At 35.0% G+C, this 144,179-nt stretch overlaps 2 protein-coding genes across 6 annotated transcripts; one reads left to right on the top strand and one right to left on the bottom strand.

Annotated features, from left to right (window-relative positions):
* Positions 1–48,224: 48,224 nt before the first annotated feature.
* ECHDC1 (ethylmalonyl-CoA decarboxylase 1) lies at positions 48,225–109,343 on the top strand. Of its 3 annotated transcripts, XM_051997712.1 has the most exons (7): positions 48,647–49,022; positions 65,669–65,890; positions 67,895–68,037; positions 83,639–83,691; positions 85,020–85,100; positions 87,223–87,295; positions 108,237–108,346. In XM_051997712.1, the coding sequence occupies exons 1-7, from the start codon at positions 48,911–48,913 to the stop codon at positions 108,255–108,257; spliced, it is 705 nt and encodes a 234-aa protein (XP_051853672.1). In that variant the 5' UTR covers positions 48,647–48,910; the 3' UTR covers positions 108,258–108,346. The 3 variants fall into 3 exon arrangements, with proteins under 3 accessions (XP_051853671.1, XP_051853672.1, XP_051853670.1); XM_051997711.1 differs by lacking the exons at positions 48,647–49,022; positions 87,223–87,295 and adding an exon at positions 48,225–48,632 and having other exon boundaries at positions 108,237–109,343; XM_051997710.1 differs by lacking the exon at positions 87,223–87,295 and having other exon boundaries at positions 48,662–49,022; positions 108,237–109,343.
* Positions 109,344–112,198: 2,855 nt separating this feature from the next.
* RNF146 (ring finger protein 146) lies at positions 112,199–130,835 on the bottom strand. Of its 3 annotated transcripts, none has more exons than XM_051997706.1 (4): positions 130,742–130,835; positions 127,679–127,765; positions 121,981–122,130; positions 112,199–113,994 (listed from the first exon to the last, which is right to left on the bottom strand). In XM_051997706.1, exons 3-4 carry the CDS (start codon positions 121,989–121,991, stop codon positions 112,935–112,937), a joined length of 1,071 nt encoding a protein of 356 aa, XP_051853666.1. In that variant the 5' UTR covers positions 121,992–122,130; positions 127,679–127,765; positions 130,742–130,835; the 3' UTR covers positions 112,199–112,934. The 3 variants fall into 3 exon arrangements, with proteins under 3 accessions (XP_051853666.1, XP_051853667.1, XP_051853668.1); XM_051997707.1 differs by having other exon boundaries at positions 127,679–129,546; positions 130,742–130,822; XM_051997708.1 differs by lacking the exon at positions 130,742–130,835 and adding an exon at positions 129,458–129,550.
* Positions 130,836–144,179: the final 13,344 nt, after the last annotated feature.

Raw genomic sequence — 144,179 nt, 5'->3', positions numbered from 1 at the left:
CTATCTCCCCAGTCTAACAGGGAAGTGACATATGTTCCACTCATGCACTGGTCTGTTGAGAAGATGGATCAGCTTCTCTTGTCCCAACTTGTTGAATGCTGCTTTTTAGTGGAGTTTATGCCAATGCTTCTTTGCCCTTGGCATCCACATTTACAGATGGACTAATTGCCATCAGCATTTCTTGTAGAGTGAAAGATGTAAAATCTGAAAAGTTACTCCTTCAGTATCCAAAAGTCCACTCACATTATTTAAATGAGATGACAACAGATAGATATACTCAACATAGAAACCTACAAAATTGGGATTTAGATATTTTCTTCATATTTTTCTTATTCTCTTATTCATTTTCTCTTCATTAGTTCTCAAACCCATTGTCTCATTTTCTTTCTTCATGAAAGCTTATGTCTTCCCTCCAATAACTGTTTGTCTTATATTTGTGATATTACAATATTACAAAAAAAAGAGAATCCATATTTTTTATATTGACAGACCTGTTTAATTTGTTCACAGCAGACTTCTCCTACATATGTCTCAACTCTCATGTCTTCAGTCTCTCTTCAACTTCTGAATTGTTTTGTACAAGAATAATCTAGGAGAAAAGTCATAACCACTCCATCAGCATGGAGTCACTTGGCATATGGAAACCTTGCTTTGAAAGAGAGTTTGGGCTAGTACAGTAGCAAAGTGATGATTTGACAATTCCCATGAACATTTAATAAACAAAGAAACCTATGGCATATCTCAGAATGAAAGAAACTGAGGCTCTTGATCTATTGTACTGTAAAATTATAAACTGATTTTACTTCTATTTTTAAGAGTTAATCAAGTGGGAATAGATTTAATACTCTCTTACTCTATGTGAGTCTAAATTCCTTATCCTTCACCTGCATTATGGAGAAACTTGACTAAAGGTCAATCTTTTGTCTTGTAATTATTATTGTTTTATTTGACTGACTACTTGTGAGTTGACTTGAAGTTCTCTTAGCAGACATACTAGAGTGTTTGCCATTTCCTCCTCTAGCTCATTTTCCAGATGAGGAACTGAGATTGGGCTAAGTGACTTGCCCAGGTTGCACAGCCTTAGTAAATATCTGAGACTGCATTTGAACTCATGAAGATAACTTCCTGATTTCAAGTCCAGTTCTCTATCCATTGTGTGGCCTTGTAATTATCTCAACCTTTAATGTGGTCATTTTTGTGGGTCAATGAGTTTACAACTTTTCATGATCCCCTAAATCATAGCATTCCAATATTATTCATGGGATTGTCTTGGCAAAGATACTGGAGTGGTTTGACCTTTTCTTCTTCACTGGATTAAAGCAAATAGAGATAGACTTGCCCAAGGATATAAACCCAACATTATCCACTGAGCCTTCCTGTGTCTGATATTATATTTTCAAAGGAGAAACCTAATCTTGAAAATCTGAAAAAGGAAATAAATAGAAGATGAATAGTACACAGATTATGATCTGAGGCTGCATAGAGTTAGACAGGCCAGTCTGTACTTAACACAAATATGCCTATGATCAAACCAACTTGATTAAGCCTGCTATAATCCATCTAGCAAAATACATATCTTGGCCAAGAACTACTGATAAACAATTTTCTGGGCCCAAAATGAAACAGGAGGAGAGTAGGTTGGAGTAAAGAAATGGCATATCACGTTGGACAATCTGAAATTAATCACTACCACAAAAGATTGTTTACTTAACACTAATATTCTCTCACGAATATTATATGACTGCCAATCACATAATAACATGCCCTTAGCAATATTCATATTACAGCTGACTTAAGCAACAAGATGCTGAACGGGTGGATAGAAGGAGACTACAACATAATATACATTCACTCATTGAAAATAGCACATCAAAACTACTAAGGACATATATGACCTGAAAAGGACATGGGCTACTTATGCAATGAGAATCCAAATGTAATATGGGTAACCTAAAATATGAATACAAGCAAATAGAACACTTTTAGGACACAGAATAAGTTATCCAGGGAAGATGTGGGAAAGACACAAACAAAAATATCATAGAATGAGAAGGTGCATATATAAGGTTTATAGTTAATATTTATGGAATGGGAATTAATGCAGTTATGATGACAGGCAACATGGAGGCAAGTAAGTGACATGGTAGATGGTGCTAAAATCAGGATGAAATGAGTTCAAATTCAGCCTCAGACATTTGCCAGCTGTGTAATCTTGGGCAAGTCACAAACTGTTTTTGCTCCTACCCCATCTATTTATTACCTGTATGAACATGAACAAATTACATAACTTTCCTGCAAAACAAGGATAATAATTTTTATGCAACTTAGCTCTTAAGATTAACATGAGAAAAGCCTTTTTTAACCTTAAAGTGTTATATAAATGTAAGTTATTGTTATTTATGATTCCAATAACAATCTGCTTAGAGTGTATAATTGGGGAAGGGGAAGGAGAAATAATTTCCACCTTCTCTCAAATTCTCATATATGCAGGAGAGGAAAGAAAGGAATTAGACAACTGGCTAGGAGATGGTTGTTGTTTATTCTCTAAGAAGACCAAAATGACCTCATTGTTAGAGCCATTACACTGTATCTGACTGTGGCTGATCAGACCAATATGAGTTCAGAATGTTCTATGGGTACATAGACACAGTCTGGGCACAAAAATCCATGGGAATATTTGGGATAAATTCTTGAAATTTGAGCATCTCACATTTCTTTTGAGCTACTTAAATTCTGCTTTGCTCAAGAGAGACTTTGAGAGTGTCCTTCTATCACTTTTTCTGATCACCACAGAGCTCTTTCTCTATCTGAATGAGTCCTCTATAAAATAGTCTTTTTGGCAAGAATATATTTGGTATGTAAACAATGTGGCCAGTCCAACAGAGTTGCATTCTCTGCAATAGAGTTTGAATGGTTGGCAGTTTAGTTGGAGAAAGGACTTCACTGTATGATAATTTATCCTGCCAGGTCATCTTCAGAATCTTCCTAATTCAAATAGAATTGATTCAGTTTCCTGGCATGGTGCTGGTATATTATTCAGGTTTCATGGGCATACAACGATGAGGTCAGCACAATGGCTTTATAGTTTGGTAGTCAATCTAATGCCTCTCCTTTAGAGACTTTAGACTAAACGTTATTTTAGAGACTCCCAAACATTGAGCTAGCTCTGGCAATACACCTGTCAACTTCATTATCCATATGGATATTCCTGGAGAGTATGCTGCCAGAGTAAGTGAACTTATAGCATTCAAAATTTCTCCATTTGCTATAATCAAATGGTTCCATATATAAATGATATGGTGCTGTCTGATGAGTACCTATGTTTTCTTGGTCTTACTTGTTAGGCCAAAATTACTACAAGCAACAGAAAATTGATTCATACTTTGTTGCACCTCAATTTCAGAGGCTGCATTTCAGAGAGTGCACAATTATCTGTAAACAAAAAGTCATGCACTAGCATTCCCTCCACTTTAGTTTTGGCTGGTAGCCTTTTCAAGTTGAAGAATTTACCACCAGTGTGGTAGCAGACCTTAATGCTGCTAGGTTTGTCTTCATTGAAGGTGTTTGACAATATAGCTTAAAACATTAGGATAAAAAGTGTAGGAGTAAGCACATAGTGTTCTTTCACCCCATCAGTGATTAGAAAAGCATGAGAGCACTCTCCATTTTCCAGAACTCTGGCAAGCACGATGTGAAATTGATGTACAAACTCATGAACTTTTCTGGGCAATCAGATTTTGACCTAATTTTCCATAAGTCCTCATGAGTGACAATAACAAAAGCCTTGGTCAGATCTACAAACGTTGTGTACAGCCCTCTATTGGTCTTTAATAGACTGTGTGATTGTAAGGAGAAGAGACAGATAGGATGTGCTGAACTGATCATAGGCTTATCCTTTCCAAACTGAATGTTTGCATTCAGCAAAAGTGATGGCTCAAGACAAAAAGATTACCAGAAAATTAATATCAATAGATTAGACTCCTTCTCTGAGAGAGAACAGTTTGATGTTAACTTGGATGGTAAGTTTAACCAAGACATAGTTGGCAGCAGTGGAGCAGAAAAGGAGTGGGCAGCTTTCAGAGATTTGTATTTGCTCATCTGTGTCAAAACACTCAGAAGCATCAAGACTGATTTGACAAAAATGGTGAAGAAATTCAGAAGCTGCAAAAAAAATGTTGAACTCCACAAGGTATACCAACAAGATAATTCATCTATGTCTAAGAAGGTAGCATTGAATTCCATCAAAAGTAAAGCAAATGCTAAGTGAAATGAGCAGAACCAGGAGATCATTATATACCTCAACAATGATACTGTATGAGGATGTATTTTGATAGAAGTGGATCACTTCGATAAAGAGATCTAACTCAGTTTCAATTGATCAAGGATGGACAGAAGCAGCTTCCCCCAAAGAAAGAACACTGGGAAATGAATATAAACTGCTTACATTTTTGTTTTTCTTTCTGGGTTATTTATACTTTCTGAATCCAATTCTCCCTGTGCAACAAGAGAACTGTTCGGTTCTGCACACATATATTGTATCTAGGATAACTGTAACCTATTTAACATGTATAGGACTGCTTGCCATCTCAGGAAGGTGGTGGAGGGAGAAAAAGGAAAAATCGGAACAGAAATAAGTGCAAGGGATAATGTTGTAAAAAATTACCCTGGTATGGGTTCTGTCAATAAAAAGTTATTTAAAAAAAATAATAAAAAAAGACATCACCCTCCTGATAAAGAATAAACAACCACAACTGAATGCTAAAAAAATAAAATAAAATAAAGCAAAAGCAAAACTTAGACAGATGTGGTATTCTTGGCACAGTAAGAAAGCAGATCAAATTTTGTTTTATGCTAATAATAATAATCCAAAGTACTTTAATGATGCATTGAAGCCTATTTATGGGCCAAAGACCTTTGATGCATCTCAATACTCAATACTGATGAAGCCATATTGATTAGTGATAAGGACATGATCTTAGAGAGATGGGCTGAATACTTCTATAGTGTCCTCAACAGACCATCATCAATCAATACTTAAGTCATTGACCATTTACCTCAAGTTGAAATCAATTCCTTTTACTTTAAAGTTCCAGCTAAATAAGAAGTTTTGAATGCTATTAGACTCCTTTCATGTGGCAAGGGATCTGGTGCTGATTCTATTATTGGACACCTCAACATGGGATACTTCAATTCTTGAATGGATTTATCTATCCTCTTGATATAGATATCCCCTCCAGTAGTACAGTCACAATTCATGCACTCTTTCTTATTCTATACCACTCTTGTTATTGTCCTTCAGGAAATCCTGGAATTTCAAGGTCTTCCTTAAGATCTTATGTTATTTTGCTGGTACAAATACAAAATATAAAATGCCCATCTGTTATCCTTAGCATATTGTGAACTTGAGAATTCAAGGGGCCTTAGAAGTCAAGTCCATCAGTCAGCAAGAAACTACAATCTACAAGGCACAGTGCTACACACTAGAAATAGAAGGAAAGGGAGGAGAAAATAGTACCTACTTTTGAGGAGCTCCCAAGGTAATTGGGGAAACAAAAAGCAAACAATTATATAAATAAGATATACACAAGATAAATTAAAGATATCCATAGAAGAAAAGTATTAGCATATAGAAGTTACAGAATCCAATCCCTTTACTTTGTAAACAAGTAAACTAAGGATTAGAAAGTTCATAAGATCACAGAGTATTAGAACTAAAATTTGAGAAAGATTCTCTTACATCAAGTCAGTGCTCTTTCCACTCTCCATTCTACTTAGCTCTCTCCATATGAGTGGCCCATTTCCTTATCTGTCTATACATCTTACTCACACAGTATGAAAATATAGCTGAACAATCACCACCAGGAGAATTTTGTTGGCTATGTCTATAAATAGGTATATGGCAACTCATGCCATCCTAAGAGTAGGCTGTGATTTTGTTGAGAAAGGAATAATATATTGTGTAACTTTTTTCCTGTTGTATATTATTTTTAACTTCCATTGTATGTTTATGTGAACACATACATATGCCATTATAAGATTTTCGAGTCCCTCACCAGAGGAACTACTTATAAATGTCTTCAATTCAAAAGCTGGCTGCATGTCCTGAGAGTTGCACTGAATTCAGCAGATTTCCATGACTAATTTCATTGCATTCAAGTAGAGAAAATATATAGTTGGAACAAAAAAAATTGAAAAATACCTTCAGAAATAAAGGTTAACCACCACACACCTCTCAGATTGACTAGGACAACAGGAAAGGATAATGATGAATGTTGGAGGGGGTGTGGGAAAACTGGGACACTGATACATTGTTTGTGAAATTATGAATGCATCCAACCATACTGGACAGCAATGTTGAACTATGTTCAAAAAGTTATCAAAGTGTGCATATCCTTTCATCCAGCAGTGTTTCTACTGGGCTTATGTCCCAAAGACATCTTAAAGAAGGGAAAGGGACCCACATGTGCAAAAATGTTTGTGGCAGCCCTTTTTGCAGTGGTAAGAAACTGGAAATTGAGTGGATGCCCATTAATTGGAGAATGGCTGGGTAAATTGTGGTATATGAATGTTATGGACTATTATTGTTCTCTAAAAAATGACCAGCAGGATGATTTCAGAAAGGCCTGGAGAGACTTACATGAACTGATGCTGAGTGAATACTATATGATGATCAATTCTGATGGACGTGGCTCTCTTCAACAATGAGATGAACCAAATCAATTCCATTTGGTCAATAATGAAGAGAACCAGCTACATCCAGTGAAAGAACTCTGGGAAATGAGTGTGGACCACAACATAGCATTTCCACTCTTACTGTTGTTATTTGCTTGTATTTTTGTTTTCCTTCTCAGGTTATTTTTACCTTATTTCTAAGTCTGATTTTTCTTGTGCAGCAAAATAACTGTCTAAACATATATACATATATTGCATTTAACGTATACTTTAAAGAGTCTGCTCTGTATTTTACAACCAAAACAACTTGGAAAATATTTTCAATGATTTTTTTTTGTTTCAATCCATTGCTTCTTCAAGGTATTTTCTTTCCCTCTATTTCTAGGTTGTGAGGGAAAGAAGCCTTTAAGATAGCAAGATAATCCTAAACAGGGTTGACCATTCAGAAGGGACATACTCAGTCTTTTTTTTGGACTATATTCTCTGATCTGTCAACAACTTTCAAAAGAAACATTTTGAAAATTTCAACTCCTTAAATTCTGAGTAGATTCTAAATTTTCAAAATAAATTGTTCTCCAATTCCTACCAAATATAAATAGTAATCCTTCCAAATTGATTTGAGTCACTAGTATGATTCAAATCCAAATCCAAAACATATGACATAGCTTTAAAAGCCTAAAAAGAAAGAATAATTTTCAAACTGGACAAAACATAACATGCAATTCACTGGAGTCTGCAAAATCATGCAAAATCTACTTTCCATAATATCAAGATTTCCAAATTAATTTCAAAGGTGTTTTTTTCTTCTTCATTTTTAATGTGTTTGTTTTGACTGCTGTCATGTGAAGGCAGCATGGTGCAGAGGAAATTACCCTGAAGATCTTGTGAATTCTAATTTAGCAACTTAGTAGTTGCGTGACCATCACCTCTTTGAACTTGATATGGGTTAAATCAGCTGATGATATGAAATCTCTTTTAACTCAAAGTTTCTGTGATTCTGCAATCTCAGGTTTTCTATTTATAAAGTGAGGAACAAAATCTCTGTATTATCAAAATCCCAGAGTCACTGGAAAGATCAAGTAAGATAATATAGGTTAATTGTACTACATTTTTACCATTTCATATATATTTTCCAATAAAGAGAAGGTAGCTATTCTTTACATAGTACTACATTGTACATACGCTCCATGTTCTTTAGTGTCAAATCAAATGGAAGGTTTAGTAACATAACTCACTGTCACCCTATTTGCCATCCAAGTGTAGCAAAAGCTCTTAAATATATGAGACAGAGACAGGCATTAGGAAATGATCAAAATCCTTGGAGATAGGGAGAAGGGAGAATAGAGTTTAGGAGTTCTGGACTAAACTTCTCATGCTTGTTCTGCATTATTCCTCTGACTAATTAAAATATTGCTTAGTAACCATTCAATATTAAATGGGTCCAGGATCAAATACAAAAGTCCATTTGGCATTCAAAGCCATATCCTCCTCTATTTTTCCAGTCTTATTATACTTTATCACTTTTTTTTTTACTTTACTAGAAGACCTCAGGTAATAACTGAATGAGGATACTCTCTCTACTAAGAGTGACTTGCCCAAGATCACACAGTCAGTTCAATAACTAGATACTAAAAATAACTTAAAACTTAGTGAAATGAGGGAGAAAATAGCCTCCAGAAGTACTTCTCCAAATAAAAACAGTCAATACTTTAATCCAGTGACATTAGCCTCTTTGCTATCCATCTCTCAATTCCGAGTTATTTTCTGGCTGGAAATCTCCTTTCTCATCTCCTATTATCAGCTTCAAATACCAGTAAAATTCTATCTTCTACAGGAAGCTTTTCCCAACCCTGTTTAATTCTAATGCTTTCCTTCCCTTAATTATTTCCTATTTGTTTGTTGAAAATATTTGTGCACTTGTTTTTCCCATTAGATTGCAAAATCCTTAAGGGCAGGTAAAATTTTGTCTTTTGCCTCTTTTAGTAACCCAGTGTTAGTAGGCATTCCATGAATATTTATTGACTGACTGATTGACTGGCTGCTGCCATTATTTGACTTCTTTTCCTCTTTTCTTCTTTGACAAAAGGCCAAAGGAAAAAAAAGAGTAGAACAGTAGAAGGTATTTTTTTTGGCATGATCAAGGTTAGCATAAAAGAATTCCCCACATTACATTGGCTATATGGGAAATATAACTGCCTGTGTATTTTACTTATTGAAAATTGGGAAATCATCATAAAGCATCATTATTTCTTCAATTCTAAGGAAGGAACATTACATTTGAAACCAGAAGACCTCAGTCCCCAGAATTGATCTATCATTTACTAATTGAATAACCTTAAACAAATCCCTTGCCTTCTCTGGTTTCAGTTTTTTCATCTATTAAAATGAAAGGGTTGAACTGAGTCAGGAATTCTTAACATTTTTATGTGTCATGGTACCCTTCAATATCTGTGGGACCTATAAACCTCTTCTCAAAACAATGTATTTAATGCATGAAATAAGATATATAGGAAACCAATTATATTGAAATGCAATTATCAACATGTTTTTGAAAACAAGTTCATGGATTAAATTAAGAACTCTGGATTAGATGATCTGCAACTTCTAAATTCTATGATTAGACTACTCCATTGATATTAATTTATATGGATAATTTTATGAATAAGAATAAGGACTTGTGATGTTATTGGTACAAGTAATAACTGAGTAAGGGTACTCTCTACTAAGAATGATTTGTCCAGGGTTACACAGACAGTATATGTTGGAGACTCTTCTTGAATCTAACTCTTCCTGGATTCAAGGTCAGATGTCCATCCACTATGCAACACTGCCTCTCATTTAATGTTATTTAGAGTAAAAAAAACTAATGGTGTGCTTTATTTGAGACTCTACTTCAATAACTAGATACTAAAAATAATTTAAAACCAAGTGAATTGAGTGAAAAGATAGCTTCCAGATGTACTTCTCCAAATAAAACATAGTCAACCTGAATTTAATTAACTATTTCCAAAATAAAGAAATATCCATAAAATGTTTTATAATGACAGAATGTCCACTGTGTAACTAAGAAAAGTCAGTTTGAATTTTCCAAGGTTCCTATCTAGCACTACTAAATGAGAACTTGATAAAATTGAATGGAACATTTGTCTTATTTCATTTCAGTCAAAATATAAAATCTCTAAATAATGGACAAAACTTTAGCGTATTCTTTGAGCATATTAAAAACCTAACAATCAGCAAGATTCAATACTAAATATTAAAAAAGAATAGTGATGGTAGAGAAACTAAATGTTTATATTTTAGACATAAAATTCAACTTTATAAGTGATCTAGGTGTCTTAGAAATATACAAATCATGGTACACCCTTTCTATATCCTTATTCTCATCACATATTGACACCATTTTCTTTCTTGCCTTTAGATTCTGTCTACATTTTTATTTTATTCTGCAAAAATCCTCCTCAATGATTTCACCATGTGTTGTTAAACTCATATTTGATACTTTGACATCACAGTCTTTTGATTTTGTTCAACTCCAACAATCTTCATCTGATTTTTTGTTTTGTTTTGTTTTGTTTTTGGCTGAAGCAGTTGGGGTTAAGTGACTTGCCCAGGATCACACAGCTAGGAAGTGTTAATTGTTTGAGATCAGATTTGAACTCAGGTCCTCCTGATTTCAGGGCTGGTGTGCTATCCACTGTGCCACCTAGCTGCCTCAACCTTCATGTGATCTTGAGCAAGTTACTTAACCTCTTTGAAATTTAGTTAATTTTCTTCTTCTGTAAAAGAGGAGTTTGGACTAAGTAACCTTTGAGGTGCCTTCCAGTTCTCTATGATGTTATTATCTCTATCTACAGAACACGATCACATGAACCTAGATTTTCTAATGTCCTAGAAATCTTTCACATGCAACATTTCCCAAACAGGCCATATCACAAACAAAATTCTTTCTATCTTTCCTATTGAATCTATTCTTGTGGTTTCTTTCTATTCAAACAAACCATCCATTTCTGATTTCACTTCCATTCTTAATTATGTGGGATACCCTAATCACTTGTTTCAACATTATCCTCTATTATATCCTCTATAAAACTAGAATTAGTTTTATTTTTCAATTTTCTGTTCTGCTCTTCTTGCCAATAAATCTGCAGCCTTACATTTCTTCCTGCTGAAGTAAGCAAGTTCTTCAAACCTACTTTCGTTGATTACCAACTAGAATGGTAAATTATTCTGTTTCACATTTTGGGATCATAGTCTGATATACCCTAAACTTTATTAAAACAATATTATGTCAAAGGTCAGTCTACTCCTCACAACTCACACATACATTTACCCTAAAAAAAAAAAAAAAACACTGTCCTGACCTAACATAGCATTCTGCTCACCTACTCAGATCGTTTTCCCCTCCTCCAAGAATGTTTTCTTTTACATGAGACATTTACATAAATGTCTCTAACAACTGTGAGCCCTATCCTTATAGAACCCAGTTCAACCCTTTCATTTTAATAGATGAAAAAACTGAAACCAGGGAAGGGAAGGGATTTGTTTAAGGTAATTCAATTAGAAAATGATCAATCAATTCTGGGGACTGAGGTCTTCTGGTTTCAAATGAAATGTTCCTTCCTTAGAACTGCAGAAATAATGATGGTGTATAATGATTCCCCAACTATAACTATATAGTTATATGAAGTTAATCATGATGTGTGTGGTGGGGTAAGAAACAATAACACAATGTCTTAACCCTTAAACATTAGTGTCTGATTGAAATATAATATAATATATGTATACATATATGTAAAAATCTTGTCCCATTATATATAATGAAATTATTTTATTGTATTTAAATGTGTGCTTTTATTATTATTATTAACAAATGTTACTTTTGGAGGAAATATTCTCAATACAATAATCTCTATATTAGATTTCCCTTTCCAAATTCATTTCCTTATTCAGATTTGCAAGCTATTCAAAGACAGTAATAATGACAGGATTCTGGCTTAAAATAACAACTTCATCTTCCTTTTATTAATGGATTCTTTAGTCTTTCTTAAAGATATTGTATTAATTGGCCTTCCTTCAAGATTTCTGGCTTATCTGACAAAATAAGTGCATCTTGTTTGATCCTAGTTTGTAATTCACATTAAACCAATTGCATCATCATTTGTCAATGACAAATTGTTCCCTTTTGTTCCTTTTCCCAAGTCACTGGTATTGCTCAAAATGATGAAATAGACATCATGAAGTCTTTAAAATCAGGATAAATTCTGTAAGAAAAGAGGGCAAAATGAGTGCTTATGTTTGACCCTCATTTTCCTAAATCATCACCAAAATAACAATAATACAAGCTGAAGAAAAGTTAAAGAAGAAGCTCAACTTAACACCTAGGCAAGTTAAAGATAAAGTATCTCTAAAATAATAAATGAATGGGGAGAATTAAAGTAGTTTTATTGTGAAGGTAGAAAAAAAAAAAAGAGAGAGAGAGAGAGAGGAGGGAAGTTGTCTCACTTAATCTTCCTGGGCTTCATTTCCTTCATCTGAAAATTAAGAAGTTTGATTAAAGAACCTCCAAGGTTCCTTTCAAATCTAAATATATAATACTATAGAATAGCCTTCTATCTGATCTTCCACCCTCAAGTCTCTCCCTAACTCTGGCCCATGATCCACTTAATTATCAAATTGACCTTCCTGAAACTTTGTCTCTATCACCTTTATATTCAATGGTGGTTGTCCATTCTTGAAGAAAACAAAAATGACATCACTGTTAAAGTCAAGTCACAGTGTCTGATTGTTGCTGAAAAGAAAAGGAGCTTGCAATGATCTAACACAGGTCAGACACATATAATCTATGTGATTATTTGGGATGGATTATCTAAATTTGAGCATCTCACATTTCTTTTGAGCTACTTCAATTAAATTCAATGTCTCACTATGATCTCTAAGATCAAATATAAAATATATTTTTTAAGGCCCTTCATAACCTGAGACTTCCTACTCCTCTGGGATTGTTACACTTTACTCTCTCACACATATTCTGCACTATAGTGACAATGGTCTCCTTACAGTTTCCTGGGACAAGACATTGCACCTCCTGACTTCAGGCATTTTCAATGCCTGTCCTCCGGGCCTGAAATGTTCTCCTTCTTTATCCCTCCTTCTTGGAATCCTACCTTCTACAAGAAGGCTTTCCTGATCCTTTTTAATTCTAATTCTTTAATGCTATTGATTTTTTCCAATTCATTCTGTATATAACTTGTATGAGCATAGTTATTTGCATGTTATCTTCTCCATTAGCTTCTTGAGAGCAGGAACTGGGATTCTGTTGTTTTTGTTGTTGTTTGGGGTTTTTTCATCTTTTTAAATATTTTCTGGACTTGTCACAGTGTCTGGCATAGAGCAGACACGTAATAAATTCTTGTAGAGTGACTATTGTCATTTTGAGACAGAGAAATTAATATTAAGAATACTCTGGTCATCACTGATAAATATTAGAGGCATTTTTATACTAGTATGTATGCCTATCAACTTCCTTCCTAAAAAAGCACCTTCATGGCTGCTACACTACAATCCATTGACACTGGTCATATTGCTATTTACACATATAGCATATCCTAATTCACTGAGTGTCTCCCATTCCTGGAATCCTCTCTCTCCTCCCCTCTATCTTCTGAATTTCTTAGCTTCATCAGGATTTAATATTAGTTTCACCTTGTGAAAGAAACCTTTTCCAGTGTTTCCTTCTTGTCCCAAAACCTTACTAAGGGTGTTTCCTTTGAGATAACTTCCTACTTACATTGAATATATATTGTATGTATATAGTTGTTTACATGTTGTCTCCCCCATTAGAAATTAATTTCCTTGAGAATAGGGACTGGTTGTTGGTTTGGGTTTTTTTTTTTTTTTTTGGTAGTCTCAGCACTAAGCACAGTTCCTGACACATAATAAACATTTAATAAATGCCTGTTGAGCAACATAATTAACAGCAAATGAATTTACTTTAAGGCTGGTTTGGGAATTAGAGAAGAATATTTTAAACCTAAAGAACCCTAATCACTTTAATGAGTCATAGATTTTAGCTGTGAGAAAGAAAAGAAACAGAAATCATCTAATCTAACCTTTATCTTTTGGTATAGAAAATATGATTATAGTAATTTATCAAATGATGCAATAAATGTCCAGAAAGGATAAGTGAATTGTTTCAAGTTATATAGAAGTTAATCATGGTGTATGTGGTGAGGTAAAAAACAATAACAAAATGTCTTAACCCTTATGCAGCGATCTTTCCACATATCACTCTTTTTACTTTATACCTCCAGGGATCTATAATTTTTATCAGAGTAGATGTGACAGCGTTGGGGTAAGACTTTGGCCAAGGCTCCTGTAAGGTGACCTAAATAAAGACCCTGGGAACTGAATTTCTTCCCAGCTTAAGAAAATAAGATAATATGAGATATTATACACACACACACACACACACACACACACACACACACATATCTATGGAAATTTTGAAGAATTCTAGAGATGGAGAGTGAAAAAGAGGTATAGTGAAAGGAAGAAGAAAAAGAGGAAGAGAAAAAGAGGGAGAACAAGAAGAAAGGAGAGAGAGGGACAGGAAAAAAAGAAATAAGAGAGAAAGAGAAGGGAGAAGAGGAGAGTAGGAGAAAACACAGGGAATAAAGAAGAGAAGAGAGACACATAGAGGGAGAAAGAGACAAAGAGAGAGACCGAAACAGTGAGAGACCACACACACACACACACACACACACACACACACACACACCACACACACACACACACACACACACACACACACACACACATAGAGGGAGAGAGACAGAGAGAGGGACACAGGGACAGAGTCAGTTTCAGCTATGGAATCTGGTGACAGTGTGATACCTGCAGTTCTCTTCCTCAAAGCAAAGCCTCCAAAAAAGACCACAAGAGGTGATAAATAAATAGAATAAATAGAGAAGTATGTGACTCATGTGTGTGCGTGTTTGTGAGTTTCACAGGCACTTGCTCAGGTAGCTGGAGGACTGAGGGAAAAACAGAAATGAAATGTCAGTACTTACTCAACCATTTTCTAACTTTAGGTGACTATAAATTGTACCTATTTCTAATCATTTTCTTTTATTCTGTTAAAGACTGAATCTGACTAATCTAACCTTACTCACTTCCCCCGACCAAACATCAATCCTTGCATTTCCTCTTTTTTAGGACAACACTGGAAGTCATTCAGAAGAGGATGACCTTACCTAGTGCAGGCCTGGGATCTCACACTATTACTCTCATTCTAACCTATTTTTTATTAAAGCTTTTTATTTTCAGAACATATGCATGAATGATTTTTCAACATTGACCCCTGAAAAACCTTGTATTCCAAAATTTCCCATTTCCCTACCCCCTCCCCTAGATGGCAAGTAATCTAATATATGTTAAACATGTTTTAAAAAATATGTTAAATCCAATACAATAATTTTGCTGCACAAGAAAAATTAGATCAAAAAGGAAAAAAATAAGAAAACAAAATTCAAGCAAACAACAAAAAGTGAAAATGCTATGTTGTAATCCATTCTGAGTTCCCACAGATCTCTCTCTGGGTGTAGATGACTCTCTTCAAGATCATTGGAACTGGTCTGAATCATTTATCTCATTGTTGAAAAGAGTTCATCAGAATTGATCATCATAATAATATAATATAATATAATATAATCTTGTTGTTGACATGTACAATGATCTCCTGATTTTACTCATTTAATTTAACATCAGTTCATGTCTCTCCAAACTTCTTTGAAATCATCCTGTTTCTTATAACATTCATATGCCATAATAGTCATTCTCCAACTGATAAGCATCCACTCAGTTTCCAGTTTCTTGCCACTACAAAAAGGGCTTTCACAAACATTTTTGCATATGTGGGTTCCTTCATCTTTTATGATTTCTTTGGGATATATGCCCAGTAGAAACACTGCTGGATCAAAGGGTACGAACATTTTGATAGCCCTTTGGTTATAGTTCCAAATTGCTCCCCAGAATGGTTGGATCAGTTCACTATTACATCAGCAATGTATCAGTGTCCCAGTTTTCCCACATCCCCTCCAACATTTGTCACTATCTTTTCCTGTCATCTTAGCCAATGTGAGAGGTATGTAATGGTACCTCAGAGTTGTTTTAATTTGCATTTCTCTGATCAAAAGTGATTTTGAGCATCTTTTCATATGACTAGAAATGGTTTCAATTTCTTCAACTGAAAATTGTCTCTATTCTTTGGCCATTTATCAATTGGAGAATGGTTTGAATTCTTATAAATTTGAGTCAATTGTCTATATATTTTAGCAATGAGGCCTTTATCAGAACCCTTGAATGGAAAAAAAATTTCCTGGTTTATTGCTTCTCTTCTAATCTTGTCTGCATTGATTTTGTTTGTACAAAAACTTTTTAGCTTAATATAATCAAAATATTCTATTCTGTGTTCAATAATGAACTTCAGTTCTTCTTTGGCCACAAATTCCTTCCTTTTTCACAGATACGAGAGGTAAACTATCCCATGTTCTTCTAATTTGCTTATAATATCACTCTTTATGTCTAAATCATGAACCCATTTTTACCTTATCTTGGTATATGGTGTTAGGTGTGGGTCAATGCCTAGTTTCTGCCATACTAAGTTCCAATATTTTCAGCAGTTTTTGTCAAATAGTGAGTTCTTATCCCAAAAGCTGGAGTCTTTGGGTTTTTCAAACATTAGATTAATATAGTCATTGATTATTTTGTCTTGTGAACCTAATCTATTCCAATGATTGACTACTCTATTTTTTAGCCAGTACTAAATGATTTTGATGACCACTTTTTTATAATATAGTTTTAGGTCTGGCACAGCTAGGCCATCTTCGTTTGCATTTTTCTTCATTAATTCCCTTGAAATTCTTGACCTTTTGTTTTTCCAGATGAACTTTGTTATTGTTTTATCTAGATCTGTAAAATAATTTCTGGGGAGTTTGATTGGTATGGCATTGAAAAAGTAGATTAATTTAGGTAGTATTCCTTTTTTTTTTTTTTTTTTTTTTGCTGAGGCAATTGGGGTTAAGTGACTTGCCCAGTGTCACACAGTTAGGAAGTGTTAAGTGTCTGAGGCCAAATTTGAACTCAGGTCCTCCTGACTTCAGGGATGGTGCTTTATCTACTGTCCCATCTAGCTGCCCTCAGTTATTCTCGGATTCTTTCTTTTTAATTTAAGTAGTATTGTCATTTTTATTATATTAGTTTGCCTTACCCATGAGCACTTGATATTTTTCCAGTTGATTAGATCTGACTTTATTTTGTGGGAAATGTTTTGTAGTTGTGTTCATATAATTCCTGACTTTGCCTTGGTAGGTAGACTCCCAAATATTTTATATTATCTACATTTATTTTAAATGGAATTTCTCTTTGTATCTCTTGCTGCTTTGTATCAGGGAATGCTGATAATTTCTGTGGATTTATTTTGTATCCTATAACTTTGCTAAAGTTGTGAATTATTTCTAGTAGTTTTTTAGTTGATTATTTACTATTCTCTAAGTATACCATCCTATCATCTCCAAAGAGTGATGGTTTTTTACATATCCTAATTCCTTTCATCTCTTTTTCTTCTCTTATTGCTAAAGCTAACATTTATAATACAATATTGAATAGTATTACCCCTGATCTTGTTGGGAATGGTTCTAGTTTGTCCCCATTACATATGATGCTTGCTGGTGGTTTCAAATAGATGCTAATGATCACTTTAAGGAAAGCTCTTTTTTTCCTCCTTTATTCCTATACTCTCTAGTGTCTTTAAACAGTGTTGGATTTTGTCAGATGCTTTTTCTGAATCTATTAAGATAATCACATTAATTTTGTTAGTTTGATTATTGATATAGTCAATTATACTAATAGTTTTCCTAATATTGAACCAGCCCTGTGTTCCTAGTATAAATCCTGCTTAGTCATGGTGGAGTCCTGGAGATGACTTGATTCAATCTTTTTGCTAATATTTTATTTAAGATTTTTGAAGATCAATTTTTCTTTCTTCAGCTCTGGTCTTTTCATCAGAAATAAATGAAATCCATCTGTTTCATTAAATGTCCATCTTTTTCCCTGAAAGATAATGCTTAATTTTGCTGGATAGTTGATTCTTTTGCCTTTTGGAATATCACATTCCAGGACCTTCAATCCTTTAAAGTGAAACTGATAGGTTCTAGGTAATCCTGATTGTGGCTCTTCAATATTTAAATTGTTTCTTTCTGTCTACTTGCAATATTTTCTCCTTGATCTGATATTCTGAAATTTAGCTATCATGTTCCTTAGAGTTTTCATTTTGGGGTATCTTTCAGGAGGTTGTTGGTGAATTCTTTCAATGACTGTTTTACCCTCTGTTTCTGTTCAGAGAAGTTTTCCTTGATGATTTCCTGAAAGTTGACATTTAGATTCTTTTTTTCATCATGGTTTTCAGGAAGTCCAATAATTCTTAGATTGTCTTTCCTAGATCTATTTTCCAGGTCATTTGTTTTTCCAGTGATGTATTTTACATTTTCTTCTATTTCATTTTTTTTTGTTCTGACTGATTCTTAAAGTCTCATTAAATCATTCAATTCCATTTGTTAAATTCTAATTTTTAGTGAATTATTTTCTTCAGTTAGTTTATCTCCTTTTGCATTTGTCCAATTGAACTTTTAAATGAGATGTTTTGTTCATTGCATTTTCATTCCATTTCACAAATTCTGTTTTTTAATGAATTGGTTTCTTTTTCATATTTATTTTGTAAGGGGTTATTTCCTTTTTCCATTTGATCAAATCTATTTTTAAGGGTTTTCTTCAGATAATTTCTGTTTTTCCTTTTCCAAACTCTCTTGCCAAGTTCTCATTTTCTTTCCTCACTTTTCTTCTAACACTCTTTTAAGATTCTCTGTGAATTCTTCCAAGGGAGCCTTGTAAAATGGGGATCAATTAATATCACCCTTTGGGGCTTCATCTGCAGATGATTTGCCTTTAAGATCTTCAGGATTTGAAATCTGTTCTTCTCTTTCTCCATAAAAGCTATGTATAGTCAGAGTTGTTTTGGGGTTTTTGCTCATTTTTTTGAAGTTGAGGTCTGCTCTTAAGGGAAAGGGATGACAGCTGTTTCAGGGTGCCCTAAGGCTGGTGCTGCTGACTGACTCCTGAGTAGGCATGGCCAAGTCCTATGTTTTTCTGGGGTTCAGGGGCTCACTATTTGCCTTTTGTATTTTCTTTGGGTGTCTCACAGCTAATCTGCTGATCCACTGGCTTGTACCCAGGACAGAGTAGTCTAAGAGCTTTCCAATACATTCCTGGGGTGGGGACACTGCAAAGTTCTGGCTCCTTCCCCTGAGCATCTTGCGCCACAGCTACACTAGGCAGCCTTTCCCTTTGTTTGATTGAAAAAGACCTTTTCTGAAGTTCTTCCCAAGTATCTTCTTCCAAAAATTTGTTACACTCCAAATAATTACAGCTTCTGTCACTCCAAAACCAGTTCAAAGGCTTGATTTGGTGTTGATCTGAAGGACACTAAGAGGAGCTCAAATAAAGACATGTCTACTGTCCACCACCTTGGCTCCACATACCCCCCCACCCAATTTTTAGGAAGTTTTTGTTTTCGGGGACATTATCATAACTGGGGACCATTCCTGTACTAGATAACCATATTTACAGTATTGTACTTACTACAAATTGAGACTTTATAAAATCTAATTCATCAAACACAAGTTCTATAGGCATTCTCTGACCTTGACAAGGGGAGTCTTCTGTGATTTAGTAGACCATCTTCAAAAGTTACTCTGATGGGGAAAAAAATTATTACCATGAAGCTGACATAGGTAATAAGTCTTTTTGAATTTAGCTAGGCTGGCTCTGATCCTTGAAAAACAAATATAAACTCTGGGGCCTTAACCATAACCTTTTCAGCTTGGTGTTGCCATAGCTTTCAAGAATCTGGGAGTCATCATTGGTAAAACAAAAGAAAAAAAAAAGACAGAAAGAGGAAAATGTGTTATGTATAAGATAATAATGCTGTGGAGATTATTGGCTATTACATAGAATAAATTATACCTTTATATTTTCAATTGACATTTGAAATTGTATAAATGAAAAGTTTAAGGCTAGGCTAATTTATTTTCTAATGACCATTGACATTGGGATGACCTTATTAAATATCTCTGGTTGAAATTTTAGTTCATTTCCTAAAGGTTGGTCCTTTGATAGTGAAGACTAGGTTACCATCTTTTTTTCCCCAATCTGATCTATAATTCCATCAGTATAGGGAGCTACTAAAAGAATTTCCTTATGCTTAGAAGAATTACATTTGTTTAACCTACATAAATTGCTTCCTTCCATGGGGGCTAGGAGAAAAAATTGGAACATAAGGTTTTGCAAAAATAGATGTTGGAAACTATCTTTGTGTGCATTTAATAAAATAAAAACAAAACTATTAAAATGAGAAAAACAAACAAAAAAATTTTCCTCTACCAATGCATACCAGTCCCTTCAATGTAATTTATAATCCTAGAAAGTATGTGTATTCAAAAGTAATTCAGTATGTCAGAACACTGAAAAATAAGATGATTTGTCCAGTGCCACAAAGTCAATATACCTAATTCCAAAGCCAGCGTTTTATCCACTACAGCTTGCTGCCACTCTTATTTATTAGTAATTATTGTTGTTTAGTTATGTAGCTATATCATTCAGCTGTGTCCAACTCAAAGTCCAGTGGTGGGATTTCTTTCACAAGGGAAAGGGGAGGGGGCTAGGATCAGATCATATTAAAGGGGGCTAGGAAAAACTTATTGAAGAAGGTTAGATTCTAGCTGAGATTTAAGGAAGTCAGAAAGCACAAATGAGGAAAGTGAGCATTCCAGGCACAGAGGGCAATCAGTCAATAAATATACTAAGAGGATGGATGTTCTGTCTTGTGCCAAGTCCCAGAAGGAAGGATGAAACTGTTTTGAACTGAGACAATAAAAAGGAGGGGATGTGGACCAACAAATTATTGACATGGAAAATGGTAGTTGAGCTGAGCCTTAAAGGAAGGACTCCTTAGGATTTTAAGAAATAGAGGTGAGAAAGAAGGGCCTTCCTGGCACTGATGAACTCTGAAAAGGCAGAAAGATGAGTGATGGCATATCCTTCTCACGGAAGAGCTTGAATGTACAAAAGGGAATAATACAAAATAAGTCTGGAAAATTTCATGGAATTCAGACTATGGAGGGTTTTACATACCAGTCTATGCTTTGTTTTATACAACTATTTTTCTTACTCTTCAGTGGGAAAAAAATTATTTCTGTTGCTATTTTGAAGTGCTGTAGAATTTTTCTCTAACTAATTAAATTTTAATTATCTTCTATTTTTAAATTAGTTTCAAGAAAGTAATGGGAAATAAATTAGTGAATTACAAAGGCAAAACTGTCTTCTGAATCAAATTGGAAAAATGGAATTTCTATAGCAAAAATGTAATCGTTCCTAATTCCTAGAAGGACAGTTTAAAGGAGAGTGTAACACTCTCCCTTAGAAAATCAATTCTAGGCCAAGACTTCTCCTTAAGCAATGTACTTAAAATGATTTTTTATGCATGAATATTAATATAATTATCTTTCCCAAAAAAAATACAGGTCCAGGTCATTCTATTTTATTCATTCTTAGAGCTTTGATACAAAAAAAAAAAAAGGGAAAAGAAGCAAATAACTAAAACAGGAACACTAAGACAAACTCTCATTAACATTAAACAAAAATTAACAAACTCATTAAACATCAGCCATGAGTAAGGACTATGCTAGATACTGAAGATTCCAAGACAAATTATACCAAAAAAAAAAAAAAATTACTTCCTGTCTTCAAGGAGCTTACATTCTCCTGAGGAAATACAACACACACACACACACACACACACACACACACACACACACACACACAAATTGGAGATGGAAGAGAGCATTAACAAAAAGGGGTCCAGAAAGGGAAGTATTTGAGGTAAGCTTTGAAGGAAGCTTAGAATTCTCCTATAAACAGAGAACAAATCCAGAGTCCAGCTAGAAAATTAAAAGTCCAGCTTGAAAATTTGAAGTTGAACTGGGCAGAGGACTACTTGCTTTTATTTTTGTAGTGGAAACCCCCAACTGAGTGTTTAGACCCCTGTAAAATTGGTTCATAAAATGCAGAGGTAGAAAATAACCTACAAGAAACATCTTCCAGAAAGCTATAACCATTACTTTGTTTTGTACATTTCTAAATCACCAAAAATGCAAGTACCCACATGAGAAATGCCAAGAATCTGTTTTTAGGGGAAGACATTCTTTGTTCTTCTACTATATGGGTAGAAACAGTCTTTTTAACTGGTTTTGGAGCTGGAACGGGTTGTCTCTAAAATTAAGGAGACTAGAATTCTTATATCCACATACAATTTTGGTGCCATAAACTGACTGGTAGTAGAGAAAAGACTGCTTTGCCTTTTTCCCCCACTTTAATCATGTGGTCCAGAAATTGACTTGGGTTTGGAATTTTGTTTTTGTTTGATCTGTTTTGTTTGTTCTTTTCAGTTCTCGAAACAGAGAATGGAAACTCCACTGGACCCATCTGAGCCATGCCAAACCTGGAGACAGAATTCAAGGCCAGGGTTCACCCAGAAGAGAGACTGCAAGAAGACAGTATCAATGACTTGAGAGTAAGTGAGGGAAAGAGATATGGCAAGGATGGGTGAGTGAGAAATATTTATATATGTGTTTTTATCTTGAACTTAGTTTGAAGTAAATATTCTTTTGTAAAAGTTAATCTTAATCTTCAGTGATTAAATGAAACTTACAATTGAAGGGAGAAATATTTTCTCAACTGGAGTCAATGGCAAAAAACTATTTTAAGGGTAGTAGAAAACCCTGGGAAAGGGGTGAAATGTAACAGACATCACTGTTAGGTAGTTAGGGTAAGAGTAAACACTATTACACAAACACCTAGTGCAGCTTTGCCATGATAAATATAAAGAATAGCAATCAAGTCAATTGAGCTCGAACAGAGGACAGAAAATAGAATCATGTGAATCATATATGGAAAAGTAGATAAAATCAGATTGCAAAAAACAAACCAAAACAGAACAACAACAACAAAAAAAAATCCTGTGAGTTGAGGGATTTATATTTTATCCTTGGAGGCATTACAAGACCACTGAAACAGACAATTTTCAGAGGATGAAATTGAAACTATTACCACTCATATGAAAGAGTGTTCCAAATCATTATTGATCAGAGAAATGCAAATTAAGACAACTCTGAGATACCACTACACACCTGTCAGATTGGCTAAGATGACAGGAAAAAATAATGATGAATGTTGGAGGGGATGCGGGAAAACTGGGACACTAATGCATTGTTGGTGGAGTTGTGAACGAATCCAACCATTCTGGAGAGCAATCTGGAATTATGCCCAAAAAGTTATCAAATTGTGCATACCCTTTGACCCAGCAGTGTTTCTATTGGGCTTATATCCCAAAGAAATACTAAAGAAGGGAAAGGGACCTGTATGTGCCAAAATGTTTGTAGCAGCCCTATTTATAGTGGCTAGAAACTGGAAAATGAATGGATGCCCATCAATTGGAGAATGGCTGGGTAAATTGTGGTATATGAATGTTATGGAATATTATTGTTCTGTAAGAAATGACCAGCAGGATGAATACAGAGAGGACTGGCGAGACTTACAGGAACTGATGCTAAGTGAAATGAGACCACTGAAGACTCTTGAACAGACTAGTTCTATGTTCCAACTGCTTTAGAAAGATTATTTTGACAGCTATGTAAAAAATGGATTAGAGGAAAAGTCTGGAATTAAGGATACTAACTAGGAGATCACTAAAATATTCCCAGGTGAGGGAACATAAAGAAATAAAGTAGGTTAGTGGTTTCTTTCTGGAAGGAAAGAAAAGGGGATGATATGTTAAGTATTATGAACACAGAACAGAAAAGACAACAACTGATTATATGGGAATAAAATTTTTTTAAATCAATGAAAAATTCCAAGATTGCAAAAATCTGCATTACTGAAAGTATAATAATGCCTTCAACTGTAATAGAGAAGTAAAGAAAAAATTAAAATTCTTGCTAGTATTGAATAAGTTAATGAGGGAGTGAGCATTAATTAAGCATCTGCTATATACCACGCACTGTGCCGAGTACTTTACAAATATTATTTCATTTGATCCTCATAACAATCTTAAGAGGATAGATACTATTATGTTTTCCATTTTACAATTAAGAAACTGAGACAGGGGTTAAGGCACTTTCCCAGTCACAGAATGAGTACGTGTCTAAGGTCAGATTGGGACTTTAGGGCTTTCTAATTTCATGAATATATCACCTTTCTGCCTCTAATTTAATACAAGGAAATGAAATACTATGTAAAGAAATGTTTATACTTATCCACTCCTTTAAATACAAAACCTTAGGTGTTCAAAAATCTCATATAAATTAGCATTCTCCCCACTCTCGTTCCATTCCCTGACTTCCATATAGCAATACTGATACTCCATCTCTCAGTTCATTTTCTCTTACTGTTCCCCATGCTTGGGATAGTCTTTCCCCTCCATCTTTTCTACTTAACTTTTCTGATATCTTCAACTCCCAACTAAAAACTCATCTTCTACTGGAAGCCTTTCCTAACTTAATTCCAGTGTCATATGAGGGAGTAGGGCAGTGGGCGTGAAGCCAAGATGGTCAAGAAAAGACTTACCTGAGCTCTTCCTCAAATCCCTCCAAATCCCTTTTAAAAATGCCATAAAACAAATCCTGGAGCAGTAGAACCCACAAAAGGACAGGGTAAAATAAATTTCCAGTCAAAGATAACTTGAAAGATCCACTAGGAAATCTGTCCCACCTGGGAAAGGGCAGAGCTCAATCCACCACATACTGGGCCTGTAGAGACCCAAACCCAGAAAATTAGAAGCAGGTCTTGGGGGTGATTGAATCAGCAGCAGCTATTACTGCCAGAACTCTCAGCCCACAGATAATAAAGGGGTCTAACGAGATCAGGAGTCTCAAGGTAAGAAGGATCAATAGCACAACAGAATTGTAGCCACAGTGAAACAAGAATTTTTTTCCCAGTTCCAAGGAAGAAAAGAATATTTGTGGTTGCTCACAGAATTGAATACACTTCTCCTTGGATCATACCACCTTGGAAGAATTGAACTTAAAACTCTCTAGAAATATCTCTGAAAACTGCATAAAACCCCTATGTGTTCTCCATGCTGGAAGCATATTCTCACCTTAGCAAAGGGTTAAAAGTAAAATTAAAAAAAAAAAAAATAGGCTAGAAAAATAAGCAAACAACAGAAAAAAATTCTGACCACAAAAAGTTACTATGGTGACAAAGTAGATCAAAGTACACACTCAGAAGAAGACTGGAACAAAGTCGAATCTCCTCCATTCAAAGCCTACCAAAAAAAATATTAATTGGTCTCAAGCCATGGAGAGCTCAAAAAGACTTTTGAAAATCAGGTAAAAGAAAAATTTGAAAGAGAAATGAAAAAAATACAAGAAAATCATGAAAAATGAGCTTATTAATGGAGACATAAAAAAATGAAAAAATATAATCAAAACGAACCAAATGGTAAAAGAAGTAGGAAAAAAAGTAATAAAAAGAGAAATACCTTTAAAAGTAGAATTGAACAAATGGGAAAAGAGGCACACCTTAGCCAAAGGAAAAAAATATATATGAAAGCTCACTAAAGAAAATATTTCCTTAAAATTAGAAGATGGAAGTTAACTACTTTTTGAGAAATCAAGAAATAATAAAACAAAACCAAAAGAATGAAAAAATAGAAGACAATATGAAATATCTCATTGGGAAAATAGCTGACCTGCAAAATAGATCTAGGAGTCATAATTTTTAAATGATTAAACTACCTGAAAGTCACAATTTTTAAAAAGAACTTAGACATGATCTTTCTTTTATTTTTTTTAAATTTTATTTTATTTAATAATAACTTTGTATTGACAGAATCCATGCCAGGGTAATTTTTTACAACATTATCCCTTGCACTCACCTATGTTTTGTTTTTTCCCCACCCTCCCTCCACCCCCCCCCAAGATGGCAAGCAGTCCTATATATGTTAAATATATTGCAGTATATCCTAGATATAATACATATTTGCAGAACCAAACAGTTCTCCTGTTGCACAGGGAGAATTGGATTCAGAAGGTAAAAATAACTCGGGAAGAAAATCAAAAATGCAAATAGTTCACATTCGTTTCCCAGTGTTCCTTCTTTGGGTGTAGCTGTTTCTGTCCATCATTTATCCATTGAAACTCAGTTAGGTTTCTTTGTCATAGAAATCCACTTCCATCAGAATACATCCTCATACAATATTGTTGTCGAAGTGTATAATGATCTCCTGGTTCTGCTCATCTCACTTAGCATCAGTCCATGTAGGTCTCTCCAAGCCTCTCTGTATTCATCCTGTTGGTCATTTCTTACAGAACAATAATATTCCATAACATTCATATACCACAATTTATCCAGCCATTCTCCAATTGATGGGCATCCATTCAGTTTCCAGTTTCTAGCCACTACAAACAGGGCTGCTACAAACATTTTGGCACATACAGGTCCCTTTCCTTTTTTTAGTATCTCTTTGGGGTATAAGCCCAATAGAAACACTGCTGGATCAAAGGGTATGCACAGTTTGATAACTTTTTGGGCATAATTCCAGATTGCTCTCCAGAATGGTTGGATTCGTTCACAACTCCACCAACAATGCATTAGTGTCCCCGTTTTCCCACATCCCCTCCAACATTCATCATTATTTTTTCCTGTAATCTTAGCCAATCTGACAGGTGTATAGTGATATCTCAGAGTTGTTTTAATTTGCATTTCTCTGATCAATAGTGATTTGGAACACTCTTTCATGTGAGTGGTAATAGTTTCAATTTCATCATCTGAAAATTGTCTGTTCATATCCTTTGACCATTTATCAATTGGAGAATGGCTTAATTTTTTATAAATTTGAGTCAGTTCTCTATATATTTTGGAAATGAGGCCTTTATCAGAATCTTTCATTGTAAAGATGTTTTCCCAGTTTGTTGCTTCCCTACTAATCTTGTTTGCATTCGTTCTGTTTGTACAAAGGCTTTTTAATTTGATATAATCAAAATTTTCTATTTTGTGATCAGTAATGGTCTCTAGTTCATCTTTGGTCACAAATTTCTTTCTCCTCCACAAGTCTGAGAGATAAACTATCCTATGTTCCTCTAATTTATTTATAATCTCGTTCTTTATGCCTAGATCATGGACCCATTTTGATCTTATCTTGGTATATGGTGTTAAGTGTGGGTCTTTGCCTAATTTCTGCCATACTAATTTCTAGTTATCCCAGCAGTTTTTATCAAATAATGAAATCTTATCCCAAAAGTTAGAATCTTTGGGTTTGTCAAACACTAGATTGCTATAGTTGACTATTCTGTCTTGTGAACCTAACCTTTTCCATTGATCAACTAATCTATTTCTTAGCCAATACCAAATGGTTTTGGTGACTGATGCTTTATAATATAATTTTAGATCAAGTACAGCTAGGCCACCTTCATTTGATTTTTTTTTCATTAATTCCCTTGAGATTCTCGACTTTTTATTGTTCCATATGAATTTTGTTGTTATTTTTTTAGACATCATCTTTCAAAAAATTATCAAAGAAATCTGCCCAGAGGGCAAAATAGAAATTGGAAAAAAAAATCTACTAATCACCTTCTGAAACAGATCCCAAATGAAGACTCCCAAAAATACTATAGCCAAATTCCAGAACTCCCAGATCAAACAGAAAATGTTGTAAGTAGCCAGAAAGAAACAATCCTAGTATCATGGAGCCACAATCAAAATAACACAAGATTTAGCAGCTTCCACATGAAAGGATCAAGATGACTTAGAATATGATATTCTAGGGGATAAAGAAGTTAGGATTACAAATAAGAATCACCTACCCAGAAAAAAAATGGGTATGATTCTTCAGGGGAAAAAATTGACACTCAATGAAATAGAATCAGCATTCCTGATCGGAGCTGAATAGAAAATTGACTTCCAAATATAGGATGCAAGAGAAGCATAAAAAAATAAACGGAAAAGGAAAATCATAAGGGATTTAATAAAGTTAAACTGTTTACATTTCTACATGGGAAGGTGATACTTGTGACTCATAAGAACTTTCTCATTATTAGGGCTGCTAATAAGAATTTATATAGAAGAGGGCATAGATATGAATTAAATATGAGGGATGATATCTTAACAATATAATTAAGTGATGTAAGAGGAATGTGCTGGGCAAAAGGGAAAGGGAGAGGTGTAATATGGTAAATTATCTGACCTAAAACAGGCAAAAGAAAGCCTTTACAGTATAGGAGAAGATGGAGAGATAAGAATGAGTGAGTGAACCTTATTCTCATCAGTTCAAAGGAAAATTATATGCACAATCAATTGGATATAGAAATCTATATTATCTCACAGGAAAGTACAAGGGGTGGACAAAAGAAGAGGGAGGGGGTTATAGAATGAAAGAAAGATTGAGGGAAGGGTGCTAAGCTATGGGACTCTACCAAGAGGGAGTAGTACCAAGGCCACCTTGATCTTTTGTGCACAATAAGTTTTCTGCCACGTTGCAAAAATGCCTTATTGAGCAAGGAGCAATGATTTGTAATCATGGGAACAGGTAAGCCAGAAGATCACAACCAGAGGCTCTGCCATTGGCAGATACCATGCATACACAAAGCCCATGAGCTGTTTTCTGAATGGTGGTTGGGCATTGTCTACTGTTCACACACTGATTAAGCTTGCAAAAAAATGTATATTAAAGATGTTCTCAACAACTGGTGCCCGAACAAGAACTTAGAAATGTGCCAGAGCAACTATTTCATGGTCAAGCACTGCTATGTGGTCAAGACAACCTCTAAGAGGACTCCAAAGGACCCACCAAACTGTGCACTGTTTCCGGACCAGGTAGAGTGTGGCAGAGACGGTTAAGTAATCTAATGGAGCAGAAAATAGGCACCCTACTCTCTTCAGACCAAGAAGCATACATTAGGATTATATATAAATGTACAAAAGAGGAGTGTGCACAGTTCAATTAGGAGACATTAGGAAATTGTAGACATTGCTTACAAAGTTTCTCTATGGTTACCCGAGGAGGGCTGTTATAATTGTGATAGATGGATTGTTTTTGGTGAACAGCTCACCACTTATGATAAGCAATTCCCAGGAGAAATACAAAAAAGTCATTTTACTATATATAATCTTATTAAATAAAGGCTGAAATCAGAACCAGAAAAGGAGGTCAGGAAATTTACAGTTGGAGCACAGACAGGCCTATCTCTTAGCAGTAGATGTCCCTCTCCTGAGCCTGAGCAGAATAATATTAAATGGCCTCCCCTAGCTCCACCACCTTTAGCCCTGCTCTATATTTGTGTCTATTTGGACCTACAGCCTTTCAAAGGCTCTCCTAATGTAAAAAATGAAATAAGAACTGAGAAAAAGCAGCATCAGAAATATAAAACAAAGACCATAGGGACACTTAGTGGACAAAAAGCAAAAGGTAATCAGTTATATTCTTTATCTTCACTTCAAAAAGTTTTTCAACAGGCTAGAAATCAAGGAGAAGACACAGAGGGGTGGGAAGAATCATATCCTGTTATAGGGTAGGATGACCCTTTTAATGCAAGGCAAAGAAGATGCATTCATGAACCACTTCCCTTTAAAGTTCGAATCCAGCTTAAGGACTCAGTTCTTAAATATGGGCCCATAGCATCTTTTGTTATGTTACAACTTGAAACAATGTCACAGGCAATTTTGTGCCCCAATGATTAGAAAGTACTCTCATGGGCAGTGTTGATTCCAGTCCAGGAAGTGTTCTGGATGACAGAATTTTTAGAACAGACTTGGTTGATTTCCACTCGGGTTGCTCCAGGAGCAAGAATAAAGTTATACTTTAAGCAACTTAGCAGCACTGAGGCTCATGCAGACACTGGAGATCAAATTCATTTTACTGAAGAGACATCTCCTAATATCTCAGTGTTCCAGAACAGCATGGAGTAGGATTCCTGTAAGAAAAGGTGGGGAAAAAAAAAAAAAAAACTTTGCCCAAATAAGAAAAAAACTGGAGAGACCTTCACTGATTTTGTTGTTCAATTACAGGATGCTGTAGCTAAAGCCATGGGAAATAGGGTCAGGAGCACTCAGGGGCCCCAAAACCAATTTGGGGAATGACAGTTCAAGGTAGGGATAGATATAAATCAGGAATGGAGTAACAGGTATGCAGCTTTACATAACAAGGGACACTTAGTAATAAAACTCAGGAGCAATGATTATTACTGCCTACCCCCTCATGATATTTGTGAAGTGCCCATTCAACAGTATCAAGGAGGAAAACAGCTAAAAATCCTTGTTATAAATCCTCCACTACTCCAGTATTCATTAGCTATCCCAGTCATACAAATAAATATATGAGGAAGTGCCTGTGTCTGTAAGTATGATTAACACTGACAATATTGAAACATATCTTAACAAGAGACAATGTATAGTTCAAGGAATAGTTATTCCATCTGAACTTAGAGTTAAAACAGAAGATAATAATTGTGAATTAGCCCCACAGATGGGTCCAAATTCAGAGGCCACTGTACAAACATATTTTACAAAAGCTATCACACTCTCTTGGCTGATATTGATCCTTACTTTGAAGAAACAACAGTTTGAAGGATTAATAGACACTGGCGCTGACAGGACTATGATGGCTGCTTCTCAATGGCCCTCTTAGTGGTCTATGACTTTACTAACAATAGAGTGGCAGGGGTAGGAAGCAGTAAGGAGGCTTTGATGTCCACTGAACTGTAAATTGGCAAAAAGATGGAAAGACAGGCACCATTTTTCCTTTAATAATAGATGGCTTACATACTAACTTATGGGGTAGGGACATATTACATCAATTAGGGATGGAAATCACCACAGATTTTTAGGAGAGGTCATTGTGCTGCAGCTTCCACCATTCCAAAACTGACTTGGATTACCGACATACCAGTATGTGTGGAGCAATGGTCCCTGACCAAAGAAAAAACAGTTGCTTTACATCAATTAGTATAAGAACAATTAGAATTAGGACAAATTGAGGAAACAAAGAACCCATGGAACTCCCCTGTACTTGTTATTAAAAAAAAGACAAAAAGATCACTAGAACCACACTTAGATATGACAGCTGAAATAGCAAGGAAAATATTGCGCAGAATTATCCAATTAACAGGAGAAACAGGAATTATATAGATTAACATAGACAAGGATAGGTTAGATTGCTTAATAGCGACTCAGGAAATCTGGACCATTTTGTTAGGGTTAGGAAAAGTAAGAGCAGGAAAAATCCTGACCCAGTTGCCATTCTATGAACAATGGCAATGGATATTTCCCATAAAAACAAAAATATATCCACTTAAAGGCCCTACTTTGTTCATTGATGCCACCAAAGCAGTCATATATTCCCCACAATAAGGCATGTCTAATGTATTTACTGCACCTTACACCTCAACACAGCAAAATGAGTTGTATGTCATTATACAAGCATTGAAAATAGACGAACCCATCAATGTCATTTCAGATAGTTACTAGGCAGTTGGGGTGGTCCAGAGAATAGAAACAGCATATATGAAGACTCAAACCAGACCCATCTTCTTATTGTTTCAGGAAGTACAAGAGGTGATTTTAATGAGAGTCCACCCTTTTTATATAATGCACATCTGCTTTCATATGGATGGGCTGGGACCTATATTCAAAGGGAACAAAATAAGTGGATGGTCTGCTTACACAATGTATTCTTCTCTGCACTCTAGAACAAGTAATAAAAGCTCATGAACATTCGTACCTGTCTGTCACTTCTCTCCAGAGATTCTATGGGGTATCCTGGTAAGAAGCAGCAAGCATAGTAAAAAGATGTATAGCTTGTATACCATATTCTCAAAGACCTGTAGGGCTGGGGACTAACTCCAGAGGTGACAGGACAAATGATATATGGCAAATAGATGTTACACATATGGGAAAAACATGCATTCAAGTTACAGTTGACACTTATTCAGGCTTTGTATCTGTATTCACTCAATGAGGGGAAACTGCTTTACATGTAATAAATCGCCTATCTCACTGTTTTGCCTCTGTGGGTATATTGGCTATCCCAGTCATACAAATATATGAGGAAGTGCCTGTGTCTGTAACTATGATTAACACTGACAATATTGAAACATATCTTAACAAGAAACAATGTATAGCTCAAGGAATAGTTATTCCATCTGAACTCAGAGTTAAAACAGAAGATAATAATTGTGAATTAGCCCCACAGATGGGTCCAATCACACCATTAAGACTGATAATGGACCCTCATATATCTCAAAATATTAAAACAGTTCTTACAGGAATTTTCCATATATCATATTTTTGGGATTCCTTACATCACTACTGGACAGGCCATTGTAGAAAGGACTAATCAGATCCTCAAGAACAAAAAACAAAAACAGGAAGATGGAGGTAAGGTCAGAAAGATATAGATAAAGCAATGTACACAATAAATTATTTAAAATTTCATTCAAATGATTTAAGTCCAGCTATGAAATATCCTTTGGTGAACATAGAGAATCACTCAAAGATAACACCATATCTTCATTAAGAAGGCCCCCAAAGGGGGCAGCTAGGTAGCGTAGTGGATAGAGCACCAGCCCTGAAGTCAGGAGGACCTGAGTTCAAATCTGGCCTCAAACACTTAACACTTCCTAGTTGAGTGACGCTGGGCAAGTCACTTAACCTCAATTGCCTCAGCAAAAAAAAAAAGGCCCTCAAAGAACAAGACCATGATAATGAAAAAGAATCCTGAAAGATGGGAGGGACCCTATAGGGTTCTCATGTGGTTTGTATCTCCACAGGAGAAAACCTTCAGCAGTAAATTCCCACCAGACATTTCAAAGTTGTCCATAAAGCAGAAGAGGAAAAGAAAGAAGAAGCAACTGTCCACAACTATCCAATAGGAGGAGAAGATGTGTCCCCAAGACCACTAGCAAGATGTTTTATATATATATATATGAGTTAATATTACTTATACTCAGGATTGGCAACAAAGGCCAAAAGGTGGGCTATCATGATAGACTCACCATGACTTAGGATTGTCTCCTGGAGGGAATGCATACCAGATGTAGTGCTCACAGAAATGCATCCTGAATAATTGGGGACAAATTTCACCTTGAGAAATACAATGGAACTATAGCAAAAGTAAAGTACAACTTTGCTGGACTTGTGAATAGGCTTCCTTTGTGTTGGTTGGGAAAGAATAGTACCTATTGCACACAAGTGAAGAATTTGACTTTACAAATTCCAGCTTCAGGTATGAGGTATCATGTAACATACATTCTGGGCATGCTGGGGATGCCCTGTCATAGTGACATCCTTATCTGCATGGGAGGGTTATTGAAGTGTGTCTACATAAAGGGGTCATCAAGCTGGCCCTTCATATGTGTGTAAGTGCTCATACTTGTTGTATGATTGCAAACTGGACATTACAATTGTGACATGAGGCTAAAAAGATGACTTATGTCAGTCTTCCAGTAGCTGTTTGGGTACCTTACAAAGGCAATGCCTGGAAAAGTTTATGGAAAGCACGAGCTGCCATGGGACACATTCTTATCACTCAAGAATTGGGCTGGCAATTTGGCACCTGGAAAAACATCTTGGGCCCTGGTTTTTGGACAAATGTCATGAGAATTGAATACCAATTCTATATGAAAGCCTTCCTGGGAGGGAAATATGCATTTATGTGCAGAGACTCTGCAACTGCTATCAAAGAAACATTAGATTTTTACAATATTACTTGTTGGAATTGTAGTTAGTGATTGCTTGTATACTGAAATTGAAAATCAGAGTGTATTTGTTATCACTAGAGCTCATGTATCAATGCTTCTTGTCAATAGTGAGAAATACTATTGTACTAAGACTGATCATATGTTCAATACCAAGATAGAAAAGAAGGAAACAGACTGTAATCCCATTAGGAAAAAAAAAAATGTAACAGTTGTGTCATATTAGGTATCACTATGTTTGGTTTCACTTATAGCTTCATCAGATTCTCTCGCAATGTCTATATCTGATGTATAAAACAGTTTAGTACAAGCTAGATATATAGAAGAACTAGCCAGGAATGTCTCAGTGGATTTTGCCCGACAAGCTAAGATAGATGAACAATTGTATCAGATGACAAAAGATTTAAGAGAAATATCATTGGAAATAGAAACAGAAGTAAAGTTATTGAAACTCCAGACTCAATTACAATGTGATTACAGATATACAAAGGTTTGTGTAACTCTTTGCTGTATATATATATATGTATATATAATATATACATATATAATATATATAATAATATATATTATATATATACACAGATATATACTCATACAAGCAAAGATTATGATTGGGACAGTATCAAGAGGCATTGAATGGTTTATTTCTCAATAATACAATGGAAGGTGACATAGAAAGCTTATATAAAATAGCATATAGAGAAAGCTTTTCATGAAAATTTGAATCCAGATAAAACTGCTGAAAAAATCATACATTGGTTTGATAATACCTCTTCGTGGTGGTTAAAATTAGGATCATGGATTGCCCTGTGTGTTGTTATGTTGTTACTGCTTTGTTATTAGGACACTTTTATTGATCTTTCTCCATCATCCTTTCAGAGGTTGCAGCTCAAGAAAGGACTTTTTATCTAAAAGATAAAAAGGGGGAATTGCTAAGCTATGGGACTCTACCAAGAGGGAGTACCAAGGCCACTTCGACCTTTGGCGCACAATAAATTTTCTTCCATGTTGCAGAAATGCCCTTATTGAGCAAGGAGCAATGATTATAATTATGGGAACAGGTAAGCCAGAAGGTCACAGCCAGTACGTGTGAAGAGGGATGCCTTAACAGAGCCTCTCACCTGTGAGCGAGTTGCTGAATTGCTGGATTGGCTCTCCTCTCACTGGCAGATATCATGCATACACAAAGCCCATGAGCTGCTTTTCTGAATGGTGGTTGGGGATTGTCTACTGTTCACACACTGATCACGCTTGCAAAAAATGCATATTAACAAGGCTGCACAGCATAATAATTGGAGCTTTTTTCACACTCTATGAGTCTCCCATCTCATGCATCTATTCTCTGAGATCAAAGGGCTCATATGCTTTGAGCTCTTAAAGACGGCCACAACAGAAAGGGTAGTCAGAAGCAAAACACTTTGAAGGAGTGACAGGATGAAGAGAGAATAGAATAAACAGGGAAGGGAACAGGGTGGAAGGAAATACAGTTAAGAATAGTTAACTGTGGGAAAAAATTGAAGCAAGTTTCTCGGATGAAGGCCTTATTTTTCAAATATATAGAGAAGATGAATCAAATTTATAAAAAATAAGAGCCTTTCTGATAAATAATGAAAAAATATGAACAGTTTTCAGATGAAATAATTAAAGCTATTTATAACTATAGAGAAAAAATGCTCTCGTTATTGATTAGAGAAATGCAAATTAAAATAATTATGAGATACTACTTCATACCTATTAGGTTAGCTAATAGAACAGGAAAAAATGACAAACATTAGAGGGAATGTGGGAAAAAATGAGACATTAATGCTGTGTTGGTGAAGGTGTGAACTGATTAACCATTCTGTAAAGTAACTTGGAACTATGCCAAAAGGCTATAAAACTATGTATATCTTTCAACTTAGCAATATCATTTCTAAGTCTGCATCCCAAAAGAGATTTAAAAATAAAAGGAAAAGGACATATATGTACAAAATATTTATAGGAGCTCTTTTCTGGTGGCAAAAATTGGAAATTGAGGGGATGTCTACCAAATGAAGAATGGCATGGGAAACTGTTGTATGTGATTATGATAGAATACTGTTGTGCTAGAAGAAATGATGAGCAGGATGCTCTCAGAAAAACCTGGAAAGACTTAAATGAGCTGATACAAAAGGAATTGTACTGTGTACAAAAGTAATAGTGACATTGTGAGGTGATCAGCTGTGAATGACAGCTATTCTCAGCAATAGAATGCATTCAGATACAATGTAATCAGATTCAATACATTGCATTCAGAGGAAAGTCTGAGGGATTTAACAATGAAAAACGCTATCCATCCCCAGAGAAAGAACTGATGATGTCTGAATACACATTGAAGCATACTTTCTTTTTTAGCTTCTTTATTTTTCTTGTGTTTTTTCCCTATGTTTTCTTTCCCAGAATGACTAATATGGAAATGTTTTGCATGACTACACATGGATAATTTATATTGATTTGCTTGCTTTCACAATGAGGGAGGTGAAGAAGGAGAAAAGAAAAGAATTTGGAACTCAAAGTTTTAAAATGAATGTTTAAAATAATTTTTACATGCAGCTAGAGAAAAATAAAATACTAAATAGCGGCTTAAAAAAATTCTAGTGTCTTCTTAATTATTTCCCTTTTTCTCCCACCTAATACATATTCATTTATTTATTGATTCCTTTATTTGAAGACAAGAGACTTTTTGCCTCTTTTTGTAGCTCTACTACTTAGCACAGTACCTGGAATGTTGTAGAAATAAATCCTTATTGATTGCTGATTGACTGACAAGATCCCAAGAGACCATAAATGGCAACACTTCTGATTTACTTATTACTTATATGTTGTTTCCCATTAGAATGGGAACTCCTTTAGACAGGGCAATTTTTGCCTCTTTTTTATCCATTATACCTAGAATTTAATAGGCATCTCCTTTAGGACTTATTAAGAAGTTCCTCAATCAAATGATGGGACTACAGGATAGCTAACTACTTGCTAGCTGAAAAATCAACCATATTTCTAGTAACCTTTAAAACCCACGGTTGTGAAATGAGCATGGTAGAGGAATTCTCAAAACAGACACCAAGCCTAATAGAGGGCAGGCAACAGATCCTAGATGAAGAGTGGAGAGAGGTAGTCAATGCTGCCATATTTCATGAAACTATTGAAAGGACCATTTCCTTTGCATTGAAAAACCATAACAGACTGTTAAAGACCCTGTTAAATCCTTGTAACTTCAAATCACATGATAGAGAGCTAGAAAGCAACATAGAAAAGTTTTCATTTTGTTTTCGTTTCACAAACGAGCTCATATAAATGAAGTAACTTGCTCAAAATCATGAAGGTAAAATATAGCAGAATCATACTGCATGTTGTTTCCTGACATTGTTATATGAGTAGATTCTGCAGTATATTAAATTATCAATAATAACTTGAACTTAATACATAACATAAAAGATAAAATCAAATACTAATAAATTATTTAAGCCAGTCACATGACAAAAGGGATAACGGAAGGATTGTATAAATGTTGCTCTCTCTTCCTCAAAACATTAAAAAAGTAAAAAAGAAAAATATATTGAATATAAATAGAAATATCTTATCTATCCCTTCTTTCTTCTTTTCTCATCTGACTGAGAACATGAGTTTATCTGAGCCCAGGGATATGCATGAAGATGGTTATTTAAAAGATTGAGAGAGAAGTGAATGAAGGAAAAGGGACATAAGGAAAAGAGAGGTAGCAACTAGGAGAAAAGAGAATTCTGCAAGGTTTTGTCTTCATTTTCATTAAATATTTAGCATTTAAAGATTAGATTCTAGATACTCACTACAATGTAGTTCAGATAAATAACTTTTAGAGATAGTGTTCATGTTACAGAACTATAAGTGACAGGAAATGAGAGGGAGGACAGTGAAGGAGAGAAGAGAGGGAGAGGAAAAGGAAGAGGAAGAAGAAGGGAGAGAGGGAGGGAGAGGGAGACTTCTCTTTCCATATTCTGCCTTGCTTCTTTGACTTGAAAAAGGTCAAGAGAGCAAGTGTCCAGAGAATTGGAAGCCAGAGTTCAGGCAAAAGTTTGTAGTATATTGATACAGAATCAAAGCAGCCAGGACTCATCAAAACTTAAACAAAGAACCATAGAGACCTGGGCTTTGGGCAACTAATTTTAATATGCTTCCCTAACTTTCAAATGTTTTCTATCTGAAAAGACATTGTCATAGACTCTCTGAACAACTGGATAAGGAAAAAGGTATGGAGGGAGATAGACAATTTGGTCAAGTACTTTCCCAATTATGAAATGAGAATGGAGAATATAGATAAGAGAAGGAAAATGTCAAATTGGTTTGGAGAGGTTTTTTGTTTGTTTTTTTCTTTTTTAAAAAAAATTAGTATTTTATTTTCCCCAATTACATGTAAAAATAATTTTCAACATTTACTTTAAAAATTGAATTCTAAGTGGGACCCTCCCCATTCTCCTCAATGAGGAGGCAAGCAATTTGATATAGATTATATAGGTATAGTCAAGCTAACATATTTCCATATTAGTCATGTTGCAAAAGAAAATATAGACCAAAACAAAAACTCATGAAAAATAAATTAAGTAAGAAACATATGATCTATATTCAGACTTCATTAGTTCTTTTTCTGAGGGTGGATGGCATTTTTGATCATGACTTTCAGAATTGCCTTAAATCATTATAATTCTGAGAAAAGGTAAGTCTTTCACAGTTGATCATCTTACAATATCATGGTTACTGTGTATAGTGTTTTCTTGATTCTACTCATTTCACTTTGCATCAATTCATGTAAGTCTTTATAAGTTTTTCTGAGAGTACTTAGCTTATCATTTCTTACAACATGATAGTATTCCATCATAATCACATACCATATTTTATTCAGACATTCCCCAATTGATGGGCATCCTCTCAGTTTTTGATTGCCACCAGAAAAGGACTGCTATAAATATTTGAGCATAGTTTCAAATTGTTCTACATAAAAAATGAATAGGTTCACAACTCTACTAACAATTCATTAGTGTCTCAATTTTCCCATATCCCTTTCAACATTTGTCATTTTCCTTTCCTATCCTATTTGCCAATTTAATAGGTATGAGATAGTACCTCAGAATTATTTTAATTAGTATTTCCCTAATCAATAGTGAATTAGAGCTTTTTTATTATGGCTTATTTCATCTGAAAATGTACTGTTTCTATTTTTTTATCACTTGACAATTGAAGAATGACTCATTTTATAAATTTGATTCATTTACCTATATATTTATGAGATGAGTTCTAGCTCTTCAGAATTTGTCTTAGGTATCAGTTAAAAGTCTTTGGTGAGGTTTTTGGGAGCTCTCAGGTAAATCTCTGTCTTTTCTCCACTATCTTGGATCTGCCCCATCCCACCCCCATGTCAAATTGTGAGATATAGACTGGAACTGCCATATTTGGGTCCAATAAGAATCTTTACACTGCTCCAGGATTCATCACTACCATTATCACCAAATTCTTGTTAATATGAAGAGAAACAGAGGAGGTCTTCCCCTCATAGATCATTTATTCAAAGCTAGAAAAGAATTTTAGAATTTTACGGACAAAGAAACTGAGGATCAGAGAAATTGGACCACCTATCCAAGGTTACACAAGTAACCTTGTCTTTTGAATCTTGGTCCACAAATTCCACAGCCATTACTCTTTCCACTGTAATCATGTACACAGTTCAATGCAGAGAGGGCTAGGGTGCTACCAGACTAATTAATACTTACCATGATAGATAGCCCATCCTTCACTGCTTGATTCAGACTAGCTGGACAGACAAATCAGACAAGCTAGTTATTTAAGACATGCATAACAGGGTTCCCTAAATTATGTTGCTCATGCCAATGAGGCCAGCTCTGACCCTAGATGAACTTAAGCTTCGAGATAGTTTTGTTTTTTTTCTAGCTGAAAATATTAGCAGTTGGCCATGTCCATAGACAAGATACTTGCTACACATGTTCAGCCAGTAGCACTCAAGCAAATACCACCTTACTGAGCAAAGAGTCAAAAATATTTACTCACTTAAACTGTGAACTTAACATTACAAACTTGTCAGTTTGGAATGCAAAAGTTAAAATGGTACTCTGCTAATTAATTTTGTCTTTTTTCCCCCAGAAACTCTATTATGGGAGAGCTCCCAAATTAAGGGCATGGTTAAAAAAAAAAAAAAAAAAAAAAAGATGGTTGACTATATATAAGAAAAATTAAGCTTCCATAATAACTTCCATTGCAGTAAATGCTAAAAAAAACAGAACAGTTCTCAGTTGTGTCTATATACATGTATGTGTATATACATACATATAAAACAAACATGATAAATTTATGTATAAGTACAAATGTATATGTGATATATGGGTATATGTGTGTATGTGAGTAGATATCTCTCTAACCTCAGTCTTTCTTCCAAATTTCAGCTTTACATCATCAATTATTCATTGGACATTTTGAGCTGAATGTCCCACAGACATCTGAAATTCAGCATGTTCAAAACAGAATACATTACCTTTTCCCTACAATGCAAACTGTCTCTGGATTTTGTCATTTTTTGTCAAAAATACTATCCTCCTTCTAGATACACAGGTACACAAAATCTCAACATGCTCAGATTCTCACTGTCCTTCATCCCTTTAGAACTCATGAGTTGCTAAATCTTGTCTATCCTACCTCCATGACATCCTTTACATTCATCCCCTAATTTCTATTCACACCATAGTGATAAATATAAATTTTAATACTATTAAGTCAAATGTGGGCTCCAAAAAAATTAACTTCACAAGTAATAAATCAGGAAAGGCATGACTTAACAGTAGTTTATTTACAAAAAAAGGGCTGGGAAGAGAAAGATTTAGTGGTCTACAAATTAAATGTGAATCAACAGGGCAGGAATATGAAATTGATGAGGACTTTGGAGGCCAGAAGACTTTGCATTTATACCATATAAGGATCAATTTAAGGAACTGGGAGTGTCAGACATCAAAATAACTAATAGCCTTCATAATATAACATCTAAGTCTGAAAGCTAATGAGTTGACAAAATGGTTAAGGAACTAAATCATCAATATTGACTTTCTTAGTATAAATGAAATCTGAAAACATGAAAGTTTTAGTTACATGGAAGAATGGTTTATTAATTCTCATAAAGGCACAATTTTCTTTAAAAGAGTTAAAAGTAGTTGGTTATATTATACTTTCAAAGTTAACAAATGAGATAGCTGAATATCTTATATTGTAGTTCTTATGATGAAAGTAGGCCAGGGAACCAATCTGATTATACTTACAGTTTGTATACCAATATCTGTCATAGAAGAGGAAGTATATAAATTCTATCAAAACATATAAAGAACCCCCAAATCAAATCAACATATGTTTTAATAATTGGTGACATAAATGAAAATGAAAAAATACATTAGAACATATTAGAGATTAAGAAATGAAAAAGATTATAGGTTACAAAAAAACTTCATGTTTGCATACTGTAAATACTTTTTTTCAGGAAAAGTTAGAGATCATTGGACATGGCAGGAATTACCAAAAATGAAGATTTTCCCCAGTCTTTTCCTTGGTTATCAGAAAAACTTTTGTCCTCTGAAAAAGATGCAAGAAGCATTTCAAATTTAAAAAAAAAGAATCTTAAGAGGTAAAAAGAAATCATAATCTGTATGAAGAAATTGGAGAGTAGAGGATTGTGATCTAAAGAAAGAGTAGAAAAAAAGAAAGAATGTTAAACATAAATTCTTTCCTTAAAAGGTAGAAGTGGATTCTCTGAGAAGGAAGCAGCTTCTTATATTTAAAGGAATGGTGATATGGATTTGCATGTACCAGGGAAGATGGGTCCCCTTATCTCAAAGGGCCTATATTTCATGGGTGTGAGGGATGTATGATACTTATACCCAGATAAGTAAATGTAAAGTATGTACAAATAAAAAAAAAAAGTAAATTTTAAGAAGGATAGAATGCTAACACCTGAAAGGATCAAGAAAACCTGTATACATACACACATACATATATATATATATATATATAAATATACATATACACACACACAACCTAAACACAAACTACACACATATATGTATATATATATATTCATAGATCTATACACACATACACATGTGTGTATATCTCACCAGTGCTTTGAATCAGATTAAGGAATCTGAACATGGAAAACCTACTTATAAGAAGGCAGAAAGGCAGGAAATGAAGTCATTTATAGTGAACAGTGAGCATCTACCTTGCCTGGAACATACAGTGAGCAAAAAGGATTAATGAGAAATAAGAAACCAGCTGTAGGTATGTGTTAGCTATGTGACCCTGAACAAGTCATTTAACTTGTTTGATTCCATTTCCTCAATATTAAAATGAAGATATTAATAGCACCTACATTTTAAGGGTTATTGTGAGGATCAGATGAAGTATTTCTTTAAAAAAAAAAAGAAAGAAAATGAAAAAAGGAAGAGAAGAAAAAGAAAAGAAAGAAAGAGTATTTAATACAATGCCAAACTCATGTTAGGCACTATCTGTATACATAAGAAAGAAAGTGACAAGCTAGGTTAACTCTAGAAGAAGAGCAGAATAGTGAGAGCATGGGCATCAGATGAAAGAACAATGAATGTATATCCTGAAAAAGATACCTAATGAGAAATGTGAAAAGAATATCTCTTCCATTGATTATCTTCAATTTATTCTCTATATCTATTGTTTGTACATAGTAATTTATATATTGTTGTTCCATTAGGACGTGAATTCCTTGAGACTAGGGACTAGTTTTTGTTTTTCTCTGTGTCATAGCTCCTGGAACATAATACAAATTTAAAGATACCTCTTGATACAAGTAGAATTATCCAAGTTGAAATGTTAAGTGAAAGGAGTAGCTAGGTAGTGTAGTGGATAGAGTACCAGCCCTGAAGTCAGGAGGACCTCAGTTCAAATGTGGCCTCAGACACTTAACACATCCTGGTTGTGTGACCCTGGGCAAGTCAATTAATCCCAATTGCCTCAACAACAACAAAAAAGTTAAGTGAAAAGATGAGTGAGGCATTCTAGATTGAAGAAAGCTTTCCCATCCTTCCTTTAATGGGTGAAGTAATCTGAGGCTCATTGGAATTAAGAAATTGACAGGCCAGGATTTTAGAAGCATCATCAAAATTAATATTAAATTTATTAAGGATGATAGAAGTGAAGAACAATCATGCCATTTGCCATGAATTTCAATAAATATTTGTTGTCCAAAGAAATCTTTGGATCTGATACAAATAAAATATAAACATATAATTGTCTATTGAATATGCTAAATTGATTACCCCATTGGCATCTCAAATTCAGCATGTGCAAAGAAACTCATTATCCCTTCTCCTTCCCCCAAACCACTCCTTTTTCTGAATTTCCTTATTTCTATTGAGCACACCAGTATCCATTGAAACATCAAGGTCTAAAACTTTGGAATCAGTCTCGACTCCTCACTCTCCATTACTCCCCCCCACTCACCCAGTCCATATTCAAATAGTTGCTAAATGTTGTCAATTCTACTTCTATAACATCTTTCATTCAACCCAATTTCTCTACTTAATTTCTTGAGTATATCTAATCTGGATTATTGTTATACCCTCAAAATTGGTTTCCCTGTTTCACGATTTCCTCTCCAATCTATCTTAACCTTTACTCAATTGTCAAAATGATATTCCTAAATCACATTTTTGATCACATCACTTGGCTACTCAAAAAAAAAAAAAAATCCCATGGCTCTTTGTTATCTCTGAATTAAATACAAAGCCCTCTGGGATTTAAAGCCCTTTATAACTTGGTTCTAACTTACATTTCCAGTCTTATCTCACTTCAATCTCCATATTTTTGAGATTAAATTAAACTTTGTTTTCAAATATGACACTCTTATCTAGTACCTATCCAACCCCATACCTTGAAACTACTCCCTCTTCTGTCTTTTTGAATCCTCTAGATTCTTTTAAAGCTTAACAAAAGTGGCAACTTCATGAGGCCTTTCCTGAACTTCTCAGCACTGTTCACTCTCAGTTCCCTATCTATTTTCATCCCTATCCCGATTTTCTATTTTTTAATATGCTTTGTATATGTTGTCCAGTCCATTAAAGATAAAGTCCTTGAGGTCAGGAACTGTTCCATTTTTGTTTTTAAAATGTTTGTTGTGTATAGGACTGCTTGCCATCTGGGGGAGGGAGTGTAGGAAGGGAGGGGAAAAATCGGAACAGAAGTGAGTGCAAGGGATAATGTTGTAAAAAATTACCCTCGCATGGGTTCTGTCAATAAAAAGTTATTAAAAAAATAAAATTAAAAAAAAGTTTGTTGATTTGAAATACCTCTACTCCTATTAGATTGGCTAAGACAACAAAAAAGGAAAATGATAAATGTTGGAGAAAATGTGGGGAAATTGGGACACTAATGCACTATTAACAGAGTTGTGAATTGATCCATTTTGCAGAGCAATTTGGAAGTATGCCAAAAAAACAACCGAACTAAGCATACCCTTTGATCCAGCAATACCATTACTAGATCTATATTCCAAACTGATCATAAAAAAGGAGAAAGGACCTATATGTGCAATATGTGTATAGCAGTCCTTTTCATGGTGGCAAAATATTGAAATCGAGGGGCTGCCCATCATTAGGGAATGGTTGAACAAGCTGTGGTATATGAATGTAATATAATTTTATTATGCAGTAAGAAATGATACAGGCAGATTTCAAAACAACAACATGGAAATACTTGTTTAAACTGATGCAATGAGAAATGAGAAGAATCATAAAACATTGTATCCAGTATTAGCAACACTGTGTGATGACCAATTATGAATGATAAAGCTCTTCTCAGCAACACAATGATCCAAAACAAGTACAAAGAACTCCTCAAGGAAAATGTGATCCACATTCAGATAAAGAACTGGTGGACTCAGAATACAATCAAAGCATATTTTTTCTGCTTATTTTATTCTTTTTCTTTTTTGTCCCCTTTTTGTTTCTTCTTTTAAAACTGTGATTAATATGGAAATCATGATAGCAAATATATAATCTATATCAAAGTGTTTACCATTTTTGGAAGAAGGGAGGGAAGGCAGGAAGAAGAAAAATCTAGAACTCAAATCTTGTAAAAGTGAATGCTTAAAATTATTTTGACATGTATTTGGTGAAAAATAAAATAAAATAATTTAAAACTTGTGATAACCACGTATTTAAAATCAGCTGGAGTCAGGAATTCAGGTTAAGGGAAAAATCTTCAATCTTTATTCTTTTTGTGGTGAAGGGGGATTGTGATAGCAATATAGGCAGCTGCGACAGGAAGCCAGCCAGCAGAGGTGAAGGGGGATTACAGGTGAAGGGGGGGTGCAATAGCAATGCAAGCAGCTGTGTCAAGAAGCCAGCCAGCAGCCTCTCTTTCAGCTTTCCTTTTCCATTCCCCTGCCTCCACCCACCAAAATCGTCATTTCCTATACAACACATCAGGACTTGCACAAAGAGTGGGCGGGGGCCATTCTTTCTCCAAGCATATATATATATATATATATATATATATAGAGAGAGAGAGAGAGAGAGAGAGAGAGAGAGTATGGTCCAGTTACTATTTAGCCTCATGTGCTTGGGACCTCAGTGCATCAATTCAAGCTTCAGCCCATTACAAAAACTTTTTCTTGTTTGAATGTTTAAAAGAAGGAATTTCTAAGTGCCAAGACACTTTAACATGTATTTTTTTATCCTGGTTCCTCTCTTCTTTAGGATAGAATTTAGGATAGAATCACTTTAGGGTTGGAAGAAACTTTAGAGATCTTTTACCTTATACTTTTTAATAGATAAAGAAATTGAACCCTTAAGGATATTAAATTGTTTGGCTATCACCACAGAGCCAATTACCACATAGAAGCCAAATCCAATGGCCTTTTCTCAATGCTCATTCTTCTTAATCTTTCTGTAGTTTTTGAAACAGTTAATCATCCTCTTCTCCTTGATACTCTTTTCTCTAGATATGTGGGACACCACTCCTTTGATACATCTGACCACTCCTTCTTAGTTTCTTTTGCTATCATTGTAGAGGGTAACTCCATTTCCTAATCTTACAGGCTCAAAATTTAAGTGTGATCTTTGACTTCTCACTCTTTCACCCCTCATATCTAATTTGTTGCCAAGACCTGTCCCATTTACATTTGCAACATCTCTTGATATTGCAACATATCTTGCCCTTATCACTTCATGACTGGATTATTGCAATAGCCTGTTTCAAGTCTCTCCTCTCTCTAATCCATCCTCCATTTAGCCACTAAAGTGATTTTTCCAGAAATACAAGTTTGACCATGTCATCCTCTCCTTCCCCTCAATAAATTCCAGTGACTCCTTATTGCATCTACTACTTTAACTATTCAAAGCTATTCATAATTTATCCCCTCCTAATCTTAGCAGTCTTTTTACACCCTACTTCCAAATAGGTTTTCTTTGATCCAGTAATCCTTGACCCCTTTGCTGTTCCAGAAATAAGACTTTCCATCTCTTGGCTCAAGACATTTTCTCTTTGTATTTTCCAGGTTTAAAATACTCTCCCTCCTCCTCTCAGACTCATCTCCAGCCTCTTTTAAGCGTCAAAAATAATTCTATCATCTAAACTGGAGGCCTTTTCCAACCCCATTTAATTCTAATGCCTTTCCACTCTGATCTACAGCTTATTCAACCTACCTATAGATTGTTTGGCTATTGCCAGTCATCCTTATCTATAACGTGTCACTGGACCCACATGGCTCCAGAGTAGAAAGTGAAGCTGGTGACTTTACCCAGCCCTCACTTAATTCCAATTTATTAACATGATGTCAGGGTTCTCTTCAAGACTGAATGATAAACAATTGATTTCTTATTGTCTCCTCCATTAAATGATGAGCCCCTCAAGACTAGGGACTTTTAAGATCTGTGAAGTGCTTTATCATTTCTATTGATCTTCACAACCCTAATTTTTAATTGTTTTCAGTTGTGGCTAACTCTGCATGACATTTGTAACCCTCCTCCTTTCTTGGAAAGCTACTGAACAGTGGTTTGCTGTTTCCTTCTCCAGCTCATTTTGCAGATAAAGAAACTGAGGCCAGCAGAATTAAGTGACTTTTCCAGGGTCACACAGCTACTAAAGTTTCATTGGCCAAATGTGAACTCAAATTCCAGGCCCAGAACTTTATCCATTGAGCCACCTAATTGCAGTTGATATTATTTTTATTATTTTATAGATGAGGAAACAGCTTGATGGAGGTTCAATGACCTACCCAGAGTTAGTGGCACAGCCACAGCTTCACCTAAGTCTTCTGATCCTATGTCCATTTTCCTTTCCACTAAATCATGTTTCTTTTACCATTTTATAACTTTCTCAAATATTTTTCCAGCATTTATCTCGAAGTAGCCAGATTTTACAAGCCAAATTAGGATAGGGAATGTATGATTTATGTATAAAGATGATTGAGGGAATTAAGGATAAATAGTATGCTAAGTTTACCCAACTTGGGCCTGCTTCAAAGGAGGAGGATCAAAGGAAATAATACCTTGTATATGGCTTTGCTTTACTGCTATTACATTTACAGGTTCAGACTGAATTGTTTTTTCAGCTGCCACTCTAGAAGACAGGGATGTGACTAGTAATTATAAACTTTCTAATATATGCAAGATTCCCTGGAGCAGGTTATATTGGCAGCTAAATAGAAGAGGGTATGTAGGTTGGACTATAATAGCATGGCTTCTTAAACTTTTTCCAACCCTGAGAAATTTTTTCATCCCAAGAAATTTTTACATGATCTTGGTATATAGATATGAAAAATAGCTGATACAAATCAAACACAGACAATAAATCATAATTTCACAACCCCCACATTCAATTACAAGACCCTTTCATAGGGTATGAATCACATATTTTTATATTTATATTTTAATAAACTGGAGAACACAGAACAAATAGTTTTGAAGCTAGGAGGAATCTTAAGAGTTTATTTAGTCCAGTCCTCATTTCTTAGAAGAGGATACTTGGGTTCCTGCAAATAAGTAACTTGCCTAAAAAATAAAGCAACAGTAAGAAATGGAATTTGATGAGATTCGCGATTTATAGCAGGTCCACAGTAAGCGAGAAAGATCTTCGTTTAAACCCTATTTATAAGAGATATTGGCCGTGTAACCCTGAGTAAATCACTTAAAATCTTAGTACTTTAGGCAACTCTCAGACACTTAAAAGATGCAAAGTGTCAACCTACATTGCTAGTTTCCGTTGCCAGGAGTTCAGCTAAAATCACAGAGAGTCTTTTTAAAGCCCGCGGTAGCTGTTGTATAATAAGGGAGATTCTACATTGAGAAGCATGACATGGTCTTACTAGATAGCGCACTGGTTTAAGATCCCAGGAAGACTTAAGAGCAGGTAACACTTTTGAGACCCGCTAGCAGCTTGAATCTGGATTTAAGCAGGATTGCTTAATCTTTCAGTGCTCCTAACAACTAACGTTAAATTGCAGACCTGTGTTGGTAGATGGAGTTTCTTCCTCCGAACTCCCTAAACCATTGGAATCAGAGAATTTCTGGCTCCAGAGTAAACGTCTTTTCCTCCAAGAACATCTTTTATCTTTAATAAATGGGCCCATTTTAAAGGCGAGAAAAAAAAACCACTGCAGGAGTCTAATCCAATCCCGTATCACGTCAAAAAGCCTGGTAACTCAGGAGGGTGGGGAGTTTTGTGTGCATTTACACAAGTTACAGGACTTGTAGGAGGGCAAGTTACAGACCTTGCTTCTGGTACCCAAGGACATTCTGATCCCAGCTCGGGTTTGTAAACAGAAAAGTAAAAGAGAGAGTCAGGGGACGCCAAAGCTGCTCTGGAGGCAATAGGCGAGGGTCCGCAGCAGCGGAGAAGTAGGAAAGAAGAGACTTCAGGGGACCGGAGTTTGGGAAGACTGACCCCTCCACCTCTGTTGCCCAAAGGGCGCGTGGAACGTTAATTACATTAGAAGGCGGAACTTCCTGTCCCGGGAGGTAGGCGGAAGCCGAGTTTAGAGGGTCGCGGAGAGTAGGCGCTGAGAGGGCGGGTCCAAATCGGAAGGTAAGCCTCGACGGCCACAGAAAAGGGGAGGCTCTTGAGTCCGGGGAGAGGGGGCGGAGCACCGAAGGCTGGTTGGAGGAATCCTCAGCGCGGTTCCCCACGGGGTCGGGAAGGTGGGCGGGCTGACGAGTTTATAGCCGAGGCTTTTAACAACTGCTGGAACTGCAAAGGAAGCTTTGGTGGCGGCCAAAGGAGCCATACGAAAGAGACAGAACGTCCACCTGTTCACTCCTGAGAGCGTCCTTCGACTGCCTCGAGCTCTCTCCCCCCGACTAAAGATGGACGGGGCGTCCGCGGCCATAAGTGAAAAGCAATCCCTTCTACCGCCTTCTCAGCAGGAGGGCTTGCAGCCTGACCACCCAAACGAGGGGAACCCCGCTACTTCCCAAGGTAATCCAGAATGCAGGATCCTGGATTGAAAGCTGGAAGAGCACGTAGTACAACTCCTGCATTTTACAGATGAGCAAGTTGAGAGAGGTTACATAATTTTTAAATATAAAATGGAGGATTCAAACTGGATTCCTTGTTCGGTTCTAGTCACTACATCGTGCCCTACTCCTTCTGTAACAGCTGACGTTTATGTACCTGTGTGCCAGGCACTGTACTAAGAGCTTTACAAATATTATTTAAATTGATTCTCACAACAATCCTGGGGTGCTGTTATTCTCTTCATTTTACAGATGAGGAAACTGAGACAAACAGGTTAAGTGACTTGCCCAGAGTCACACAGCTAGTAAGACTCTGAGGCTGAATTTGAATAAACGTCTTCTGAGCCCAGAGGTATATGTGTGTAAATATGTAGAAGTTGCGTGTGTGTATACACACAATACACATATATGTATATATGCACACATATGTGTACACATATGTGTGTATATATACAGATATGCACACATGTGGTTTGTTATCTAATTATAGTGTGTATACATAATCACACATTTATGTATATAGAAGAACAGTGATTTAGGTAAATCACAGGTTGCTGAATGGAATTTAGATTGGAATGGGGAGAACCTTGGGGCAGGCAGACCCATGAGCAGGTTTTATTGCAAAATAATTCAGGCAGGAGGTGATGGTTTGCCCTAAAGTGGTGGCAGTATGAAGAGGAGAGAAGGAAGCATATTGGAGAGGTTTTCCAAAAGTGAAATGTTCAGGTCTTGGCAACAGATTGAATATGAGTGACTGACAGTGAGGAGTCAAGAATGACATCTAGATTACAAGCTGGGGGACTGGGAAAATGCTGTTGTCCTCTATAATGATAGGGAGATGAAGAGGAGATAGAGGGTTTTAGAGAGGAAGAGTGAGTTGTTTTAGATATGTTAAATTTAAAATATCTATTGGACATCCAGTTTGATATGTCTTAAAGACAGAAATAATGAGATTTGAGGTTAGATTAAGGCAGAATGGATAAACTTGAGAGTCATAAATATATTTAAATCCATGAGAGCTGTTGAGATCACTAAGTGAAGTAATATTAAGGGAGAAGAGAAAAAGACTAAAAGATAAGAGACACATTGTTAGAATGTGTTCATTAGATCTAGCAAGAGAGAAAAAGAAGTGGTCATAAAGTAGGACCAGGAGAGAGTGGTGTCCCAAAAACCTAGAGAGAAGAGAGAATTTCAAGGAGAGAATGATCAACAGTGTCAAAGGTTGTAGAGACTGAGGAGATTGAGAATTGGAAAAGGGCAATTATATATGTATAATTTAGCAGTTAAGAGATCATTTGTGACTTTGGAAAGAACAGTTTTGGTGGACTGTTGAGGTGGGATTCTGCTTATAAGAGGTTAAGAGAAAATGAGAGAAAATTAAGGTACTTATTGTAGATACCCTTTCCAAGGAATTAAGCCAAAAGGTTAAAGGAGACAGAATATCATAATGGAAGGACAACATGCGAGGTTTTTGAGGACAGGGAGACATTGGCATGTTTCTAAGCAATAAAGAGGAATTGGAAGAGAGGGAGAGATTGAAAATGTGTACATTATACATATATACATTAGGGATGATAAAGGAGGCAATATGTTGGAGGAGACAAGATGGAATAGAATCTCTAGCAGATAGAGGTGTTAATCTTTGTAAGCAGTAGGACCACCCCTTTGTGTGGGATGGGATGGTTGAAGATAATGGTGACAGAAAGTATATGAGAGACATGAAGTGAGGAAATGAGCACACAAAATGAATGGCTTTTTAAAAAAATTTTTCCTGTAATATATGAATCAAGTTTCTCAGCTGAGAGAATTGGAGAAGAGGAGCCTTGGGAAATTTGAAGAATAAAAATGTTGAAGGAGTCACATGAAGAGTAGGATAGTAAATTAATAAGGCAGGTATAAAATAATTGTCTAGCAGCAATGAGGCCCATTTGATATTGTTTAACATGGAGTTGGGAAGACCTAGGTTCATATCCTTTTTCTGACAATATCTGAGTGACTCAGAACAGCAAGTTACTTCTCTTCATTCTCATTCTCATTTGTAAAATGAGGCATTTGAACTGATAACTCCCTAAGACCCCCTTCCAGCTCTAAGTTTGTGATCATTTGATTTAATTGTGAGTTTTTTCTTTATATCCCACTAAGATTTAATGCTCTCTAATTTTCTTTTACCTATTCCTCTTAGTTACCTCCTCCATGGCTGGGTTTTCCAGTCTCTGTGTCCAGCTTGGTAGCCATTACAAAATGTTCTCTGTGTATATACTTACATGTATGTATGCATATATACATATGTAAATACATAATTACTATAGCATTTTGCTATTCCATTTTGCCTTTATATATGGATATATAATATATATCTATATGTACAGATATAGATATATATGCAGCATGATATAGAGGCTAAAGATTTGGACTTGAAGTTTAGAAGATTTGGGAATCATGGTATGAACAGAATGCTTTCTAAGGTCCCAGCTCTTAATCTGTGAACCTGTAATCTAATTGTCAGAAAGATTTTTCTTTAAATCCAGCTGAGGTATGATGTGATATAATTTCCACCCTTGCTTCTGGTTATTCTTCTAGGGCCAAGCAGAGCACATCTGTTTCCTTGAGCCATCAGAAGAAAAGGGAGGTGAAGATGGGGGATAAGGAATACATGACATAGTTTGAGATGGGCTTCAACCCAAAACCTTGACAGCATTTAATAGTCTTTCAGCAGAATGGAAATAACTAACTTTACCAAAAATAAATATTACACTGTGAGGTGTTCTTCAGAATCTTCCTAACACAATTCAAATGGAAGCGATTCAGATTCAGGTATACTGTCCAGATTTCACAGGCATATGGTGAAGAGGTTTTTTTTCTTGGTGTTAATTGTTAGGCCAAAATTAACACAAGCAGCAGAGAATCAATCCACATTTTGTTGCGTTTCAGCTTTAGAGGTTGCAGTGAGTACACAATCATTTGTGAACAAAAATCTCTTTGTATCAATTCTCCTTCAACTTTAGCCTTGACTTTTAGCCTTTTCAAGTTAAATAATTTATCATCAGTACAGCAGTTGATCTTGATGCTTTATTGGGTCCTCATTGAAAGTGTCTGACACATAGTAGACATTTAATAAATGCCATTTGACTTACTGAATAATTATTGCTTGTGCCTGTACACACATCCCTAATTTCACTGTTCAGCAAAAAGACAGTTCAACAAAATTTCTCAGTTATCGAAACTTGGGTCTTTTCGTAATTTTATCTTGAGAAGAAGTAATCAAAAGCTGTATCAGTACTATTCATATTCAGGAGCATGATTTGATTCCTGAATATCACTTTTAACTCTTATCTTCTTTCCTTGTGCTCTCATTTCTTATCTAATTATGCAAAAACTTAACAAGTAAAAGAAAGAAAGTATCATTGATTTTGGTAAGAGCAAAGGTTAGGAGTCAGAAAAAACTGAGGTCATACTGTATTTGGGACTGGTGAAATATTTGAGTTATTTAATACTTGAGTTATTTACCAAGCTTAGTAAATATTGAGTTGGAATACTTGGAAAGCTGAATTTAGAAAATTAGAACAATTGAGATGAATAGGAGTGCAAAAAAATGGCATTTTCCACAGAAATAGATCTATTTTTTTTGTGAGTCCCAATTGTTACTATTTTTTTTTATTAAAGTTTTTTTATTTTCAAAATATATGCATGGATAATTTTTCAGCATTGACCCTTGCAAAACCTTGTGTTCCAAATTTCCCCTCCCCCCTCCTCTAGATGGGGGTAATCCAATATACGTTAAACATGTTTAATTCTTCTATACATATTTCTACAATTATCATGCTGCACAAGAGAAATCAAGATGGGGGCAGCTAGGTGGCACAGTGAATAGAACACCAGCCCTGAGGTCAGGAAGATCTGAGTTCAAATCTGGTCTTAGAAACTTAACACTTCTTAGCTGTGTGACCCTGGGCAAGTCACTTAACCCCAATTGCATCAGTAAAAAAGGAAAAAAAAAATCAAGATCTGACTATTTTAAAGGAGTCATGATTTAATCTTATGGAAAGTAATAGATATGGAATGAAGAAACTGAAGAGTGGGGAAAATTTTCACATTTTTCAATGTGGCAGAAAAGGTCAAGGAATACTTTCATCACTGAGAAAAGGCCATGCAATTTAGTTAAGAAGTAAGATGTCATTTGTATATATATAACCAACAAGGTGAAAAACTAGACATTTTCTCACTACCCACGAAAGAGGAATTATGCACCAGAGGTAGAATGATTATAGCTGTCTCCACACACCATGAAATTAAGAACCCTAACAAGGTGAGAGTTTTATGAATTAACAATGGAGTAAATCAATTCCTACAGCTCCTTCAGCACCCTTCCCACCACTAGCTTCCAGGATCTTACAGGATACCCAGACACACTTACCAGCTTCTCTTCTAGGATTCATTCACGCAGGCATTTTCCTATTACTGTATTCTCTGAGAGTACATGTCATCTCTGAGTTTCTGGCAGCATTATGTTATGACAAGTAGGGTGGCTTACATTTTTTAAATCTGGTGGTTGATATCTAGAAGTTTATGTTCCTCAATAGCACTACTGAAGTGTACTCTTGTTTACTTAGAACACTGCTCTCCCAACCTCTACTCTTAGAGGAACATATTCTCTCTATAGAAAGGTAGAAAAGATGAAAAAATGATGAAAAGAAATTCCTAAATCTGGGATAAATTTTTCAGTTTATTTTATTATTTTTAGGGGGTGGATAACTTAATTTTGTGTCATATAACATGAACAATAGCATAATTTTCTGATAAATGGAATATCTATCCCTAAAGGAATTGGGACTATGTTTCAAATTTTTATTGAATTAAATTGAATTGAATTGAAAAACAATTATAATTAAATGATAAATGTATTGTGTCACTTTGGCATGTAATCATGATGTGTGTGTAAGTTTAAATCTGATTTCAGAAACTTAATAACTATTTGACCTTAGGTAAGTCATTTAACCCTGTCATCTGTAAAATGAGCTGGAGAAGGAAATGGCAAACTATTCCAGTAACTCTTCTAAGAAAACCCTAGATGGAGTCAAGAAGAATCAGACATGACTGGAAAAACTATTGAACAATAACAGAATCTTGGTTGGGTGATGAATTTGGAGTGCATGAACCTTAAAGAATGATAGGTTAAAGAATGAGTCAGTGAGTCGGCACTAAAAGTGGAGCTTATAGAATTGTAAAGATTAGCTAGTTATGCAGTGTTTCAGGCAGGAATCATATCTCACTGTATCCCAAAAGATGGAGAAAGTGAAAAATGGTTTAAATTGAAAGGTAATTTGTTAATTATAAAATGTATTCCACATGGCATAATGAAAGGGAGGGCAGATTTGGAGAGGGACATTTGGGAAGGGGAATGGGGTGGGCATTTTCAGTGAATGAGAAAGAGGAAACAAGTAATTGGGATTGAGTGGTGGTGTTCATTGATTGTCAGAGTTTCAGTATCATTGATTTGGGAGGGAAGGGAGTGTGCTAATTATTGAGTAATGAGTTCTAGCAAAGTGTCTATGATATGGTTATGATCTGATGAAGTCAAGTAATTAAAAACTTCAAGATAACCTTGTTTCTACACAGCCCTCAACTTCTTGATCAACTAGTTGTGTTCTAGGATTTGTCAGGAAACCCACCTTGTGGCAGGCATGAATAGGACATGGTGTGTTCCCAAGTTGAAAGCTTCAGTAACCCAGGTCTTTTTTAGGACAAATCTGACAACATTGTGGCTCTAGGGCTTCTGGAATCACAACAAGGAAAGGAAGACGGTCTAAGCAAATTGTGGATCTTGGGAATTTCTCTTTCTTCACAGTCCTGCCACCACTGAATAATTACTTGTCATTTTTGCAATACTAGTGGGTGGAAAATGATTATCTTAAAGTTGTTTTGATTTGCAATTCTGTGAGTATTAGATAATTCAAGCATCCTTTCTTGTGCTTTAAAAAAAATTGAATTTAGACCTTTAATAATATCTGTTTATTTTCTTTGACTATATTGGACTTATAAAAGTGTGTCATTTCTTTATAGATTCTAGATGTCAGCTCTTTATTGGCTATATTTATAGCATTTTCTCCCTCAGTCTCTTTTTTGTGTAGGAATCTTCATAGAGACAGTTGCTTTTTATTTTTCAAAATCCTTTACCTTTGTATAATGAAACCCTTCAATTTTGTTTCTAATAATGTCTTAAATTTGTTCATTAAAAGTGCTCTTCTCTGTACCTGAGACAACTATTCCTTTTTTTCTTTAAACTATTAAAAGTGATTTGTAATGATTAACAAAACTAGATCACTGGTCCAAGTACAATTTATTTTTATATTTTGTATGAAGTATTGAACCAAACCCATTTTTTGCCATACAGTATTTAATTTTCCCAGAAGTTTTTTTTTTTTTTTTTCCAACTGAATAATGATTCTATTTCCTAGTATAGCATAAATATATTGGTGGAGAGATGGTGAATGAGATGGGACTAAAGAGAATTTCCTACCCTATAAAATTCTCACAAACTGGTAAGTTGCTAGAGGGAAGAAGGAAGTAGGTCTAGGAAGAACAATGAATATATTAGCAAAGAATTCCTGAAAGAGAATCAATTGGTTCATGTGAAAGATAGAAAGGTGTTCTCTCCCTTTACCTGGGCTGGCTTGAATCCAAGAAATTTGTCTTCATCATATCTAGGAAATTTTATTCACTTCAGGATGTCTCTTCTTAGATTCTGCCCTATAAATAAATTTTAAGTAATACCTAAGGCTAAGTCATATCCAAAGTTACATCACATTTGTGATTTCCCAGGGGAGAAATCATTACTGATTCTCCCCCCTCTTCCTGCCAATTCCCATCAGTCTGTGTTTTGCTTTTCACAGACTGCCCTTTACTACAAATTGTCATTAGTACTGGCAACATTAACCACAGAACAGTTGAAGCCTTTAATATCTTTATATAACAATAGAAATATATAAGAAAGAGGGCAGTTTATACAGAGTTATAGTCAGAGCAGGCCACTGCCTAGTGCAGCAGTCAATCTAAACATTTACTAAGCATCTGTTATATGCGAGGCACGATTTTGAGCACTGGGGATACTAAAAAGGCAAAAAACAAGATTTTTGCCCTTCAGGAGCTAAAAATAATGAAGGAGACAGTAAAAAGATATATACAAACAAGCTATCTACAGGATAATTTGGAAATAATTAAGAGGAGTTGAGAAAGGCTTCCTGTAGAAGAAGGGTTTTGTTGTTTGTCTTTTGTTCTCGAAAAGGACCTTGACTCTAGGAAGGTGATCTGTGATGCTATTGAGTTGGATTTAATCAAGGTAGGACTCTGCAAAGTCACCAGCCTTACTTTCTCCAGCCAGAGTCCAACAATAGAATAGCAGCAATATCAGAGGAGAAAAGAATCAGTATCCAAGATAATGTTGGGAAGTAGAGAGTTTTGGGGGGAAGGGGAAGAACTGTAAGGAAACATAATAATGTAATAGTTATCCCTTCCATATTGCAATTTGCCTCATCAGTTTTGATATGTCATGAATTGGCTTAAGAAATTAAACAGGCTTCTTGTGCAACATAATCAATGTGGAAATATATATAAAAGAATTGCACATGTTTAATATATATTGGATTTCTTGCTGTTGAGGGAAGAGATAAAAATTTGGGACAAGATTTTGCAAGAGTGAATGTTGAAAACTATTTTTGTATATATTTTGAAAATAAAAAGCCATTAAAAAAAGAAATCAGGAATTTAGGGGGAGCTTTGCAGAAATTGCAGAAGACTCAAGAACATAGTAGATGATACAGAAGTTTGAAACCTCAGAAATACATAAAATATATGTGTAGTATTGTATAATATCAAAGGTACTGTAAACAAAACATAAAAGAAAAAAAATTCAGACTTCTTCTCTGGTACAAAGGGAGGGCCAAAAAATTTTATTTACATTTTCCAGATCATGGGAGTGCTATGCCCATATCCCCTGAGATAGGAAGTGATAACTATATAAGGAAAAGAAAAAGTGGGAACATGTATTACCTTTTATAGTGTATATAGTCTGGCTCACTCATAGACAGAGGTGTTTTATTTGTCCCAGAATTCTTTCACACTCTGAGGAGTTAATATAATGCATTTTGCATTTTAATTGCTTTGACTCGACTCGGGGTCCAGTTAGCTCTTTTTGCCCCATTGTTAAGGGGGCAGTGACTAGACACCAGTTCCTTTTAATTGCTTAACCTTCCCACTCCAACGCAGGGGCCTGCTCTCTTTTTTCCTAAATAACATTGGTCACACACATCAAGTTCACATCCACATGTAGCATGATTCAGGGATGTGTCAGTTGAGGCCTTGTCTCAGCTACCATTGGGCTGGAATGTCAAAGTTTATTCTTAAAGATTTTTCTTTATTTACTCTTGGGGTAGCAATGCTGTACTGGCTCTGAAACTTAAGTACCTGGATTTTGGAACATAGGATCCTAAGATGTCTCTTACCTTTTGAAACTTACTGGGCTGTAGGGAGATCCACTCCTTTCACCTGGATCATGTCCCAAGTAAAATTCAACAAAGGTAGACTAAGACACATTATCTTTGAGCGAGATAACATTTTATTAACTAATTATTAACTAATACTAGTAAGAATGAATCAACGATTCTCTCTCAGCATAAACCAAAGCCCCTAGATGAAGACAACTCATTTTTTAAGGGTAGAACAAAGGTAATGTCATGACATTAAGGAAGAGATGATTGGTTACATAGTTGAGGGAAGGGAAATAGTATTGGTTAAAAGTTAGAAATGAGGGGCCAGCAACAGCCCCTCTCATTCCCTCCCGAGACTAAGAAAAAAATCCTTGTTTGAGTCCACCTGCAAGGTTAAGCAATAGTAGGCTAGACTTTTTGGATGGCAAATCTTGAAGGATAGCTTGGTGATATAAAGATACTAGACCAGACTCCCTGGTATCTCTCTGCATCCCCCAAAGATAGCATATTTCCTTGAGGCAGGAATAGAATAATGATTTACAAGAGAACTGGATTTCTAAACTTAGCTGAATTTCTACACTAAGTTCAGAGATCAGGAAATATGACTTAGGCAGTTACAGGACACAACAAATTGACTGTAAATAGGATCAATAAAATATGATACCGAACTAATTTAATCTTCTCAATCAGAAAGGAACAGAAAGGCCAAGAACTACAAGACCTTAGAGGGGAGAGAGAATCTCTTGGCAATCTCAGAAGTTGTGAGATAAAGGGTCACTGAAGACTCCCCCTTTTAGCCCCCAAGAGTAAATGAGGCAAGATAGGGAATGACTAGTTCATTTTTGAATGCTTCTGTATACATTTAAGAACCTTCACTTTACAATGTACATGTCATGATTCTTTGAGAAACAATTCCTTAACTTCTATGTTAAGAGATGCTATCCCAGGTGCTCTTCATATATGCTACATATCCTATAGTCCTCTAACTTGGAGTCACAGGAGAGGTTGGGTCATCTCACTAAAAGTAGTTTGATCAGCATAGAACCTTAATGGTCCTAGTCTCCTTCTGGGATCAACTGCATCATTATCCAGAGCAGCAATAATATACCTGCATCAGAATGTTTTAGAGCAGAGATTCCACAGACACCCTCTCCCCTGCAAAGGATCTGTACATAAATTTTAGGAAGGTTCTTGAATTTGATATACATAAAATAATTCTTTTCCTTTGTAACCTTGTATATTTTATTCATTTAAAAACATTATTTTGAAAAGGGTTCTAGGATTTGTCAGGAAACCCACCTTGTGGCAGGCATGAATAGGACATGGTGTGTTCCCAAGTTGAAAGCTTCAGTAACCCAGGTCTTTTTTAGGACAAATCTGACAACATTGTGGCTCTAGGGCTTCTGGAATCACAACAAGGAAAGGAAGACGGTCTAAGCAAATTGTGGATCTTGGGAATTTCTCTTTCTTCACAGTCCTGCCACCACTGAATAATTACTTGTCATTTTTGCAATACTAGTGGGTGGAAAATGATTATCTTAAAGTTGTTTTGATTTGCAATTCTGTGAGTATTAGATAATTCAAGCATCCTTTCTTGTGCTTTAAAAAAAATTGAATTTAGACCTTTAATAATATCTGTTTATTTTCTTTAACTATATTGGCCTTATAAAAGTGTGTCATTTCTTTATAGATTCTAGATGTCAGCTCTTTATTGGCTATATTTATAGCATTTTCTCCCTTAGTCTCTTTTTTGTGTAGGAATCTTCATAGAGACAGTTGCTTTTTATTTTTCAAAATCCTTTACCTTTGTATAATGAAACCCTTCAATTTTGTTTCTAATAATGTCTTAAATTTGTTCATTAAAAGTGCTCTTCTCTGTACCTGAGACAACTATTCCTTTTTTTCTTTAAACTATTAAAAGTGATTTGTAATGATTAACAAAACTAGATCACTGGTCCAAGTACAATTTATTTTTATATTTTGTATGAAGTATTGAACCAAACCCATTTTTTGCCATACAGTATTTAATTTTCCCAGAAGTTTTTTTTTTTTCCAACTGAATAATGATTCTATTTCCTAGTATAGCATAAATATATTGGTGGAGAGATGGTGAATGAGATGGGACTAAAGAGAATTTCCTACCCTATAAAATTCTCACAAACTGGTAAGTTGCTAGAGGGAAGAAGGAAGTAGGTCTAGGAAGAACAATGAATATATTAGCAAAGAATTCCTGAAAGAGAATCAATTGGTTCATGTGAAAGATAGAAAGGTGTTCTCTCCCTTTACCTGGGCTGGCTTGAATCCAAGGAATTTGTCTTCATCATATCTAGGAAATTTTATTCACTTCAGGATGTCTCTTCTTAGATTCTGCCCTATAAATAAATTTTAAGAAATACCTAAGGCTAAGTCATATCCAAAGTTACATCACATTTGTGATTTCCCAGGGGAGAAATCATTACTGATTCTCCCCCCTCTTCCTGCCAATTCCCATCAGTCTGTGTTTTGCTTTTCACAGACTGCCCTTTACTACAAATTGTCATTAGTACTGGCAACATTAACCACAGAGCAGTTGAAGCCTTTAATATCTTTATATAACAATAGAAATATATAAGAAAGAGGGCAGTTTATACAGAGTTATAGTCAGAGCAGGCCACTGCCTAGTGCAGCAGTCAATCTAAACATTTACTAAGCATCTGTTATATGCGAGGCACGATTTTGAGCACTGGGGATACTAAAAAGGCAAAAAACAAGATTTTTGCCCTTCAGGAGCTAAAAATAATGAAGGAGACAGTAAAAAGATATATACAAACAAGCTATCTACAGGATAATTTGGAAATAATTAAGAGGAGTTGAGAAAGGCTTCCTGTAGAAGATGGGTTTTGTTGTTTGTCTTTTGTTGTTTGTCTTTTGTTCTCGAAAAGGACCTTGACTCTAGGAAGGTGATCTGTGATGCTATTGAGTTGGATTTAATCAAGGTAGGACTCTGCAAAGTCACCAGCCTTACTTTCTCCAGCCAGAGTCCAACAATAGAATAGCAGCAATATCAGAGGAGAAAAGAATCAGTATCCAAGATAATGTTGGGAAGTAGAGAGGTTTGGGGGGAAGGGGAAGAACTGTAAGGAAACATAATAATGTAATAGTTATCCCTTCCATATTGCAATTTGCCTCATCAGTTTTGATATGTCATGAATTGGCTTAAGAAATTAAACAGGCTTCTTGTGCAACATAATCAATGTGGAAATATATATAAAAGAATTGCACATGTTTAATATATATTGGATTTCTTGCTGTTGAGGGAAGAGATAAAAATTTGGGACAAGATTTTGCAAGAGTGAATGTTGAAAACTATTTTTGTATATATTTTGAAAATAAAAAGCCATTAAAAAAAGAAATCAGGAATTTAGGGGGAGCTTTGCAGAAATTGCAGAAGACTCAAGAACATAGTAGATGATACAGAAGTTTGAAACCTCAGAAATACATAAAATATATGTGTAGTATTGTATAATATCAAAGGTACTGTAAACAAAACATAAAAGAAAAAAAATTCAGACTTCTTCTCTGGTACAAAGGGAGGGCCAAAAAATTTTATTTACATTTTCCAGATCATGGGAGTGCTATGCCCATATCCCCTGAGATAGGAAGTGATAACTATATAAGGAAAAGAAAAAGTGGGAACATGTATTACCTTTTATAGTGTATATAGTCTGGCTCACTCATAGACAGAGGTGTTTTATTTGTCCCAGAATTCTTTCACACTCTGAGGAGTTAATATAATGCATTTTGCATTTTAATTGCTTTGACTCGACTCGGGGTCCAGTTAGCTCTTTTTGCCCCATTGTTAAGGGGGCAGTGACTAGACACCAGTTCCTTTTAATTGCTTAACCTTTCCACTCCAACGCAGGGGCCTGCTCTCTTTTTTCCTAAATAACATTGGTCACACACATCAAGTTCACATCCACATGTAGCATGATTCAGGGATGTGTCAGTTGAGGCCTTGTCTCAGCTACCATTGGGCTGGAATGTCAAAGTTTATTCTTAAAGATTCTTCTTTATTTACTCTTGGGGTAGCAATGCTGTACTGGCTCTGAAACTTAAGTACTTGGATTTTGGAACATAGGATCCTAAGATAGTCTCTTACCTTTTGAAACTTACTGGGCTGTAGGGAGATCCACTCCTTTCACCTGGATCATGTCCCAAGTAAAATTCAACAAAGGTAGACTGAGACACATTATCTTTGAGCGAGATAACATTTTATTAACTAATTATTAACTAATACTAGTAAAAATGAATCAACGATTCTCTCTCAGCATAAACCAAAGCCCCTAGATGAAGACAACTCATTTTTTAAGGGTAGAACAAAGGTAATGTCATGACATTAAGGAAGAGATGATTGGTTACATAGTTGAGGGAAGGGAAATAGTATTGGTTAAAAGTTAGAAATGAGGGGCCAGCAACAGCCCCTCTCATTCCCTCCCGAGACTAAGAAAAAAATCCTTGTTTGAGTCCACCTGCAAGGTTAAGCAATAGTAGGCTAGACTTTTTGAATGGCAAATCTTGAAGGATAGCTTGGTGATATAAAGACACTAGACCAGACTCCCTGGTATCTCTCTGCATCCCCCAAAGATAGCATATTTCCTTGAGGCAGGAATAGAATAATGATTTGCAAGAGAACTGGATTTCTAAACTTAGCTGAATTTCTACACTAAGTTCAGAGATCAGGAAATATGACTTAGGCAGTTACAGGACACAACAAATTGACTGTAAATAGGATCAATAAAATATGATACCGAACTAATTTAATCTTCTCAATCAGAAAGGAACAGAAAGGCCAAGAACTACAAGACCTTAGAGGGGAGAGAGAATCTCTTGGCAATCTCAGAAGTTGTGAGGTAAAGGGTCACTGAAGACTCCCCCTTTTAGCCCCCAAGAGTAAATGAGGCAAGATAGGGAATGACTAGTTCATTTTTTAATGCTTCTGTATACATTTAAGAACCTTCACTTTACAATGTACATGTCATGATTCTTTGAGAAACAATTCCTTAACTTCTATGTTAAGAGATGCTATCCCAGGTGCTCTTCATATATGCTACATATCCTATAGTCCTCTAACTTGGAGTCACAGGAGAGGTTGGATCATCTCACTAAAAGTAGTTTGATCAGCATAGAACCTTAATGGTCCTAGTCTCCTTCTGGGATCAACTGCATCATTATCCAGAGCAGCAATAATATACCTGCATCAGAATGTTTTAGAGCAGAGATTCCACAGACACCCTCTCCCCTGCAAAGGATCTGTACATAAATTTTAGGAAGGTTCTTGAATTTGATATACATAAAATAATTCTTTTCCTTTGTAACCTTGTATATTTTATTCATTTAAAAACATTATTTTGAAAAGGGTTCTATGATCTTCACCAGGCTGTTAAAGAGCTCCATAAGACAAAAAAGGTTACTCTGGTATTAGTGTTTGTAAAGAAAAACAGAGGATTACAAATCTAAAGGCCTATTTAAGTGCTCAACTGCACCAAGATGAAGGATAGAATATTATTTAAGACACAGTATATTTATATTACTCTCTCTTTTCCAGACTCAAAGATCATAACCCTTGTTACTTCTAATATGTTATCATTAAATCAAAGTTTGTTTATTTTTAAAGTGTCCTTGATGAAATTTGTGAGCCATTCTAATCTTTGTGAAAAGGATTAGAAACTACTTTTACTAGTATCACATTTATAAATAATTTCAGCAGGCAACAAGCTTTTTTGATGTTTTTTCTTAAATTTGTTCATGAAATCTGGAAGCCTCTTTGGGGGCTGCATGGCTATATACAGATTATGGCAACCTTTTTGTGTTTGTTGTGTTGTTTGGGTGTGTCTGACTTCATGACTATTATTTGGAATTTTCTTTTTTTAAAAATTATTTTATTTAAAACAAAACAAAACAGAAGATTGTCATGTGCCCAGCACAACATCAGGGAAGATTCAAAATATATAACAATAAATGACCAGTTCAAGAAGGGATATATAATATTAGAAGAAATCTTTTCTCCCTCTAGATTGTTCTTTTGTTCTCTGCTGTACACTTTTTTTTTTTTTAGTTTATTTTTTCCCCTTTCATTCTCTCTTCCCACCTCCCTCAAGCAAGCTATAGTTAAGCAAGGATATATTTATACATATATAAATTATATACACATATATATTTACACACACACACACACACACACACACACACCTTTCCCATCCTTGCCAACTCATTGCTTTAATTCTATTCCTTAATTTACTTTGCTATTACTTAACTATCCCCTACTCATGGATACTTCCCTTGTCTTCTTCCCCTACTCTTTGCTTCCCCCTCTACCCATCCTTTACCCCTTATTTCTTTATAGATTTTGGAGGGTGCTAAACTCCTCATCGTATTTATGTAATGCCTACTCTATTTAACCCATTCCTGAAGTGAGTAGGTTTTTAGAACTATGAGCCCTCCTCCCCCCCTTTAATGCCTCTGATGTTTTCTCTGCACCTCATTTGGATAACATAATTACTATTTTTACCTTACCTTTGCCCCAATCTTTCTTTTGAGTTATTGCTCATATCAATCTTAAACATATGGTATACATTTCCATGTGAGAAACATAAGCAATTTGTCCATATTAAGTTCCTTGAAATTGATCTTTGCTATTGGCTCTTACATGTTAAATTCTCTATTGAGTTCAGGTTTGGTTGATAGTTCTGAAAATCTGCAAGTTTAGTTTTGAATGAAGTTTTCTTCATTCAATATTATGGATAATTTTGCTGGATATGATATTTTTGGTACAAGCCTAGTTCTTTTGATTGCCAGTATATATGATTTCATGACCTGTGGTCTTTTCTGTCTGTTGATAAGTCCTGTACAATTCTAGTTGTAGTTCCAGGGTATTTGAATTGTTTTTTTCTTGTTTCTTGTAAAATTTTCTCTTTGATCTGGGGTTTTCAGAATTTGGCAATAATATATCTGTGTATTTTCCACAAAATATCTCTTTGAGATGGTGATTGATGGATTTTTTTTCTCTTTCTATTTTCCACTTTTGTTCTATCACTCTAGTAAAATTTTCTTGGATTATTTCTTCCATTATTTTGTGAAGGCTTTTTTTTTTGGTCACATCTTTCAGGTAGTCTAATTCTTATATTTTTTCTTTTTGATCTGTTTTCTAGATCTATTGTTTTTCTTATATTTCACCTTCTGTCATTTGGATCACACAGGTAATATGTATCTGAGATTGGATTTGAACTCAGGTCCTCCTGACTCTAGGCTAGCACTTTATCCTGACACTTAGCTGCCCCATAATAAATACCCATTCCTTTTTGTGTAATTATTTATTAAATATATGCTATTAACTTCTCCACTACAGCACTTTAACAAATATATACCTTTTACTAGAAAGGATTTAAGTTTGTGTTGTGACCTTTATAGTCTCATGTTTTCTATCTTTTCTTAACTTTTTCTGGAACTCTCATAATGGAGACTTCTTTAAAACTATAGAAAACCACATTGGAAATTCACTTGATCATTCTGAAATTCTTCCTCCACCAGTAAAAGCCACACACATATCTTTTTACATCATTTATCTTTTAAACCAATAGCAGACATCCCAAAGAATGAAGAGGATAAGAATCATTAGAGCATTTATGATGTGAAGATTTGTATATCAACAAGAGGGTTCACCCTAAAAATTTGTTGCCAGATTGAAGGGGATTTCTGAAACTATGGAAAACATGGTTTTGTGATCTTAATAGTAAAATATGATGACTAATACAACACTAGGATATTCCTTTACTTTATCATATATCTTATAGTCTAATAATGAATGTATTGTAATTGAAGTAATATAAGTTACTTTTTTATAGGGAACTAGATTATGTATTTTTGAGTTATCAAATTGTAAGTATAGGAGAGAAAAGAGGAAATTCTTTGTTGGGAAGGCCAAGAAGGTATTGCTGCTACCAACAGTATGTGCAAGTATCGGGATGTGTCCTTGAAAAAATACAAAATTCCATCCCCAGGACATTGTGATATTAACAGTCAAATAAAAGGTATTAGTATAATTGGGTTTCATACCACATTTTATTCTTTTTTTTTTTTTAATCCTTAGAAATGGCTGCTTCTATTTTGAAGACTTCAACTCTTTCTGTAAGGAAAAAACTATTCCAACAAACTGGCTTTCCACTATACAGCACTTCTCATGGTTTTCATGAGGAAGATGTCAGAAAGAAACTTCAGCAATTTACTGGTGGATCTGTTGACCTTCACAAAGAAGATGATGGCATTGGCATTCTCACTCTTAACAATCCAAGTAAAAAGAATGCATTCTCAGGTATTAATGATTCCCCGCTGTGCCCACCACCCCCAGACTTGTTGAAGAGTAATGGAAGAATTTGAGGTACCACATTCAAATAGAAAGAGCACTACTGGTTTTAGAGTCACTGAACCACAGTTTAAATTCTGCCTCTGTTACTACCTATGTAACTTTAAGATCTTCTTCTTCTTCATATGCATATGCATTTCTTCATATGCAAAATGAAAAAGTTAGACTAAATGAAGTTCCCTTTCTTTAACTCTACCTTTATAGTCTTATGATCTAATAAATAAGTGCCAATCAGTTGATTGAATGATCCAACCTTATACCATGTTTTTTGAGCTTTTCTTACATTGGTTCTGATAAACACATTATACTCCAAAATCAATGACATACAAATGGTTACCCATTTTGTGGGGTTGTTTTTCCATGATGATTTTTTTAAAAACTTACATTGGCTTCTTTGTATCATGGAATATATTTCAGAACTGATTTTGCATACTTTAAATTTGTGTATGTTGAGGGAATGAAAAGTCATGTTAATAGACTGTAATAGACTAAGAAAAACATAATAGAAAAAGTGAGTCTATAGCAAAAGAACCACATTATACTTTTGGGGGCAAGAAGAGATGATTCTAATATCTTCTGTTCTGAATGATATACTTTTCTGCTTTGCATTTGCTGGTTGATTTAGTCATATATATTTTGATCAAATGTTTATTTCATTTCAACTATCAAAATATAACAACCCTTAAGAGCAGAAGTTGTATTCATAGGATGTTAGATTTAGAAATGGAAAGGAACTTAGAGACTATCTAGTTTAATTATTTTACATATAAAAAAGTTGAGGCCCAGAGAGGTTAAGTGAATTGTCCAAGATCACAAAGGTATTGACAAATCCAGTACATAACTTAGGCTATGTCCACTTTAATTTTTTTAAATTCCTTCATCCTTTGCAAAGAATAGGGGAATAGAGGAACTTATATTGGGACTTTAGAGGCCATCTAATTCAACTTCCTCATTTTATAAGTGAAGAAAGAAACTAAGTCTCAGATAGGTTAATTGACTTTTTGCTGGTCACTAATGCCATAGAAAGGATTTAAACTGAAATTTTCTGGACTCCATGTACACTATTCTATATATTATATCATACTAAGAACCTATATAGAAATATTCATTCTTAGGAAAAATTCAGTGAATATCTGTTCTGACTGATTTTTAACTGTAAGATAAAATTTTAGTCAACAAAAAGAAAACTTCCAATATTTCAGTGGAATAAAGTGAACTAATCAAGCAGAGAGAGTCAACATCCTTGATGTAGTATAACCTGGTAGTGGTAGAAAAAGTAATAAGAGAAAATAGCCAGCATATATTCTGATCTTGAAAGGTGGCTTACATTCTAATGGAAGAGTTTATAATTTAATGGATTAAGTAATGGCCAGAGTAAACTTTGGTATGTTTTAATCCAAATCTCTGTCTTAATTTATCACTGTGTTAAAATCTTTTTTGGTTTCTAAAGCAGTCTCTTCGGAAAGAAAACATGAGAATTATCACACTGAGAACACTGTGAACTTGAAAAGTTACCAAAAATGTTAGCATAAGCATATCCAAAAGATAAACATTAGAAAATCTTTTTTTTTTTAAGAAGTTTTAATTTTTTCCTCGTTCTACAATTCCCTTTACGTTCCTTTAGAGACGAAGGAAGAAGTTTTGGTCTAATTGAATCTTCTCCTTAGCTTAGTTTCTGTTTTCAACCACTTCCTTAAACATAATCTTTCCCTTTTATGAATGAACATTGTGTTAATGCTCAGCTCAGCTTAATACTTAAATCATATGCTGCCTTGCTTTGTTTTGTAACTGTTTCACATGATATATAAGTTACATTAAGGCTTTTGTGTTTTTTCTAGTTTCCCCAAAATCCAGTGCTATGTACATAGACAATAGAGACCTGGAATGTACTTACTGACCTTGGAGTCTTTGTTTCTATTTTCCTAGTTTTTTTTTTTTTCTTTTCAATAACAGGAGTTATGATGCTACAGCTTCTGGAGAAGGTGATTGAACTAGAAAACTGGAAAGAAGGAAAAGGTCTTATTGTCTGTGGGGCAAAAAACACTTTTTGCTCAGGATCTGATTTGAATGCTGTAAAAAGTCTAGGAACCTCAAAGGTCAGTGGTCATGTAAATTTCTACATCTTGCTATACCTGTTGAAACATAAGATCATTGATTTGGCACTAGAATAAAAAATATAGTCTGTCATTTTACATTTCAGAAAATTGATTTACAGAGGTAAGTGCTTTGTCCAGAGTTACAAAGTAGCAAGAGATAGAGGCAGAATTTGAACCCAGATCCTCAGACTTCAAAACCAGCACACTTCTCACTCTTGGCTTAAATTTTCTTCCTTAAATTCTTCCTTTAGGAGGGAATTAGTATTGTTCATTATGTTATATTTCTAAGGCTTTTAAGAAGGCAATTCCTGATTAATCTCTTTTTTCAGAAATTTATATTTTACCTTGAATGATGAGAGACTGATATAAGGGAAACAAGCAGCTTTTTAGAGAGTTCATCAAAAGTTACAGGGTTCAATAATAGAACACATTCTTCAACTGACTTTATCCTGTCCTTGCTTATGTAAGGATAATAAGATTTAAGTACTTGATTATTGGGTTTCTAGGTTTATTTGTTCTTATATATTCCTCTAGAAACTGTTTAAAGTATTTGTTTCATTTTTTCAAATATTTAATTAGAAACTAGCATAAGTAGTGGGAAGTCTTAAAAGGAGTATAGTTAGCCTTTAAAGAGGCAGCAAAAAGTATGAACTATTTAGGAGATAGGACTTCTGTAAATATCAATAAGGGATTGTTTCTTTCCTTAGTTACCCAAGGACAACTACTTTCATCATCTACCCTCTTTAATTCTCCTAGCCTTACTTCACTTGCATTCATCCTCTTTTCCTTAAAGGAATAATGATTGGTAGTTATTTGTCTATCATCAACATAAATATGATGTGTTTTGTATGCATATTATATATGAAGGAGGAGTCAGTAGTGTTCTTTCCACTTTATTGTGGTACCTCATATTCTTCCTTTAATTTCATCTAGTGGGGGGAAGTCACTAATATCTGAGAACATATTCATTTTACATGGGTTTGTTAAGAATGAGAATGCTGATGCTACCATCTTCCTTTTGAAGATCAATGGATCTTCCAGTAGACTACAAAAGTTTCTTTTTGCTTTCTTGTTTATGAAAACTATTAGAAGTGCCTTAGATTGGGAAGGCAGTTTAGTGTAGTAGTACAAAAAGAATTGAAAGCTTCAAAAAAAGAAGTTATTTCACGGGTTCTCAAGCTGCATCCACCAGGGTCAGAGGGAATATGGTGGTCCATGAAGGTAGTGGCAGTAGTTTGGCTTTCCCAGCTTTACAGATATAGCATTCTGCAAACTTTGAAGTGCCATGTAAATATAAATTGTCTTTGTTATTATTGTTTTTCAACACCTCTCATTCAGCATGGTATTTGTTTATGTTTAAGTAAATGGATCAGTGAACTAGTAGACTAAGGACAATGGTTCTCATTCTACTCAATTAGCTCTGTGACTTTAGGCAAGTCACCTAACTTTCTGCTTGCTTGTCTCTAAAATGAGATCACTGAGATGTGACCTTATTGAAATGTGAGAATAAAATGAAATAATAGTTTAGAAAATATTTTATAATCAAACTCTTGATTCTTTTAAAAATATTTTTTATTGGGGCAGCTAGTAGTCTCAGTAGATAGAGCACTGACCCTGGAGTCAGAAGTACCTAAGTTCAAATCCAGACTCTGACCTCTTACTGTGTAAGATTGGGCAATTCACTTAACCTTGATTGCTTTCCCTCTTCTTGTGGTGAGCTTTTTCTTCTCAAAATGCAGCCAGGTGATAAAAGTTCAGATCTTTTATTATCCCAATATAGCCCGGTTAGCTTAGAGGCCTATCTCTCTGCTTGGTTCCAAGAGCTCCCTCCGAATGTCACCAAATCCAAAGGTCTGGTCCTTCAGCCTCTGCCTCTGCTTTCTTCAGCCTCCAGCCAGCTCTAGTCTTCATGTCATTCCGGTGAAATCTCGACTTGTAGCGTCTTCCTCTCTGAAGAACACTTCTGCCACCAGCCAGCCAAGTGGAAAATATTCTGCCTTGCCTCGGAGAGAGGGCTTCTGGCGTAACTCTACTCAAATCTGACCGAGAGCTTCTGTCTGTTTCTTTTATCCAAGAGGGAGGAATTGTGGGATACGAGATCTTATGATCTAATAAATAAGTGCCAATCAGTTGATTGAATGATCCAACCTTATACCATGTTTTTTGAGCTTTTCTTACATTGGTTCTGATAAACACATTATACTCCAAAATCAATGACATACAAATGGTTACCCATTTTGTGGGGTTGTTTTTCCATGATGATTTTCCATTGGCTTCTTTGTATCATGGAATATATTTCAGAACTGATTTTGCATACTTTAAATTTGTGTATGTTGAGGGAATGAAAAGTCATGTTAATAGACTGTAATAGACTAAGAAAAACATAATAGAAAAAGTGAGTCTATAGCAAAAGAACCACATTATACTTTTGGGGGCAAGAAGAGATGATTCTAATATTTTCTGTTCTGAATGATATACTTTTCTGCTTTGCATTTGCTGGTTGATTTAGTCATATATATTTTGATCAAATGTTTATTTCATTTCAACTATCATAATATAACAATCCTTAAGAGCAGAAGTTGTATTCATAGGATGTTAGATTTAGAAATGGAAAGGAACTTAGAGACTATCTAGTTTAATTATTTTACATATAAAAAAGTTGAGGCCCAGAGAGGTTAAGTGAATTGTCCAAGATCACAAAGGTATTGACAAATCCAGTACATAACTTAGGCTATGTCCACTTTAATTTTTTTAAATTCCTTCATCCTTTGCAAAGAATAGGGGAATAGAGGAACTTATATTGGGACTTTAGAGGCCATCTAATTCAACTTCCTCATTTTATAAGTGAAGAAAGAAACTAAGTCTCAGATAGGTTAATTGACTTTTTGCTGGTCACTAATGCCATAGAAAGGATTTAAACTGAAATTTTCTGGACTCCATGTACACTATTCTATATATTATATCATACTAAGAACCTATATAGAAATATTCATTCTTAGGAAAAATTCAGTGAATATCTGTTCTGACTGATTTTTAACTGTAAGATAAAATTTTAGTCAACAAAAAGAAAACTTCCAATATTTCAGTGGAATAAAATGAACTAATCAAGCAGAGAGAGTCAACATCCTTAATGTAGTATAACCTGGTAGTGGTAGAAAAAGTAATAAGAGAAAATAGCCAGCATATATTCTGATTTTGAAAGGTGGCTTACATTCTAATGGAAGAGTTTATAATTTATCCAAGAGGGAGGAATTGTGGGATACGAGAGAGAGGGATTATGGGTTTTCTCCCATAGTGCTCTCTGGCCCAACGAGCTTCAAGGGAGGTGTGAACTCATTGAACTTAGTTCTACTTAGTACCTTGTTTCAGGTTCTGCCCAAAACATCTTCTTGTAAGATTAGATCAACTCTAATTAGTTAGCAGTTAGTAAGGATTCCAACATCTCCCCCTTTCTTTTGTTTTAAAACATAGGGGGTTTCTGAGGGGGTACACATAAATCCATCAATATGGGCCAGAACTTTGTAACAGATATACATGGTATACATAAATCCATCAATATGGGAGGCATTATACATAATTTACAAAAGCATACAGCAATATAACACAGGCTAGTGGTAATGTAACAAATAACATGAATCAACATGAAAATTTAACTACTGCAAAAAGTCTCATCAACAATCTTTCATCTCAAGAAATCCAATGATTCTTGCAATTGCTTAAAATACATAAGCACATAGTAATATAACACAGGCAAGTAGTAATGTAACAACATAAATCGACCTGAAAATTTACAAATGTCCATAAGTCCTAGAAATAGTCCATAAGGAATCCATTGTCCATTAGTTCATGCGCCAGGAATCTAATAATTCCTGTAAGCTCTGAAGTACTGCAAAAAGTCTCATCAACAATTTTTCATCTCAGGGAATCCAGTGATTCTTGCTGGTTTTTCAGGAACTGAAAGCTGAGGATTTTAAAGTTCTTTTGACAGTCTCATTGTTAGCCTTTTCCACCTGTGGAAATATAAGCAGATCCTCTTCCCAAGCAATTAACCTAATTCCCTTCTATTTACCAAATTTGGGATTTCTTCTCATCATCTGGTAATTACATTGGAGTTGTTTGCATTGGATATTGTCTTGTTGTCTTAAAAGGCCTGTATTCTCCCCAACTGTAATCCTGATTGCTTTTCTGTTGGTTGATGACATCAGAGTACTGAATTTCTAAAGTCTCTCTGGGTGTAACCTCAGCTGCTATCATGCCCCACCTGTCCTTTGATTGATACTTTAGAGCTGGGCCCTGCCTCTCATTCCTCTGGGTCAATATACATTTAGAGACCCAGTGAAAGCCTCCGTTACATTTTGGACATGGGGTTTTGGGTTTTCTCTCACCCTGTCTTCTCATTGTATCTCTGTATCTACATTGGGCTCTTAGATGTCCAATTTTTCCACACTGAAAACATCGACGAATTTCTCTAGAATTCCTCTGCCAAGAAGGACCTTGTCTTTCCATGTTTATCATAGTCTGGGCATAATAAGCATTTGTGCCCACTGTGGCACAGCATCTTATGATTTCTTCTAAAGGAGCATTTTTGTCTAGCCCCCATATAATTCTCTTGCAAATCTCATTGGCATTTTCCTTAGCCAAATGTCTAGTCATTATTTCTGTGGCAGCATTATCTCCAATGGTTCTTATTACAGCTGTTTTCAGACGTCCCACAAAATCTGCAAAAGGTTCATTGGGACCTTGCTCTATTTTTGTGAAAGCATTATTTCCATCTTTCTGTCCAGGGAGAGAATTCCAAGCTTTTATTGCAGCCTTAGAAATTTGCTCATACACTGTTATGGATAATAAATCTGTTCTGAACTCTCTGCATACTGACCTTCACCAGCTAGTTGGTCAAAAGCAACTTGTACAATAGCTCCTGTTTGCCTATTGCGTTGGGCTTGAATCCTACATAATTCACGAAACTCTGAAAGCCACAATAAATTTTGTCCCGGTTCTAGACAAGTTTTCACTATGGATTTCCAGTCATTCGGGGTTAAGATTTCATAAGATAAATTATCCAGTAACATCTTCACATAAGATGATGTAGCCCCATAAAGAGTGCAACCCTTTTTCAAATCTTTAATTTTTCCCAAATTAAAAGGAGTGTATTTTCTCTCTTTTTGACCTGAGGAGTTGAGCTCTTCAATCACAGGATATGCATTTATAAAATCAGATATATCTTCTCCTTCATTTTTTGCTTTAATTAATGCTTTTTCTAATCTTGTTAAATTCTGCTTTACAGGAGAAGCTGACTGTGTTTCTGTCTCTCTCCCTCCCCCTTGTTCCACCCATGAAGGGTTAATTGTGGGGGGAGGGTCATGAGATGTGGAATCACCTAATTCCTCCTGCTGTGAAGTATCATACTCAGAATTGTAATTAACTCCATTCTCATCTGATTCGTCCTCCTTTTCACCTAGTAAAGTTGGCATTTCTTCCTCCTGTACTTTCCTTTTCATCATTCTATCACTTAAATAACTTCTTATAGCCAATTGTATTACATTGTATGTATTAATTATTGAGTTAGGCCCATTTTTATCATAGAATTGACAAAGATCCTCTCCAACCAATTTCCATTCATTTAAATCTAATTCCTTATCAAGAGAGAAACAAGGACATATGTCCTTTACAGTTTGTAAAAGTTCAGTGATTTGCTGTAAACTTATAATTAAACCTTGGCTTTCCATAACTTTGACAATGCTCTCTAAACATTTTCCTTGAACAGAAACAGACTGTTTTCTAAATATCTGTCCCATCTTAGCTGAAATTCTACTTTAACTCTTCTAACAAAATTTCTTTGTTGCACTCACCCTAATTTCTGGGTTGAAGTTTTTTCCACTGGATCAGGATCAGAGGCTTTTCCACTTGAATCAGGATCAGAGCTTTTCCACTGAAATCCACTGAGGGGTCTGTTTGTCCCACGTTCAGGGCGCCAAAATGTTGTGATCTAGTTCAGATGGATCTGAATCGGTCCCTGTTCGGGCGCCAAAATGTGGTGAGCTTTTTCTTCTCAAAATGCAGCCAGGTGATAAAAGTTCAGATCTTTTATTATCCCAATATAGCCCGGTTAGCTTAGAGGCCTATCTCTCTGCTTGGTTCCAAGAGCTCCCTCCGAATGTCACCAAATCCAAAGGTCTGGTCCTTCAGCCTCTGCCTCTGCTTTCTTCAGCCTCCAGCCAGCTCTAGTCTTCATGTCATTCCGGTGAAATCTCGACTTGTAGCGTCTTCCTCTCTGAAGAACACTTCTGCCACCAGCCAGCCAAGTGGAAAATATTCTGCCTTGCCTCGGAGAGAGGGCTTCTGGCGTAACTCTACTCAAATCTGACCGAGAGCTTCTGTCTGTTTCTTTTATCCAAGAGGGAGGAATTGTGGGATACGAGAGAGAGGGATTATGGGTTTTCTCCCATAGTGCTCTCTGGCCCAACGAGCTTCAAGGGAGGTGTGAACTCATTGAACTTAGTTCTACTTAGTACCTTGTTTCAGGTTCTGCCCAAAACATCTTCTTGTAAGATTAGATCAACTCTAATTAGTTAGCAGTTAGTAAGGATTCCAACATCTTCTCTCTCCAAAAATAATTTTAATTAGCTCTGAAACAGAGTTTTCAATGTCTTTTTTAATAAAAAAAATATTTTTCAGGGAATAGAAATTTTTAGAACGAATAAAATTTCTGGCATCTACTGAGTTTGTCTTAGAATGAGTTTCATAAGATTAAAGTTTAAAGCTAGAAGAAACTTTCAGTGATCATGTAGCACAATCTTCTGATTTTATAGTTGAGGAAACTATATTCCAGAGAGGTTATGACTTATTCAAGGTCACAAGAGAATTAAGGAGTAGACCTGCTATTTGGTCACTGCCTCTAACTACAAATTTAGATGCTTTCTGTTTTACCACATTGCTTTTTATCTATACATTATAAATTTAAATTTTGATTATAATGTAAATTAATGGAAAAATCTGTGATTTAACAAGCTTCCCTTTATGCAAAAACTTTCCAGGACTCGATTAATGTTTCATTCAATAAGCATTTATTAAGTGTCAACTATGTGCCAGATATGCTAGCTCTGGATACAATAAATGAAATAATTCCTACTTAAAAGAAATTTTACACTGTAATGGCAAGACAAGAAATATACATATATGTATGATATTTTATATGATATATACAATGTATATTTATGTACACACACAAAATAAATATAAATAAGTACAAGATCATTAACTATAAGATAGTTTGTTGGGGGTGGAACAGAAAAGGAAGACTCAGTAAAGGCTTCTTGCAAAAGATGAAGCTTGAGCTGTGTCTTGTCAGAAAAGAACTTTATAAGGTAGAGATGTAAGCAGTACCTCCAAGGGTGGAGAACACCTAGTTCAAAGGCATGAGTTTGAAGATGAAGAATCATATGTAAAGAATAGAGAAGCCAGTTTTGCTGTATTGCGGAATATGAAAGAGAGACTAGAAAAATAGGTTAGGACTAGGTTGTGAAGAGCTTTAAAGCTAAATAGAGTTTATAATTTTTCCTAGAGGCACTAGAGTTTATTCAGTAGGGAATAATAAGATCATATTTCCATTTAAGGAAAATAACTTTGGCTGCAGTGGCTATAGTAGTCTGTAATCATTTGTTAAGCTCTTAGCAGCCATTGTGCTAAAGATGGGTATACTAATACTAGTAAGAGGGGACAGTTCCAGTTCTCAAGGAGCTTTCATTCTAAGGCACCTAAAAAAAAGCTGAAATGGAGTGGGGTAAAGCTATAATATGGTAGAAAAAGTCTGGAATACATACAGCCTGAAGAAGAATAAAACATGGCTGGCCTAGGCATCCTTCTTAAATTGAGGTTCTGAGAGGAACCATTCTATCATAGGGAAAGACACTTCCAATAAGCAATTGGAGAGAGAGGACTGAAGTTCAGAGAATAAACTGAGGTTGAATATATAGATATTCTACATAGAAAAGGTAAACCCACAGGAGCTAATGAGGCCACCCACCCAAATTATTTTTGGAGAGAGAAGAGGGAAAGCAAAGATTAAAGGAGAAGAGAAGATATATTAAAGAACCTTAGGGTACAGCCACATTTAGAGGCATGATTTGAATGATGATCCAGCAAAGAAGACAGAAGATAAATAGTCAGTTGGTATGAGGAGAAGAAGGGAATAATGGTGTCCCAAAAACTGAGAGTATCCAGAAGTAGGTGGTCAACTGAATTAAATACAGTAGGTAGAGTGATACTGAGAAAAGACCAACAGATTTGTCAATTAAGGGATGGTGAATCACTTTGGAAAGAACAATTTCAGTTAAGTAATGAAGCTAGAAAGCAAATTGCAATAGGTTGAATGAGTAAGAGGTGAGGAAGTGGTGATAGCAGTGAATTAAGCCGAAAAAGAAAAATATAGATAACTATATGTAGATTTATTTGTGTGTGTGTATATGTGTGTATGTGTGTGTGTATGTGTGTATGTGTGTGTGTATAGTCATAGATAAAGGGGATAGTAGAGTATAGTGAAGGTATTCTTTTTAAGGATGGAGGGAGATTTGAACATATTTGAAAGCAGGGAATGGTTGAAAATTTGACATGGGGATATGGGGATGATTAAAAATGCAGTCTACTGAAGAAAATGGATTGAAATCAAGTACACATGTAGAAGGATTGGCCTTTGCAAAGGAAAAACTACCTCTTTGTCAAAGACAGGGAAAGGAAGAAGAAGTAGATGATGATGTCAAGGAGTTTTGTAATAAAAAAAAAAAAATAGAAATAAAGGGAGTACCTGAATAATGGTCTCTAGTTTTATAAGTAAAATAAGAGTCAGGGTCCTCACCTTTAGAGATAGATAGATGGTGATGTAAAAGGCTTGAGGGTCAAAAAAGGATGGCTTTTTTGTAGGGTGTGATAAGGAATCTATCGGAAGGAGATTAAAGTACAACAAATCATATAAAGCAGCATATGTTAAAATATTAATACGAATGTCATTTTCGTAGTATAATTGTGTCAAAGTGGTGAGCATAAATGTATAGAATACTTAATTTAAAATAGCTTCATGACTCTCGAGATTCAAAAATGTTTACAGTTTGCAGCTGTAAGGTCTGAATAAGACTGTTCTGTCCCAACTAAGAGGCTCTGAAATTGTTAACATGGTCTTATGAATAGTCCCTCTGTAAAAGAGGCTTTTCTTTCTGTAGCAAACACTCTGCCTTTTATAATCTCAAATACATCTTTGAAATATCTGCTTATTTGATGAAATTGCCTTAAGTTTTCTGTGCTCAACATAATGAGATAGCTTGCATAGATTATAGTTTAGATAAAATGCCCAGATCAATTCTGATAAAATGCTCTAATATCCTTATTAAATATTTTTATTATTATTATATTGTTGATTATGCTACTATTTTTCCATTACATTTTAAAGTTTTTAATAGAGAAGTAATTGAATCTCTAACATAGTTTTTATTAGGCTTATAACTTTCTTTAATTTTCAAAGATTTCCGCCCCTTGATTATTTAAACTTAAGAAATAATTGGTTCAGTTTTAATATTATATGCTTGAAGAACACTATATAAATTTATTTCTTTTACAGAAGTTTTAAAAAATTAAGTTTAAGAAAAAATTGAATTAGTTCTGTCAACTGAATGTAACTGGCCTCTAACTTGTGGGTGATTTAAGTCAAACAAAGCAGGCTAGAGATAGGAGAGTCAAGAATCAAAAAGAAGTTTATTTTCAAAGTGAGGGAGATAGCTTGCAAGCAAGGACATATGTGCTGGAGCCCTCCCCCTAGTGGGGAGCCTGAATCAGTATGGGAAATCTCAGTATTTATACCTATGACTACTTAGTAGATTGTAGCCCTGACAATAAGGGGTAACAGTAAAAATGTGACAAGTTTGAGTTATAATAGCAGAATTTCATTACTGGAAATAATTCTGGGATTTTTCTGTGGCTGAGATCATCCAGAGGGTGAGTACAAAAGATTGTTGCTCAGGGCACAGCCTGCTTGTTAGGCCTTAGCCCTGAAAAACAAGGTATCTCCTAATATCTTCACAATTTCTCTTTTTGATCAAAGAGAAGAGGATTGAAAGAACTCATTTCCTTATGGCCAATAAAGAAGAAGCAGATAGAAGCCAAGATGCCACAAAAAGCCAGTTAGTCCAGAAGATATTGTTTGAGTTTATTAGTGGCATGAACTTTTTAGGAAATATGTCCCAAGTATCATTGCTAGCCATTATTTGCTTGCTAGCTAAAAGAGAGGAGGGCCCAAGAATGTGGAGGGAGAAATATCAACATATGCTTGAATGGTAACCTTGGTGATTGGGCATATGATAAAAGGGAAAGGAGGGAAAAATCAATTAGGAAAGTATGCTCAGCCCTCATATGAAATTGTGGGACAGAAATCTCATCTACTTGTTGACTATTTCTGGGTCTGTATTAGACAAGCCTTGAGGTCCTTGGAGGGTTCTGCTGTCTACTTAGGCGTGGGGGCTTTCTTTAGGTGATTCAGAAGTATATAGCCACAATTTTGGCAGCTGAGAAAATAGTCAGAAGGACTGGTAAGGTCTCTTTAGAAGACAGATGGGTTGATAAGTATGAGAAAACTCTTTTTATCCATCTTTGGATCTGAGTTTCTGGTCAGCATAGCCTAAGTCCTTAGTTAAAAGTCACTAAACAGCACAAAGAGATGATTCAGTTTCCCAGCTATGCAAGGATAAGTTCAAATAATGCAGTAAAGTTTTCTCAGAATTTTCATAATTGCATTGTCAGGTACAGATCAAATTACTTAGAGGGGCTTACAGTGGATTAATTCTGAAAAGTGAGATTTTTCATGCCACCAAGATACCTGAGAAAAGTTGAACATCTTGAAACTAAAGACCAAAGCAGTATAATAGTTATCACCAATATTTCCTGATGTAAAGATTCTTTATATCCTAGTAACTCATTCTCAATATCCATTTAATGAACACATTTTGAATTCCAGATATTTCTGGTAGTTATCTGGTCCCTTAATATCTTTTCTTAGACAATATACTTATTTTCAGTACAGTTCTAAAAGGGGCTCTGCTTCTCTAGTTCCAAATATAGAGGTTCCTAGATATTTCTGCTAATAATATCATTTATATTTGGTTCTCCAGTTGTGAAATTTCAAAGTATTTTTGTTCAAACTCCATTTGTTGTTTCTCCTTACTTAAGTCCTGTACCTGATATAAAATCTTTTTAAACAATTTTGAGGTTCTAACTGCAAAATGAACTCTTTTGCCTTTTAAAACCATCAGATACTTTAAAATAATTTAACTTTATTTGCTATTATTATCAATACAATTTATGTGTAAAATTCTCAATCTAATTTTGATTTCCTGCATTTTCATGATAGATAAATTTGGAAGCCAACCATATAATCCTGTTACTGTCTCAAAATTTACTGTTCCATTTAGTTAGAAAACTTTCACATTACATCTTTGTCTTATTACCTTATGTGATCATTTCATCCTTAGGAGGATTTTATCCTTATATTATATTATAATTTGACCACAAATATAGATTAAAATTGTAAGATGTTTATACTTGCATTCTATTATGGTAACTCAGAAATATTCCAGTATCAATATATTATTTAATAGATATAGTACTGTACTCACAAATCTTGATTGTAGAAATTTTCTGTAAAAGGAAAAAGAAGGGCATAATTATAGTAGTATAATGATGGAAAAGCTCGCTTAACTCTGTTTGATTCCAGGTACAAGTCATATTTGACAGCCAATCAAGTAGTCACAGTGTTAAAAGCAAGACTCATGATTAGCCAGGTGGGATTTTTCCTTTATAGCAAGGAAATAGCATATAGGGAAATAGAGTCAAAATATTTTACAGCTAATCCATATCTGAGGTCATCTCTAAACTTTCCCCAGGCATAACAATCCACCTTTAGGAGTTCCTGGTCTTCAGCATAAGCCATTTTCTATTTTTTTTTTCATGGCAATTCTGACAGCTGTTCCTGTAATAAAATCTCCAAATAATAGTAAGTTACAGTCCCAGAAATTTTTTCCTTAAATTGTAAAATTTCACTAACCACAACTTAGAGCTTTAATATCTTTCCTGATGTTTCCCTTTACAGTTAACATTTCATATATATTTTACTTATAAATTAAAACTACACATATTCTGAGGCTTCAGACATAGAGCAAATACCTGGTAGTTGAAAACCACTGTAGAGTTGTCAGACATGGAAAAATTATATTCAGTTAAAGAAATAATAACAGATATATGCCAATCACCATGTTAAGCACATTATAATCATTATATTATTTTGATTTTCACAACCCTGAGAGGTAGGTACCATTAATTTTTTCCCTCTTTACAGATCAGGAAACTGGGGCAAACAGAGATTAAAGAACTTGTTTAAGATTACATAATTTCTAAATTTCTGCAACTGGAATAGAGAAGGGTGGGCTCACCAAGGACAGAAACTAACTGGCTTCCACACTTTGTATTACCATGCTAGATGCTGCCCAGGACCTTCTCAGGCAGTAGCTAGGCAGGACATGCTGAGGGCTGGGCCTGCACTGCAGATACTGGCTGGCCTGCACTGCAGATACCAACTGGGCTTTAGAAGATGGGGCATAAGGAACTAGCTACTGAATGGGAATCGCAATGGTTGGGATGACTGTCCCAGGATTTCCCCATTGATAGTGGTTTTTGGTGGCAGGGCAAAGCAGATGCTGGAAGTGGGACCTACCTCCTCTTCCTCCTCCCCTACCTCAGCCCTATTACAGCTGCAGTTTTGGGGGCTGCTAGGACTGGGGCCACTTGCAGCTGCTGGGGACAGAATAAACAGATCATACTTCACCTGGATAATACCCCCCCCAAGCTTGCCTAGAAGAGTGGGCTACAAAATATCTGGGATCATTGAGACTACTGGGGGAGGAAGAGTGTTCCTATTGCATCTATTGCCTTCCCCTACAGCACATGGGCCCTAGGCAATGGGGCTACATGTCTGAGGCAGAATGTAATTCAAGTTTCTCTATTTTTCCAGAATTTTTTTTCAACACTAATATTTGGAAATCTGATCTGAGATAAGAGGGGAAAGTGTCTTACTGTTGTTTTTTTTTCTTATAACTAAATTTCCCATGGAAGGCCTAAAGTGGGAATAAGTTCTGTTTACTGGGACAATTGTTTCAACTATAAAAGTTCATTAATTTTTTCAGTGTTCAAAACTCTCTAGATACAGTTTATCTGTCTGCATTTTAAATCTTTCAAAGTAACATTATCTCACAACACAAATGTGACCTAGTCATTTTACATTTTACAAAGACACAGACAAAGACAAAATGTTAAAACACATAAACAGCAGGCTAGCTTACAACATGATATAGATAGTTTTAACAAAGCACACCAAAGACAATTCTAATCACAATCGGTTTGGCTGAGGTGTAAAAGTGTACACAATTGCAAATTTAATAGGGATGTATGGTAAAAGAGTGGAGGCATATAGAGAGGCCAGTTAATAAGAAGTGTGCCATTTAGAAAGGATATCCTTACCAGAGTGATCCAGGATGAACTGAATCCAGAGAAGAGACTGGAGTTTTGTTTTGTTTTTTTACAGAATGGTGAGTGGTGAGATCTCAATACATTTATCTATGGTTACTCATTGAACTGAAGCTCTGATAATGAGGGGTAAAAAGTTTGATTCATAGAAAGCGTTCATAACCAGAAACAGTTGTGGAATTTTACAATGGCTGAGATCATCCAGAGGGAAAGCACAAAGGATTGTTGCTATTCCAAATTCAGGGCACAGCCTGCTTGTTGGGCCTTCCTTAGCTTTGGAAAAATATCCTACTATCTTGACAGTTCTAATACCACTTGTTTAAAGAGTAGTATAACAGTATTCATAGAAAGTAGATAGTCCTCAGTTGAAAAGGCAAAATAGTCAATGGAGTGCAAGGATTAATCTTGAAAAAATTTTAGACAGGGCTTAGAGAAAGAATTATTAAAAATATTGATTGTACTGTTTTGATTTTATCCATAATCCTAAATTGTAAAGAACTGAAATGATTACAGAGGGCTGGAACTCTGAAAAGGTGTACTTGAATCTAAGATAGCAGAGTACTTAAAGCTAAGTACCTACTCAATGTGAGATAATGGTTCTATAAACATATGGTGATATGATGGCTCTCCTCATGATTGGTGCCTAGTGAATATGTTGTGGTTAGGTAATCATAGGGAAGGATTGGAGGGCTGAGGGAGAGAGTCAGAGTCTCTCTGTGTAGCTTGCTCAGCAGAGAAGTCTTCAGGCTCCAGACTTGAGTCCAGGATACATCTTTGATGAGCCATGTGGCAGCTTGCCTGCCTCCTTCACATCTCCTCCTAAAGACCAAGGACTTTGATCCTGAAGCCCTCCTGAGAGCTAGCCCGGAAGTTACACTAAATAAATATTGTTTTGATACTAGTGATGTCATATAGACCATCAAGATGTATATAGTTCTTTGGTGAATTGAACAGTTTGGAAAAATGCAAGGTGGAGAGGGTAATATATAATTTTTCAATTTTCTGTGACATAGAAGGGAATTAGTCAACTCTGAAATGTACATATACTTACCTGGAGGATAACGTTTTTCTTTGCCTTCTTGATTAACTTTTTACTAACCTATGATACCTTGGTCTTTTATGGATTTAGTGATTGTTATTATCCTGGTGGTCTTATCTTTCTACTTGTTACTTCCATTTTTTTTTTTTTAAGTTTGGACTGAGAAATGAACAGTATAATTTTATGTGACATAGTAATCTTGTCTTGGAATGCACATGATAGATAAGGTATGAGCAAAAAGACTACCATTAAGTACATGTGAAAAAGTTTATTCAAGACTAAAAAACCAAAAAAGTTTAACCTTTTTTTTCACAATACATACACTTCATATCTATAGTTCAAGAGAACTTCCTTCAAGAAAAGAGTCAAAAGTTATTGGATATAGCAAGTATCAAAATTACATATAGATATATAAACATAAACTAAAATCTTCTACAGTCATTATATAAGTAATACAATATGGATGTGTGACATATCAGAATTAGTTTCCTTTGTGCAATCAGACCAGAAATGAGTGCCACATAGTAGTCTTGTTTCCTTCTTTTGTTGTTTCCCCTTTAGAATTTAAAGTCTTGAAGATAAGGAATATCTTGTTTTTGTATTTTATCTCCACTGCCTATTAGATGTTTGAGAAATGTGTGTTGATTAGATGGCGAAGAAAAATCTATTCTTTATGTTAATTAGAATAATTGCTTTAATTGTGAATTGTTAAATAAAAAATTGTTATACTAAGCTATCTTATATACATTTATTATTTTGGTTTTAGGTTTTCAGTTGTAATTCGGCTTTAGAAAACATGAAAGCAATTATTTGGGGACAATACACCTTGTTGTACAAGCTACACAAAATCTGCAAAAAAGAGGAAACTCAGGTTTATTTTTGAGTTCTACAACTTGGAAATTCTCAAATTCAGAAAAAGTTTTCACTCTGTAATGTAATAATATTAATTGTGTGTGTTTATGTGTATGTGTGTGTGTATTTATTTATTTTTATTTTTATTTGTAGGATGGAGTTGAATTGTGCATGTTTATGCAAAACACCTTAACAAGATTTATGAGGTAGTATCTCTTTCTTTATTATGGAATTGTTCCACTTTATAATTCCACTGTTGTTGTAACTGTAAACATATCAGTCATTGAAAATGCTGAGGCAAGTGATGAACACTTCTTTTGGCAGCTTTGACTATCATTTAAAAAGACTCAGGATTATGAACAAATAAAGAGTAATAAGCAAATGTTTACACACCTGTTGTATACAAACAAGGGGCTTAGAGAATGAGGAAAATAAATATAAGGCATACTTATTCTGAACCTCAAAATCTTTAGAGAAGACATCAGGAAAATTAACTAAGTAAAGATAAGTAAATATCATACAAAAGCTACCATAAAGTAATTCCAGAATTAATTGTCAGTTGTACAGGTGAATGCTGTGAGACTGAAGGAAGAAGCAATGTCTGTGGGCTATGGTGGCTGGAAAATGCTTTGCAAAGAGAAAAGACTTAATTGAGCAAAGCCTTGGCAAGAATTTGCATCAATGAAAAAGAAGATGTAGGGATGGGTTGGGAGTTGGGGTGGAGAGGGTTGTGTAATCTAGCATTATCTTTATTGATATTGATATTGAGGGGCACACTCTGCCTGAACTGATTACTCTTTTTTACCTATGAATCTCACACTTGCACAGTCCCATTCAGATTCATGAATACCGATTGATTTTTCCTGGTCTCATTTTGAGATTACATAATGTAGACAGGGATAGTGGTACTCCTTTATATCCATATAGAATTTCCCTGAGTGACTGAAGAGAAGTTTTAGGGACAGCTGAGACTAAGTCTTCATTTGTGCTCATAAGTTGCCCTGGACTCAAATGAGTTGGAAAACTTCTATTCAACTGAGTTCTGAGTGAAATGATTAATAATATTGGGCAGCAGTCTATAAAAGATGAGCATTTTGTAAAAGAATTACTTACTATTTGTAAAATGAATTTTTCTTTCTAAGCTCCTTATGTGTCTTCCTCCAGTTTGATATTCCAGGACTCAAATATCTCTGGAACTAAGTTTCGTTGTTGCTCCATATGTCCAGTTAAAGTGTTACTCCAAATGCAGTTTATAGTTACAGATTATCAGTCTATTTAGGGAGAATGATTACAGTAATTTTAATATGAATTATAAGTTGCATTTTCTCTCTTACTCCCCTTTTTTCCTCTCTCCCCATCTGTAAGAAAGCCCTATGTTTCATTGTCTTTTGGAGGTTATTTCTAATTATAACGTACTGTAATAATGTAGCTCTCCCATTAAATCTTATAAGATATTGACACAACTTTATAAATTGACATTCAAATATATAAAACAAGTTAATAATATTTTGTTGTTTTTCTTTATTATGTATAGGCTGCCTTTAATAAGTGTTGCTTTGGTTCAAGGAAGAGCAATGGGTGGAGGAGCAGAATTTACCACAGCATGTGACTTCAGGTACAGTGGAAATTGTGTTAGCTTTTACACAAATATATAACTATCATTCATTCTGAGATGACTGGCAATGTCTTATGTATTACTGAGCAGAATTATGTATCAATGAACAGTTTTATTTTGTCATATACCACTTGTAGATTTTTGTGTACATTATTAATCATATATCTTTAATAGTCAATTTTATTATTTGCATGGCTTTGGTACAGAAAAGGAATTATTTTGGATAAATTCTGTTCCATCTCAGCCCAAAAACAAGTAGCCCTTGGGGAAGGATGCTGAATAAAGATGTGAAGACCAACTTCCAGGTCAATTATATTGTACAAATAAGATATACACCATAACTTATAGAGAAGCAAAAATAAGATAAAAATTAGCAGAAACAAACAGCTTACTAACAAGAATAATGTGTGCTGGGACTTTTGGGTTTTCTCAGTATTATCATATCTCATGGTAAATGACTTCAAAGTTTATTTTAGGGAGACAAAGAAGTTGGGTAAGAATATACATCTGTTCAGACATGGGAAAGTGGTTCTAGAACAAACTCAAAAAATAAGCCATTAAACCATATATAAGGATCCCTTAAGCCTTAATAATGGTTGTTTTTCATTTTTGAAGTGGACCAAAATGACATCATCATGTTAATGTCAGCATATAATATGTCTGGTTGTGGCTAATTAGACCAATATGAGCTTAGAATGCTCAGGTCAGGCTCAAATAGACCCTATGAACATATAGAGTGGAGATGCTACTAAATTTGTGTATCTTACATTTTTTTTGAACTACTACAATATTGCTTTACTCATTGAGCACAGCACCTTATTTGACATGGGCATACCATGCTGGATGATCTTATATGTATGTCTCATATCACATAATCAATTTCAAAGTTCTTCAGAGAGATCTTGAAAGTGTCCTTTTATTATTTCTCCTGACTTTCATGTAAGCACCTTCATTGCATAAGTTCTCCATAAAATAATCTTTTAAGCAAATGTACATTTGGCATTCAAACAAGATGGCCAGCCCTTTGAAGTTACTAACTGCAGTAGTGTGAACGCTTGGCAGTTTAGCTGGAGAAAGGACCTTGGTATTTGGTACTTTATTTTGTCAAAAGATCTTCAGAATCTTCCTAAACAATTCAAATGGAAATGAGTTTTCTGGCATGGCTCTGCTATACTATCAAGGTTTCACATGCATATAATAATGAAGTCAGCATAACAGCTCTGTAGACCATTGGTTTGGTAGGCAGTCTAATATCTTTTCTCTCTCACCTTCCTTTGGACTATCCTATACACCGAGCTAGCTCTAGCACTGTGTGAATCAACCTCGTTGTCTATGTATATATCCGTAGAAACTATACTGTCAAGTGAATTTATCTACAGTATTCAGAATTTCTCCATTTGCTAGAACTGATGGTTTAATATTTGGATGATTTGGTGGTGGCAGGTAAAGAACATGTGTTTTTTTGTTAAATCAAAATTAGTACAGAGAATTGATCAATGTTTTATTGCATTTCAGCTTCAGAGGTGGAGTTAGTGTACAGTCACATGCAAAAAAAAAAAAAAAAAAAAATCACACACTAATTCTCCCTCCACTGTAGCCTTGACATTTGTAGGCTTTTCAAGTTAAATAATTTACCCTCAGTGCAATAGCTCACCTTGGTGCTGTTTTCTTTGCCATTAAATGCTTCCTAGAATATTACTAAAAACATCATGTTAAATAGCATGTTAATAACCGCACAATCCTTTATCCAGATCCCATTTAATAATGCCATTACATAAATGTGGTATACAATCTGATCAACTTCTTTGGGCAACCAAATTTTGATGTTATCTTCCACAAGCTTTTATGATCAACAGTGTCAGAAGCCTTGGCCAGATTGACAAACATTTTGTATAGATCTTTGTTCTGCTCTTGCATTTCTTGTGGAGTTGGGCAGCAAACAGTTTATCAATCATTCTCCAGCCCTTTCAGAAGTCACATTGGTTTTCAGGGAGTTGATCATTTTCTAGGTGAAAGATCAACCTATTAAAGAGGACACTTGGCAAGAACCTTGTCAGCTGTGACTAAGAGAGAGACTCCTCTGTGATTATCACAAGATCACCTATTTCCTTTTTCTTTATAGAAATGGATGGTGGAAGCATCCTCGATTTCCTGGGGGAATAACTTCCTCTTGCCATATAACCCAAAAGACTTCAGTAAGTTTTTATATGAGCAGTGGCCCCCGCCTTATAAATCTTGCCTAGAATGGAATCAGCATCAGGCACTTGCTTATATGGGAAGAACCTAATGGCATTCAAATCTCATCTTCAGTTACAAATTTAGTTAGAGAGGGATTGATTTCAATGTAATGTATATAATCAGTGGCTTCAGCATTGATTGATGATGGTCTGTTGAGAACACTATGTAAGTGTTCAGCCTATCTCTTTAGGATTATGATCTTACCACTGATTGGTATGGTTCCAATCAGTGCTGAGTAGTTGTGATGCAACATATATAAGTCATAGCCCATAAATAGCTTTTAGGGCATCATAGAAGCACTTTGTGTTGTTACTATCTGTGTAAAACTGAATTTCATCTGCCTTCTTACTGAGCCAAGAATTCTTCATCTCTCTAAGCTTCCCTTGCATTTTATTGTTGATGAAGTTAAATGGCATCTTTTTAGAGATAGACAAACTATCCTTCAGGTAAAACCTGTAAAGTTCTCATTTTTCATTTAGTAACTTCTGAATTTCTCCATCATTTTCATCAAACCAATCCTGATGTTTGCTAAGTGTTCTAGCTCAGATGAGTAAATGTGGTGTTGCATATCAAATCTCTGTAAGCTGCCCACAACTTTTCTGTTCCACTGTTGCTGATGTTTTGGCTCAGCTTTCCCTCCAAATAAACAATAAACTGTTCCAGGGGAAAGTGCTCTAATTTCTTGACATTGATTCTTTGGATAGTCATCTTGCCTTGGGGTTGCTGTTTTTGTGGAATTCAAATGTTTAGCTTGGAGGGGATAAGTCTATGATGAGTCCAGCACTATGTCTCAGATCGCCTACAGAACTCTCACATCCTATTTGTTTCTTCTCCTTACAATGACATAATCTTTTAAATGCCAGTGTGAAAGGTTGTATTCACAAAGTTTTATTCCATTTAGATAAACAGACAAGTGTTGGTGATGAGGCAGCCATCAGACACATAAGTTTTCAATAGGAAGCAACCATTGCTGTTGCTTTTTCTGACTCCATTCTCCCAAAGACTACCTCTCACATCTGATAGTCTGTGCTATTCTGGTGTTAAAGTCACCCAGAAATACAGGCTTGTCCTCTTTCAGCCATTGATGATGAGGGTCTTCTCCGTCTTCATAAAATTTTTCTTTAATCTCTTCAAGCTTTGTAATGGTGGGAGCATACACACTGATGAAGTTTGTGTGGTGCTTTCTAGCCTGTCATTCTTTCCTTTTGTGAGGCATACAAGATTGTTGACTAGATTAGATTTGATTGCAAAACCTATACCAGGTTCCCATCACTCAGGTTACTCCAGAAAAATTTTTTCAGCTCTGACTTCGGTAAGCTGTACTTCATTTGTCAGCCTTGTTTAACTCAAGGGCTGCTATTTGGATGCAATACCTGCTGAGTTCTCTCATAATTAAAGCTTTTTCTCTTTTAGGTCTACTGGTTTTATTGTTGTCCATATTCCATGTACCAGTCAGTGATTAGTAGAATCATCTTTGCAAAAGTTTTTATACATTTTTGTATTTCAACTACAGGATAGGATCCTTACTTACTGCAGCAGGTAGGCCAGGGTTAGGTTACATGAAACAATTTTTAGGGCACTTTTTCTCACCCCTTATATCAGAAGGTGAGCATTATGGTCCTTTAAAAAGGCTACTCGGATTCCCAGAGGGCTGCCTGTGTGTAGGGTCGTGACTATAACTCCCAGTGTATCTGTACCTGCTGCTTCAATACTTGCTTGTCATCACTGGACTTTAAATAGGAGTACAATAATAAAATAATGAAGTAGTAAAAATATAAAATGGTAAAATAGTATGGGTGATGTCTTCTGACTTGCTCAGAGATTGGATTTAAGTGAGGCAAAATTGCCCTATTTGTTGGCCTCACTCTGTCTTACAAAGTCATTTGGGATAACCTTGGCATTTAGTGGCTAACCAGTAAAACTCAGCCATAAAAGGGAAATTTGCCTCCATGGAGACAGTTATTCCCCCTTATGGTTTTGCCTAATCCATAATCTTTAACATCTGTAATCACCAAATTCTGACTATGTGCTAGATTCATGTCCAAGTCATACTTTATAACTTTGCTATTATGGACTCAAAAAATTTTAGGGAAGCAGGACAAGTTTGTAGAAGGTATAGGGAGGTAAACAGTAATGAACTTCTTTCAGATATCAAGGTAGGAAGCTTTCCCAGGTTTGTGATCCTATTGTGCCTCAGTTTTCCCATGGGGGAAGATCACACATCTTTTAGAAACCTAGAGACATAATGGTTATAGTGATAAAAGTCATGGGTTTTGGAATCCAATGGTCTTTATTTAAACCTTGGCCATAATACTTTTTAATTATAACTGGTCAAGTGAACCAAGGTTCAATTTCTTTATCTATAAAATTGGGATAATAATACTTGTTTTAACTAGTACATAAAATTATTATGAGAAAACACTTTGTAAATCTTAAATGTTTTATAAAGTTGAGCTTTTATTTCCTAAAATGTCAACTGAGATAATATAAAAACAGAGGGGACAGTGTGTGGAAGGTGAGGGACAAAAAAAAAGTATTTTTTTTTTTCAAAATAATGGTATGTTATTTTAATCAGAGGCCTACCTTCCAGCTTAAAACTTTCATGTTTAAATAGTTTTTAGTATTTTAGCTTTTTGTATATTCACATTCCATAAAATCAATACAATTGTATGCATTGTTTTGAATGTAAATCACATGACCATTACGAAACAGTTTTATATTATACATTTAAAAAAAAACACCAACCTCTTATAAATTTTTATTTCAGTAGTATTTTATTTTTCTAATTACATGTAAAGATAGTTTTTAGCATTCATTTTTGTAAGATTTTTAGAGTTTCAATTTTTTCCATATTAATTGTGAAAGAAAAAATTGGAACCAAAGGGAAAAACCTCGAGAAAGGTTAAGTAAACAACAACAAAAAAAGATGAAAATAGTAAGCTTCCATCTTCATTCATTCATAGTTCTCTCTCTAGAATTTTTATATGTACTTTTTTTACATAAGAATCCTATCTCCCCCTATTGGAATCCTTACAAAGTGATGTCAATTGCCTAATTTAGCATGGTACTTAGCAAATTCTCTAGCTCACTAATATATTTAAGTACTTAATGGAGTTCACACTTTTGGGAGATTCACAAGTCAGTATTCAATATGAGATTCCCAAGTCAGAAGCCCGTAATCCCACTCTCAGATCTCATAAACCCACTCTCTCAGAGGAGGAGTCAATCTTTGGGAGATCATATATAAGAAGCTCTTGGAGCTTCAGTTAGTTAGGAAGATTGATAGAGAGGGGAGCACTCTGGGAGGAAGCCCACAAGCCCACTCTCGGGGGTGGAGTTAGATTCAATCCATTTTCCACCTTTGTGCTGGCTGGAGGCTGAAGGACAAACATTTGGATTTGGAGACATTCGGAGGGAGCTCTTGGAACCAAGCAGAGAGATAGGCCACCAAGAAAACTAACCGGGCTTTTTTGGAGGAAGCAATAAAAGGTCTGAACTTTTAACACGTGGCTGCATTTGGGGTGATTATTACTCTGAACCGAAACTAAGGCTGCCTCCAGAAAACCTCCCCAAGAAATCTGCTCTCAAAGAGAACAGTCATATTATATTTTAAAGAAGAGAACACCACATTCCCCTTGCCCCCCTCCTTCCTGGCATTTTCATGTGTTCTTGAACTTTAAACGTATTAGTAAAAATAATTAATCAGCAAATGCTTAACAGTGCAAGTGCAAGTACATCCTCTACCTCTACTTATCTTTCTGTCTGATCCATGGATCATGCTATTTGGTAGTAACAATATCCTTATTCTAGTTGCCATTTAAAATCTTTTGAATCTCCCTTTTTTCATGTTCTCTCTATAACCTGATGTGTAGTTGAGAGGAGTGGACAACAGCAAGAAGAACATAAAAAAGAAGAATCAGCCAGACTATTAACAAGAACAGTACATAAAGTGAATCTAGTCTACAAATACCCAAATGTGGCAATGAAGCTGAGTAAAAAACCTTTACTTGTACCAGTATATCCCAAATTTTCTAATGTATTTTCTAATACATTCCAATGTTTTGTTTGAATGTGCTTTTTCCTTTTGGGAGGTATAGGCATACTACTCTACAAGTTAAGGGTCATTTCATGCTTTACCACTAGGCCTTGTAGAAACATTTCTACAGACTCTTTTAATTGTGTCTCACTTATGAAGACTTTGGTTTCATCCAGCTTCCCTAATAAACAAACTTTTCTATACAGAATTTTGTCAAATCTAGCCTGGTAGTTATTTTGTCTTCACTACCAGTTGATCATTAACGTGCATCTTAATTCTTCTAATGTAATTTGAAGTATAATATAATCTATTAAGTCCAGTCTTAATAAAAAAAAAAAACTTAAAAAAAATTCCTATACTAGCATGGCAGTGTAACTAAGGGAAATCTAGTCCTGTTCAGAATCATTTGTGAGGAAACTGGCAGGAGCTTTCACTGGGGCTTCAGTTTGCTGGCATTTATCACAGCCTTTCACATAATGCCAAATGGATGTTATGTAGCTAGTCTGTAAAAATAGATTCATTCTTTTTCTTAACTTCTCCCTGTATGTTCACTGCCTCGATGTGATACATGACTACTTTATCTTATCAAGACAATATCATTCATCTAATGAAATAACAGACTCATCATGCTTCTGTTAGAATTCGGCGTGCTTCTGTTAAGACTTGTTTTTAGATAGAAATTAGAAGCAATCTTCCCTAACAAAAAGTAATACTATCCCGTACTGTTCTTATAACTGTCACCATTTCTTGATTTTACACTGGAATGTACTCAGTGAGAGCTGAGTACCCAAGTCATAAATCCTCACCAATCTAATAAAACTAAATAAAACAAAAAACAGAAGAAAATATATCTTGGACACCATGCCTAACATCATGATGCTGAGGAACAGGGAAAGAAGATAAACCAGTTCTTCTGATGGGGATGAACCTTGAAACTGTCCCCTTTAATAAATCTGTAAAAAGGAGATTTGGTGTCTCAGGCTCTCCCCTGCGAAAGGCCTACAACTCCCAAGTTAAGTGGTTTCATTCAATTGGAGATCTCCATTGAAACAGATCTTTTGGGGGTGGCCTGGATCCCCTTCAGGGAATTCCCAAACTCTGGGAAGAAGCCTTTAAACTCCCAGTTAAGTGATTTTATTTAATTGGAGATCTCTGTTTGATGGTCCTTTATTGATTAGCCTAAACAGCAACCAACCCCAAGCCAACATTTGCCTATATCACCAGGGGGTCTGTTAAACATCCCCTTGCCAAATTCCTAATGAGGAGTTTTGCCCACTAAGAGAGCTTCTTCTTAGCGAACTATAAATTTCCCTTTTCTTGCCGCAGCAGATTTTGGGTTTGTAAATTCTTTCCAATTCTTCCCCATTGGACTTGCACAGACCAGAGGATATTCCCACCCCAATTCTCACATCTCTTCACTATCACTAACCTCAATCACTTCAGCTTTACTATTGCTGTCCCTCCCACATTCTCCTACTCCTGCATTACACTCAGTGGATCTACTCACAACTAATAATACATTATACCTTGCATTATACCATCTATTCATTCTGTTTATATTCTGCTATCTCCAAACCAAAGCTAGATTCCATGTTCACCTCAGTGTGCCATATATCAGCAATCTGTTTCTCAGATCTGTAACTACTGATACTCTTCTCTGCCCAATTCCCAGCTTCTTCCACAGAAATGAATACAATGGAGAGGATTTCCTACACTGTGAATAGCAGTTTTTTCCCTTTCCATAGCATTCCAGTCACCTTACTGTTGAAACTTTACTACATCCCTGCACAAATTGTAGTGCAAATATAATGTTTGTCTTTTGCAGAGATTTTCCCATTCCAGGCCACATTATCTGACTTACCTAGAAGAAATGGGAGAAGAGAAACAACTATCACACTGATGCTCAGACAGCATAGATGCTTTTTTAAAACATAATAAAAATTTGTTTGTCAGGGACTGTCAGTGGGTAAATAGGTGATTTAGTGAAGTCAGAAAGACTTCCATTCAAATACTACCCAAGACACTACCTACGCGTGTGATCTTGGGTACCCTTAATCTAGCTCACTGTAAAAATGAGGATCATAATAGCGCTTACCTCTTAGGGTAGTCATGATAATCAAATACCACACACATAATTTATAAATAAAGCAGTTTGCAAACCTGAAAATTCTATGTAAATGTTGGCAACATAATTCCTTTAATGATACTCCTATGTTCCCTACTACTGTTTTCATACCAGGATCTCAACCTCTCTGGAACCTCAGTGTTTTAGAAATTTACTTGTTTTAATTGCCCCCTACCTAAGGTTCCAAAGCATTTCTCCTAAGTGATTAAAATATGGTAAAATGATTCTTTTGTCAATCCCTTACCCCAAGTTTCTCTTTCAGTTTCTGATTACTTCTGGTCTTTCCTTTCCTTCCTTTTCCCTTGTCCCTAGTTAAAAATTCCCACCTCATTCTCAGCCAGATTTATTTTCTTGTCTTTGTATTGATGATTTCCATCTATGTATGTTTTAGCTGAAGTGCCAAGCCAAGGGAGTGATTCCAAAATCTATTGTCTAGCAAACTGGGTGACTGAGGCTTTTGGCCAGATGTCAGTTACATTAGCTTCAGGCTTTCTCACTTTTCCTTGACTGACTTCTGTCCTTTTTGGTAAAGATCCAACCCCTCTTCCATTCTCCAATCAATCATTTAGTTGTACTTTTAGGTCCAGATAATTACTGTGATCCCACATGCTGAGCTAGCAGATGAATGGGATAGCACTTAAACCCTTCCAGAAACCCTCGATCAGCAGTGTTTCCTAATAGCTCCTAGGAGATGCAACCCATTAATACAATCAATTAATGGTTCATTACCTTGCCTTAATGCTAGTATCAAAGTGTAGGATGATGCTTTTCTCTTGCATGTACGCAAAGATAACAAAATACTTTTAAGCCTTGAACCATAGAAGGTTCTTTAACAAGGTACTTTCCTCCTCAGTAAGTGGTCTTGTAATTCAAGACTGCCCTGCCTAGTTTTCTGACCCCCCCCCCCAAAAAAAAAAAAAAACCTATTCAGACTTATTTGCAAAAAGTCTCTCCTTTCCTCCCTCCCCCTCCTCCTTTTTCTCTCTCCTCAGTGAGGAAAAAGAGCAAAGTTAAGCAAGGTAGAGGGAAAGATGGAATGATAAAGAATCAGATAAAGGAATTTTAAACTTGGTGAACATGGGAATTATGAATGAAAATACCACCAGTATGTAAAGGGTTGCCAAGGATGTGATATCATTAGGAAATAGTTTAATATGAAAGGAAATTTGTTAATTATAGAGCAGTCATTACAGAGGATATAGTGAAAGGGTCACATATTTAAGAGTGGGATTTGCAAGATAAGAGAAAGGGAATTAGCCATGGTATATGGTTTTTGTTTGATATCCAGGAGTTTAAAATCATTAGGCTGTGAAGAATTTGGGGATGGATTTATGCTAATCATTATGAGTTGAGGTAGAGAATTGGTGGCTTGAGGAAGGTCTTTTGAGGGAGGCAGATGATTAGGTACTTCAACAAGGTCCTTTCCTTCAGGCCCAATCTTGTAGCAAGTGGTGATTTTATGTGAAGATTTAGAAAGCACACACCTCACAGGTAGCAAGACAGGTGAAATTATGTCTTGGCAAAGTCTAGACAAGAATCAGGACCTGGTAGTTTGAGGTGGGTCTGATCCTGGGAGGACTTGCAGAACAGTTCCTGCAGTGTTTCCTGAGGCCAAGAGCCAAATGGCCTTTTTCCAGAGATGACATAGCTCTCCCTTTGGAAGGCTCTGTACCAAAGACCCAAGAGGCAAGTGGCCTGAAAATAGAGCTCCTTGGAAAGACTCATTTAATGAAATAGGCTAGAGGCACATTTAACAATATAGGATAGATAATTCAGAGAAACTGTATTATTTTAACATGGAATTTGTATAAATTTATCCTCAAATTTTAATTTTTAATCATATAACATGTTCTGTAGATTGTTTTTTCTCCTAAATGCAATACTTTAATCTGAAAAGTAACATGATATAATAAAAAGAATTAAGTTAGACATTAGAAGCCCTAGCCTAGGTTTAGTCTTGGCTTTGCAAAATATGTTATAAGCATTAACCTTTATTAACCTGTATTAAACTTTTCTTCTTTCTAAAATGAAGATAATACTGTGCCCTGTTTATCTTTTAGGTTTTTTTATCTTATGATGAAGCACTGTATGTTTTTTTAAATTATAAAACATTATAAAAATGTATACAGTGGTATTTTTTCATTCCTAGTGCAATACATTGAATATTAAGCATATTGAATAGCAAGTACATCATAGTAAATATATTGCATATAGATGTTTATTGAGTACCTGTCATTGTCAATTTTGACCTAATACTCATATATTCTGCAAATGTGATTCTGTTATTTAACATAGTCTTTTTTTTTCTGTGAAGGTTTTTGTCAACTGATGATCTAATTAAGGCAGATAACACATCTTCAATATAATCATCAAATTTATTGATAAAAAATGTACATTAGTACAAGGCCAGCTTTGTATTCACTATCTATTGAGATCTGAAACAGGGAGATGTGTTTACCATTGTCAAGGAAGATGTATATAAAATTCAAAGTTAGGTTCCCCCATTAATAGCTAGTTCTTCAAAATTTCTAACTGAAGACATTGTACCTAAACTGTACTTGCTACTGTCATTTTTAATGATTATTGTGCTCACTCTCCATTAGTTAGGCCCCTTAATATATTAATTAAAATCCTGACGACTACAAACTGAGTCCAAAACCCAAGAAAATGATTTTTAAGATACTTAAATTTTGCTTTTCATTTTTTCTTTAAAATATATAACAGATTACAAAGTTAAAGTCTAGAAAGATGTTTGTGTATGTATGTTTCTGATTAATGTGCATAAGTATTTACACACATACAAAACATGATAAAGATAAATCAAGAATTTGAGGGGTTTAGGCTTTTTTTTTTAAATCTAGTGGATAGAGAACTCCCTGGAAAGGAAATTTTAATTTGTACTTTGTGTTCCCTGTGGACTCTATGTGGTAAAGTAACTTATGTAGGGTAACATAGCCAATTTGTATCAAAGGAAGGTTTTGAATCCATATCTTTTCCCCAAATCTGTCCCTGTATTAACTATGCATATTGTCTCTCATCCAAAATATTAAACCTTTTAAAATTTGTGGTGATTTAATTCATAAGGCTCTACTGAGTTCTCTGAAGATTTCCTATTCTTTTATTCTCAGAAATAGCAATTATTTTTGTTGTGGGGTCTCCAAATAGCCTAGCTCCACTTGATCTTCTCTGATACTTTGAACCAATCTTGAGAGCTAGCTCCCAAATTATCACCCATGTGTATGTATAGTACACAAAAATTCACTGCCCATTTCCAAACCATGCTACACATAATACTCTGGCCATCTTCATTTCCCTCATGGGAACCTGCTCTGCTCTTTGAATGGTGGGTTCTGACAGGTGCAATTTTTAGCTTTCACTTGCATGAAATCAGGCCTCCACATCATTTTCTGGCCATTTCTAAACCATGTTGCCATGTTTTCTCCCCTAGTCTTCTACTCTTTATGTGATTAGTCTTCCCCTATTAGAATGTAAGCTTCTCGAGAGCAGGGGTTGTTTTGCTCATATTGTATTTCCAATGCTTGGCACATATAATATTATACATTCAAAAATGTTTTAATTTATTCATTTATATGTGTGTATGTGTGTATCTCTATACCATATGTGTCTATATAAAGATATAGTTGCTGCAAAAGAACACTAGAAAGGTTTTCATCTGCAGCATTCTGCATCTTTTTCAGACATATGTGCAGGCTCCTTTTTAGTGTTTAGCATGTCTTCCTTGATGTACAGCTTTGACTTAATGCTGCAAAGTGCTTACTTGATTGGCATACTCATCTATTTGGCGCCATCCTATTTCATTAGTGACTGACAGAGTTGGGAGATAAATTCATTATATAAGATATAACTAATGTCTCAAGCCAAAAAGAACAGGAACTTAGAACATTTTATATTTTCCCAACTACATACAAACTCTAGTTGATGATAAGATATATCAAACTAAAGGTAAATCAGACCCTGGCATACTAAATTAGGTTATATACTCCATGACCATTTTTAATATAAAATATCCCATGAGGAAATTAGTTTTTAGTAAGAAAACTTGAAACTTTTTAAACTCAGATGATTCATATGATTTGAAAACTAGTATCTCTAGCTGCTTAGAATCCTTTTCATCACAGGTAACAGACTTCCTTTTATCTGAAAAAATTCAAGTGACTAAAAGAAACAGAAAAATGTGACTAATTTCCAATAATTTCTTTCCCATTTTTTCAGTCATACTTTTTAACATATTCAGAATATCATACAATTGATGATAAAGTTAGCCCTTATGGTAGAAATAATTTATGAATGTAATTTGATTTATATATCCTAAATAATCAATGAAGAATGCCAGTATTCTTTTCCAGTTTTGTAACTACTTAAAATTTTGTAATCCATATTTTTATTTTTTCAACTCTCAAAGAGGTATTTTAAAAAATATTAAACAGTTGGACAGCTATTTGGTTAAGTGGATAGAGTATTGGCCCTGAAGTCAGGAGGACCTGAGTTCAAATACAGACTCAGAAACTTAATACTTTCTAGCTTTGTGACCCTGGGCAAATCACTTAATCCCAATTGCCTCAGCAAAATAAAGGAATGGGGGGAGGCAGCTAGGTGGTGCAGTGGATAGAGCGCCAGTTCTGAAGTCAGGAGGACCCGAGTTCAAATTTGGCCCGAGATACTGGCCACATGTTAGCTGTATGACCTTGGGCAAGTCACTTAATCCTGATTGCCTTACTGCTGTCTCCCCCTCCCCTTTTTTACCACCTTCCCCCTTGCAAAATATTTGCCAATTTCTATAAATACTAAGTTACTGGTAGAAGACAAAGGCTCAACTATTAAAAACATTTTAAACTTTTTTTGAGAATGTGATTTCTGAGGCTGGCACCTAACTCAGGACCCTTAAAAGTTACTCAGTTTCATAAATAACTTATTGTCTTGACTTATGCCTGAATGTCAATAGTCATGGCTCTCCAGCGATTTTTCTTTGACTCTTTAACTTTAGCCCCTTTGTGATCATGATAAAGTCTCCCAAGTACGTCCTGTTCTGTTGAATAAAAATACAATTTTGTAGCTCCAAAATTATACCTTAATAGAGTAGGTACAAACAAAAACATGATGTTATAGTTAATATTTTAGGGATTGCCAATAAATAGGAATTGATTTGCTTTACATTTTCCTTTATGAAATGTCAAAGATTACATATTTCTAAAAAAGCAATGAACACTTTTTGTTGTCGTTTGCTTGCATTTTATTTTGCTTCTCTTTTTTTTAACTGGTTTGATTTGATTTTTCTGGTGCAGCATGATAGTTGTATAAATATGTATGCATATATTGGATTTAACATATATTTCTACCATGTTTATCATGTACTAGACCACTTTCCACCTAGGGGAGGGAGTGGGGGAAGGAGGGAAAAATTGGAATACAAGGTTTTGCAAGGGGTAATTTGAAGAATTGTCCACAGATATATTCTGAAAAATAAAAAGCTTTAATAAAAATAAAAAAGCAATGAACATATATCTTATAAACATTTTTCCAATTAGATAGGCATGGCACTTGCCCTTTTTTTAATGAGGAAAGAGTTCCAGGACTTTTTTTTCTAAATTCCAGAAACATGATTTTTCCTCACATTTTCTAAAATGGTGCTAATCTACATATATTCATTGTTTTCATTTAATAATCATTTTTCAATTAGAACATATGCTTCCCCTTTCATTCTCCCTTATTCTTAACCACTCCTGAAAATGGTGATTTAAACAATTTAAACAAAAAGTTTTTTAAAGTTAGTATACTACATTTATTCCACTTCGCATTCTAAATGTAGAAAAAAAGTGACTATCTTTAGAGGAAATATCTTTAGTTCAACTCAATATTATTAAGTGCATACCATGTGTAAGACACTGTGATAGATTATAGAGATACAAAGAAAAAAAAGTTCCTGGCATCAAGCTTACATTTATGTGTGTTTGGGAGTTGTGGGGGAGATAGAGGGGAATAAACATAAAAATAGGCAAATATGTAAAATAAAGTTTGTTTTGGAGATACATTAGAATTTATTTCAATAATGGTTTTCGGTAGAAAGTGTGATACACAGGATCATTTAGAAGAGAAAAAAGGAACCAGTTACCCTCTCCCTCATTTCCAAAGCTCAAAGATTCTCAGGTTTGAATGAGAACTCAAGAGATCTTCTAGTTTAAACCATAGCTAAAGCATGAACTTCCTCTGCAATGCAGTAATCATCAGCCAGCTTGTGTGTAAAGTTCTTCACTAAATGAGAACTAAACTAGGCAGGACAATATAGCATCCTTGGCCTGGAGTTATAAGACACTTAAATAAACTTGTAATCATAGACAAGTCACTTAACTTCTGCTTCAGTTTCTTCAAGTGTAAAATGGGGATGAAAAAACACCATCTACCTTACAAGGTTATTGTGTGGCTCAAATGAGATACTTGTTAAATGTTTAGTATAGAGCCTTGCACATTATAGACACTCTAAGACTTCCAAGACAGCTCATGCAGTTTCCGAACAGCTCTAATTGCTATGAAATTGTTCCTTTTATTTAGTTAAAATCTTATTAAAACTTTTGCCTATTGATTTTATCTCTTGGAGCTAAGTAAAATCAATTCTAAACTTTCTTCCATGTAATAGCCCTTTAAATTTTTGAAAACTTAAAATGTCTATCCTAAGTTTTCTCTTTACCAGGTAAAACATTCCCAATTTCTTGAACATTATTGGTGGATGCTTAATATGAATATTTAAGTTTTAGGTCATTTTGTGATCTGGTATGATTCTATTGATGGAAGTCATTTCACAGATTCTCCTTATATTAGTAGAATCCCCTATGATGTTGAGATCAAACAGATGGACTGGGCCTTTATTCCATTCCTTGGGCCTGTATTTGGATATATTGCTGAATCTAAAAGACTACACCCATCTGGGAAGCAACAGTCACTTTGTCTTGCCTTTATCTTGACCTCTGCTTAGTTATCCCCATGTCATTTAACAAATATGGTCTTTTACTTCAGGAAGGTTGTGTAGAAATCATGAAAATCAATATACAGTAGCACTATGATTATAAATGCTTATTAAAGCAATACCATTAAACTTTCTCTCATGATCAGTCCAGTCCTTCCTCCCCCAAAAAAAATCTTCCCAAATCCTCACCCATACTAATAATCATTATGTAGAATGAAAAATTCTATAGAAGAATAGGACAAGACTCTTGTTTAATCTTGGACAAATTACTTAACTTCTGAGGATTTGTTTCCTCATGCTTTGATTTAAGGAACTAAAATCTCTTTCCTTTCATTAAATTGCAAACTCCTTAAGAACAGAAACTGTGTATTCATTTGTATTTCTAATTGTAAACACAATATCCTATGTAGAATGTGCTTAAAAAATCACTTCTACTATTCTGTGGTTTTGCAGTTAATTAGGATTGAGGATAAGAGATTATTTTAGTCAATGATGCTATACTTAAGATGCTTCTGACCACCACCTCCCTCACTCTGCCTTTCTCCCCTTTATCTCTGCATACTCTCCTATAAGCCTTCCCCTCTCCTTACTTCTTTTTAGACAAATTTTTATACTAAATATGTATCTTATTCCCTCTTTGAACTAAATTGGATGAGATTAACATTCAAACACTGCTCATCCCCCCTCTTCTTTCCCTTAACTGTAACAGGTCTTTTATGCCTTTCCATTTGATGTAATTTACCACATTTTACCTTCCTTTTTCTCTTCTTCTAGTAGAATCCCTTTTCCATCCCTATTTTATTTTTTATGTCATCATGTTAAATCAATTTATACCCTCCAAGTATTCTCCTTCTAACTCCCCAAACATAAAGTTCTCAAGACTTACATGTATCATCTTCCCATGTAGGGATATAAGCATTTTAACATTTAAAATTTTTTCCTTTTTACCTTTTTATGTTTGTCTTATCAAAAATGATCACAAATTCCCTATTTCATTGAATGTCCATCTTTTCCCCAAAACACAATGCTTAATTTTGCTGGATAGCTGATTTTTGGTTGTAGTATATGTCCCTCATTTTAGTTATGAACACTGAGAGGAAGAAATGGCTTTCTAAGAGAATGGGTTGAATACAGGGGCACATGTAGGGTAATGTAAAAATGTAAGATAGCAATAAAAAAAAATTTTTAAAGCAGTATCTATTAAGGTCTTGTATCAATCTTGAAGAGGTAGTATAATAATTATATAAAAGCTTTAGGACTATATGCCAGGCTATATAGTCTGGGTGTATGTAGTTCTATCATCTAACACCACTTGGATTTTGAAACCCTTTAATTCAAGTCTAGAAACAATATAATCCTAACTCTACAGTACAAACATCATAGCTTTATAATTCCATTGTTACCTACTTCTCATCCTTCACTACAAAGACTGAAATGTTCTACTGTGATTAATTTATAAAAAGAATCATTATCATGCACAAATGTCATATTCTTCCCCCTCCCACCAGCAACTGGCAAAGGACTGTGTATGCTGCCAAACACTTTGTCCTTTCCCTCCCCTAACATCTCCAATTTTTCCACATCCCTTTCACCTTCCCTCTCAACAGAAAGATCCCAACTATATAAATGTAAACATTTATATAGTTGGGATCCTACTACTTGAGATTTCCATTTCAACAATTCTAGATGGTTCTGTCTACCTATAAGTAATGGCACAGGCATATTAGAGTGTGCAAAATTTGTCTGACATCTTCAACAAACTTCTTTCCTTCAATATGGCATAATAAATTTACTACTAATTTCAGAACTAGTTTATAGCTGGAAGATTCTTTCCACTTGTTAAAATGATTATGAATTATAGTATAATTATATATAAATATATATAACTATAGTTGTCATGCAACTTTATAAAATCAAGATTAGGTAGTATACCGGTAAGAATTCTGAGACACATTCTTAGTTTAATACATAAATTATGCTCAGGTTAAAGTTAAGTATTTGGGATATATTATCACTGTACTTTTTAGAGATTTAGAGATAATTTAGAGATTAAAACACAACTCAGCATTTCTTTTTCTACTCTAAACCCTCTGCTTTGGTTGACTTTGCTATTTTGTCTTCAACTGTTCCCTCCAGCCTCCCCCCCTCCTCCATCTAATCATTTTTGCTTCACACTTTCTAAAATCTGTCCTTTTTCCACTCATACAACCACGTCTCTGATTGAGCTCAGATTAGCTGCAAGTTGCTTATGTGATCTCCTTGCTTCTAGTCATTTTCCAGATCATACAATCTTCAAAGCTGCCAGGTTGATTTTCCTAGAGCACAAATATGTTGCTCCCTACTCAAGCTACAAATATTCTCAGTTACCTTTATGATCACATACAAATCCCCAAGTTTGGCATTTAAGATGCTTCAGTCTGACTCCACTAGAACTTTTCTAGGCTCATTAATTATACTTTTGATATCCCTGATACTGTCTACAATTCAAATAAATTATTTCCTCATGTAACAATCCAATGCCTCCCTTCATGACACTGAATAGCCCGTTTCCCATAGAAGAAATGTATTGTCTCATCTCCACCCCACAAAATCTCTACCTTCATTCAGTACTCAGATCTAGGGCTACCTCCTACATAAGGCCTGACCTTCCCTATCAAAAATTATCTTATATTTTATTTGTTCTCATATATAGCTATTATGTCAGTGTTCTTTTCACACAAATATAATGCAAGGTATTTGAGAATAGGAATCTTTTTTTTTCCCCTTCGTAACACCTAGTACACAGTGCCTGCACCTGGCAATAAATGTAATAAATGATTCATATGGAAAGATGTTAAGAAAAAAAAAAAAGAAGAATGTGTATATGTGTATTAGTGTGTATATATATATATATAATGCATACACACACATATATATACATATCTAAAAATAAATTTTAAAATAAAAAATGAGTGCATCTAAATTAAATCTTCTTGATTAGTATAGAAGGCAATGCAGAAATATCCGTTTCCCCACATCAGCAAATCATGATTTTAAATATGTTGATTTTTTTTAAAATAGGATTTCTAATACACCTAAATTCCAAAAGGCATTGAGGGAGTTTATAAAAAGTAAATGTGGCAATTAAGAATAAAAGCTGGACAAAGACCCTTAAAAGAACAGAAGGAAAAAATTTTACCAGGCATTTGAAATGTGATCATTCCTCTAGGTAGATATTGGATTTATTTGGCTTTGTTTCCTAGCATCTAATCAACCTCCCCACTCCCCCCCCCCAAAAAAAAGCAGGAAAAAGTCACTGTTTGACACCATCTTTCCCCTCAAAAAAATTATCCATAACTTATTATAAATGCTGCAAACTAGAGAGAATGCTCAGGTTCCAGTCTAGCTCTTACACTTTTATATACTTTCTATGGCTTCTATGACCTTGGGTAAATCATAATACCTACCTGGGCTTCAATTTCATCATCTATAAAATAAGAGGATTGGATGAGGTGTTTTATATGGCTTCTTTCATCTCTTACATTCAATTATTCCATGTGCAAGATATTTCATATATTAGAGAGTCCAATCGCCTTGGTGACAAAGAAATGTTATTCAAAATGTTACATCTGTACATTTTTAAATCAAAAATTTAATTTCCTTATTCCTTAATAGCCAGTTTTTAAAAGGAACACTTTTTTTCCCCCTGAGGCAATCGGGATTAAGTGACTTGCCTAGGGTTACACAGCTTGGTGGTATTAAGTGTCTGATACCAGATTTGAATTCTGGTCCTCCTGACTTCAGGGCTGGTGCTCTATCCACTGCGCTACCTAGCTGCCCCTAAAAGGAACCCTTTCATCCCAGTTTTTAGAATCAAGCTATTCACAAAATAAAACCAAAAAAAAAAATCAATGCAATGATGCTGTTTAAAAAAAAATTAGTAATTTGTTGTTCAGTCGTTTCAGTTATGTCTGATTCTTCATGACCCTATTTAGGGTTTTCTTGGCCTCATTTTATGAATGAGGAACTGAGATAAACAGGGTTAAGTATCTTGTCTATGGTCACACAGCTAGTTAAGTATCTGAGACCAGCTTTGAATATAATGTCAGGTTAAAACCAACTTTAAGCAGTTGTTCTAACGGACAAATATTCAAGTTGTCTAGACAATTTTTTTTTTTTAATTTTAAAAGATTTCGTCTCTGTTTTCAGGTTTTAGTTCAGAAAAGAAGCCTAGCTTTCAAAAATGGAAAATATGAGAGGGCAAAGACGTTCATCTTAACCATTAGTAAAATAGTTAAAACAATGAATATTGCCTTTCTGTGAGTGTCTTTAATTATACATATCAAAATGATTTCTTGCCCTACAATTTAAAATCTACAACTTTCATTATGTTTATCATAATCCATGTGATTTTCCTAATTGGCATATCACTATGTATTTCTTTGTTGCATCTTTCTGTAGTCATCAATTGCAGACTATGCTACAATAGTATAAGGATAGATTTAATGAACTTGATAAAATGTTCAAGGCGATTAAGCCTCATTAATTTGTATTATATAAGGATAATCTTTTACTTAAGTGATTTAGAACAGTAAGCTCACTATTTTAAAAAATGCTCTCATGAATCCTGTTTTAAAAAATAAAAACTTAGGTCTTTCATTTCCATTATTATTTAATTTTTTTTAATCAACTAGCAAGTCAAGTTATATATTTTCTGCTTTTACATAAAAGTTATGTCTCCATCTTTCTGAACAGGAAGTATGATATCATTCTGGAAACAGGAAGACAAAAAAAGGGAAAAATTAATTTTGAAGTGGTTTTAATAACTATTTTTCTTTGTGAATGGTAGTTTAATACTGAGCTGGGCATTCACAGCTGTTTAAGACAAAGTTCCTATTCTTCTAGGTGGCTGAATTCACTATTCTAAGTTCTCAGGTTGGAAGAATTTGTTAGATTAAATGGGAAACTGAGAAAAGGTGGTTTGTTTTTGGTGATGGGATTGAAGCATCATTTGATTAGGCGTTAGGAATATAAATTCAAGTTAATTTCAGAAAACCTAATGATTTTCTATCTTTAAAGATTGTCATTTCAATTTCCTCTTATTTTTCTACAAGAAAATCTATTTCAAAGATATTTTGGGGCAGTTTTGAGTGTTTAGAGCAGAAGGGGAGCCTCAGATATTTACCAAGTTTAGAGGTGTTTATCAGTTCTTCTGATTGTTAATTTAGTGAATCAGGTCATTGGTGTTACTGTTATTTCAATTTACTTTTTCAATTAACTGGAGATATATAGGTTACAATCACATGATGGTGACAAACAGTTGTGGATCTCTTTCCTCTTATCTACTTTGGTCTCTCTGTCACACTACCACCACACTACCTCCAGCTCTCATCATTTCTTACCTGGACTATTACAATAACTGCCTAGCAGTGTCCCTGCCTTAAGCCTCTCCTTTCTGGAAGTTATCTCCACACAGCTTATCAAATTGATAGAAGTCTATTTCTCATCCTCCAGTTCAAGCTTCGGAAGCTCTCAGTTGCCTCTGGGATAAAATGTAAAAATTATGTTTAGACTTTAAATCCCTTCACCAACTTGCAGCATTCCATGATTATACGTGCACTTCTTAGGGCTTACTAGCCCTTTCCTGAATAAAGCATTCCTTAACCCCAGCTACAATCATTTGTATCTCCTACAAAATCTTTCTGAATATCCAAATTTTTAGAATTCTTCCCCAAATATGAGTAATTTAATTTGAATATATCCTTTATGATCAGTGAAAGTCTGGTAGTACTCCTGCTTCCCTTAATAATTACAATGGAATTTGAACTTTCAGAGAGTAAAACTCTTTTTTGCATTTGGATCACACTTAAAACTGGTACCTGATAAATGCTTAAAGACTGAACTGGAGAAAATGAAAAAGATATTTGCCAACATTCTTATTGATCTTTCATTATCAATGGTGGAAAACACCATGTGTGGATTCTGCCATCTTAGTAAGTGGAAAATGGGATGATAAAAATCAAAGCAGCAGACCCGACAAATACAAATCAAAGAAATCAGTGCCAGAGTAACTATAATTCGAAAGGTTCATAAAGATTAAATTTTAAATATTTGGGAAAGTTGCTGTCAATTTAAAAAAACAAAACAAAACACATTCCCCTAAAGGGGCTACCAATCCATGTTACCTGCCTTTCCCGTTTCTGCTAAAACTTTGATAGCCAAAATGTATGTCTCAAAGGTTTTTTTGAAAATTATGTTTTCTTAATCATAAAATGTACTGAAAGCATAGTGAATCCCTTCCTTTAAGGTAAAATTCCTTACCTTCTGCCAAAAGCCTTCCTTTCAAAATTGTCTTCAATTTATCCTTTGCCTCAGTGCAAAGTTATTTGTGTATTGTCTCCCCATTAGACAGTTGAAGTCTTTGAGGACAGGGACTAGTTTTTCCCTTTTTTTTTTTTTTTTTAATCCACAGCATTTAATAGTTCCTGATATACAATAGAAATCTGTTGACTCGATTTTAAAACTGTGCTGTTTTATTGAAGCATATACTTAGTTTAAAAGTCTTTCTTCTGACAGTTTCTTAGTAATATGGTAGTCATAAAAAGATTCACTGATAAAACCACAGTTCTGATTTACAATATCAATCGAAATAATTACTATAGAAATGAAAGGTGCACTGGGTACAGAAACAAAATTGAAGAGACTCCCCATAAATTAGTATCTCCAAGTGTTTCTTTTTATTTATGTGTTTTTGTTTTTGCTAAGGCAATTGGGGTTAAATGACTTGCCTAAGGTCACACAACTAGAAAGTGTGTCTGAGGCCAAATTTGAACTCAGATCCTCTTGACTTCAGGGCTGGTGTTCTACACACTGTGCCACCTAGCTGCCTGTCTCTTTCTTTTTATTATAACAAACACTAAGACATTACAGTTTGAGATTCGTGGTTACTGAAGATCAGTCTAGCAAAGAAAGCCCAAGAGAGTAGAGTGCATATTTTGTCCTATTATTAAATGCATTCCTAAGGTAGTCTATTTGAGTGAATTAGTCCAATAATAGGCATCAGATTGTCTGAAGTAGAGATTCTTGGTGGCAATCAGCTGTTCCAACAAAGATGGATCAACAATACTGTGAGAAAATTGTTTATGGAAATACAAATCCTAAGGTGAAAGGGGGCATGGCAGGCTCACATACTCACATTTTCTGTTCACGTTCTTATTTTTTGGCATACCTTTCTTCCTTCTGCTCTCCTTCCCTGAGTGATTTTTAAAAATAAATGGCTCCTTATAAAAATGTGATTTACCCCTGCTCTTGGAAATCACGTTATACTATCATTGTGAATATAGGGGTGGAAGGACCAATAGTAACAATGCTAGTTTTCCCTTCTTATATATACTTAACATTCCTTGTGTAATCAAAACATTTATAAAATTATTCTACATTTCTCCATTACAATCTTAAAGTTAAATGAAAATAATGCAGCAATCACAAAAGCTGTATCATTGAAAAAAAATTAGGCTGCTCTTAAAAAATTTAGCACTATTTTCAAAGGGATTGTATTTCTAGGATAAAATACTGTGTGTATATACTGAATCCATAGTTAATGAAGACAGATTTCATAATCTTAAATTTTTTTCTTGACTCATTCATATATATAATGCAAAAAAGAATTTGACTCATATTCAAAGGTAGAATTTAAAGTAACATGTTTTTAAAATTAAAAAATGAAAAGACATTTAGGTTTAGACATTTAACTAGTCATTTATTTTCTTCCTTTTATAGACTTATGACTCCATCAAGTGAGATCAGATTTGTCCATAAAGAAATGGGCATAATACCAAGTTGGGGTGGAACTGCCCGACTGATTGAAATTGTTGGCAGCAGACAAACCCTCAAAGTATTAAGTGGGGCTCTCAAATTGGATTCTACAATAGCCCTGAAAATAGGAATAGCTGATGAAATTCTACAATCGTCTGATGGAAGTCAATCTTTAGAAGAAGCAAGAAGATGGCTACAACAATTTATCAGTGGTCCACCAGAAGTAATTAGAGCTCTGAAAACTGTGGTTTCATCAGGGAGAGAACTTGCTTTAGAAGAGGCATTAGAGACTGAAAGAGACGTTTTAAGCACACTTTGGGGTGGACCTGCTAATTTGGAAGCTGTTGCTAAAAAAAAAAAATTTAACAAGTAGTTTATAGAGACCATATTTTATAAACACTTCCCACTAAAAAATGTTTTAAAAACATAAGTATAACATTTATATTGTATTAAACATAAGCCGTAGCAATTTTTCTATACTGGGAGGAAATTATTATTTGTTACTCTAATCTGACCTTTAATCTTGAAAGTTGTTGGGAAATTGTTTTATTTTTCATTAAATAACCAAGATCAGAAGACTAAAGAAAAGACTATTTTTGATTCTTATCTATCAATATTATGTTCATTCCTTTCCTCTAAGAAGAATATAAGTTGGCTACATGTGCCAAATATCTTATGTTTATACTGGAAAATTAGATTTTGTTAGTTTTGCTTTTTGTTGTTTTTTACAAAGGAATAATTAGATGAGGCATATTGGTTAATAACTGGTGTAACAAACAAGGGACATGAATAAAGCTTTTTAGAAATCTGGTCAAAAGATCAGCATTGTGAACAGATAGGAAACTGAATTTTAGAATTAGAATCTAAATCCCATTAGAACTGTGACTTCTGTAACCCTGCAATCTCTTAACCATCGCCTCAGCTTCAACTTGTAAAAAGAGGGGGCTACATGCTGACCTTTAAAGTCCTTTCTAGCTCTATTTCTATGATCCAGTGATTAATAAGAAAAAAAAATCTCTACAATTACATAAATCTCATCAACCTATTGAAAAATAAAATACTAGTTTCACACTGGTGGAGTATTTTTGCTTATTGCTACATCAATGTTTATTCAATTAACCACAGTGCATGCAAGACTATAAAAACTTTAGCCTTCATGTAAGAGAATCAAGGAATAAACTTATAAACTATGCTGGAAGGAAATTCAGATGATTAAGCCCAAATCATAAATGAGTATTATCTACCTGCTAGAGTACATCCTACCAAATTTTCATTCACTCAAAAATGGAGAATAGGCTCTAGCAGCCCATGTTATTTCTGGAAAAATCTGCAAGTTTTCACTAAATTGAGTTGTAATCTGACTTGTCTGTAATTTTTTACACCAAGTGTTCCTTTTTATACCCTTTCTACCGCTATATTAAACCAAGATTAATCCCACCTCCCTTTGCCTTTCAAAAATTTAATGATATTCCCATTCTCACTCCCAATAAACCTTTTTTTTAATTAAACAACTCCATGATGGAGATTCCCCAAATCCTTCAACTAGTACTTGCATAGGATAGCATAGTCTTGAATTCCTCACCATCCTCTGAATATGCTTCTAATCGTCAATACCCATCTTAAAATGACACCCAGAAATAAACTCTTAGTATAGATTATAATAGGACCATAATTTTCATGTCAAACCTAGTTTTTTAAAATGCAATATAAGCCAAGTTTAAATATTTTTTCTATCATGTCAAATTTGACTACTTAAAATCAGTCAATAATCCCCCAGGCCTTTTTTAATAGGAACTTTTACCTAGTAAAACCTGTAACATAACATTGTTATAACATAGCATTTGTTCCTCAATTTTTTGGTTTTAGTTTGGGGCTCATTGTCCTAACTTGTCAAGATCTTTTTAAATCCTAATTTGTTATTCAATATTTTAGCTATCTTCCTTACTTCTTTTCTTTTGAATAAGCAACAAATATATGTCATTTGATTCTTACAACCATAAAGAGGTAGGTATGATTATTTTCTCCATTGTATAGTTGAAGAAACTGAGGCAAGCAAATTAGATGACTTGTTTGTACTGTTGGTGTCTGAGGTAGATTTGAACTCTGGTCTCTTGACTCTATAACCAGTGATTATATTCACAGTGCTACCAGGTGTTTCAGCTATTTCCAACATGAAGGCAGCACCATGTTTTTATCCATATTATTTATGAAAATGTTGAACAGAATGGGATCAAAGGGAGAAAGATGGCAATTGATACTTCAGGTCAAGATACATGTTCCAGGTACTGTGCCTAAGAAAACCTCTTTCTTGGTTGATATGGGATCCAATAACCAATCTGCAGACAATTTTTTACTGTAAGCCATCTTATACCTTTATCTTTTCCACAGTGCTATTAAGAGAAACACTAACAAATATCTTGCTGGCATCCAAATATTCCACACCATCACATTTACTAGATATCCTGTATTAATTCTGTTGGGAGTGCTGATATGTCTGTATTAACTTTCACCAACATCAATTCATCCCAGATGAGACCCACCAGATCTTCTAAAAAGTAATCTAAAAGTAATCTGGCAAGCATGTCCATTCCAAATCTAGGAATCCTAAAGGAGATGGAATAGTGCATCACAGTGCTTTGATCATGTCTGATCTAGAAAATGCTGTTATTGTTTGGAGCACAAGAAATCACCTAAAGTCTCCACTGGCACTAAGTTATTGGGCATCATTCAGTAGTGGAAATAGGGCACATCGGATAAGATACAACAAATCACTCTATATTATCTAGGCAGAAATCCTGTGAATGAAGGTCACAAGATCATAGACACAAAACTGGAAGCAAACTGAGATAAACTACTCCAAAATCATTTAACAGATGTAGAAACTAAAAACCAGAGAGGTAAAATGTCAAAAGTAGTCAAGTAACAGAACCAGGATTTAATAGTCCATGAAGAATTCTAGATACTTGATTGTAAAAGGCTTGCCTCTATCCCATGAAAGAGGCTGAGAAGTTTCCCCAAAGGCTGGTAGGAGCTCCTCTGTGGTTTGATTCAGTTGTTGCTGGAGTATTATTCCTAAGTCTGGGTCAAATATAATAAAGTTCTAGTAGTAATAAAAAATTGTTATAATCAGAAAGACTCATGATTGCCAATAAGAGGACTTTCAAAGTTATTTATACATACAAGGTAATAATCTCATATCCATGTAAAATGTCAAGTCAAAGACCTAAATATGTGTTAGTAAAATACAAAAACAAATTCAGAACCATTTAAAGCTATCAGAATAGCACTGCAGTACAAGATCCAAGATTACCAACCTAATTATATACATCCATTATGGGCAAGGGGGGTTGGGAAAAAATGGAAATAATGTGGCTTATTCAAAATTAGAGTTCATGTGTAGAAAACACACTTTGGGCAAACAGAATCTGTGTTCAGGTTTGGATTTTCTTATATGACTGCTATATTATGATCTCTGATCACATTGAAATCACAAAAATAATTTACAAAACAACTTCCTCATTATTATGAGCTTGTGAGAGATTGTGCAAGTATTGTCATTCTCATTTTATAGACAAAAAAACTGAATTTCAGTAACTTGCTCAACTGAGTTTATCCAGCAAATAGAATGAAGATTTAGCCTTCTAATTCCTATTTCAGTGCTTTCATTACATCAAGAAACTTCACCTAATAAAAAGTTTTTTTCTGAAATCAAAGCTTCCAAAAACAATGGTTTCATTTTCATGTAGTAAATTTTCTAATACACCACAAAGAAACCATACATTGCTCTGTTACAAGTCTTAAAACAGATTCCTATTATGCGCAATGTTCCATAGACCAACCTTTAGGAGAAACAAATTCTGAGAGGAAAAATTCCTTTCCCTCCCAACCCCTCCCTCAGATTCAAACAAAGGACAAGTAGCCACAGGTTATTTTGACAAACTGTAGTATTTATTAAATTATAAATTTTCTAACAAAAAAAAAAAGGAAAGAAAAAAGATGAGACAGATTAGGAGAAACCTCAAACTACAAGGACTAGACAGCAAAGCTTATGGGAACACTACAATGTGTGTTACAGTCAGGATTTTGGAACAGAAGTTATTAGCTGTTTACATTTGCATTTTGAGAACTTGAAGATAAAATGGTTGCTGTTTGTCTATTTAAAATATCCCTCATAATTTCCAAACATAATCTATTTTCACATTAAACATCCTGCTCTTATCAATAACCAATATCTCATATTGCTCCCAAATTTAGTGTTCTTTCCATACATCGATCCATGCAGAGAAATAAGACACAATGCAACAGTCAGATAATGAAGACAGTTAATGCACAGAGAAATACACAGTGGCCAAAAGAATCGATTGAGGATCTCAAAAACAAACAAACAAACCAAAAAAACCACTATAAAATAAAGACTTTTAGGAGAAAAATTGGGTATTGCTAAGTATCTTTCAACTATCAACACCCAAGTTCCTGACTTTTAAATAAATTTTCCAGACACATTAGACGTTTTAGTTAAAGGCCAATTCTTCCCATTCCCTTTTCCCACCCTCTAATCCCAAAATACACTACTAGGGGATGAGTGTAATGTCTCATAGGCAGAAATTTACAGATACCATTACAGATGTATTTGTATTCTTGAACATGTGGCTGACGACATCTTTAAACTTCAGTTACTGTGCACTGTCCATCAGGTCTTCTAGACCTGACACTGGCACTCACTGCTCCACCCCCTGCTGTAGGTCTATCAGTTGCTATCTGATTTACATTTGGAACCAAATGTCTCTGCTGAGTTGAAGATAAGTGCTGTGCAAGGTGAGTAGATACATCCTCACTATCACTACTAGCATCTGATTCTGTTTCCTCAACAGAGGTATCTGGTGCTGGTACCCTGCCTGAAGAGAGTAATTCATGGTCTTCCTCTCCCTCTCCCCTGTGACTCCTTTCAGCCACGCTGTCTCCACTGATTTGCAAGTGAGTAAAAGAGTCCTCTAGAGAAGTGTTTGCATCAGGTGAAGGTGTTGCAGGGCTTGTTAACTGACCATCTAGTGAACTTAAGGGTCTAACAGAAGTAGACACTAGAGGCAGCACAGAAGCCCCAGCTTGGGCTGATATATTGTCCGCTCCATCTGCAGAGCTCTCTCTTGCTAAGTTAACCGCAGTAGAGTCACAATCCAGCCTAAGTCCAGCCACTCCCTTCTTTGGTATATCTATTATATCCCGTTTAATTTTCCTACGTCGTCCATGTTCGTTTCTCCTGTATTGAACCATGTTTTCAAGATCAGCAACATACAGAAAACCAGCAATTAACATTTCAGTGCTCTTTTTACCTTTGGAGAAAGCATCTTCCAATTCCCTGCTGGTGCGTTCATCATACTGCCACCACCCATTTCTTCCTTCATAATACCAGGCATATTCTCCATTACCTCTACTTGCTGCTTTTAGTTCCTCTGGTGATAACAAGGTTGGCTTGTCAAGAAAGTCCTCAGGAATCTCCTGACGACAAAGTGCACATCGTTTTCCAAGCCATGAAGCTCCTTTTACACACAAATAGCAGAAAACATGCTTACAAGGAAGACTGACTGGGTGAACACATGTTTGCAGACAGATGGCACATTCAGGGACAGTAAGAGAAGGTCCAGCATTAGAACAGGACTCATTTGCCTTTCTGTTCGTGGGAAGCATGTTTATTGTGTGATCAATTTCACCACAGCCAGCCATCCTAAAGAAGAGAAAGGGTATTCATTATCATAGTATATTAATAATTGCTTTCAAAATTATTCAGTCACAGAAACTACCAAAAAAGTCTTATGTGCATTATAATCTACTGAGATCAATGAATTTCCCCATTCCATGTTCAAAACATGAATATATGTATACATATATATACACACACCAAACCCAAGAGCCACAAATATATAAAGTAATTTAAAATGAAAAGGGGGAGAAAGGGAAAGAAAAGTAACAAAACAAATATATATATAGGCTGCTAATCAAGTTTTTCAATGTTATGACCTTTTAAATCAATTAAATGAATCACCAAGTATTTAATTTTTAGACAACGGGCTAATGGGAAGTGGAGAGTGCATTAATAGGTATACAAAATATCTATGGGAGAAATACAAAGGGTACTTTTTAAAAGAGCAGGGACTAGCAGCTAAAGATCATGGAAAATAGGATCACTTTTATAACTACTGATTATAAATATAGTTATCTGTCAGTAATTATCCCACAGGCTATATTAATTCTATAAGAATATTTATTAAACACCTAAGATGTACATAGCACTGAAAATAGTTATGACAGCACTAACTCTGAAGAAGCTTATAAGCAAAGAGAAGATAAGGTAAGAGGAAAGTGGTGATAAATATGCAAATAACTGTAATATAAACCGTTCTTAAACTAGGGTTTGTGAAGTTTTTTTAAAAATATTCTGCTAAGTGAATTTCAACAATATTGGTTTCCTTCTTAATCCTATGTATTTTATTTTAAAACATCATAAATATATTTATTAAATATTAAAAAAAAAAAACCATCCTGAGGGGTTCATGAACTTCAGATTGACAAAAAGGTCCATGATTTAAAAAAAAAAAAATTAGAATCCTTGAAATAAAGAGGCAAGACCTAGTGAGTGAATAGGAAATGGTTAATTCCTATCAGATAAATACTACAGAATGACCCAGGAGAAGTCATTTAAGAGATGCCCCAGGCAACCCTCTAAAACTAGAAGCAGGAGAAAAAGCAAAGGTGACAGCAAAGATAGACAGAATTCCAATACACAAAAGCACCTAAACCAATGAAATTGGCCTGGGGTTTCGTGAAGTGAGTTTAACAATAAGATAGCAAATGAAATAAGATAAAAGATAGGTATATACACATCAAGTTTTTACTTTGGGGGCTTAAGTTCCACACTACAATTTAAATCTGGTTATATAGGTTAATTAGTTTCTTTTCCCAATCAAAACAAAAAAGGGGGGAAAAATGGCATGTTTTCAGGGCTGCCTGAATGGAGAGTATTCAAGCTGAGTAATACAGGATATTTCTATTTTTAAAGTAATACTGAATAAATTAGAGAAAAAGAAGTAAGAGGAAAAGAGATGGAACATGGCTGAATAGACTCTGAAGAGACCTAGAGCCTTTTTCATAACACAATTCAAAAAAAAAAAAAAAAAAAAGTAAAAAGTGAGGTAGATAATCATCTAGACTTAAAATTCACTCCAAAACACTGTTTATTCAATTTATTTCCATTTTAAAAATTCTCAAAATTTGAGGCAAGTATGGCAGAGTGGATAGAGAAAGCTCACCTCACTCAGGAATCAAGGCCAGTCTCTAACACATAATGTCTGTAATCCTGGGAAAGTCACAACCTCTCAATGTCCAAATTTCTAAGATTGTAAGAGACATTAATAGGAGTTTCCTCAGTGGGAGCTCCCAATACTTATCTGGAAAAATTGGAAGTCCAGATCAAATACTATTTGAGATGGACTTTTTAATTCTAGCCATAGAGCATATGATATTAATCAAAGAGCTACAGATAGGCTACAAGGAGTCTCACCCCTATTTTATTTTTAGAAAGTATGCAATACATTTTAGAACCATGATCCCCACCCCTCTGTCCAAGATTAATTTTGTGGCTCTATAAGAAAACTCTTAAGATAAACAATTATTTTTCCAAACCAGGGGCAAATGAACCATTAAGTTGCAAAGTTAAATGGAAGTGACCTATTTTCTATTAGATTATGGATATTTAGGGGATACTTCAGCCAGGATATATTAAGAAAACAATTACACAAAAAACAACCAGATGTTTACATTTTTTAAAAACTACAGCAACAAACTTAATAATTCTGAATACACTGTTGCCAGATAAATCTTTTTTTAATAATGCACAGATCTGATTGTTATTCTATGCAAAAAAAAAATTTTAATGGTTCTCTATGATCTATTAAATAAAGTTCATATTCCTCAGTCTGACACTTAATAGGTTCTCTAAAACATGCCCACGTTCTTTTTGTAGTTTAATCTTTTATTATTCTCTTTCAAGTATTTTGGATTTATTTTGGCCAAAGCATAATTAAATCTATCATACATTTTCCCAATAATCGTGTTTGACACATATATCAATTTCCATACACTAAATAACTTCTTGCTTCATCTTTTTTCCCCCTTCAATGCCCTTTAATATCCAACACATCCTTCAAGACCCAGCTCTGAAATTTATAATCCTAGAGATTCAACTGAAGCACTGAGACATAAACTAACTTGTCTAAGGTCACAATACCAATATGTGTTAAAGAAGAATCCGAACTGTGGTCTTGAAAACACAATACCACACTGTCCTTTTTTTCCCCAAAGATTATTATATTTCAAACCAAAAATGCCTCTGCAAACAGACTTTTGTCTGATGTGCCACAAGCAGTATCTGAAAGAAAAGTGGCATTTTGTCAGTTGCTTCTAAAGCAGAATTTATGTTGGGATGCAAACTTTTTTTTAAATTTTGGACAAAGTATTGCAATATAATTGATTCCTTTTCAATACCACATATTTTAGACCTAAAAACTTTACTTTGAGAAGTCCTTAAGTTTCAGCAGACTGTCAAAAATGTCCAAGGCACACAAAAAAGATTAAGAATCTCTGCCTTAAGAATTATTTTAAGTGGTTAACAGAAGAGGTTACAACTATATAAATACTTAAGACTGTAATAGTAAACCCCCCCCCAAAAAAAAAAAGATCAGGCAAAGAAGAAAAAATGCTTTAAAACCTTTATTGATTTTTTTTTTGAGCTATTGATACCGAGTTTAAAAAAAGAACAGCAAACCTGCATGCTTATTATGACAATTAACAACAGTAAATATCTATCTGCTATGTGTCAGGAACTATGCTAAGAGCTAGGAAATATTACCTCACTGGAACCTCACAAGAACCTTGGGAGTTATTAGTTATTACCCCCATTTTACAGTTGAATTTCTTCAAAAAGAAAAATAAATTTTAAATTTCTTTAAAGCAAACAAAGGAAAAGTGAGTTGCCCTAAGTCAAATAGCTAGTAAGTATCTGAGGTAAAATTTGAATTCAGGTTTTTCTGACACGGTGCCACCTAAGTGCCTCATACTTTATGTAGCATATTTTCAAGCATGCTTCTCAATATACTCTCAAATTTCTAATAATTTCTTTCCATTTTCTGACTCTTCACTTTGAGAAATGGTTCTAGCTAGAAAATTAAGCAGCTCTGTGAGTTAAGGATAGGTTTTTTTTTTAAGATAGCTGTTATCTGTAGAGAATGCTGTCTCTAATTCTAGTTTTGATAAGAAAATGAAATGACTTTGGGCAAGCAAGAAACAAAAAAAGAATCAAGACATTTCTAGTTTCCCCAGTTTCTCATATCAAACTCTGGATATATGTGAGGATTTACTATTAGTGGGGATATAAAATAAAAACTAATAATCCCTACCTTTAAGTATTTTCATGTTTTATTGGGAGAAACATCAAAAACTGAGAGGCAGCTTAGTATAAAAGGACAGATTTCACTTAGAAAACGGCATTAAGTAGCTTTGAAGGAAACTAGCATTTTAAAGAGGCAGCAATGAGGATGGTGTGCATTCCAAATATGAGGAGCAGCGTACCCAAAAGTGCAGAGGCAACAGATGGAGTACCTTGTGAGAGGAACAGCAAGGACAGTTTGGCTTAAGTGTAGAATGCAGGAAGTAGAATGATGCATAATAAGCCCTGAAAATCAGTCTGGAACTAAGTTATAAAGGGCTTTAAATGTTGAATAAAAAAGTCTGTATTTGAAACAGAGGAAATAACAAGCCACTTGAATTTACCAAGCTTGGTACTGGATTGGAGAGAATAGAGATTTAAGGAACAGATACTTTAAGGTGATTATTTCAATGGTCCTATGTAGAAGTGTAGAAAATAAATTAGGATTGTAGTCATGTGTAAAACGAGGGGGTCAGACCACTTGATGTCCAAACTTCCTTCTAGATCTAAATTTATGACAACTAAACTGAGAATAAGAAGTCAGTATGTTCTTTGCTCACTTCAACTTCAAAACCATTACATACAGTTAATTTCTTCAACTGTAAAATGGGGGTAATAACTGCTAACTCCCAAGGTTCTTGTGAGGTTCCAGTGAGATAATATTTCCTAGCTCTTAGCATAGTTTCTGACACATAGCAGGTAATCATATTGAGAGATGAGAATGGATGTGAGAATTTAATTTTTATATTCTTAAGTGTAGAAAATAAATTAGGATAGTAGTCATGTGAGTGTAGAGATGAGAATGAATGTGAGAATTTAATTTTTATATTCTTAAGGGATATTCAGTTTAAAATATCTTACAGACAGCTGGTTATGCAGGATTGGAGTTACAAATAGGGGCTATCTATGTGAGTTTGGGAGTTATCTACATAATCATGATAATTAAATGCATGTGAATATATGATGTGACCAAGGGAGTACATAAAAGGTAGCCACAGATGATGATTCAGGAAACAAGACTTAAGAAATGGTCAGACAGGAAAAGAGCAGTGATCCTTCTCTCCACCCCACCCACGAAAAAAGTAAAAAGTAAAAGGAGAAAGGAGTTAACCAGGTAATAGTGTCAAATGTTGCAAAGATCAAAAAGAATTAGTATTTCTACAAATGACTATTACCCACAAAAATTTTAAATTATGAATTATATTTAGTATCAGAAATTAGAACTAGGAAAGCTACTTGCTATAATGAAAGTCAGTCAAATATAAATAACTTTGGCATTACCTATGATGCAATAAACAACTAAGTCAAATAAAAATAACTCTGGCATTATCTATGCCTTTACTCTCATCTACTGGCAGAGATGATGAGAAATTGATGGTGGCAAATTACCATATTAAACAAATCTTTCAGATATACTGGACAAACAGTTTTAAAGTCAGGTATTTTTTCCACTGGTCATTTTGAATAATCCATCATACTGTTATTCCCTTACAGGTATGGCTAATCAAAGCTTAATAATTTTCAACATTTTTAAAGATTTAATTCAAGAAACTGACTGATTTCCCCCTTTTTAAATTTAATATTTCCCCCCAATTACATGTAAAAACAATTTTTAAAATATCCATTTCTTAAAACTTTGGTTTCAGATTCTTTCCCTTCCCTCCCCTCCTCATCAAGAAGACAAGCATCCACTGATTATTTTCAAAATAATTCTCTCATGACTCTTGATTAAATGAAGTAATAGAAAAGGGGAAGAGAGAGGGAGAAAAGAACTTTATGATAGTATAAAAATAAAGAAATTATCTCTCTACATAGTTCTTTTCACTGTAACAAATATCAATTTTTATGTTTTATAACAAACCTGTTTTAAAAAATAATAAATCTGTGTTTAACTCCATTATCAAATGATGGACAGAAGCAGCTACACCCAAAGAAAGAACACTGGGAAACGAATGTGAACTATTTGCATTTTTGTTTTTCTTTCCGAGTTGTTTTTACCTTCTGAATCCAATTCTCCCTGTGCAACAAGAGAACTGCTCGGTTCTGCAAACATATATTGTATCTAGGATATACTGCAACATATCTAACATATGTAGGACTGCTTGCCATCTAGGGGAGGGGGTGGAGGGAGGGAGGGGAAAAATCGGAACAGAAGCGAGTACAAGGGATAATGTTGTAAAAAAAATTACCCTGGCATGGATTCTGTCAATATAAAGTTATTATAAAATAAAATAAAATATTAAAAAAAAAAAAACTCCATTATCACTAATTATTCCTCCAAAAAATTTCATGACATGGTAATTTAGAAGTTGATATCTGAATGTAGATTGGCTTTAAATGTTATCATAGTTAGCTAAGTGTACTTAAATTTACACTTACTAAAATTATAACCGTGAAAAGTAGTCCCTTCTCCTAGTGCCTACAAATAATGACTGAATTTCTCCCATCCTCAAAAATCCTTCACCTGATCTTCAATTATCCTTCATGCTAATCTTTCTGTATTTCTAATGGTACAGTAGAAAGTGTGTTAGATTTAAACTCAGAGGACTTGAGCTCAAATTAAAACCCTACTCCTTATCTTGACCAAGTCATTTCATCTATGTTTCCTAATGTGTAAAATGAGGGGGGTCAGACCACTTGATGTCCAAACTTCCTTCTAGGTCTAAATTTATGACAACTAAACTGAAAATAAGAAGTCAATATGTTCTTTCCTCACTTCAACTTCAAAACCATTTCTTTCTCTTCTATTACTAATCATCTCTTAATTGACAAATCTAATGACAATTTTATCAGTTCTCATTCTTCTTGATCTCCCTCTTCTCCTTTGGTTTGACACTCCACTAACTTGGTTTTCCTTCTATAGCCACAGGAATAACAAGTCACATTTGTGCAAAATTCAAATTCACTTAATTTCTACAAGAGTTGAATGTAGATAAATCACAAGATACTCAATAGTTATATTAAGAATAAAAAAAATCTCTCACTGACATCTCTCTTCCAGTTGCAAGGAACACACTTATGACCCCAAACTGAGTAATAGGAAATAACCAACAGCACAAGTTTAGAAAGAAACCCAAAGGCCATAATGTGCCACTAATGAAAGCTAGCAATATACAACTCAGCAAATACAAAAGGATCAATTATAGTGCTGTTAAGACATTGAATTTCTTTGAACGACTGATAACCAACTTTCCTCTCCTCCCCGCAAAAAAAGATTACCCTCAACTTTCCCCCAACCAAACCAGTAGTTTAAATATGAACTATTGAGAGAAAACTGTAAAAACCTATTCCTATTTGAACAAATGTTACTGCCTAAAGAGTTAACTTTAGATCTAAAATTAGATGACCTTTAGATCATTTTCAGTTCTGGGAAAATTCCTAAGTCCTAATCATACCTTCTATGTAAATGGATGAAAAAAACTACCACCTACCTTAAATAAGAGGTTATTTCCAAAATTTAGTGTTGGTAAAATATTTAAACCTCTAAAGTTCCTCAACAGAAATCATAAGAATAAAGAATCACCCATCAATTGGAAAATGGTTGGGTAAATTGTGGTATATGATAGTTATGGAATATTACGTTTTATAAGAAATGACCCACAGGATAAATACAGAGAGGGTTGGAGAGACTTACATGAACTGATGCTAAGTGAAATGAGCAGAAGCAGGAGATCATTATATACTTTAACAACGATATTGTATGAGGCTGTATTCTGATGGAAGTGGATTTCTTAGACAAAGAAGTCTAACTCAGTTTCAACTGATCAATGATGGATAGAAGCAGCTACACCCAAAGAAAGAATACTGGGAAATGAATATAAACTGTTTGAATTTTTGTTTTTCTTCCCAGATTATTTTTACTTTCTGAATCCAGTTCTTCCTGTGTGCAACAAGAGAACTGTTCGGTTCTGCACACATATATATTGTATCTAGGATATTCTGTGATATATTTAACATGTACAGGACTGCTTACTATCTGAGGGAGGAGGTGGAGGGAGGGAGGAGAAAAGTCGGAACAAAAGTGAGTGCAAGGGATAATGTAAAAAATTACCCAGGCTGGGTTCTTTCAATAAAAAATTAAATAAATGAAAGAAAAAGAAAAAATTAAATAAATAAACGAATAAAAGAACAGCTAATTATTCTGTTTCTCATTGTAAATAATCTAATTCACATATATATATCTCAGTAAGTGTAAGTTTAGTTTCAGACAAAAAGTGACATTATACTTACATTCCTATCATAGATTCCACTGATGTCTATTATAAGAATATAACATCCTCTTCACAGGCAGTTAGTCAAGTTAGAGTACTTTTTTCCTCACCACTGGTTCATTCTTTGTGTTGCAAAGGGAGACCCTACTTGGATTAACTTCTCTGTGAACTAAAGGAAATAAAGATTAAATTAGTGAAATATGTAAGATCATTTACAAAAAATATCATTAACACATTCCAATTAAACAAACCAAAACACCTTAAAAAATAATAAATTTTCGAAAAACAAAATGGAATAAAAACAATGTAGCTCCTTTCTGACATTGCTTGTAAATAACATTTACATTTGAAAAACTAGCCTTCAAATGGATGTGATCTAAATGTAAAAAAGACAGACATCATTTAACAATTAAAATCAAAGGAAATATCCTCCAGACAACCCTATTTAAAGTGAAAACTCTTAGGCAAACAAGAGATAAAAAAGCGAGGTATAAACTTTAAAGTAGACAATTTCAAATGTTCAAAAGTTTTTGCATAACAAAAACTTGATACAGATAGAATAAGCAAATATGTCAAATGAGGGAAAAAATCTTGGCATTAATCATCTCTGACAAGTCAGACCTATATAGGGAACTGACACAAAAGACCAAGCTATTCTCCACCAGTTAAGTGGTCAAAGACTATAGTTTTCAAAAATATTGTTAGCCACCAAAAACCATATAAAAGTTTGCTCCAATTCAATTATAATTGGAAATGAAAATTAAATTAAACTCTTGCAGTATCGATTCATGCCCAATAAGCTAACAAAGAGGATAAAAGATTGAAAAGACACTGGAAGATATGGAAAGACAAGTCATGCTAATACACTGTATGTGGACATGTGAATTGGTCCAACTGTTTTGGGGAAAAAAAAATTGAAATTAAGAAGTATGACTAAACTCTTCCCCTTTCTTCCCCTTTCACAAAGGGATCTCATTACTTAGGATACTATTTGAGGATGTTGAAAGCAGAAAATATGTCCATAGCAGCATTTTTGTTGATAACAAAAACTAGAAACAATGTGTCCATAAAATAGGGAATGAGTAGAAAAATGGTGATTTATTGAATTTAATAGATCATCGTGCTTTAAATGAAAAACTCAGAAAAATACGGAATTACAAAGCAAAACAAGCAAAACTAGAATAATAGATAAAAATCCTCTAAAACGTAAAATTCTGATTAAGATAACCAATCACAATCCAGGAAAATGACAATGAAAACAAAATTCTTTCTCTCAGGAAATGGGAGGACTTCAAATATAGAATATAGTATATGTTTTTCCCTACGTGAATTGGTTTTATGTAAATGTTTCTGGTAACAAAATTGGGGAGGGATGTTCAGGGATCTTCTATAAAGTTAAGTGGGAATGATGACATTTAAAAGAATTAATAAAACTTGAATGTTTAAAGTCTCCTAAATGGAGCAAAATAAACTATAAGATGGCATAAAAATAGTTATAGCTCTTTCTGAGGTGTAAAAATTGCAATTTGAGAGGAATGGCTAAACAAATTATATGTGGCATATAAATGTGATGGGATATTACTATGCCATAAGAAATAACGGCTTAAAGAAATGTGAGACTTGTAAGAACATATTCGGAATATACAGAATCAAAAGAATATTTTATATAACAACACTGTAAATGATAAAGTTGTCAATGACTTAGCAATTCTTATCAGTATAAAAAGCAGTAACTATAAACTAATGAAACATGCTAATGACTCACTGAACTAAAAGACTATAGAGACAAGTCTATGTGAATTTATACACACACACCCCTACACAAATACTTATTTATTTATGTACAGTTTTTCTCTTTTAAACAAGGTCAATGGTTTTGTTTGTTTAGATGCATTTGTAGCATTCTTTCACACCCATTGTTTCATTTTCAATTAGGGAATAGGGAAGCATGAGAAGGGAAAACTGATTTTTGCTGGCTAAAAAAAAAAATGTTATATTTAAAAGTCTCACAAATATTTCTATTTTTTATGGTTGAGAGAAGAAAATTTCAAAAGAATTGTATTGTTTACTTAGATTAAAAAAAAAAAAAGCTGAGACCAACTATGTGCGAAGTCCTAGGCTAAGAACTCCAAAACAGACACAAAATACAACAAAATCAAAAATAAACCAAAAAACACAATTCTTGGCCTGAAGGAGTTCCCAACTTAGTAGAGAAAATAACACAAACATACATCCAAATCAGTAAAATACAATCATCATTGTTGTTATATTTCTACTGAGACAATATATAATACATTAGTAAAACAGTGGTAATACAGCAATACCTTAATTAACCAAAGACTATTTATCTGAAAATCTTTCAATAGAACTTGTAAGCAAAAGACCTCAAATAGGCAAACTTGAGCTTTTACAGTGCACACTAAAATCCTTCTCTTAACTCACAGTGGAGCCCACATAAACCATCCCTTACTATCTACTCACTCTTATTTTTCACAAAATTCTAAAGAACAATTATCGGGTTCCTCAATTGGCAAGAAGTCAACAACACCTTAGAAACTGGGAGGGGGGAGGAAGAATGGGAAGTGAGACAAGTAAGAACACAGTAATGTCAGCAGATCAAAAACTTTTTTAAAGGACAGCAATGAAAAGAGCATGACAGTATGGAACCATTAGTGAACAAACAACTCATTTTTTTAAACATGTCAACAGCAGTTCAAGGTCATTACTGAATTACAAACCAAACAGTATTTAATGTCTCTAAAATTGAGGTCCTTGTTAAAAAGTTAAATTATGTTTAGTATAGTAATCAAATGGCCATGGGTCATTAGGTCACTTAAAGGAAATATGCCTCAAATAGATAAAAATGTTTGAAAACTTATGTAGGATTCTTTTAGTTTTTGTACAATATCAGATTAATACCATAATGCTTTAGGTGTTTTGTTATTAATGAAAGCCCTATTCGCTCTCCTTAAGAACTTTATTAAAGGCATAAGGTGCCCTTAAAAAACACTTAAAAAAAATAATTGAAACCATGAATGATTTCAGATATAACCTAACATTTTCCTTCTAAAGCAGCACATTTTTACTGATAAAATTTTAGCATTTAATTTTCAAGACTATTTTTTGATCATATACAAAAGCAGCAATTTACGAAGGCTACCTTTAAAAACTGATAGTATTCCAAATTTTGCATTCCTTGTCCTTATTTTCAAACTTCTTAACTTAATTATTCTATTTCTAATGATCCATACTTAACCATTTCTGGAGAAAAGTTTTTTAAAAACTGAAACTAAGTATGTGCTTAATGAGATTTTCTAATCTGATGAACTCTTCTAGGATCAAGTGGCTTTCTTAAATTTCTAAATATTCTTTAGAGAAGGGCTTCTTAAAATTTTTTTCCACTCCTGATCTTCTTTCATCTGAGAAATTTTTAGTGACCCCAAGTCTAAAGGCACATAAAATTAGTATACACAAATCAAACATTTACTGATAAATTTTAATTTTGTGACCCACACATTCAGTTACAAGATCCCATATGACATCACCAACCACAAATGAAGCTGGACTTTAAAGGAATCTTTAGGAGGTCCATAAATTTTGAGATCTTAAATTTAGCTCAAAGTATTACTATCACAAAATATTTCTAAAAAGGTCATATGAATACTCTGTCTCACATACTAAAAACAAATGGGTAAAATCCAGCACATGAGAATGAAGATTAGAAAACCAAACCAACTTCTATCAAATTCAGATTGCAAGGGATGATATTCCTTTTTGCTTTCCTCTTTTTAAGATCTATAAAAACAAAGGGCAGTGATTTACCAAGATAAATCACCATTGTTTAGAGACATTCCCCACCAAGAGTCAGAAACAGCCACTAACATTTATATAAAATTTGAAAAGCACTTTCTTTTCACATATTATCACATTTTGCCTTCATAACAACCTATGAGCAATACTAATATTATTTTACAGATAAAGAAACTGAAGCTGAAAGTAATTTACTTGCCTACTATCAATTTCAGTGAGAAAAGTAAGGTAATTGCTAGACTTAACAAATGCTAATGGTTCTGTAATTTTCTTTTCATAGGGCAAGATCATTTAGGTCTATCTTACAATAGTCACAGAGGGCTGGACACATTCTTAAAATTATTTCATATCTAATTTATCTTTCCCAAAACACCTTTTAGGGTCATCATTAATTGAGCTTTATTGCTTTTGTTCCAATAAATTTTTAGCAGTCTAAAACACAGCTTATATAAACCTACAGACTATACTTAAAAGCCACACTACAGTTTCAGGAAGACTTGGGCTCAAGTCCTACTTCTGGTAAATATTGGCTGTATGACTAGATAAAATCACCTAATCTTTTATTAATACCCCAGGGATTCTCCTAAAACTCTTTTTAAATTATAGAAAATTTATCAATTTGTACTGGTAGAAGTTTTTTTATGTGAATTTCTCTATATAGATGAAATCATATTTAAGGGATAAAAAAACATGAATGAATAAAGACCTTGCCAAATCCCTGAACTAAAAAAATCTGTGTTCACAATTCACAATCTGTTATCAAGAATATTTCAATCTTCCCATATATTATCAAATCTTGTTTCCTCCAACATCCATATCCTGGGTTATAATTCAAATATAGAATAAAGATTTCAGAAATCCAGTGAAGCAGAACAAGTGGAAAGAGGATCTCTGTAAGTCAAATATAAATTTTTTTTCATAATACAACAATGCAATCTAATGCACAAACTACATAAAAATCAAAAGCTGAAGCCCCTTAAAAATGAAATGATTTATAAAATGAACTCAGTATGTCAAGCCATGAAGTTGCCAAGCGGGTCAATTAATCAAGGGAAGAATCAATCTTAAGAGGTCAATGAGATTATCTAGTCCAACCAACATTTTTTAGATGAAAAAACTAAAATCTAGTGAAATCAAGTGATTCACTGGAAGTCACAAGTCAGTAATTAGAGCCAAGTATGAAGAGTACAGTGTATAGCCACTAACATTAAAAATAGAAAACATATTAACAAAATCCCACCTTTACTAAGAGGGAAAATTGCCTTTTACTATTTGATCAAAAATGATTTACTTTTGATATGTGGATTCATTTATAAATAAAACTATTAATAGTACAAATATAGAACTAGAAGATGGAAATTAATTTAGTAATTAAGCATACCACAAATGATCTTATAAGAGGAATGAATCTTTGAATTTGAAGGATTATCTAATATAAACTCAACCCAAAACATTTGTGCATTAATGCTATTTTATAAATCAAAATGCTAAATTGGATTTAACGATTAAAGCAGAATTATAAATATTTTCATTTAGGGGCTAATTAGAAATCTGTAAGCTATATATGACCACTCCTGCTCCTCGATCTCTTTTCTATTCTTTTCTTGCCTGTTTACATCTATATTAAGATAGACTCATTAGGAAAGCTGATAGAAGAGAAAATTAAAATTAGATTTCTTTTTTCCTTGACATAGAATCTCACAAAAAAAAAAAACAAATGGGAAGACAGTAAAATATAGGTAAATATGGCCTCTGCCTTAAAAATCAATCTCTCTCTCTCTCTCTCTCTCTCTCTCTCTCTCTCTCTCTCTCTCTCTCTCTCTCTCTCTCTCTCTCACACACACACACACACACACACACTCATACTCATATCTAAAGCAAACTACTTAAGATTAACTATTACTTACCTAGCATTATTGACTGTGTATCACCAGTTAACTTAAAGATGATAATGTTGTCGTTTCCATCAAAGCTCTAAAAAATTCAGGGTATTTCTGTCAAAAAAAATTAAATGTATTCATAAGAGAAATAATTACTTCTTTTATTCTAAACTGTTACTAATTAATGGATAGGTGTAAAATTATCTGATTTTGCAAATAAATGAACGTAATCTGTAAAGCTTTCCCCCGACTTCTCTAATGGAAAAGTTTTTTCCCCCCAACTTCCAAAAATATCCCATCCTCCAAATTTTAATTGTTTAAAAAATGAAGTAATTATGTGAACGAAATTTAGCCTTTCAATCTTGGATAACCCGATATAATTAACAAAGATTATTGTTATTATTATTAACAGAGGGTTAAGGAAGCAAAAGCAAAGAGAAAGCTGGTGTTGGCTAGCAAGTAAATCTGAAATTTCTCTCTCATTCTCCCCTCTTACATGGAAATGAATGGCCTAATGTTTACCTTTTTAGCTCTACTACAATACTGGCTTACTATCATTTGCTAATGTACAAATTATGTTTTACAGCAAAAATCTTCCATTAAAACTAATTTCAATTCCACTTCTCAACAATAGGCCACAACTTCATTTAACAAGTAAAAAAATTCTTCATATAGTTTGTCATTCTGCTTGCAATCTTAATCTTTCTAATGAAAGGGACATTAAGGGTTTGAATTCTCTCAAAAATGTCAATGCTATATCCTATTTCACAAACAAAAAAAAATTTGATGATATTTTTATAAATATGAAAGGCTCCCCCTAGAACTAGCTGTGTAACCTTGGGCAAAAAGATTGACCTCTGAAAGACATGTCACCTGTAAGAAAAGGAAGAACAATTCTAAATCAATATATAAAAAAGGATTCAGACTAAACGAAATTTAACAAGAAATTAATTGGGAGTACATAGAAAAAAAGTTATAACTGATTAATCCATTGGAAAATACTGTATTCCCCTAGTTAACATAAGGAGAAAATAGTTCATTTAGAAGTTCTTTTTTGATCAACACAATCCAATTAAACTGATTAACATCCAAGGCATCAAATATAACAAAAAAACATAAAAAGATAAAATTTAGTTTTTAATTTTCATTTATGTTTACTTTAGCTACAATTTAGACTTTAGCCAATTTCAAATGCTGTAGTAAAACATGAGCAGATTTAGCAACAGAAAACATTTAATACTAGCATTAATAAGTTTAAAACTCCATTTTTAAAAATACCATCAACATCAAATTTTTATTTTTTTAATGATTTGCTTGACCTATTTTCATCAAATATCAATAGCAGCTATTTTCTGTACCACTTAGGGGGGAAAAAATAAATATATTTATCTGTTACCAAAACAATCATTCCATTTAAAAAGCAATCTTCATAAATCAGGTAGTTTCAATAACTAAACACAAAGCCAACTAACTTCTCACAATTTCAAAGCTCTATTTTTTTTTTTTAAGGGACAGATATATTCACAAATGTAGAGGAAAAATGTCTGTTTCCTGAAGTGCCAATCATATATGGGAGATAGATTTTTTTAGTTTTGATTGTATAACGTTTTGACTCAATTCCTTTTCATCTTAAATGTTTTATATGCTGCTTAAATGAGGATCTAGACAAAGTAACGTGTATGCACTTCCAAAAGAGAAGATTTAAGGGGCCACTTTAACAAAGCCAGAAGAATACTGGGGGGAGGAAAGGATCACCAAAGCTGAGTGAATTTCAAATCCATTTCGTAAGTACGTTTAAAAACTTACACATCTTCAGATTTTACCCATGAAGACTGTTCCATCTCCCCGCACCCTCAAAATCTGCCTCTCCAGAAGCCTTCAGAGAACAAAATAAGCTACAACAATGGAAGAAAACAACACTCTTTTGTAAGAAAGGTGGAGAGAGAAGACGGAGAGGGGGAGAGGAGAGGGAGGGAAGAGGGGAGGGAATGGAAGAAAGAACGAAGAGGACAGAGCAAGAGGGAGGAGAGAGCGAGAAACGGAGAGAGAAAAATTGAGAACTAGAACTCTGTCCCCGGCAAAGCACCTAGCGAACCGCCTCGGCTTCAAAAACACTGTATTCTGAAGCATCGAGTGAATTCTATATTTCGGTAGTTTTCTCAAAGACTTATCAGCTATTTGCTTCAACTCCCACCAAAACAAAGGTCTGCAAGTCCGCAGGCCAGATTAACCGGGAAAGGGAAGTGGGCGGGTGAGCAGTTCTTCTCCAGGGGTGGATGCAAGAGCATAGGGTAGCAAAGGCTAAGGAAGGGGGAGGAGAAGAGCAGGGAAAGAGGTAATTAGCAATAGTTTCTCCAAATCACTAGCAAGATCGCGACCGGAATCATATTCCGGGCCTTGGTCACAATACTATAAGACCCTGAGCCGGGACGGAAACGAGCCTCGGGCTGGGGGGAGTCGAGGGGGAAGGTGTGTGACCTCCCCCAAGACGCCGATCGCGCCCCCTACCCCAACCTCAGGCTACCCACAGACCAGGATGAGATAGCGTATCCCCCCCACCAGTAAGTCCTCCCAGGCCGAGGCCAGACACCGCCCCGGCTGCAGTGCCCCCCGTGGGGCAGTATGGCCGCTGCTCCGCCTCTCGTACTGGGGACAGCAGCTGCCGGCGTCTTCCCTACGTCTAAAGAGACGGCGAGGGACGATACATAGGCCAAGGCCACGGTCGTCACCGGCTACTGGCCCTCGCAACCCGCTAAAGCAGGAAGGAAAGAAAGAAGCCAGGGGCCAGAGACCGACCAGCTCTATTCCCATCCTCCCCCCTGCCCGTCGGCCGGGCAAAGCCCGCGACATATCGGGGACGTCGGGCTTACGCACCCACACCCCCTGCCCCCAGCCACCCGACCACTCTGGCCTCGAGCGCCCGAATCCCGGCACGTCATGGAGACGAACGGGACAAGGAAGGGTGCGGAAAGGGGAGGCGAGGGGGGAAAGAGGTGACACTTGGGGAAGTTTCCTCCTACGCTCCTTCACCGACCCCTCGCGCCATCGCCCGCCCGTCAAGAGCCACGCCGACTTCTCCCAGGCCCCCACCTTCCAGGCAACAGCCGAAGCCACTTCGCAGTCTTTTCTCTCCGGCCAACAACCCCGCAGCGCGGAACCCGTGGACGCGCGGAGACGTCACGTGACGGTACGGCGCGCCGGCGCGCCCGGAAAGAAAGGGGGGGAAGGGAAAGAGGGCGTGTCGGAGGCGGGGCCGCGCGAGAACCTGGGGGGACGGTTGCGCAGTCCCGCGTGCCTCCCGCGCCGGTTGCCCTCCCTGATTCTTTCGGTCCCCGCCCCTTTCTCCCCTTCCTCGGCCCTCCCCCCCCCTCCCCATCCTACACTTCGTCCTGGTGGGAACGGACCGAAGGCGGGTTGTCCTATGGCTTCGCCTTCGCCGACACCCCCGCGTGACTGTCTTGCCCTGTGTAGTGTCTCAGAAACTCGCTTTCACCCCTCCCCCCTTCCAGAAAATCATTTCACGGACTGAATTTCTGTAATCCTTTAGTTCCTCCTTTTCCACAGGCCGATTGCGATGGTATAGGTTACGGATGTTTATCCTGTAGGCCATCTTGGTCTCCCAGAAGACCTGGGCTGGGGCTCGAAGTCTAGAGAACCCGTCCGGACGTCCCTACGGCTGGTGGGAGCTGAACTGGTCACGCCTCGGGCCCAGGGTAACCCTGGAGTCCTCTACTAGGCCCAGGAAAGTGGGGACCCGGGTGCTTGGTTTCCCTTCGTATGAATGCAGCCTAGCAGTGATTTTTAATAATTCAAGAGTAACCATTTTTATCAAAGCTGCTAGCAAATAAGCTGAAGAATTATTAATACCCAGACCATTCCATTATTTTGCATTCATTTTAGTAGACATTTGAATCTTCTTTTTGCTGAATCTAAATGTAATCTTATAGTATTAAAAAAAGTGAGAAAAGAGTGAAATTGGGATTAGTGTCTTCTAAGCAGTTTTAGAAAAGCAAATCAAACTACAAATAAATAACATTCAAGAACAGCTCATTTCCAATGAATTCTATTTTCATTTTAAAGTTTCGTTTATTTTTTTGTTCAGTGATTCTTCCCAATTGTGTCATCAATACTGTTATTTTCATCTTAGAGGACAATTTCCCCCTAAACTGTGATTTGCTTACATTTTAACTTTTATATTAGTACTTTTAAGATTTGCAAAGCACTTTTATTATCGTATTTAAGATGGAATTAAATCACTATATATTTCGGAAGTTTGCTGGCCCATATAAAGGTACTTGCTTTAGTGGTTCTATTTTCCCATCCTGAATACTGTAAATTAATGGCAAAATTCATGTAATTAAGATTACAAATAAAAATGAAAAGATATATATTCTATAAGATATGTTTAGTTTCCTATTTTAAATGCTAGTTATGAACTCATAAAAGTTTCCCCAACTTTCAGACAGCATTGCTAATTTTTCTCATATTTAATAAAAAAGTTAGGATACCTAAACTTTACTGAAAACAATGAGGGTTTTTTTTTATCTTAACTTTTTTTTTTTTTTTTTTTTTTTAAGATACTAGCAGGCTTCAGCATTCAGATACTTTGGTTTAGTAACACCTGGAAATTTTATTTTCAAAAAAAAGATAGTCCTATTGATTTTTGTAAACTATATGAAATCAGGTTTATCCCCTCAAAAAAGGTTAATTTAAATATCATATACAACTTAATGACTGATTACTTTCATCTTTAGTAAAATGATCATCTAATTCCCGATGTTCAAAAATGAGAAATTTTATATCAAGATATTCAGTAATTCTGATTTAAGGTAACTTTAAGAAATATTTTGAAACCTTTCATATGGCTCTCAAATCACATCCCAAAGTTGGGCAAATATATATTGCCTTAGAAATAAATTAGATCATATAATTGAGCTTTAATAATCTTTCATTTTTTTGCTTTTTGCATTAATTTATTTTCCCTTGATATATTTTCCAGATTTTCTTCAACATTTGATTTTTTTTAAGTGTATTTAAATATTTTCCAAATAGCCTTATTGTACTGCTTGTTAAAATAATTCATAGCATGTTGCCTTTTATCTATTTTTATTTTTACAAAATTCCAAAAATAAATGGTTGTCTTAAATAATAAAATCGGTGGAATAAAGTAACCTATAGCTTAGGGAAAGATGAGTCCAGTAATCTAGATTGGTCTTTATTTGAAAATTACTTTATTTTGATAAGAGTAAATAGCCAAGGTAGACATTTTAGGTCCCAAATCCACTTGAACATAGGCAAAGAGTGGATTGTAATTATGGGTATTAAATACAGTATGCTAATGAGTTATTTGTAGTTTGAAAGATTTTCCCATAGAAACAATGTTATAAAAGTATTATTCAGTGTCCAAGCCAGCCCACAAAACTTTTTACTCATGATGTAGCTGAAATAGTACTAATTGTAACTTTGAGTTCTGAGTCCCAAGTTCCTTCTGAACCATAAGGAAAGTAAGAAGTAAGATATTAGCATGAAGGCTGTGGTAGCTGAGTAGCTCTTTCCCACAGTAACATAAGGAGTAAAGCACTATCAATAGGTCTTTGACCAGGGAGGACACTAGTTTGTAATTCCCACAGCAGTGGAAAGGAGTGGGAGTGACCCTGAGTGAAGAAGTTAATCATCAAAGTAAATGGCATTTATGGAAGGAGAATCACCTATTCCTGAAGATAAAAATATTAGCTTTTTTCAGTGAATTGAATATGCCTACATTTCTTTTAAAAGTAAATGTTGCCAAAGGTGAATTTTAATCATTTCCTGGTTTGCAAACAGAAGAAATAGAAGAGACCATTATGATGCCTTTTTTAAAAAGACTGTCCAAGTACACAGTACATCATCATGACTAGAATTGTCTCACTTACTATTAGAACTTTAAAGATGAAGTGCCACCCCAAAATCTAAACTAACCCTTGCCTAACCCTGGAAGCATAGATAACTTAAAAGTACAACAAAACCCCTGAAGCTCCAAAGGAAAACTGCTATTTCACCAAAGCCTTAACAAAGGACTTAACTCACCTGTCCTCAAGGATAACTGGAGACATCCTCTTGGCCCCTAGTAAAAATCCCTGATAGACCTCTACTCCCTCATGCACTCCTTTTGCACCATGGATAAGCACAAACTCAACATCTCATGCTTAATCTTGCAGGCACACCTGTTAGCCCCACATTGGGAAACTGCAGCAAGCTCTTATAATACTTCTCTTAAGCCTCTAGGAGTTGTTTTTCGATCAGCCCCCTCCGCCTTGAGGTTTTTGTTCCTAATAAACTTCACCCTCTCTCCATTAAGACCTGCTCAGATTTGGGGCCCTTCCCCCTTGCAGGAGGACCTTTCAATAAATTTCCAAATTTCTGTTGAGTCTTATCTCAATCTGTTTCGACATAACAAAGGGACCTTAGTAATCAGCTGTTTTACTTTCATTTTGCAAATAAAGAAATAGAGGATAGAAAAGTCTGAGATCTAAGCTGAAAGAAAGCCAAATAATCTAAAACTTTCATTGTTCAGTTAAGGAAACAGCTCTAAGGAGGTAAAATGTCTTGCTTAAAGTCAAATAAGTAGTAGGCATCAGATATAAGGTATAAACTGAGGTCCTCTCTCTCCCCATGCCAGTGGTTTTTTCACTGAACTATGCTATCTTATATATGGCAGGTGAACTAGTAGTCTCTTAGTTCATATAGTCTATCTGGCAGAAAGTTAAGGAATTTTTTTTTTCCTGCCAAGGATCATTTGGATATTTATAACATCATTTGAGAGCCATACAAAATTAACAGCTTATAGAACTCAAGCAGATGGAAGAGGTTGTATCTAGCTTTCAGCTCATCACTTGAGCTTACCTTAGTAAATGATAGCTAGGGCCTTATGCAGACTGCAGGCCAGATGTTCCCCACCTCTTCTATATGAGGTTGGAGTAGTAACTGCTATGTGGATTAGGTTAGGACATTTTTTCCTAAAAGGAAGCTAAACTATCATTGAAATTTGATTAGCCTAGAGGCCTAAGATTCCAGCGGTTTATGGAAGTTTCTGGTAATCTAAAGGCATAAAAGAAGCTAGTCCATGAGTAATTAGTGCCTTTCAGACATAATTTAAAGTGCTATGAGACTTATATTCAACATTGCTGACAAGAGGTATTTCCATGTTTCCTGGTTTGCAAACAGAAGAAATAGAAGAGACCATTATGATGCTTTTTTAAAACAGTCTATCAAAGTGCACAGTATATCATCATGACTAGAATTGTCTCACTTACTAGTAGAACTTTAAAGTGAAGAACCACCTCAACAAGTTAACCCTTGTCTAACTCTGGAAGCTTAGATAACAAAGTAGAGTGAAATCCCTAGGGCCCAAAAAGAAAACTATTTCACTGTATCCCACATGAATTAACTCAGCTGTCCTCAAAAGTAACAGGAGATATCTTCTTGACCCCCTGTAAAAGCCCCTGATAAATTTATGTAACTGAGAATTATATAGCCTAGGTATACATTTTCTCCATGCTATAGCTAGATAAACTTCCTTTTATTAACTGTTGGATATCCCATGGGTATCTCATATTATTTCAGTTTCAGACTTAAAGCATCAGACTAGCTCACTGAGATAAACAGCCTACAATAGCCTCTTAATATACCCAGTTTTTCTCTATTCATAATTATGATACAGATCATGTCATTCCACTCCTCAGAAAGTTTTGCTAATTTTCTAAATCTTCTAAGATAAAATTAAAACTTTAACATTGAAAATCTTTCATAATCGGGGTTTATGGGCTCATTAAACTATTCCTCCCCTTCTTAAATTACAAACTGGCTTAATTGACACTCTCCACATCCAACATTGTATTTCCCATTTTTTGCAATGCTTTTCCCAATATATACAAAATACTCCCTCCTTGGCTGGCCTCTTAGAATCCCTAAATACTTCCAAAGCTTAGTTCAAGTGACTCCTCCCATAAAAGGCTATTCCTCAATATAACATCCCCAGGAACCACACCCCATTACATAAACATGTATATGCTGTTTTCCCCATAGACTCTTAGGTCTTTGAGGGCAGGAATGCTTTTTATGTAGCATAATACATAAAATATGAGCTACATTAATACTTGTCACTGATTAATTGATATTTAATGGATTTCCTATTCTTTTTATCAGGTGCATAGTAAAGAGGTGGTATACCTTGGGGATATTGTTGGAAAAGTCGGATTTGGGCCAATGCCTTCACAATTTAGGTTTTGAATGAAATTATATTCATGGAACATTTGATAGTTAATAAATTGGCTTATTTTAGCTATAGAAGAAGTATATTCAACAAGTATATTAATAACGAAACTTGATTTCATTCCATTAAGTTTCCCTGTATTGACTGAGTTTTTTGTATCTGCCTTTTGTTAAGGTCTGCTAGAAGACTTCATGGTTTTTTTTTTTTTGTTGTTGTTGTTGTTGTTGTTGTTTTGTTTTATACCCAGGCAACTAAGAAGTCACATCATGGATTTAATCCTCTGAACCAAACAAAACTCAAGGATAATTTTGTGTTATTCAGTTCATGATCCCATTTGGGATTTTCTTGGTAAAGACACTGAAGTGGTTTGCCATTTCCTTCTTTAGATCATTTTACAAATGAGGAACTGAGTTTGCTCATGGTCAAACAGTTAATTAAGTTCTGAGCGTGGATTTAAATTCATAAAAATGAGCCTTCTTTATTCCAAGACCAGTGTTCTCTCCAAGTAGCCATCTAGTTGCATTTTTCCCCTTAACTACAAAATTTCAGTTTCTCTTAAGAAAAAAATAGATCAGCTCACATGGCTCCACATGCTAATAAATATCTTCTACTATATCATATCCTTTGTGGAAAGGTCCCAAAGGTCTTTTAGAGGACTATGCACCTTTCAAATAGCTTTAGAGCTTTCACTAAATAAACCTGACTTCAGGAATATGATAAACCTGGCATTGCGCATATTAGATGAGGAATAGAAAAACAAATCCTGAAGTTAGAAAAAGTAAAACAAAACAAGCAACAAACACCTGAAGGAATGATCTAAGATGAAAGGATGAAACTCAAGAATCCCAGGCTTCCCTTCCTATTGCCCCTTGAGAAAGACCAATACTAGAACTAAATGATCTGGTCCATCTGGTGGTTACACTTCTCTTCCCTATGATTCAGAATTCATTTCTGATACAAAGAGATAACCAGGAGCAGCAATAGGAAGATCAAGACTGTAGTAAAAAAAATGAGTGCTTAGTCCTCTAATACTAGATACTTAGGACAATACTTGATCCCCAAAATAAGGGTTAAAGTCTTGACATATGGGACAATTCTTGGCTCCAGTTTAAGGGAACAGGGTCAGATTCCAGCAGTGCCTTTACTTGGGACAGTACTTTTGGTTTGGCATAAGGAGCCATGACTCCATTCAGGTCTTGGCACAGGGAAGCAATACTTCATTCCAGGGGCAGTGAGCCATAGTTATGAACCCAGTGAAGTGGCAGGAGACAGCTTCCCTTACCCTTGTAGCAGCAGGTAGCAGACTGAGTAGCTGCAGGAGGTATAATGGCAATAATAGTAGGAAACAAAAAAAGGCTATAGTAGTAGTAGCAGTAGTGGCAGCAAGCAACTATTCAGACTCCAGCAGAAAAATGAGCTAAGACATCCACCCCAAGAAAATGGACATGGGCATGAACAGTAGCAAAAGCAGACCCAATGTAGTCCTTTGTTTCCTGTAATCTGGAAGTGATTGATTTTTCTACACTGCTTCAAATACAATATCCAATGGTCACTGGAGAACTCCTTCCCAGAAAGAGTTTAGAGAACCCAAGGAGTCATTGTTGGGAGAAGGCTTGCTTTCTGGTAACAGCAAGAAGGTGAAACTGTCTGCCTAAACCCATGAAAGCAGGGCCTTGTGGCAACAGCACAGCAAAGACTCAAATTTTATACCACTGGACAGTAGTATGGACACTAGTTTCTTCCGTTCTTCTTTTATTTTATGATAATCTAGAACTGAAAGAATCCCTTTATGGCTCTACTAGAATTGTACTAGTATTGTTTTTTGGATAGTTCCTCTGCATAGAAAGAATGTGATTGAAAATCAGTGATATCAGCAAATGTCAAAGTCTTTATGTGCTTAGTTCAGATTTTACTCATAGCAACTTTTTCATATTAGGAGACCTACTGTGAACTGCAATTATTTGACATCATATGTACCATATCATTTAGATTCATTATTCTGTCCTTTTGAAAGTGGAAGTGAGGGCTTAGATTTCTATTTTTTGTTCTCACCTATTCAATTATTCCTTCAAGAGGCTATTACGATTTTTTTTTTCATATTTTATTTTTGTTAGTTTACTGGACTTATTTTTCTCCTCCTTCAACGCCTTCTAAGTCAGGATCCTTATATCCTTGATGTCAGAGTTATGCAATAACAAACTACAAGAAAAGTGATTATTTTTCTATTATTTTAATAACCAATAAATTAGATTAAGACTTTTTCTCTTCATGTCCTCATGTAGGGACCAAACTGTAATTCAGTCAGTCTCTGAAAGACATTGCTGATAGAGGAGATTGCCTAAATCATTTTTTGGAGCAGGCTCCTAGATTTTGGATAGGAACCCACTCAACTAGAAGACCTTACTTTTGTTTAGAGTGTAAACAGAACCTAATCTAGATTAATTCTAACCCCAAAGCACTAAATCCATGTCCTTGCACCTTCTATTGAAGTTTAAGATAACCAATCCAGTTTTTGAAGGAGAAAATTAACTGGAGGCTTCTGAGTAGAGATGGATTCCTTTGTCCAGATTGCTGGAGATGGCTATGTTTCTTGATGAAGAAACTTTCTCAACAGCATTCAGCCCACTTTTTCATTTGAAAGTCTACCCCTTCATTAATTATTCATCAATTAGTGTTGATTTTTATCTGTTAGAGGCACCTCCTTTTCCAAAGGTATTTAAGCATTCATGAATCTTCATGGTTTTGTCTTTGCTTAGCAAAAGAAACCACTAGCCATCAATTTGTTATCAGCTAATCCAATTGATAAATTAATTATTAATTATCCAGAAACTTTGTCTCTCAGTCTTTTCATTCATAAACCAGTTAAAGTGACCAAAAGATATCTGCTAGAAGACCTTAAAAACAGCATCAAAGAATAGGGTCTAATGAGAGTAAAATCCCAAGATCTCACCCCATCCAAATGAAGATAGTTTTCCTTTAAAGGCATAGAGATTGTCCTTGATATTTAATTGGTTCAGGGCATTAGGGCTGAGGCTATTGGTATACCTTATTGGTCACCTGAGTTTACAAACAACCCCAACACCACTGAAAAATGGGAAGGTGGAGCTCCTCTCTTGGATTCTAAATCTGAGTTACTCTCCTAGCCTGCTTAGACCAAACTAATCTAGTTATTCTTGGTCTATAAACAGGTTCTGGATAGGGCCTTATTCAGGTGAGTATCTCGGGGTGAGTATCTTGGTATTTTAGATTCTATAATGAAATTGGAGACTTCCTAACAACTAACGAAAGAAATCTACTTAGCCAGAGAGTAGAGGGAAGATTGAGAGTCAGTGCTGATTATCTTGCTGTTCTATAGTCAAACATCTTAGGGAGTAGCCTTAGACCATGACATCCTGATTGTTTTAGATCAAAATGACAAGGAAGTATGCCAGTAGTCTAAGCCTTAGTCTCCTGATCCAGTGAAGTCTCAAAGATAGTATCAGTGTCTAACAAACAAACAAGCAAAAACTAGCCTGATTTGCATGGTTAAAAGGGAGTAGAAAGTGAAGGGAAGGTTAAAAATCTTGGGATATTGCTTCTATTGCATCTTATCCCTTGGGGCTAAGGTTTAAATGATCTTCTAATAAACTTTTCACCACTTGAATGAATTTAGAGATATTACAAAGCAATCCTGATAGCTGAGACATCTACTAACATAGGCAGCACTGAAAGAGGAAAACAAAAACAGAAAGGCTACAGACACATGGGTTATGGGAAAACATAGATCTAAAATCCCAGGCCTTACCTCCTATTTTGGAAAAGGTCAATTGAAGCAGTACCAGTAGGAGCAGCATCAAAAATATCAGGGCTACAGTGCAAGTGATGACCCTTGTTGTCATCTAATCTCATCCCAACAGTCAGGTAGTTAAAAGACCCTTTTTCTTGCTGCCTGTCCTAAAGTCAAGGTAGCTGTCAAAAATCACCTGTCATCTGTTTGTTGGCCTAAAAGTTAAGAAATCACCCTCCCTGATACCTCATAGAGGAGTGATATCAGAGTTTTGTCCCATTAGAAACCTCTTCTGTATTATCCCTCTTCTGTGGAGGGCTATTTTACTTCCTCTCTTGTTAGAATCCTTATAAAGTGATGTCAGTTGCCTAATTTAGCATGGTATTTAGCAAATCCTCTAGCTCACTAATGTATTTAAGTACTCATTGCAGTTCACACTTTTGGGAGATTCACAAGTCAGTATTCAGTATGAGATTCACAAGTCAGAAACCCATAATCCCATTCTCAGATTCCATTATCCCACTCCCTCAGAGGAGGAGTCAACCTTTGGGAGATCGTATATAAAGAAGCTCTTAGAGCTTCAGGTTAGTTCAGAAGAAGCCACGAGTGGGAGTTGAGCTAGAGTAAGAGCACTCTGGGAGGAAGACCACAAGCCCATTCTTGGAGGTGGAGTCAGATTCATTCCAACTTTCACCTTGGTGCTGGCTGGAGACCTTTGGAAGAAGAGAAGCTGAAGCTGGCAGAGGCAAAAGATTAGCAGCAAGAGCTGCTTGGAACCAAGCAGAGATAGGTCTCTAAGAAAACTAACTGGGCCATTGGAGGAAGCAATAAAAGATCTGAACTTTTAATACCTGGCTGCATTTGGGGCTGCGTTTAACACCTGAACTAATACTAAGGCTGCCTCCAAAAAACCTCCCCAAGAAACCTGCTCCCAGAGAGAACCATTATATTATAAAAAAGAAGAGAACACCACACTCTCTGTCATCGAAAGCAGGCTACTTCCCAACATAGCCACTCCATGGTCTTCCAAGCTCTCTGGGGAAGAAATGGTACAATGACTACTGGATATGTATTAGTAGCAATGTACAGGTGCCAATCATTCTAGGTTACAGTAAGCAAAAGAATACAATGGGTCTTTGTTACTATTTGGGCTCAAGCCACTACCCACTGCTACTGCCACTGAGGCCTGTACAGTGCCTGACATATAGTATGTGCTTAATAAATGCTTCTTCTTGTTGTTAATGACTGCACTAAGAAAGCTGTGTGGAGTTGTTTCCTCCCTGTGCCTGAGAGTTGTTTCAGATATTGCCACTGTCCCATCCTGCTGAGTACTGCCAAAAGAAGGGCTCACTCTGCCCTTCTGTTTCTTCTTCCCCTTCCCTAGCTTCCATACTATCTCCTACCATGTAGAGGCCTGGATTTACTTCGCTCAGCAAGGAGGGGTGCAGTGTTGCTATGGACTTAACTGCTGTCTTATGGATATTAATCTCCTGGGTTAGGGACATGAGCATTGCTATTGCCAGTGCAAGTCTTTCTCCTTTTCCTCATGCAAAGATCTAGAAATAATTTTTTGTTGTGGACTTTGTGCTGCCCTACTTTTTCTGAGCTGTACTACACATTTTTGATGCCACAGGCCAGGGAAACATTGCTCCTGGGAATAAACCCAGAGTTTGGATTTGTTCTCCTTTGTCACCCTTTTTGATGTAGAAAATTTCTTTTGATATCAACTCTCAACAGAGAGATGACCTTAAAGCTCTTGATATCTGGATTCTCAAGGATGCCATCAAAATTAGGAAAGTCAGAATTGCCCACCTAATATTCAAAAGCAGATAGAAAGCAAAACAAAAAAAAAAAATATATATACAATGCCAAAGACTCTACAAGACCAATGTACTCTGTTTTATGTAAGTACTAGTCAAATAGTTATTTCTACCAGAGTTGGGAGAGTGGGGTGTGAAACCTGTGGCCTGAGATCTCCAGGATGCTCTTATTGGAACTGAGTGAGAGGAGGAAGGGGGGAAGAAATGGAAAGAGAAACACAGACAGACAGAGATAAAAAGACAAAGAGAAAGAGAGTCAGAGACAGAGACAGGGAGACAGAGAGAATTCATGGTTCCAAAGAAAGACTGCAGGCTGTCTCTTTTTATTTATTTTTTTAAGTTAACTTTAGAAGTAAGCAATGACTTACTTATTTTACTGGTACCTTTTATTTTTTAAATAACAATCAGTTCTTGGCATATAGCCCTTCCCCTATGCTCTGATTCTCTTCTGAGCTTGTGATAAAGAAACTAATTTAGCAAAACTAACTGACAAAAACCTCATTTGACAGTGTATATGACATTCTGCAATCATAGTCCCCCAGTACTTCTCTAAGAGGAGAAATGTTTCATCATTTGCTATCCAGAACCAAAAGAATTCATTCTAAGTAATGTGAATTCAGCTGCTTTTAGTCTTTTTTATACTTAATATATTGCAGTTATTATATATATATTGTTCTCTTTTCTTTGTATCACTTCATCATACAAATCTTCCCATGTTTCTCTGAATTCCTCATACTCATATTTTCTTTATTAAACAATAAAGGTCTATTTGATTCATATAATTCTGTTTGTTCAACCATTTCCCAGGACATGGCTACTTGTCTTGTTTCCATTTTTCTGCTTCCACATAGTGATGCTATGAATATTTTATTACATTTGGGACTTTATTTTGTCAATAACCCGTTATTATATAAAAAGATTGTTGGGTCAGAGACCATGAATGTTTAAATAACTTTTTTCACATAATTTCAAATTGTTTTTGAGAATAGTTGGATCAATTCAGAAATTGACAAATAGCATATTAGTGTTAGAAGATGACTTCCCATTGGCCTACCAATCCTGAATCTTAGAGTCTTCTTTCTGAGATTATTCTTGATTTATCCTGTCAATATTTTATTTGTATGTGGTTGTTTGTGTATTATCTTCCCAATTAGACTGTGAGTTCCTTAAGAGAAAATATTTTGTGTCCCCAGCTTAGCACAGTGCCTGGCACATAGTATGTAATTAATTAAAAAATACTTGTGTATTGCAATAATACTTAATTTGTATATTACAATAACACATACTATATCAGCTGCTAAGTGTCACAGAAGATAGGTGCTATATTTAAAGTCAAATCCCTCCTCTAGCACTTAAAAGCTTTGTGATCCTGGACAAGTCACTTAACCTAAGTCAGTTTCAGTTTCCTCATCTGTAAAATGGGAACAACAATAGCATTTTTGCCATAGGGTTTTGTAAGAATTAAATAAAATAGCATTGTAAAACACTTTTCAAATCTTCTAACACTATGTAAATGCTAACTTGTTTCTTTTCAAATTGATGTAGAGTACATTTGTCCATATCCCAAATTCTGGAAAGGTTTAAGGTCTATGAAGAGATAATACCATTTTCTCAATGGCATTATTGAAAATAAAAGGTTTATGCAACTAAAAAAGCTAAAAAAAAGAGCAAATTAGAAACCCACAATCAAAAACTAAACTTGAAATTCTAAAAATAAAAGGAAAGATTAATAAAATTAAAAGTAAAAAAATTATTGAATTAATAAATAAAACTAAGAGTTGATTCTATTAAAAAACTAACAAAATAGACAAACCCTTGGTAAATTTGATTAGAAAAAGGAAAGAGGAAAATCAAATTGTTAGTTTTAAAAATGAAAAGGGAGAACTTTCCACCAATGAAGAGGAAATTAGAACAGTAATTAGTAGTTACTTTGCCCAACTTTATGCCAGTAAATTTGATAACTTAAATGAAATGGATGGATACCTTCAAAATTATAGGTTACCCAGATTTATAGAGGAAGAAGTAAATTGGCTAAATAGCTCTATTTTAGAAAAAGAAATAGAACAAGCTATTAATCAACTCCCTAAGAAAAAATCCCTAGAATTCTACCAAACATTTAAAGAACAATTAATTCCAGTGGTATATAAACTATTTGAAAAAATAGGGAATAAAGGAGTCCTACCAAATTCCTTTTATGACACAGACATGTACTGATACCTAAACCAGGTAGGACAAAAACAGAAAAAAAAATTATAGACCAATCTCCCTAATGAACATAGATGCAAAAATCTTAAATAAAAAATTAGCAAAAAGATTACAGAAAATCATCCTTAGGATAATATACCATGACCAAATAGGATTTATACCAGGAATGCAGGGTTTGGTTCAATATCAGGAAAATTATTAACATAATCAACTATATCAATAACCAAATTAGTAAAAACCATATGATCATCTCAATAGATACAGAAAAAGCATTTGATAAAATCCAACACCCATTCCTATTAAAAACACTAGAGAGCATAGGAATAAATGGACTTTTCCTTAAAATAGTCAGTAGCATCTATTTAAAACCATTAGTAAGCATCATATGTAATGGTGATAAACTGGAACCATTCCCAATAAAATCAGAAGTGAACAAGGTTGCCCATTATCACCATTATTATTCAATACTGTATTAGAAATGCTAGT

This window comes from Antechinus flavipes, chromosome 4, assembly GCF_016432865.1.
Source record: "Antechinus flavipes isolate AdamAnt ecotype Samford, QLD, Australia chromosome 4, AdamAnt_v2, whole genome shotgun sequence".
NCBI classification, from domain to species: Eukaryota; Metazoa; Chordata; class Mammalia; order Dasyuromorphia; family Dasyuridae; genus Antechinus; species Antechinus flavipes.
This window is presented reverse-complemented; position numbering and strand designations above follow the sequence as displayed.

What these genes read in the sequence shown, in the direction of transcription:
- ECHDC1 (XM_051997710.1), top strand. Translation starts at nt 48,911, where the DNA reads ATGGACGGGGCGTCCGCGGCCATAAGTGAAAAGCAATCCCTTCTACCG. An exon ending in AAAGTCTAGGAACCTCAAAG is followed by an intron (nt 68,038 to 83,638) that starts GTCAGTGGTCAT and finishes TTTTATTTGTAG; the next exon opens with GATGGAGTTGAATTGTGCAT. An exon ending in ACCTTAACAAGATTTATGAG is followed by an intron (nt 83,692 to 85,019) that starts GTAGTATCTCTT and finishes TATTATGTATAG; the next exon opens with GCTGCCTTTAATAAGTGTTG.